General features: G+C 39.6%; 1 protein-coding gene across 1 annotated transcript; it reads right to left on the reverse strand.

Moving 5' to 3' along the window:
• Nucleotides 1-49,498: 49,498 nt before the first annotated feature.
• Nucleotides 49,499-118,861, reverse strand: OTC (ornithine transcarbamylase). The gene is made up of 10 exons (XM_007991398.3): nucleotides 118,693-118,861; nucleotides 104,028-104,166; nucleotides 101,584-101,665; nucleotides 89,939-90,026; nucleotides 70,224-70,377; nucleotides 67,921-68,043; nucleotides 62,836-62,889; nucleotides 62,606-62,755; nucleotides 59,632-59,769; nucleotides 49,499-49,915 (listed from the first exon to the last, which is right to left on the reverse strand). Exons 1-10 carry the CDS (start codon nucleotides 118,767-118,769, stop codon nucleotides 49,856-49,858), a joined length of 1,065 nt encoding a protein of 354 aa, XP_007989589.1. The 5' UTR covers nucleotides 118,770-118,861; the 3' UTR covers nucleotides 49,499-49,855.
• Nucleotides 118,862-142,125: the final 23,264 nt, after the last annotated feature.

Genomic DNA, 142,125 nt, shown 5'->3' on the forward strand with positions numbered 1-142,125 from the left:
CCAAATCATGAATGAACTTCCATTCACAATCGCTTCAAAGAGAATAAAATATCTAGGAATCCAACTTACAAGGGATGTAAAGGACCTCTTCAAGGAGAACTACAAACCACTGCTCAGTGAAATAAAAGAGGACACAAACAAATGGAAGAACATACTATGCTCATGGATAGGAAGAATCAATATCGTGAAAATGGCTATGCTGCCCAAGGTTATTTATAGATTCAATGCCATCCCCATCAAGCTACCAATGAGTTTCTTCACAGAATTGGAAAAAACTGCTTTAAAGTTCATATGGAACCAAAAAAGAGCCCACATCTCCAAGACAATCCTAAGTCAAAAGAACAAAGCTGGAGGGACCACGCTATCTGACTTCAAACTATACTACAAGGCTACAGTAACCAAAACAGCATGGTACTGGTACCAAAACAGAGGTATAGACCAATGGAACAGAACAGAGTCCTCAGAAATAATACCACATATCTACAGCCATCTGATCTTTGACAAACCTGAGAGAAACAAGAAATGGGGAAAGGATTCCCTATTTAATAAATGGTACTGGGAAAATTGGCTAGCCATAAGTAGAAAGCTGAAACTGGATCCTTTCCTTACTCCTTATACGAAAATTGATTCAAGATGGATTAGAGACTTAAATGTTAGACCTAATGCCATAAAAATCCTAGAAGAAAACCTAGGTAGTACCATTCAGGACATAGGCATGGGCAAAGACTTCATGTCTAAAACACCAAAAGCAACAGCAGCAAAAGCCAAAATTGACAAATGGGATCTAATTAAACTAAACAGCTTCTGCACAGCAAAAGAAACTACCATCAGAGTGAACAGGCAACCTACAGAATGGGAGATAATTTTTGCAATCTACTCATCTGACAAAGGGCTAATATCCAGAACCTACAAAGAACTCAAACGAATTTACAAGAAAAAAACAAACAACCCCATCAAAAAGTGGGCAAAGGATATGAACAGACATTTCTCAAAAGAAGACATTCATACAGCCAACAGACACATGAAAAAATGCTCATCATCACTGGCCATCAGAGAAATGCAAATCAAAACCACAATGAGATACCATCTCACACCAGTTAGAATGGCGATCATTAAAAAGTCAGGAAACAACAGGTGCTGGAGAGGATGTGGAGAAATAGGAACACTTTTACACTGTTGGTGGGATTGTAAACTAGTTCAACCATTATGGAAAACAGTATGGCGATTCCTCAAGGATCTAGAACTAGATGTACCATATGACCCAGCCATCCCACTACTGGGTATATACCCAAAGGATTATAAATCATGCTGCTGTAAAGACACATGCACATGTATGTTTATTGTGGCACTATTCACAATAGCAAAGACTTGGAATCAACCCAAATGTCCATCAGTGACAGACTGGATTAAGAAAATGTGGCACATATACACCATGGAATACTATGCAGCCATAAAAAAGGATGAGTTTGTGTCCTTTGTAGGGACATGGATGCAGCTGGAAACCATCATTCTTAGCAAACTATCACAAGAACAGAAAACCAAACACCGCATGTTCTCACTCATAGGTGGGAACTGAACAATGAGATCACTTGGACTCGGGAAGGGGAACATCACACACCGGGGCCTATCATGGGGAGGGGGGAGGGGGGAGGGATTGCATTGGGAGTTATACCTGATGTAAATGACGAGTTGATGGGTGCTGACGAGTTGATGGGTGCAGCACACCAACATGGCACAAGTATACATATGTAACAAACCTGCACATTATGCACATGTACCCTAGAACTTAAAGTATAATAATAATAATAATAAATAAATAAAAATAAAAAATAAAAAAATAAAAGCAAATGTCAATGGGAGCTGAGCCCTTTGGGAGTTAATGGTTGTTGCTAGGGTGACCAACCATTCTGGTTTATCTTGGATCGAGCTGTTTCCAGGAACACAGGACTTTCAGTGCTAAAATGAGGACAGTTTCCAACAAATTAGGACAGTTGGTTGCCCAAGATGTTGCCAACCACTGTTTGAAAAAGATGGGGAAGGTGTGCAGGTTTCTCTGTGGGTCAAGGGACATTATGCATTTGCCTTTGTCTTCTAGCTTTTTTCTACTCCTACCATCATAGTGGCAGACTGTCGCTCAATGTCATCCATCTCATTATTACCTTTTCTTGCCTACTCAAAGGATGCTTTCAGGCAGCTAGGGTAGTTGGAGGGCTGCATCTTTTTCTGTTTTACATCTGTCTTCTCTGACTTCTGATCTGTAATCCCATGGCAACGAAAGGAATAAAGAGTTGGAAAAACATCTTTGGTTGATTTCCATTTACATGACAATGTGCTGTATGTGGGTGAGTATGCAGGGGCAGAGAGAGGCACACACTGGGAAACATGCAGTTGACTGGGAGGTACTGAACACAGCTTTGCTGATGGTTGAGCAACAAGCCAGCTGGTGCCCAATTTGTACTGTCCTTTATTGATTGATTAATTGATTGAAACAAGCACAAAACCAAAGGCTTATTTTGGATGTGTTAAAATAATATCTTTACTCAACCTCGCTGGTAATTTATTTGTTGTTTACTTGGTTCTAAGGTTATCAAGTACCTATCACACTGGAAAGTTAATGCTTTTCAAGCAGTTTATTCATCACCATCCTAGCTAAGTTTATTGGACCATAAAACCACCAGAGGTGATAGATTATTTGTTAGCATCTATTGGTAAGTCACTGAGCTGGAGGTTTCAAGTGTTACACTGAATAACAAAGTTGACTCTCTGTTTTCCAAGCAGCAGGCTTTAAAAAAATGCCACACTCTGGTTGGGCGTGGTGGCTCATGCCTGTAATTCCAGCACTTTGGGAGGCAGAGACGGGTGGATAGCTTGAGGCCAGGAGTTTGAGACCAGCCTGGGCAACATGGTGAAACCCATCTCTACTAAAAATACAAAAATTAGCTGGTGTGACATGCTTGTAGTCCCAGCTACACGGGAAGCTGAGGCATGAGAATAGCTTAAACCCCAGGGGGTGGTTGCAACCTAGGTGACAGAGTGAGACCCTGTCTCATGTGTATATATATATGTGTGTGTGTGTGTGTGTGTGTATGTGTATATATGTATATATATGTGTGTATATATGTATATATGTATATATATGGGTGTGTGATATTTTATATATATGAAATTTATATATATATATATATATATATAAATTTTATTATCTCTTAGTTTTTGTGGATCAGAAATACAGGCACAGCTTATCTGAGACCCTTGGCACAGAGTCTCTCATGTGCTACAATCAGGATGTTGACTATGGCTGCAGCCTCATCTCAAGGCTCCAGCAGGGAAGGACTTACTTCCAAGCTCACTCATGTGGTTGCTGGCAGGTTTCAGGGCCTCAGTTCCTCATTAGCTCTTGAGTGGAAGCCACTCTCAATTCCCTATCACATGGGCCTCTCCAACAGAGCAACCTGATTAGTCAAAGGCAGCAAAATGTTCTGCTAGCAAGATAGAAGCCAGTCTTGTATAACTAACCTTGGAAGTGAAATCACTTTAGCCACATTCTATTTGTCAGGGGCAAATTACTAGGTCCAGCTCACACCCAAGGGGAGAGAATTGTACGTGGATGTGAATACCAGGAGACAGGGCTCATGCGGGGCCATATGAGAAGTCTCCTTTCCATGAAGTAGTTTCAGAAGGAGTATAGAAAATTGCTTGACTGAGCTGTCTCTGAAGCCTTGTTTGGACTCTTGGCATTGCCACATATTAGCTACATTGCTTTGAAAAAAGTTACTTAATCTCTTCAAAGGCCAGCTCACTCATCTATTAATCAGAATAATAATTAGCTCTCCAGATGGTTTGAGAGGATTAAATTAAGAGAATTTACGTATGTGGACATTTAGCATGGTGCCTGACATATGGCAGGTACTCAAAAACATGACTTGTCTTAGTCACGGTTCCCCAGCAACAGACCCTGAGAGATAGAAAAATGGATTCCTATCTCATCTTCCTATGAAGATGAGATGAGCAGAGGAGAGGAAGAAAGGGAGAAAATTTGGCAGCCATTCTGCAAGAGGTAACTTCAGCCTGATCCTGCCAGGAAATTCTGCAGTGTGAGGCCTCCAAGTTGTATCATCCTGAGGTCAGACAGTTGTGCTTTCAAAGTCCCACATTCTATAGCCATTGGTTAACAGTCACCCCCAGGTAGAGGTGAGGGATGAAAACTCTCAGAACTAATCCTCTGACCTGTGGGCAAAATAGCTCCAATAGCCTGAGGGCAGCTTTCAAGGAAGAGCCCACTGAAAGGTGGCAATTCAAAGAACACTGAAATCAGTGGAGGAAGGACACGTATAGTAAAATGGCAAAGAAATCTGAAGGAACCTATCTGGAGCACTGACACTGTCCAGTGTATTACTCAATAAAACATACGGTAGTGGTAGTGAGAATGGAGTAAGAGGGCAGATGTAAATGTTGCAAAGACAGAGAGCTTACAAATTTGGCAATTGATTAGATACTGGGAAGAGCAAAGGATAGGCTTTGAGCTTTTGGGAAAAGGAGGTAATTTGTGAGAGGACATAATGAATTTATCTTTGGACCTGTTGAGTTTGATATGCTGTTGGATTATTCAGGGAGTAATGTCCATTAGGAAGTTGTGAACATATGAATAGAGCTTGAAGAAATAACTAAATTAAGAGAAATAGGTTTTGTAGATAAAACAATGGACTTTGATGAATTCATCAAGGTTCAAGAGAAAGAAAAAATAAGAACCAAGGATAGAGTCTTGGAGAGCCTTTAGAAGCAAGAGGAGGAAGAAAATCAGTGCAAGAGTCAGAGAAGGAGTATCCAGAATTAGGAGAACAAAGAGGCTTCGGTGTCGTAAAATTCAGGAGAAGAGAGGCTTGAGAATATCAAAAGAGGGAGAGAGGTGGAGAGGAATAGAAAGAAGGATATAGCAATTGGATTTACAATTAGTAGGTTATCTGTGACACTGGTGAGTGGTTTCAGAAAGGTGGCAGAAATGAAATCCACATTTCGAGGGAAAAATGGTGAGAATATTATGAGAATTATTTCAAGAAGTTTGAGTGCAGTGAGTTTGGCAGCTCGTGGGAGGCAGGATATAATTATTTTTAATATAGGATAGACGTAAAAATATAAGCGAGGGGAAGGGCCAGTAAAGCAGGTGTAATTGAAAATATAAATTGATGGAACTAGATCTAAAGTGTCACCAGAAGACAGTGAGGTCAAGAGAATATTCATATTCTTCCTTTCATTTTGGGCTCCAGTAGAGTAAGTAAACCCATTCATGACAGCTTCCTGTAGCTGATGTTATTATCAGCGCCCCGCTGCCCCGATTCCCTTTAAGCTTAGAATCTGTCAAATCGTGAGTCAAATAGTGTCTCTAGTAAAGAGTGCTTAATTTCTGATGAAGCTTGCCATTTGAAAAGTAAAATGCAAAAGATGACTATATCAGGATGATGAATAGCAGATGCTTAACTAGCAGTGAGAGCTCACAAATCCACCCACAACACTCATCAGTATGGAGGGAAGCAATAACCCTAAAACCAAATGCAATTTACAGACCTAATTTTTGGTTTCTGTGAACTAAAGTTTGCATCAGCATACAGATAAAACAACCTTCAATTGGACTTCATGTGCCCAGTCACTCCTGATATCTATAAAGGTAAAGACTGGGGGACAAGTTTGTTAGTCAAGGGCTCTAAATAGAACCAGAAATAAAAGGATCTTAAAACTAGTCACTGTATTATTTTTCATCTTCAATATGTTTTGTTTTTATTTGGATTTCTTTTCTCAGACACTAGGAGAAGGGATTTGGGGTTCTAAATTAGGCCTGGAATGAGGAAAATACAACTATCTTTATGACATTATTAGTATTTTCCCAGAGTATTACCCTGGATTACAAACATGAAATTGAGCTTCTTAGATCCACCAGGACCCCAACTTGTACAGAAAAGGGCTATGGCAGCCCCTGTTAAGAGTTTAGTGGTGGAGGTAAGGACCTCTGAAACCAATTCAGAGCCAAGCTATACTTTGTAGCCACCTTCCTACTGTTAGGCTTATATATGCCATGTTAAACAAACTGGAACTTAATTTCGCCATATGATGTATCCATGGAGTGGTTTCTTTTCACCAATCTGGAGCCCACATAAAAATAAACTAAGGACCAAACAATGGAATTAAAAAAATTCATAGATGTAATTCAAGAAAACATTGCTGAAATCAAAGGAGCCTTGAATATGCAGATTAAAATGGTATACTCAGGAAAAACTGTTACTGAATGCACATTCCAGTTATTAATATCAGCTCCAAACCTACCCTTCTATATTCCACTTGGTGATGCTGGGATTGGGACCTGCAAATTACATTTCTCATCAGCCAACTGGCTCCTTGTTAGGACCTGCCAAAGAGGAGATATGATGATTAATATTAGGTGTCAATTTGACTCCATTGAGGGATGCCTGGATGGCTGGTAAAGCATTGTTCTTGAGTATGTCTGTAAGGCTGTTTCCAGAGGAGATTGACATGTGAGTCAGTGGACTGAGAGAAGAAGATGGCCCACTCAGTGTGAGCAGGCACCATCCAATGGGCTGCCAGTGTTGATAGAACAAAGCAGGAAGAAGAAGGGGGTATTCAGCGTGCTTGCTCTTCTTTCTTTTGCTCGCTCTCTCTCTCTCCTGGTGCAGTATACCCTTTCCTCCCCGTGCTCTTGGACATCAGACTCCAGGTTCTTCGGCCTTGGACTCTGGAACTTGAACCAGCAGCCTCCCCAGGGCTCTCAGGCCTTTGGCCTTAGAATGGGGATGCACTATCAGGTTTCCAGGTTTTGGGCCTTACAGACTTGGACTGAGCCATGCTACCAACTTCCCTAGGTGCCATGCTACCAGCTTCTATCTTTCTCCCCTGGCAGACAGCCTGTTATGGGACATCACCTTGTAGTTGTGTGAGCTAATTCTCCCTAATAAATTCCTTTTCATGTATGTATATATGTGTATACATATCCATATATATATATATGGTATACATTTTAACGTTTTATATATATCCTATTAGTTCTGGTCCTCTTGGAGGACCCTGACTAATACAGAAAATTGGTACCAAGTAGCGGGGCATTGCTATAAAGATAACTGAAAATGTAAAAGCAGCTTTGAAACTGCATAATGGGCAGAGGTTGAAGAGTTTGGAGGGCTCAGAAGACAGGAAGACAAGGGGAAATTTAGAACTTCTTAAAGACTGGTTAAATGGATGTGATCAAAATGTTGACAGAAATATAGATAGTAAAGGCCAGGCTGACAAGGTCTCAGATGGAAATGAGGTGCTGATTGGGAACTGGAGCAAAAGTAGCCCTTGTTACCCCATAGCAAAGAACTTGGCTGAATTGTGCCCATGTCCTAGGGCTTTGTGGAAAGCCATACTTAATAGTACCTAGGGTATCTGGCAGAAGAAATTTCTAAGCAATAAAGCATTTAAGAAGTGGCATGGCTACTCTTAGCAGCTTACAAACAGATATGGCAGCAAAGAAGCAATCTAAAGTTGAAATTTATAATTAAAATGGAAGCAGAACATATAAATTTGGAAAATTAGCAGCCTGGCCATGTGGTAGAGAAGGAAAGAGCATTTTCAGGAGAGGAATTTAAGGGCACTGTGGTGCATCAACTTGCTGAAGAGGTCAGCATGACTGAAAGGGAGCCAAGTGATAATAGTCAGAACAATGGGAAAAAGGCCCCAAAGGCATTTCAGAATTCTTTGACGCAGCCCCTCCCATCACAGGCCCAGAGACCTAAGAGGACAGAATGGTTTTTTAGGGGACAAGCCTGGGGCACTGCTGCCTTGTACCACCTTGAGATACTGCTCCTCGCATCCCAGCTGCTTTGGCTCCACCCACAGCTTAAAGGGCCCCAGATACTGCTCAGGCCACTGGGCCTTCTGGAGGGTACAATCCATAAGCCTTGGCAGCTTTCACCTAGTGTTAAACCTGAAGGCTCCCAGAATGCAAGAGTAAAGGAGGCTTGGTGCCTTCCACTTAGATTTCAGAGAATGTATTGGAAAGCTTGGGATCCCAGGCAGAAGCCTGCCACAGGTGTGAAGGCCCCACAGAGAGACTCTACTAAAGTGATGCCAAGGGGAAATGTGGGCTTGGAGCTCCCACAGAAAGTCCCCGCTGGAGCATTGCCTAGTAGAGCCACTGGAGCAGGACCACTACCCTCCAGAACCCAGATTAATAGAGCCACCATCAGCATGCAACCTCAGACTAGAAAAGCCACAAACATTCAGCTCCAACCAGTGAGAGCAGCTATGTGGGCTGAGCCTGGCAAAGCCATGGAGTCAGGCTGCCTAAGACCTTGGGAGCTCACCTCTCACGCCAGTGTGCCCTAGATGTAAGACCTGGAGTCAAAAATTATTTTGGAGCTTTAAGAGGTAATGTCTGCACTGTTGGGTTTCAGATTGTATGGGGTCTGTTACCTTTTCCTTTTGGCCGATTTGTCCATTTTGGAATGGGAATGTTTACCCAATGCCTGCATCACCACTGTATCTTGGAAGTAAATACTTGTTTTTGATTTTACAGACTCATAGGTGCAAGGAACTTGCCTTGAGTCTCAGATGAGATTTTGGACTTTTGAGTTGATGCTGGAATGGGTTAAGATTTGGGGGCACTATTGGGAAAGGATGATTATATTTTGCAATTTGAGAAGGACATGAATATGGGGGATTGGGGTTGAATGATATGGTTTGGATGTGTGTCCCCTCCAAATTTTATGTTGAAAGGCAATCCCCAGTGTTGGAGGTAGGGCCTAGTAGGAGGTGTCTGGGTCATGGGAGCAGATCGCTCATGAATGTCTTGGTGCCATCCTCATGGTAATGAGTGAGTTCTCCTTATACTAGTTCCTATGAGAGCTGGTTGTTAAATAGAGCCTGGCACCTCCCTCCCCTCTCTCTTGCTTCCTCTCTTGCCATGTGATCTCTGCACACCATCGCTCCTTTTTCCTTCTGCCATGAGTGGAAGCAGCCTGAAAGTCTCACCAGAAGCAGATGCTGGCACCATGCTCCTTGTACATCCTACTTAACTGTGAGCCAAAAACACCTCTTTTCTTTATAAATTACTCCCCTTCAGGCATTCCTTCATAGCAACACTACACAGACTAAGTCAGGGGCCCTATAGGGATATTGTAAGGCAGGAGAAGAGACCATTCTTTCTCATTTTTGCATAATGCTCCTGGCAACATTGCCCCAGCAACATCACTTTGTCGGTTCCTGTCTCCAGTTTCTTTGGCATTCTCACAACTGACTGATCTTGCCCCTTCAGAGACAACAGCAGCAGCCAAGAGTACACATTCTTCAGAGGTCTGAGGATCAGCTCTGCAGGGCCTCTTCAAGCTCCTGAAATGCTAGCACCAGCCAGGCAGCACCCCTTCCTAGAAGGTTGGGGTCCCTGCCTCCAAGCTTCTAGGTCCTGTTAGTTACTTCCATTTGTTGCCACCCCTCCCACCCTGTCTTAGGAATGGTAGCTGTTTCCTGCAGGTATTATCTCTGATGATCACCCCATGTACTTACATAGTTGTCCCGTATTTTAGTTGTATCTTATTTTTAAGTTTAAAGATTAGATGTTATTATCTTTATATTCACTTGTTTTTTTATATTCTCCATTTGGATTTTATTCATTATTATTCCTTTTTGCATTTCAGACCTTATGTCTGCCATTATTTTCTCCTGCTTGATTGACAATCCTTTAGAATTTAATGATGATCTACTGATAAAAGCCTTTTATTTTTCTTTGTCTAAAAAAAGTTTTTTTCATTTCTGTTCTTGAAATATAGTTTCTGTGGGTATGAAATTCCAACTTGACAGTTACTTAATCTCAGAATATTAAAGATAGTCCACTGCCTTCTGGCTTCAATGGTGGCTATTGATCTAAGAGCTATCCTTTTATAAGTGTTTGTTAGCCTTTTCCTCTCTGGTTGCTTTGGATATTTTCTGCCTTTGTTAATTCACAGTTTCACTAAGATATATGAAGGTGTGGATTTTTCTTATTTTTCCTGTTTGGGATTTATAAGAATTTTATAATGAGGCTTGGGTCTGTCAACAATTCGGGAAAATTCTTATCCATTATCTCTTTGAATAGTTGTGTTGCACCATGTCTTTTAACCTTTTCTTTAATAGATTTTATCTCCTATCTCCGGGCTACATTCTAGATCATCTCCTTAGGTCTCCCAGCTGGTGCTATCACAACACATTCCTCTGTGGCTCAGGCTCTTGCCTCCCATACTGCAGCAGTGCTGCAGAACTGAGGCTCCCAGTTGCGCCTTCTTTTGGTTAATGTGGGCCCTATCTTATGACCCTCTCAGGAAACATGAATTTAAGTGGAGTTTGTTCCTGGCACCCTCTCTGCTTCGTAGTCGTCTACCTTGCCACGTCCGCCCAATTCTTATTTCTCTCCTCCAGGGACAGTCTAGCAAGTTGTCTGGCCTAAGGAGATATCCAATGAGGGAGTGAAATTCCAGTCTCCTTTTCTAACAGGCTATAACTTTATGAATGATTCTCTTGCAACTCCCATCTTGGCTTTGAAAAAGGGAAGTACCCTCACCCTGAGGTCAATCAGAGAAAGGTTGATGACGATGGTGAAGGGTCACAACGGCTTACTTTACAGATACAGAGTCATGGGCTCTCCCTGAGTTCTTCTATAGTATATACTAAGAGAAGGGAAGGGGAGGATCTGTTTTCTTTTTTTAATTTCCAGTTCATATTCTTTGCAGTGGAGCAGTTGGCCTCAACTCTAGATGGCTATCTAAACTTAGATTTAGGGTACTATTTAGTCTTTTATTAACAGCTTTAGGCCTTAACTTTAATTCCAGGGAAACAGAAAAATCTCACTCAACATCTAATCACACATTATTTTTTAGAGAAGTTGCTCAACCATTGGGATACTCAACTGTTACTGTCAGTTGTATTCCTAACTTTACTCCTTAATATACTGTGCTTAACTCAAATAATTCAATGAACATGTGTTTAGAAGAATTATTAAATCTTTCTGAGCTCTTAGTTCTGATATAGCAATTTCTTTTATGATTTCTAAAATTCTATCTAAGGGATAGTTTGTTAAACACTTTAAAATGTATGAAATCTATGCAACTCAATAGACCCTATCCTCATCTTGGCTATTCCCTAAAACAGCAGCAAATAAACAAAAACATCTACTTCTGGTTAGCTTCTCAAATTAGAGCAAGTATAAGCACAATCTATTGATTGTCTGGGATGCACACACACTAGCGTCATCCATTAACAATGTTAATTAGAGGAATCATCAATTAAAGTATAGCAGGCCTTGGGCTGAGAATAGACATTACAGAAAACAGTCATGATCTGCTAATTATCTAATCACTAATGGACATGAGTGAGTTAAACAGCATTATGACACTCATAAAAACAGTAAAAATTTTAAACAAGATGGCATATGCTTTTTGTAAAACAAGTTAAATAAAACAGAAAAGTATTAAAAAGAACATAAAAATCCCCACAAATCATCTGACCTGGAGGTGAACACTGGGAATATTTTAGTAAACATCTTTATAGACAAATTTTAAAAGAATCACAGTTTGTCATGGTTTTATGTATCACAAGCATTACCATTTCAGATGCTTCTCAATATTCTCTGTAACTGCCTCATATTCTTTCATTTTATAGGAGATTAATGATTCACTAGTGTCTATTTGCAGATATTTGCATAAGGGAGTGGGATTAACCTCCGGAAAACTAGAATGTAAAGAGGTCATGGAGCCTATTTAGAAGCATCAGACTTTAAGAGTTGCCTATAATTTTAAGGAAATTCCTGAGCTTTAATGAGGAAGATTATATCTAAAGGCATAACATAGCAAGTTAGTTTTGCCCTGTTGATCCTATGTTGGTGTTAAATCAGTGGCAAGTTCTTTTTGGTTTTCTTCTGTGTGAATCTTTATAGTTGTCTTTATGGTGTCTCCTTTAATTGCTAAGCAGGACTGCCACCTAGCTTCAATTGCCTAAGCTTTCAGAATGTCAGAGCTTCCATTAAATAATGAGTGGCCAACTAGAAGGTCCCTTCAAATCCCTCTATCACTATCACTTAAAGTGCCTTTATCCCAGGCCAAAGGAGGTCTTCATTTGGCTTTGTTATATTATCGTTGCAGGCAATGAAGATTTCAGAGGAAAAAAATGTAATTGTTACTCTTTGTGTGATCACAAGATAACAGGAATGAGCAGCCCCTTTGGCTATTCAGAGGATGAAGCCAAAGGTATGCCATGGTCAAGCATGGTGGGCAGGGACATCCTTTTTCCCCAGGCAGATCTTAGACTTCATACATCATTCACAATACCAGGTATTTTGTAATAGAAATAATTATTTAATGACTGTCACAATCAATGATTCTCAACCCTGGCTGCACATTAGAATTATCTGGGAATCTTTTAATCAGTATCAATGATTACGTCCCACCTCCAGACATGCTAATTTAATTGTTCCAAGGTTCTTCTCAGACATTGGTATTTTTAAGCTTCTCAGTGATTCTAATTAATGCCCACATTTTCAAACCACTGATTGAAATTAATAGAAAGGAGAGGAAACCTCATTATAGCTATAGTTTAGATAATGAAAGAAGCCAGTTTAGGGCCGGGAGCAGTGGCTCACAACTGTAATCCCAGCACTTTGGGAGGCCGAGGCAGGCAGATCGTCTGAGGTCAGGAGTTCGAGACCAGCCTGGCCAACATGGTGAAACCCTGTCTCTCCTAAAATAAAAAATAAAAAAATTAGCTGGGTGTGGTGGCGTGTGCCTGTGATCCCAGCTACTTAGTAGGCTGAGGCAGGAGAATCGCTTGAACCCAGGAGGCGGAGTTTGCAGTGGGCCAAGATTGCGCCACTGCACTCCAGCCTGGGCAACAAGAGTGAAACTCCGTCTCAGGAAAAAAAAAAAAAAAAAGCCAGTTTGAGCAGATGCTCAAATTCTGAGGAAGGAAAAAATGGGAAAAAGTAATATTTTTTTCATCTTAGTCATGTTTCAGTGCTGTTTCCTCATAGCCAGGATGACCATATAATTTATCATCCAAATCAGGACACTTCTGAGAGTGAAAGAGGGAGCTATTAACAAATATGCCAGAACAAAAATTAACTATTACTGTCCAGGCAACTTGGGACCAGTTGCTGCCATGCTTAGATATATGGCTTGCCTGTCTTCTTGATCTCAATAGTTGCCCAAAGGTAAGCAATACTGTTGTTGATGTTTTAGTATTTGTCTATTGGAAGACTTTTAAGTCACTTTTAAAACTATGTGTCACCATCATATCAAATTCTAGTAGTCATGTTTTAGAAAGTTATTTTTTGCTTGTTTAAAAGATGCATGTTCTCAATATTCTTATTTTACTGCACCACCTTTCTCTTGCAGAAGAGATAGGAAATGCAACCCACATATATTGCCTTAAAAAAAATTTTAACCACTGTGGATACTTTTTAGTACCTCCAGCCAAAATTAAATGAGACAGAAGTTAGAAACCAGTTGCTGTAATTAAGTTTTTAGTTTGTGTGTGGATCTTGCACACACAAACTCGGTCCATTTCCCATTAACAAGGATAATTAAATGTTAATTGGACTTAAGACATTTGTGAATGTATAGTCTTAATTAATTACATTTATTGATTAGCTTTATTCTTCTGGCTAAATGAAATGTCTGTGAGAGCTCTTTAAAGAAGTAGAAAGTGCCATATAAGTGCAAGACATTATTATATCACTGAAGTTTGTGTTTTAAAACAAATAATCCTAATTTTCCTATGAGATTTGGTTCAATGGGTTTTCAATAGTTTTCTTAACCTGAGAAATATTTTAGCAAATGAAATTTTATTTAGAAATTCAATATATAAAATAGGTTAAAGACCTGCTGCTTGGATTGAAGTGAGAAGAGGAAATTGGGATGGGGACAAGGGGAAGGAGGCAGTACTTTGACTATTCTGTTCACTCCCCCTCTTTCAGAATAAAGGTATATGAAGAGAGTGGGAGAGAAACTTGGGGCTTTGAAAATCTATGTTGTGTTCCTAGTTTCAGTACCAGCTTTCTGCTACAGCCCAAAATATTAACTTATTTCCAGGGGCTTCCTTTTCAACTGATAGAGGATAACACAGTCTGCCATCTGCCTGCCACTCAGGGATGATATTTGAGCCAAAGATGATAAATATGACATGCTTTGATTTGCCAATGAGAATTTAATTAAATCTAAAGTACTTTAGGTTTCTATAATAAAATTATTACTAATGAACAAAAGAAGCAACAAGCCCACAGAGAGAAAAGAAGACAGAGATTTAGTTGCTGAGTTGAAGAATATTTTAGCAAGAATCTTGCTCTCTTTACATCTTCTGTTATTCATAAAGCCAAGCTAATAGATCTACATGATCTTTTACCCAGACTTCCTTCTCTTATGACCATTTTCCCATCAATTGGTGAATGAACAAATTGTGGTATATCCACACAATGGAATATCACTCACTAGTAAAAAGCTAAATGAACTTTTGATACACATAACATGTCTGAATCTCAAAAACATTATGCTGAAGGAAAGAATCTGGGCACAAAAGACCATACACCCTATGATTCCATTTATATGACATTTGAGAAAAGACAAATCGAATCCATAGTATCAGAAGGAAGATTAGTGGTTGCCTGGGCTAGAGGTGGGGAGTATTGAATAGAATGGGGTTGCAAGGGAGCACTTAGGGGTTCGGGAAATGTTTTACATCTTAATTGTGTTGATGCTTACACGAGTTTATACATTTGTCAAAACTAATCAAAATATACACTTAAAATAGGTGCACTTTAGTGTATATAAACTAATGTCAATTTCATTGATTAAAAAGTTTCATTTTCTTTTCAAAGAAAGAAAGGTATGGGAAGAGAGTGGGAGAGAAACTTTGGGCTTTGAAAAGTTTTCTTTCAGTTCTTTCCAAACTGAATAAATACTAGTTTGTTCTTGGCACTGATGCCAGTGGAACAAGATGAAATATTACATTGAAATACTCCTATGCAATATGTTGATCAGTTGGTCTGCTGTTATCTCCTAGACACTATCATATCTACTTCTAAAGCTTACACTCTAGATGTGAATGTTGTTATTATTTCTACTTCTATGTTTACTCTTAGCTTCACATTATCCTCTGATTTATTTAATTTCCCTTCATGTAACGCTTGCTATTTTTTATGATGACATGCAACCATACAAGCTATATGTACTAGAAGTACAAGGTAGAGTATAAATTTTTAAAATAAAATAAAATAAACTTATTTGGGTTTTTTAAAATTATAGCCAAAAGCAATGTGAATTTTTAACTCACTGTATGTATATGTATGTGTGTGTGTGTATATATACATATATATACATAATATATATTTATAAAATAGAGCATGCATCTCACACACACAATTACTAACCATTAATAGATTTAGAAATCCAATGAAGTTGGTGGATTTGGGAAGATAGTTCACAACTGTGACAGGTTCAATAAATGAAATATTTGCTGTGTTCTGAGTCTTCTCCTAAAACAGAAACTGATCAAATAGGATTAATAGTGGACACCCTGTAATTGAGAAACCTGGCAAAAAATAACTCTAAAAAAACCTCATTAGAAAAGCATTGTATGGATTTAGATGTTGCTTTTCATGTTACTGGTGGCAATGGAGATGAGTAACAATAAGCCCTACTCTTGTATTTAGGAATACTGAAAACCAGCTTTTCTTTCCTGGAATCAAAGCTATCTCATGACACCAGTGAAATGTGTTGTTTAAAGGAGATTTGCTATTGGGAAGAGTGCCCAAAGAAAAGTGAATAAATTAAGTTTCAGATATGGAATTGAGGGAACAAATTTAGGAATAACCCTTATTCAGTACTTTTATATCTTATGTATGAAATATATAGAAATATGTCCTTGTAATAAGGATAAAAAACATACAATTCTATTTGAAGGTACAGATGGTGCCTCTATGTGACTGAGATAGGAATTGGCAGTGCAAACATGCTAATAAAATTAAAATTATCTAAGAAAATACCACGTTCAAAATTTGTTCAAAATCCAAAAAAGAAAACTAAATAAATGATACAATATAAAACATATAGCAACAACTGCAATCTACGATTTTTGTATCAATTAAAATGCTAATTTTTTGTATCTTGAATACCTTTCCTTTAACTTTTTCATAAACATAAATGCTCTATTGGCAAGTACATTAATTTCTCTTTCCTTCACCATGAATAGTCATAAAGAGATATGATTATCACATAAACACTTTTCTTTCCTTAAGTTCAAAGTTCAATAAACTAGGGCTGGGTATGGTGGCTCACGCTTGTAATCCCAGCACTTCAGGAGGCCCAGGCTTTTCTTTCCTTAAGTTCAAAGTTCATTAAACTAGGGCCAGGCTAATTTTAGCTGGGCTAATTTTAGCTGGGCTCACGCTTGTAATTCCAGCACTTTGGGAGGCCGGGGCAGGTGGATCACATGAGCTCAGGAGTTTGAGACCAGCCTGGTCAACATGGCAAAACCCTGGCTCTACTAAAAATACAAAAATTAGCTGGGCATCATGGTGGGCGCCTGTAATCCTGGCTACTCGGAAGGCTGAGGCAGGAGAATCACTTGAACCTGAGAGGTGGAGGTTGCAGTGAGTTGAGATCACGCCACTGCACTCCAACCTGGTCGACAGAGTGAGACTCTGTGTCAAAAAAAAAAAAAGTAGATATAAACTGAAATTAAATTTCAAATGTTGAAATGTGCAACGAAACTTAGCATCAATATCCCTACCCTTGACCCTTGCTACTTCAAGTGTGGTCCACAGGTGGATCAGAAGCATCAATATCACCTGAAAACTAGAAATGTAGACTCTTAGGCCCCACCCCAGCCCTGTTGAATCAGAATCTGCATGCATGTTAACAGGAAATTTGGGGAATTTGAATGCAGTTTACCATGAGAAGCCCCGTCCTAAACCAGTAATATAACCAGAATTATTCACAAAATGGCTACGGTAAATAACCATTCCAGTTTGCCCTATGTCTGAGACTTTCAATGCTAAAATTGGGAAAATCCAGATAAGATGGTCACCCCAGAATTGATCAAAATTCAACTTTAGAATTGAGGAGGAACAAAACATGGATGTGGAGGAATTACATCCTGGATCAATTTCCATTCATGTTAGCTCTTCTCCCATAGCCTGTTTCCACTCACTAATTTTAAGTAATAATAAAATAAATGAAATGAGGAACAGCTTTCTGCTCTCTGTGATGTTGAAATCTGAGAGCTCTTTAGGTCCTTCTATAAATAAAAACATGAAAACCAGGGTGAAAGGCCTAAGAGATAAAACTTGCTTTGTCAGTAAATTTCTTGCCACTGGGTCCTAAAATACTTGATAGTTTCAAGCAAGGAATTCTGTTCCTTTCCTTTCCTGGTTTCTCATTCAGGATTGTTGAGCTGTACTTCTGGCTTGTGTGTGATTATCTTACAGTTGCAAAAACCTCCAACGAAGGCCGCCTGGGATAGAACTGTTTGCTCTCATTAGCTGAGAAAACAAAGCTCTGTTTATTCCTCTTGCTAGTGTCAGGGGAACCCTGGTTTAATTCCAACACAGGTCTGGGTGTTGATTTCACACAAAGGGATTACCCTATGTATCAGTGAAAATTCTAAGGTACCCTCAAAGGAGACATTTGACTCAACACTGTGTGACTAGGAAATACTGGGTGTACATAATACATCATAATTTTCTTTTAACACATGTGATTAGCAAATTGTTACAAAGTCAAATCAAGTAAATAAGATGCCAATAATATTGACTCATCTATCATGGACATGGGTATTTATTTTGAATTCATCCCTGATACATGTCTCTTTTGTACGGTGCTGACCTCCTGTGAGTGTGGAATGGGTAGTCACTCATTAAAGTAGTTGCTGCCAGTGCTCTACCCATAACCTCTTCAGTCTATTCACCATGTTCATGCTTTCTGGCTCCCTGAAGGCTTTCATTTCCAGTATCTACATTTCTTAGCTGGATGACTGCTCTCAGGCAGCTGAAGCCTGATTTGTCCAGAGATATAGAGAGCTGGAAGTGCCTGGGGGCCTGTGTCCCCTGAGAGCAGCCCTTAACCAATCAGTGACAGATAGTGAAAAGAAAAAACTATTCTACCTCCCTTGCCACCTGTAGGGGACAATTCTGAGATGTGTTTCACACGGTCTCCGGTCTCCGTAACTCTCCTATGAGATTGAGCCAGAGCAATATTCTCTGGAACTTTGCTTGCTATCATACCCTGGCTTAGCCTCCTTCTTTTTCTTGTCCCATTTTTCCTTTAGCATACTGTCTTTACATGGACATACCTGCTAATAATTCACAATCATATGAATCCTTGTTTTACGGTCAGCCTCTGGGGCACTGAAACTAAGACATTCATGTTACATAATTTAAAGAGCATTTAAATCTCTTCTGTCTTAAAGAGACAGACTGTCTATACAAATAGATATACAAATGAACCTCAAGCACGTGCAAGGATGCTCTGCTTAATCATGGTAAGATAAACAAATGCAAATGAAAACTACACAGAGATACTATTTCTCACCCATTCAGGGGCAAAAGGAATCTCAAGGTTTGCCAACATACTCCATTGGTGATGTTGTGAGGAAACAGGCATCCTCATTGGAAATGCAATGTTTTTGGAGAAGAATTTGTGACATTTAAAAAATTACATATGTATTTATCCTTTGACCAGCAATTTCACTTCTAGAAGTCTAGGAAAAATTCAAGATGACATATACCAAAAACTTCATTTCACCACTATTTGTAGTAGCACAAGCTTGGAAATAACCCAAACGACCCTCAAGGAGACTGGTTGAATAAACTATGCTACATCTAATCAATGAAGGACTAGTTTACGTTAAAAAGAATGAGGACGATCTCTTTATACCGTTGTAGGTAATCTCCAAGATATATTGTTAAAACCAAAAAAAGCAAGGTGAAGTAAAATATGTATAGCTTGCCACCTTTGGCACAAAAAAGGTCTTGGAACACACACGCGTGCGCACGCGCACACACACGCGCTTGCTTCAATAAGAAACAATGGAAGGAAAAAATTAATAAAGAAATATTACTTACAGGAGCGGGGAGGAAATATATGGGGATATATGAACAAGAACAATGAAGGAAGTTAGGACTCTGAATGTACCTTATTCTATAATTTTGACTTCAGAATCATAGAATAATTTTTACACAAAACCAAAATTAAATTAGATTGTGGTGATGGAATCTAATTATAGTTCAGTTTGGTGGCATAACCACAGAAGTACTATTTCAAGTAATTTTTAAATGAAACCGTTTTAACCCCCTTAAATTATTTGAGGAATATATCCTAAAGACCAAATAACCTCAAAGAAATCTTACACTGCACTCAATAGTCTTGTTTTTAATAATAATATTGTTATTTCTGAGGCTATGACATATAAAGCAGGAAAATAAAATGATCGATTATTAATATGTTAATATTATTACGATGTTTTCCATTTAAGAGAAAAGGGATACACATCTAAAATAAGTTAAAAACCCAGTAATCTTAAATTTTTCCTTGGAACTAACAGTATAAACTCATGATTTGCTTTTCACTTTATAAAAATGTACACATTTTGTAATTCTGTTCATTGAAAAAATGTAGAAGCAATGAAAATCCAGTAGAAACTAGAATCCCTAATGTCCCACTTATGGTCTCTAAATAGCATTTGCCACAAAAAGGAATCAGGGCTCCTTAGAGTAATGTTTGGTTCCATGTCTGCAGCAGAAATGTATAAAAAGAATCTGAGACATCACGTTGCTCCACAGAGCAAGGAAGCTACAGAAGCCTATTGAGGTCATGACAAAAAGGCAACAGCATGAGGGGGCTACTGCTGGTGAAAGATGGGACAATTTGAGCATCAAAAGAAATAACGAAGCACACCAGATATATACATATTTATGAATTCACAATATTATTTGAAAAAAGGGAGGCTTCTTTGGAGGTTACTAGAACATCAACTCTTCTGAAAAATCAATAAAGAGACATAATCAAACATTTATTCTATTTATTGTACAAGCTATACTTTAGGTAATGACATAATTGGTGCATGGCATTTCTAGCAGCAATCATCAAAACCTATCAAAATCATTAGATGGATGTCAGTGGGGACCTTTATAATGGAAGATACAGACTTACAACACCTGAACCCAATGTCATCAGTCATGTCACAGAAGGAAACAGTATGGCACAGCCAAATAAGACAGTTGAGGACAGTTTAATAAAAAGACTGCTTATCATGGTATGGGTGTGTTTAAGGAAAACCAACAAGGAATAATGAGGTACCCTAGGAGTCCCATAAGAAGGATACCATTATTGCTTCTTGGCCTTTTGGCTAAGATGAAGTGTAGTGGAGTAGGATGCCATTAACCCAGAGCCTGAAGAGGTAAAGGGAGCAATTACTGGAACGTAGAGAGAGAACTGTAGCTATAAGAGAAGGCCATGCAATGGGAGTTGTGGCCTTTGGTGGAGAACTACAACCACTGCCAACCTGTGGCAACTCAGAAGAGAAGAAACCAAGGGAATAAGTACTCTGACTTCACTCCATTCCCATGCAATGATCTACATGTGTCTACCATTAGACAGCCAGGAATTAGAAGACAAAGAATTCTGTTGATGCAATCTATAAAAGTCAGCTCCTGGGGCAGCGAGCATGGTAGAGAGGAGTGGAGAGTATAAATGAGAAAAACATATCTGACATGCAAGTGATAAATCCTTTCAGTACCAGTCTGAATCTTCAATAAACCCAAACAAAAGACCAGACTTCATAAGGATGCTCCCACCATTTAGGATTTTTTAGTTCTTCCCTCACTTTGAAAACCAATAAGAAGCAGGCTGATGTTGTAATCAATTCCAACAGAGTCCTCAGGATAGAGGCCATAGGGACCCTATTTGTTCATCCCAATTTCCAGCTGGTGCACTAAAACACCCACAGTGAGATGCAAGATTTGGTTAAAATTCTGAGCTTTAGGAACTCCAGAAAAGGATAAAACTTGTAACAAATTCAATCTGGCCCCTTGCAGCTCCTTTAAGTTGATTTTAAACATAAAATTATCTTCAACAAAATCTTGACAAAATTTTAAATCTTTCTTCCTCTCTAATTATTTCAGAGTTCCTATCCTTTCTACCCGTGAAAAAAACCTCATGACTTTTGTCACTTGATAACTAGGGTGAACTCTCAACAAACTAGTTATAGAAAGAATATACCTAAAATCAGTAAAGGCCATATATGACAAATCCACAGTCAACATCATATTTAATAAGGAAAAATTGAAGGTCTTTCCTCTTAGATCTGGAACAAAGCAAGGGTGGTGCTTTTACCACTATTACTTAACATGGTACTGGAAGTCATAGCCAGAGCAATTAAGCAAGAGAAATATATAAAGGGCATCCACATTGGAAAGGAAAAAGTAAAATTAGCCTTGTTCACAGATGACATAATCCTATATTAGGAAAACTAAATACTCTACCAAAAAAAAAAAAAAAAAAAAAAAAACCCGTTAAAACTGATAATTGAACTCAGTGACATAGCAGGATACAGAATCGCCATACAAATATCAGTAGTATTTCTATATACCAACAGCAAAAAATCTGAAAAAGAAATCAAGAAAGCATTCCCATTTATAATAGCTACAAAAAATAAAATACCTGGAAATAAATGTAACCAAAGAAGTGAAAGATATCTATAATGAAAACTATAAAACACTGATGAAAGAAGTCAAAGAGGAAACAAAGAAAAAAAAAAAAGATAGCCCATTCTCATGGATTGGAAGAATTAATACTATTAAAATGTCCATACTATCTAAAGTGATCTATAGATCCAATCCCATTCCTATCAAAATACCAATGACATTCTTAATATAAATGGAAAAAACAATCCTGAAATTTGTGTGAAACCACAAGAGACTGTGAATAGCTGAAGCAATTCTTCGCAGAAAGAACAAAGCTGGAGCATAACACCACTTGACTTAAAAATGTACTACTAAGTAATGGTAATCAAAACAGCATGGTACTGACATAAAAACGGACACACAGACCAACAGAACAGAGTAGAGAACCCGAAAATAAATCCATGTATTTACAGCTAACTCATTTTCTGCAAAGGCACCAAAAACTTATATTTGGGGGAAAAAACAGTCCCTTCAAAAAATGATGCAGGGAAAACTGGATATCCATATGCAAAAGAATGAAACTAGACCTCTGTTTCTCATCATATACAAAAATCAACTTAGGTGCAGTGGTTCATGCCTATAATGACAGCACTTTAGGAGGCCGAGGTGGAAGCATCACTTGAGTCCAGGAGATTGAGACCAGCCTGAGTAATATAGGGAGATCCTGTCTCTACACACACATACACACACACATACAAAGCATTATCCGGGCATGTTGGCACATGCTTGTAGTCCCAGCTACTTGGGAGGCTGAGGTAGGATGCAGTGAGCCATGATCATGCCACTGCACTCCAGCATGGGTGACAGAGCAAGACCCTGTCTCAAAAAAAAAAAAAAAAAAAAATCAGCTTAAAATAGATTGACTTAAATGTAAGACCTGAAACTATGAAACTACTAGAAGAAAACATTAGAGAAACACTTCTGGACCTTGATCTGGGCAAAGATTTTTGGGGCAAGACCATAAAAGCACAGATAACAGGCCGGGCGTGGTGGCTCACGCCTGTAATCCCAGCACTTTGGGAGGTCCAGGCGGGCAGATCATGAGGTCAGGAGATTGAGACCAGCCAGACCAACATGGTGAAACCTCGTCTCTATTAAAGATACAAAAAATTAGCCGGGCATGGAGGCAGGCGCCTGTAGTCCCAGCTACTCAGGAGGCTGAGGTGGGAGAATGGTGTGAACCCGGGAGGCGGAGCTTGCAGTGAGCCAAGATCACGCAACTGCACTCCAGCCTGGGCGACAGAGCCAGACTCCATCTCAAAAAAAAAAAAAGAAAAAGAAAAAAAAAAAAAGCACAGATAACAAAGGCAAAAATAGAATAATGGAATTATATCAAACTAAAAAGCTTCTGCACAGCATAGAAAATGATCAACAGACTGAAGAGAAAACTTACAGAATGGAACAAGATATTTTCAAGCTATCCATCTCACAAGGGATTAATAACCAGAATATGTAAGAAACTCAACTCAATAGCAAAAACAGAAAACAAAAATAATCCAATTAAAAATGGGCAAATGATCTGAATAGATATTTCTCAAAAGAAGACATACAAATGGCCAAGAAGTATATGGAAAAAATATTTGACATCACTCATTATCAGAAAAATGCAAATCAAAGCCACCATGAGATCTTATCTCACTTCAGTTAAATGGCTATTATCAAAAAGACAAACAATAACAGATGCTGGTGAAGATGTGGACAAAAGGTAATGGTTTTACATTGTTGGTGGGAATGTTAATTAGTACAGTCACTATGGAAAACAGTATGGAGTTTCCTCAAGAAACTTAAAATAGAACTACCATATGATTCAGATATCTGACTGCTGGGTATATATCCAAAAGAAAGGAAGTCAATTTAGCAAAGAGATATCTGCACTCCCATGTTTGTTGCAGCACTATTCATAATAGCCAAGACATGGAATCAACTTAAGTGTCCATCAAAGGATTAATAAATAAAGTATGATATTCAATAACATTCAAGCTGAGAGCCATATCTGTAAAGAAATCATAGATAACACAAACAAATGCAAAAACATTCCATGATCATGAATTGCAAGGATCAATGTAGTTAAAATGGCCATATTGCCTAAAGCAGTAAACAGATACAATGCTATTCCTTTCAAGCTACGCATGTCATTGCTCACAGAACAACAACAACAACAACAACAACAACAACAAACTATTCTAAAATTCATATGGAACCAAAGAGGAGCTTGAATAGCCAAAGCAGTACTAAGGAAAAAGAAGAAAGCTGGAGTTGTCTCATTACTCAACTTCAAACTATACTACAAGCCTTCAGCAACCAAAACAGCATGGTACTGGTACAAAAACAGACACACAGACCCATGGAATGTCATAGAGGACCCAGAAATAAAGCCATGCAACTATAGCCATCTAATCTTTGACAAAGTCAACAACAATAAGCAATGGGGAAAGCATTCCATATTCAATAAATGGTACTAGGATAGCTGGCCAGTCATATGCAGAAGAATGAAACTGGCTCCCTACCTTTTACCATATATAAAAATTAACTCAAGATGGTTTAAAGATTTAAGCATTAGGCCTCAAACTTTAGTAACCCTAGAACAAAACCTAGCAAATACTTTTCTGGACATCAGCCTTGGGAAAGAATTTATGACCACGTCCTTAAAAGCAATTGCAGGCTGGGTGTGGTGGCTCACGCCTGTAATCCCAGCACTTTGGGAGGCCGAGGAGGGTGGATCACTTGAGGTCAGGTGTTTGAGACCAGCCTGACCAACATGGTGAAATCCCGTCTCTACTAAAAAAAATACAAAATTAGTCGGGTGTTGTAGTGCACTCCTGTAATCCCAGCTACTTGGGAGGTTTACGCAGGAGAATCACTTGAACCTGGGAGGCAGAGCCTGCAGTGAGCCGAGATCCTGCCATTGTATTCCGGCCTGGGCAGCAAGAATGAAACTCTGTCTCAAAAAAAAAAAAAAAAAGCAATTGCGACAAAAACAAAAATTGAAAAGTGGGACCTAATTAAACTAAAGAGCTTCTGCACAGCAAAAGAAACTATCAACAGACTAAACAACCTACAGAGTGGGAGAAAATATTTGAAAACTGTGCATCTGACAAAGGTCTAATATCCAGAATCTATAAGGAAACTATACAATTGAACAAGCAAAACCCAGCCCCATTGAAAATGGACAAAAGACATGAACAGACACTTCTCAAAATAAGACATACAAATGGCCAGCAAACATATGAAAAAATGTTCAACATCACTAATAATCAGAGAAATGCAAATCAAAACCACAGTGAGATACCATCTCATACCAATCAGAATGACTATTATTAAAAAGTCAAAAAATAGGCCGGGCGTGGTGGCTCAAGCCTGTAATCCCAGCACTTTGGGAGGCCGAGGCAGGTGGATCACGAGGTCAGGAGATCGAGACCATCCTGGATAACGTGGTGAAACCCCGTCTCTACTAAAAATACAAAGAAGATTAGCCAGGTGTGGTGGCGGGCGCCTGTAGTCCCAGCTACCCGGGAGGCTGAGGCAGGAGAATGGTGTGAACCCGGGAGGCGGAGCTTGCAGTGAGCCGAGATCGCACCCCCGCACTCCAGCCTGGGCGACAGAGCAAGACTCTGTCTCAAAAAAAAAAAAAAAAAAAAAGTCAAAAAACAGCAGATGTTGGCGAGGTTGCAGAAAAAAGGGAATGCTTATATGCTGTTCAACGGAATGTTAGTTCAGCCACTGTGGAAAGCAGTTTGGAGATGTTTCAAAGAACTCAAAAATAAAAGAGGATTGCCATTTGACCCAGCAATCACGTTGGCTGGGTATATATGCGAAAGAAATACATCGTTTTACCAAAAGACTAATGCACTCATATGCTCATCACACCACTATTCACAATAGCAAAGACATAGAATCAACCTAGGTGCCCATCAACGTGGACTGGATTAAAAAAATGTGGTACATATACACCGTGAAATATGATGAAGCTGTCAGATACAACAGATTGTTTCCTTTGCAGCAACATGGATGCAGCTGGAGGCCATTATCCTAAGTGAACTCACACAGGAACAGAACACCAAACACCACATGTTCTTGCTTATAAGCGGGAGATAAACAATGGGTATTTGTGGACAATAGACGCTGAAGACTACTGGGGAGGAGGTAGGAGGAGAGCAGGGGTTGAAAAACTACCTATTGGGTACTATGCTCAGTACCTGGGTGATGGGATCAATAGTATCCCAAACCTCAGCATCATGCAATATATTCAGTTCACAAACCTGCGCATGTACCTCCTGAATCCAATATAAAAGTTGAACTTATTTTTAAAATGTGGTACATATACACAATGGAATATTATTTGGTCAAAAAGGAATGAAATTCTGTCATTTTCAGCAACATGGATGGAACTGGAAAACATTATGTTAAGTGGAATAAGCCAGGCACAGAAAGATGAATATTGTGTGTTCTCACTCATGTGCGAGCTAAAAAAGTTGATCTTATAGAGGTAGAAAGTATAATGATGGCTGCCAGACGCTGAGAAGGGTAATGGGGATGGGAGGATGAAGAGTGGTTGACTAATGGATATAAAAATACAATTAGATAGGAAGGAATAAGTTCTAGTGTTCAATAGCACAGTAGGGTGACTGTAGTTAACAGTAATTTACTATATATTTCAAAATAGTTAGGAGATTTGAAATGTTCCCAATACAAAGAAATGATAAATGTTTGAAGTGATGGATATCTTAATTACCCTGATTTGATCACTACACATTGTATGCATGTATCAAAATATCACATGCATCCCATAAATATTTACAGTTATTATGTATCAATAAAAATCTTTAAAAAATAACTAGGGTAATCATAATATACAGTCAGTTTTCATTATTCATGGATACTGTATTTAGAGATTTGCTTGCTTGCTAAAGTGTATTCATAACACCAAAATCTCTACTTGTGGTGCTTTTGCCATTGTTCATAGACCTGCTCAGAGTGATAAAAAATTTTAGCCACTCAACATGCATTCTCCTTGCTTAGGTTGAACAAGGTGACACCCTGCCTACTTGTTTCAGCTCTTACACTGTAAACAAGTGTTCTTTTCATGGTCTATTTACTGCCACATTTTCCCCATTTTTGTGCTTTTACTTAATGATTTTGCTGTTTAAAGTGGCCTCCATGTGTAGTGCCGAAGTGCTGCCTATTGTTCATAAACACAAGAAGGCTATAATATTTCTTTTTCTTTTTTTTTTTTTGAGACAGAGTCTCGCTCTGTCGCCCAGGGTGGAGTGCGGTGGCGCGATCTCGGCTCACTGCAAGCTCTGCCTCCCAGGTTCATGCCATTCTCCCGCCTCAGCCTCCCGAGTAGCTGGGACTACAGGCACCCGCCACCACGCCTGGCTAATGTTTTGTATTTTCAGTAGATACGGGGTTTCACCGTGTTAGCCAGGAGGGTATCGATTTCCTGACCTCGTGATCCGCCCGCCTCGGCCTCCTAAAATGCTGGGATTACAGGTGTGAGCCACCGTGGCCTATAATATTTCTTAAAAAGAAAATATATATGTCAGATAAGTGTCCTTCAGGTGTGAGATAGTGTTGTTGGCCGTGAGCTCAATGTATAATCTATATGTTAATGTATAATGAACCAACAGTACACATTAAATAAGGTGTCTTTAAACAAGAACACACAGAAAACAAGGTAATATATTGATTTGTTGATAAAAATGTGACCAGAGTCTTGCCGGAACCTGACCTTATGTTTTACCTAGGAGTGATAGTTCAGTATTCACCAATTTGGTGTTTGCAGTGAATTTATAGAACATAACTACTGTGCATAACAAGAATAGACTCTATTAAATAAAATACTTTGGGAAGTGAAAGATGGCAGGTATGAACAACAGATACAGGGTGGGGCTGCCCTGGACACCCCATTGATAAGATTATATCTAATGTGTTGTAGCCAGCTCCCACTAACCTGCAGAGCTGATTGTGGGTGTCCCTTTCCAACTTCACATTCATTGATTCCACATTGCTAGCTTGATATTGGCCATTGTGGGAGTATTTACACCATGGAAATAGTCAAACCCTGTAAATCATGGATTTTTTCCCCCAGGAGAGCCAGTTGTTAAACATTTACCAGCACACCACTGACTATAACTCTTCCTTTCTGTAATTCTCCCCTCAAATTTTTCACCAGTTGGAGGGATCTTTCCTCAGGTCATTGATTATCCCATATGCTGTCTAGAAAATGGAATTAATTTCTGTCTCTAGTTAATTCCTTTTTTGAACACTTCTTCTCAAGTGGAATCAACTAGGAAGCCCCAAATATCCCAAACACAACCATGACAAAATGTGATGAATGATCTGTATCTCACCAAATATGTTGAATTACAGGGAAGCTACCAGCAATAATATCAGCTGCCTGCAGCACTGGAGAGAGGAATGCTAAGGCAGATGCCTGGAAGTGTGTGGCAAAACCCCATGCTTTTTGTCTTTGTCTGCTGATGCCCATTGCCTTCTATTGTGAAATAATAGCTCCTCCTTCATTCCACTTTCAATGTCTCTCATATCAAACTCTAACTGGAACTGTGATGGCAAAAGAATCTGGGAAATATAATTTCCAGGCTTTCAGTCCTTGTGGTACAAAAAGGTGTGGATAATAATGAATATCAGTAAACTCTATGTGACATGGAAGGTAAATAACTCTGATATTAATATATATTAATAAATTATTCAATAAATAAATGTACAAAGCAACATGCTAGAGCAGTAATTTTCAAATTATGGTAAAAATCTGTAATTGGTTGTAATAGAAATTTGCTATGTTGTGTTCGATATTATTTTTAATACAATTAAAGCAGAATAGAATAGATATATCAAAGCACATCCCACATAGTATGAGTAAATTGTTTTTCTAAAACTTTTAGATAGATATATGTATGTATCTACTTGTTCGCTAAGTAAAATGCATTTCTTACTGTCAATTACAGTCAAAGTTTTTTAAAAAAATGTTACTTTAGAACAGGGATCAGCAAGCCTTTTCTGTAAAGGGCCAAGTAGTAAATATTTGAGGCTTTGAGAACCATACAGTCTCTGTTGGAGCTACTCAACTCTGCCTCTGTAGTGTGAAAACAGCATATATAACAAATGAATGAGCATGACTGTGTTCCCATAAAACTTTATATACAACAACAGGTAGGTGACCAGTAAGATGTGACTAGCAAGCCATAGTTTGCCAACTCCTTATTTAGAGCAGTGCTTTTCAAACTATCTGCATTAAAGCACCAGTTCTGTTGTTCTTTTTATTCCTAATTAATTGCAAGCCAGACCAATACATGGTTCTGCTGCCCAGGGCAAGTATACAGCTCACACCTCATGCAAGTCATTCTAGCCAGTTCAACAACACTCAATCTGGCCTATGCCTTGTTCTACTAGACGAGTGTACTCATCATGTACTTAGACGGTATGGTAATAGTAAATTTCTACAAAAGATCTTAAATATGTACTCTCAATTTGTGTACTTATCTTGTTGCAAACTGGCAACCAACTGTTCCCAGACCAGCTCCTCTCCAGGAACCACATCTCACTGCTTTAGAAAATACAAAGAAATGAAAGATACTGCCATTGTATTCAAAAGGTTTGTAAGCTAATGGAGATGAACTTGTTAACAAAGAGCAATAATACAAGGTAGAATACAATAGGTGCTCTAATACAAAAGCTAGCTCATAGCACATATTTTTCCCAAACCTAATTTACCTGTCTGGAATGGCATATGCCGTTTACAAAATTTCAAATAAATTATTTAATGCATATCAGTCATTATTAAAACTTTGTATTTGATAATAAGATGTATGTGTGTATCACAATTTTACATATATATATAAAAGAATTTTTTACCATCTTTTTTGTTTTGAAAGGTGCTCTGTGAAATTTAAGAGGAAAAAGCCTCTGTGACATTTAAAGGAAAAAGTTGTTCATAGACATCATTATGAACAACTCTGTGAATGAAGACTTGGAAAACATCCAACTCAATTACTGCTGGAGCTGCGGTTGACCAACTAGAGACAGAAGCGATTGTTATTTCCATGTCAAATGGCTTGCTTCTGTCTCCAGTGAGAACCATTATTCTCCGTATGCTAGTAGCAAAAATAATTTAGGAACTATTTTTAGATATATAAATATATAATATGGTAGATGAGAGCCAGATCATAGTGCGATGGAGTCACACTTTTTGACGTGAAAGTTTCTGGCAATTCCCCCTCCCCATTCCCTCGAAAATGGACTGTTTTCTTGCTATTTCTTTTTCTGCCCAGCAAGGAGGGACTTTTGGTGACAGACTGGTTTCAGAGCTTCTATGCTGGAGAATCGGAAGAAAATGGTGAAGCAGGGTGTGTGATCCAGAGTTGCATGGAATCCTGATTTGCTAGATGTGGCTAGATCCTTGCAAGCATGGGTTGCTGACGTCAACTTCAATTTTAGTTATGTGAAATGTACTTCTTTGAAAGACAACACTATGTGAGGGATGGTTTTATAACAGTAATATTGTTGCCTTTAAACGAGTAGCATTAACTAGCAACGTTTTACCTCCTCATTTTCCTCCCTCAAAGTACTCAATGTTTGAAGCTAGATCTTCAAAATCTGTCAGAGCTATTTTTTTTTGTTTGATGAATGCAAAACCAAACATGGATAATGCTGAAAGAATCCCATGAGTCATAGATTTTAACACTATTTTTGGCTCTTATAATATTGACTCAATTAAAATTTGGGCATTTTCCCCTTTATAAGGACCTGTGAAATGAGGAAGAGATAATCAATATAATCTCAGTTTTACAAACAGATACATTTAGATGCAAAAGATTAGATGCTTGATTTAGAGTCACTTGGTGAATTGGGTCTCCTGATAAATTAAATTACAAAACTGGCATGGACTCACAGAACTTTTTGTCCCAAAGAGAATGACTAGATGATTTTGGCAATTGGAACAGCTACAGACATAAGAATGAAGAGAAGCTTCAATCAGCTACTGATGTTCCAGCAAGCTCCTCATCCTAATATCCTGCCGTGAACACCAGCATGTTCCACAGAAACATTACTGTTAAAGAAGGATCTTTTGGGACTTTCTGTGCTTTGAAAAAGGCTTCACTCCACCTATATCCCAGACCCCCACCTCCAGCTTCTCCTCTGCTCACATATTACCCGAGAAATGTCATACTCTTCATTACTTTGAGTTGGACTGACATCTGGGGGGATTTGGGACAATGCATTTTTATAAAATAAAATTTGTATTTTATACAGTATGTTTTGAGGGGAGAAGACCCAGGAAATATCACCAGGACAAAAATGGGACAGAAAGAGGACAGAGGATGAATTTTGCTTGAGTTTGTTTTTTTATCATGCTATGAAATAGAAAGCTTGGAACTATTCTTGATAGTATATCCATGAATAAATGGGTCAAGGAGGAGCACTCTGAATCAGTCCTGTCACTAATAAGAGAAGGGGAAGTTGCCAGGCTCTGAAATACTTCCCCATGGGCAACAGATCTATTAGGTAGATATTGTCCCTCTCCCTGCTGGCAGAACACGATTAATATCATGGGAAAAGCTCAAGGATGACTAGGAAGCACATATTTTATTTTAAAAAAGCCTAACTGTCTAAAACCTGAAATGTATGTATTTAATTTTCTCCAGAAATGGTTTGCAATCATCTTCCCTTGTCACTGCATTTTTCAGGATAGAGAAAGCTCATGCCTTTGTGTTCGTGGTACACTTCAAGTTCTTGGAGTGACTAATAGCACTGCATTCTTGGATGATTCAGGAAGGACATTTAGTATTGTTAATGTATTATTTTAATAAGTAAATTTAAGGCAGACTATTTCTCCAGTTGAATTGCCTTTGTGAAATTCCACTGAGTCTTCCTAGTTTATATAATAAGGCTGACTCTGTTGGAAGGGTGACCTGCCTGCCTGGCCAGAGGGAAGAGAAATCGCTTTTTGACCTAAACTTACTCCCATCATTGATTTATTTTTCCAGATGCTTCAGCACAATCTTACTTACCTGAATCAGGGATACTGCAAGAAAGAAAGCATTGATCTGGGTCAAGAACGGCTCCATATTGTGTTTCTGGTTTTTCTAAGGCAGGAATGCAAACTCAGCATCTGGCAAATGGGTTGTATACAATGTTTTTTAGGTCATAAACTTTTTGAGTATCTGATGAAAGCTGTGTTGATCCAGGTCCTCTGAGATGGGGTTAACTGTGCAAGAGAGTCATTGAGGGAAAGACCTGTGAGGGAAAATGGTGAGGGAGAGGTGGTTAGGAGTACCATCTGACTCTTAGGGTAGGCCAGGAGTGCCATCAGACTGAGAAGGAGATTCTGACCCCCTGTGGAGGAGAGACAAAACGAAGGTAGGCTAAGTGGAAGTGCCTTAGACTTTAATGCATGTCTAAGAAACTTTTGGCAAAGCTGATAAGGAGTCCTCGGGCCACAGGGGCAGGTCAGAGGAGTCCTGCACCTCCCATTGAGGTGCCTGCCCTAGTGTCCCTGCAGCACTTACTCATGGCTGAAAGCAGCAGGTGGGAGGCATGGCTTCAATGAGTTGATGGATTTCAGAGCAGCAGCACGTCAGTTATAATCCTGACAGTCAGGTCTGAGAGGGACATTCTCATGGCTGCCACAGTCTCCTTGCACTGCACAGATCTACTTCACCACACAAGGTCAGGGAGCAGATCCTACGTGGTCTCCATGAACCTCTTTTTCTGAGGGAAAAACTTAGTAAAGGAAGGTTAATAAGACGAATTACAACCCCTGTTCTACAGCAGGTCTTGGGGCTGTCTCTTCCTCAGCCGTCACCTGTGCAGGTTTTACTGGCTTTCCCTGATGGTTTAATCCAAATCTTCATTCCTGAGAGGTCTGAGCCTTTGGGAATCATACACTTCTGAGGTTGCAGTCACCACACTTGCCCATTCAAAGTCATAAATGGGCAAGAGAGTACCTGGAGGCACCAAAGTGTATGATCTGGGCAACATGCACACATTCCTTCATGCTCCAATTGTATAAAAACAGCCCTACTTCCTCCTGATGATCAGCATCAATTATTGCCATAATTGTGACCCCTCTTCTTGCCTGCTGGCCCCTGGACACAAGTAGTCCAAAGTGTCCTGGTGGCAGCCATAGCTTAGAGTTCCATGAGACCCTTCCTACATCCCTTGGCAAGAGTGGGCCCTCTTTGAGGATCATAACCACAAACTCTGCAGAACCCAGAGTTGATGAGACAAGAAGCACAACGTCCTCCAGTGGTAAGTGAGGCTACTCATGCTTCCACCCTTTGTCCTCTGGATCTATGTATTTTTTCCTACTGGGGACACAGCACCAGATAAAAGCCTCATATTTAACACATACACTGTATGCTGAAGGATGATGCCTCCTTCTTTCAGAGTGTTGCCTTCAAAGCAACAATTTAGTTACTTTCAAAGACCATTCCAGCACTGGTTGAAGCTGGCTGCTTCTGGACACTGTAGTACCTGATATGACCAGTGAATCTCATTATCATGGGGTCATTCTCACCCCTCCTTTGTAGGAACATGGATCCTCTGGTCAGATGTTATGTTGCATGGGATTCCATGCTTATGAATCAGGACTTTCTTAATCCCTCGATAGTGATGCTGGCTGAGATTCTGCAGGAAGTAACAGCAAACCTATGCCTAGAGTGGTTATCTATCCCTGTGAGGACAAACTGCTGGCCGTTGCAGAATGGAAGGTGCCCAGTGTTTTTGACTTGACAACTGACCAAGGGATAATGTCATATCTGGGAGCTCAGTATGGGTCTCTTGTTGACAGGTTGGATGTTCAAAGGCAGCATTAACTAGATCAGTCTTGACAAATGGGATTCCGTGCTGCTGGCCTATGTCTCTGCCAACATGACCCTCCATGTAGATGCCCATGGTGCCCTGCTCGTGTGGTGGATATTTTCTGGTGGATAGTTATATGTGATACAAAGATATTCATACTTTGTACCCACTCCTATATGTCCATTTACATACCCCTACCCCAGCACCCCTGGTCTCTGATCTAGTCTTCACTTCCAGGATTCTGTCTAGACGGACAGACCATTGGCCACTGCCTGTGAATCTGTAAATATTATTATTTCAGACCACTTCTTCCACAGAAAGTAGATGACTAGATGTGCCACTTCAGCTTCCCATTCAGAAGATTTTCCCTCTCACTGTCTTTCAGGGCCACTTCTGAATGTGGTTGCAATGAAGCCATCATTCATGTTTAGCTTTCACTCACGTAAAAAAGCAGACTCATCTGTAAACCAAGAAAGAGGTTTATTCTCCTTCAGCTATTTATATGTGAACTCTCTTTCATATGGCTATAGGTGCAAACCAGGGAAGGAGAACTGGTGCATCATTTATGGATGATATGAGGGTCTGAGCTACCTGCTTATGCAATTTACTTGTGTTCTTGAGTCTTGCTTGGACTCCTTCCTAGATATACCATTTCCGTAGTATGATGGATTGATGGTAGGTCTATCTGACTTTATGACTTGGGTGGGTCAGAAAGAACCCAACTCATAATGAGTAGTTCTGGCTGCATGGTCACTTGACACCCATGGTCAAGTGTTTTGTCTTTACTGGGGCCCAGTAATATGCCGGGACTTGTTTTTCAAAAGGCATAACGTTTTTTGTTGCGGGTGGCAGGTCCTTGCTCCAGACCCCTAGGACCTACATTGTTTTGCTCTCACTGGAGCTTGCCATAAACTCCAGACTGTATCTTTTTCCACCACTAATAACTGTAATACCATATGGTCTGCTGTATTATATGGCCCAAGTGGCAAGATTGCTTGTACCATAACCTGGATCTGCTGCAGATTATATTCCTGCTCAGGATCCTACTCAAAGCCAGCAGCCTTGCATGCCACCTTGTATACAGGCTAGAGGAATATTCATAGGGGTGGAATGTGCTTCCTCTAGAACCCAAAGAGACCTACCAGGTGCTGGACTTCTTTCTCTACAGTAGGGCATGTAACATACAGTACTGTGATTTACTTTAAAAGTTGTATCCAAGCATGATCCTGACCACTGAACTCCTCTATTGGGACATTTTCCCAGGTCACTATCAGTGAAATCTTTAGCAATAGAGCTACCACTTTGTGCTTGGGACTATCCGAACCCCACATGTTAACCAGGACAACTCCTGGTACCACGTGTATAGTCCAACTCCTCCAAGAAGTAGATACTATATGGGATTAGTAATGCAAGAGATTTATTAAGGACAGTGCCTATGAGGGAAAATCGGGAGGGAGCCAGGGAAGGCTCAAAGCAGATCTGACCCTGGGTGAAGGACAGAGAGAAGGGAGGAAGGAAGGAAGAGAGGAAGGTTGAGTGGATGCATCTTAGACTGAAGTACAGTTCTGAGGGAGTTCAGCAAGGCTGTCAGGGAGCCCTTGAGCCAGAGTTGCCATCAGAGGAGTCCTGCAATTGTCTTGGAGCAAGCTGTGGGAAGTGTAGCCTTGGCATCAACTCAGTAATGGATTTCAGAGTGCTGGGGCCATCGGTCAATATGCTCTTGGCAGTAGATCTGAGAGGTGCATATTCATGGCTTCCCAAAAAGCTCTGATTCCCATCACAGAAAAAAGTACTAATATACACATAGAATGCTGTGCGTAATTTTACACAGTTGATTGATCCACTCAGGTGTATTCATTGCCTCTCATGGGTGGTTAAGAAAACCTGTTTCAGAGTTCATTGTTGATCTCACTTAGTAAGAATAGATTGATTCTGTGAGCTTTTATCTGGAGGATATGCAACACATCAAAAATCACTATAAATTAATTGCTGCTATGATTTGAATGTGTGTGTCCCTCCAAAATTCATGCATCAGAACTTAAACCCCAAGGTGATGGTTTTGGAAGGTAGGGACTTTAGGAGGTCATTAGTTCATGAGGGCTTCTTCACCGTGAATGGGATTAATGCTCTTTTAAAGAGACTTTACATTGCGTTCATGCCCTTTTGCCCTTCTGCCAAGTGAATATATAGCAACAAAGCACCATCTTGAAAGCAGAGACAAAACCTCCACCAGACACTGAATCTGTTGGCACTTTGTTACTGGACTTCCTGCTTCCAGAACTGTGAGAAATAAATTTCTGTTATTTATAAATTACCCAGTCTGTGATATTTTGTTACAGCAGCAAGAATAAACAAAGACAACTTCTTAAGGAGATATATAGCCTCTTCATTTATGAAAAGGGACCATATACTCTTAATATAATGTAAAGTACTGTATGCATTATAGATAATCTGAATTTGTCAAATGGGTATCAAATAAAGATACTAGCCAAAATTGTCCCATGTTAGAAATAGCTTTAGCAGTAGGAGTGAGAAGCAGCAATGGCTTGTCAATCTCTTGTTTTCCTCCTTTCCCCATCCTTCCCCTGGTCTTTCAATCTTGAACCCCTCTCTTTACTCGTAGTTTGGCAGAGCAGAAATTTGGCGAATCTACCAATTGCAGAAGGTTCAGACCCTCATTCTAATAAAGAAGGTGCCCAATTTCTTTAATCAAATAAGATGACTTAAAAGTGTAATTCCTCTTTGATAGGCAGTTCAGTTGAAGTGATGCAGTAGAATACATTTCCAAATCCAGATTGAAGACGATCTTGGGCAACTCATTTATTTCCTTTGCTTTGGATTTCCTTACCTTTCTTAATGTTTACAAATATATAGTTATTTATTTACTTATAATTTTAATTGAGATAAAATTTAAATACTCCCCAGTGCATAAATAGTAAGGCAACAGCTCAATATACCCTTACAAACAGTTAGGTAACCACCAACCAGATCAAGTTAAATTACTGGGTCATAGGACATATGTATGTTAGCTTTGCTAGATACTGCTAAATAGTTCTGCAATGTGGTTGTACCAGTTTACAGTCCCATCAGCAAAGTATAAGAATTTTAGGGCCAGGCATGGTGGCTTAAGCCTGTAATCCCAGCACTTTGAGAGGCCGAGGTGGGCAGATCACGAGGTCAGGAGATCGAGACCATCCTGGCTAACGCGGTGAAACCCCGTCTCTACTAAAAATACAAAAAAAAAAAAAAAAAAATTAGCTGGCACCTGTAGTCCCAGCTACTTGGGAGGCTAAGGCGGGAGAATGGCGTGAACCCGGGAGGCAGAGCTTGTAGTGAGCAGAAACTGCACTCCAGCCTGGGCTACAGAGCGAGACTCCATTTCAAAAAAAAAAAAAAAAAGAATTTTAGCTGTTCCATATCTTATCCTTACATACACTAGGAACTGCAATTCCTTTACATTTTAGCCATTCTGGTGGGGATTTCCCACTTTTAAGTGAGACTAACTGAGCTACTATTACTCTGTATCACTCTGAGAGTCTCTTAGAAAGTTTGGGATTGTTTTATCCTGCTAGATACACAGAGTAGTGATGTGGTTTCGTTTTATTGACTACATGTTAAAGTATTCTTAGTTCTTTGGAAGAGAGCTTATAGAAACAACCAAAAGAGGGGGGTGGGGGGGGCTTTAACACTACAAAGGCCCTCAGAAAAAAAACACTGGAAGTGATTCCTGGAAACTGGAAGTTGTGTCTATGGCCAAAATTGAAGTGGTATGAGGAGGGAAATGGCCTCTTCAGGGACCAGAGAAGTGGTCAAGTCCAGAGAAAAGAATGGACTGTGCATTTTATTATTGTAAATAACTGTCTGCTCTTACTTAAATATGTATAACTTCTTCCCAAGGCATTTAAATAATTTAATGATCAAAGAACTTGAATTGTGTTGAGTCAGCAAAACATATGTTTATAGCCATAAGTTTCTGCTGAGATTTTCCTAATAAAAGGGGAAGGGGAAGGAAGCCATAAATAATCATAACTAAGTAGTTACCCTTCTTCATTCTACTCTCAGACTCATGAGCAGCAAATAGGTTTGTTTGCTGTATTAGAGTGTAAATCAAATTTGAAGACAAGAAGTATAGATTCAGTATCTTCTTTAATCCTTTCTTTCTTTCCCTTAGCTACTCTCCCCCTATCAAACTGCCTTGATTTGTCTATGAGGCTCCATTTCCAAAAGTATAAAAATAATTTAAAATGAACAAACATTTATTAATTATTTTCCTTATGCTAGGCAAGGGGCTAGGAGCTCTTGCATCTATTATCATATTGATACTTCACAGTAAGTATCTTGCTTAAGTTCTTCTCATCTCTATGAAGCTAAGATGTTATATTTTATTAACTCTGCTTTAAAGATAGAACTATTAAGGGAAAGAGGCCAAGTGGCCTGCTTTTATACATCGCATGATAATTTTTTTTTCAGACCTGGGGCCTCACTCTGTCATACAGGCTGGAGTGCAGTGGCACAATCATGGCTCACTGCAGCTTCAACTTCCTGGGCTCAAGCAATCCTTCCACCTTAGTCTCCTGAGTAGCTGGGACTACAGGCACATGCCACAGTTACTGGCTTTTTGTTGTTGCTGTTGTTGCTATGTTGCTCAGGCTGGTCTTGAACTCCTGGTCTCAAGCAATGCTCCTGCCCTGGCCTCCCAAAATGCTGGGATTACAGGATGAGCCACTGCAGCCAACTATGATAATTTCAAATTCAAATTGATTATTCTTTTCTTCGACTTTTAGATTCAACTGCCAAGTCCTGCCAGTTTTCTCTTGGCTCAAATCTTCCATTTTCATGACTACTACCCTAGTTCAGGGAACAAACTAGCTAGGAGACTGGTTTCCCAAATAAATCTACACACCACCACCAGATTAATCTTGAGGAAGCACTGCTTTCATTATATCCCTCTTTAATGTCAAAATGTTCAATTTCCCCAGTGCCTGCAGGAAAAATTCCAAACTTAGTGCCTTATTAATGAAGGTGCTCCTCAGTTTTGTGCTAACATACTAAAGACTTCCACAAACAAATCCTCCACTTCAAATCATGTGGACTACTCACTGACCATCAAACATTCTCATCTCACACATTTACTCACAGTCATACCAACTGGAATGTCTTTCTTTTTCTTTGCCCACCCAAATGTTGCCAGTCCCTCAATGATCAAGTTGCATCCATCCACTGACCTGAAGGGGTTCCTTATCAGTCTTGCAGGTGGCATTTTCTCACTCCTCTTAGGTCTTGTGGCGTTTCATAATTGTATAAAGCAGAACAAATATTTACAGAGTGGCAACAGAATGCAAGGTGATATGGTAGATTTGAAAATAAATGATATACTCCTTGAACAGAAAATGCTCAAAATGTGAGATAACAGTAAAAATGGAAAGTTTGAATAGGAAGTATGAGATATGTCACTAACATTTTTGAGCACGTGCTATGTAGCAGGCCATGCTCTAAATATTTCCCTGGACTTGCACATATATTTCTATAAGTAGTTGTTAATACTATCCTCTGTTTACAGATGAGGAGTCTGAGGCTATAGCACTCAGCCAAGGTCATCCAGCTAAGAGGACCAGTAGGACTGGAATAGCTGATGTTCTCATCCTTCGGGCTATCAAACTAAAAAAAGAAAAGGAGACAAAATTAACCTAGAGAGTTTATTTGGGCAAAGATTGAGGACTGCAGCCCAGGACACACTTCCAAGTTGCCTTGGGGAATGCTCCATTTGGGCCTTTTTGTTACAAGATTTTTAAAGGCAAAAGGGGACAAGGACTTGTCTGATACAAAGTTGTTTGACAGGAATTCTCACTAGTTTACCAGAACAAGATTGGTTAGTGGTTGGTTATGCATTGCTAAACTATAGCTATGAATTATGGTGTCTAGCATATGGCATTTCATAGCTACTTGGCTTCAGTTAGTCTAGAGCCCATATAGCAAGTGCCCTCAAGATGTAATTATTTAGCTCAAGTGGGAGTGAGATTTCACTGCTGTTGATTTTAACACCTCTCTGGGCCTGATAATTGAAGAGGGCTTGCATTTGTCAGACAAAAAGTCTCTTTTCCTTTTCAAGGCCATCCTGCACTTAAGATGAGATCCCAAGTTCCAATTCTTCCAGGAGAAAGAAAGATTGGGAGGATGGAACACATTGAAAGACTAATAGGGAGGTGAATACAGAGAAGCAGAGGAAGGCAAGATTTAACAATGGAAAAATGAAGAGATAGAGTGAAGCATGAACCAGTAAAATGGAGCTCAGAATCCTGGAGCTAGTTCTGCCACTATTGATTGTGCTCCCAGGTACCTATTTTATAAACAGATCTGTTGTACAAACTCAAAGTTGTCTTCACAGGACACTTTTGATGGATAGGTTGTGTCAATGGCTCCCCATTGAACATAAAATAAACCAAATTTCTTATCTTAGCCTCAAAGGCCAATATAGTCTGATCCCTGCTGAACTTTTCAGATGTATCTTGTGCTCCTCTCTCTCTTGCTCACTATACTGTAGCTGTACTCTCTTCTTCCAGTCCCATGAAGAAGACAAGCCCTCTTTCATCTCACAGCCAATCTGTACACTATTCCCTCTAGCTGGAATATTCTTCCCCTCCATTCTTCACTTAATTATGCGGAAATCAGAAATTAAATACCTTGATTTCTTTTACTGACCTTAAAGAAATGTAATTTTTACAATTATATTTAATGAAAAGCCTTGAGGGGAGATAATCTTATTAGCATAAGCACTTTGAGAATTAATTCAAAGTGTCATGCTGGTTGTTAACTTCTTAGCAAGACAACGAAGAGAATTTCAGAGAACTCAGAATTTATCGTTCAGTGACTATGTAAAAAGGCATTGTCAGAAAAAGAGCCAATTGTGGTGAAATGTTTTAAAGGTAAAGATATGTGATCTGTCCCTTGTTAATGGGATAAGTCTTTCAGAGAGATGTTCCGTGACATGGTTAGTAAATACAAAATGTCTAATGTAACCACTCCTGCTCATAAAACACGTTTGTTGTAGGAACCCCTCTAGTCGTTCACTTAAGTAATCAAATGTATTTGTAATAAGAAATAGAATGGGCTCACTTAAGCTGTAAGTGAACTTCTCAGCCCTACAGCTGAAGCACTGGCATCACCTCAGACAAATCTGATCCAAATCCAATGAAAAGCCTGTTTTTCCCAATTATTCTCATCAGTCAGGACTCAGTTTAAGGTCACCTTCTTTGAGAGGCTTGCTCTGGGAACTATATTTAAAGCAGTACTACTCAAAATTTGGAAAATCATTTGGTAAAAATACAGAGGCCCAGGCTTTCCTTACTTTGATTAAGCCAGGACAACTGCATTCTTTATTAGCTCTCCAGTTAATTCTGATACCCATAAAAGTTTGAGAACTACCAATCCAAATGTTTATCTTTCCTTTCATCCCTTTATTTTCTATTATAGCATCCAATTTGTTTCCCACACAGCTCTTATCACAATATCTATTTACATGTGGTTGTCAGTCTCCCCTACTAAACTATAATCATCATGAGGGCAGTGATCATGTCTTTCTTGTCAATTACTGTATCCCCAGAACCTAACACAATGCGTGGCACACACTTGGGGCTCTAAAAATAGACAGCTTTGTATGCATAGAATTTTTTTTAAAAAACTTCAATGTGAATTGCCTCCTAGTACAGCCAAGACTTGTTTTATAATAGTAAATCATAAACTTTTTTATTTTCCACCAGAATCTTTTTGAGGGAATGCTAATAAATATTACAGATAAAATCAGAATGAGAGTTGGACCTGGTGGCTCACGCTTGTAATCCCAGCACTTTGGGAGACTGAGGTAGGTGGATTACTTGAGGTCAGGAGTTCAAGACCAGCCTGGCCAGCAGGGCAAAACCCCGTCTCTACTAAAAATGCAAAAATTAGCCAAGCGTGGCGGCAGGCACTTGTAATCCCCGCTACTGAGGAGGCTGAGGCAGGAGAATCGCTTGAACCAGGGAGGCAGACGTTGCAGTGAGCCAAGATCACACCACTGTACTCCCGTCTGGGCGATGGAGCAAGACTCCGTCTCAAAAAAAAAAAAAAAAAAAAAAAAAAAAATCAGAATGGGGTCAGTGGTTCTTGTTTAATCAAAAATGGTTGTTCCAGAGTTCTGCCTTCTTGGCCTCTCTTGGATCCCTGAAGGCAGTATAGGGCTATGCTTTACAAAGTGTGGTCCCTGGAACAGCAGCATCAGCAGATGATGCAAAAGAAATGTTGAGAAAAACTGCCGACACCTTAGCACAAATCAAAGCAGTAGAACCAAAAATCATTGTATTCTTCACTATCACACAGAGGCACTTAACAAAAAAGCCAAGTTCACTTAAGAATGTCCTCGATGGCTGGGGCAGTGGCTCAGGCCTGTAATCCCAGCACTTTGGAAGGCCAAATCAGTCTGATCATTTGAGGCCAGGAGTTCGAGACCAGTCTGGCCAACATGGTGAAACCTCGTCTCTACTAAAAATACAAAAATTAGCTGGGCATGGTGGCGGGTGCCTGTAATTCCAGCTACTCAGGAGGCTGTGGCCTGAGAATCGCTTGAACCTGGGAGGCAGGTTCAGTGAGCCAAGATCACGCCACTGCACTCAAGTCTGGGTGAGAGTGAGACTGTGTCTCAAAAAAAAAAAAAGTCCTTGATGAAACAGTAAAAATTATTAATATTAAATTTCAGCCCTTGAGGACACATCTTTTTAATATTCTGTGTGATGAAATGGGAGGTGAGCATTAAGTCCTTCTGTGGCATAATGAAGTATGATGGTTGTCTTGAAGAAAACCACTTTCGCAATTCTTTGAATTGTGCATTTAGCCACCTTTTACATGGGACACCAGTTTTACTTGGGAAAAAAGCAACTGACAAAATGGTCGCTGAGACTTGGATATTTGGCAGATATCTTGAAAATTAATAAAATATACCTGTCACTTTAAGGAAGGCAGTTGGCATTATTTGTTTTCTGTTTCTTTTTCTTTTTTTTTTTTTTTTTTTTTGAGACAGAGTCTCGCTCTGTCACCCAGGCTGGAGTGCAGTGGCGCGATCTCAGCTCACTGCAAGCTCTGCCTCCCGGGTTCATGCCATTCTCCTACCTCAGCCTCCGGAGTAGCTAGGACTACAGGCGCGCACCACCACGCCCGGCTAATTTTTTGTATTTTTAGTAGAGATGGGGTTTCACCGTGTTAGCCAGGATGGTCTCGATCTCCTGACCTCGTGACCCACCTGCCTCAGTCTCCCAAAGTGCTGGGATTACAGGCGTGAGCCACCGTGCCCGGACAGCAGTTGGCATTATTTCTTGTCAAATATACAGGTTTAGCTTTCAAGAGAAAACTAGAATTGTGTAAAATGTGTATCTACTTCTCAATGCTTAAAGATTTTTCTAATGAGATCAGCAGTGATATTAACAAATATGATTTTCTGATTTTATATAATGAAATGTGCCATTATTTGGAAGATCTGTATAACTCAGTGAACTAATATTTTCCAAACGATCAGTGTGGAATCATGTGTGAGTAAAAGGTTCATTCAAAGGGCAAGATAGACATGAAATTGAATGTAACAGTGTAGAAAAGTTAATTTATATGGTTTCACATTCCACATTGCAACTAATCTTTAAGGAGTTATAATCAGTTGTGGAGTTTCAGTGTAACAACAAAAGATATCCACAATTAGCTGCAAAGACTATTAAAATAGTCCTTTTTTCCAAAAACATATAATGTAAGGTGAGATATAAAACAAGTTTAGCCACTCCATTGATTAACTTTATTTTGTTGTGGAAAATGTAGTTGTTTCTCATTAAATATGTTGCTTATGTTAACTTGTGATATGTTTATTATTGATATAATAAATGAATCAATAAATATTTCTAAAATTTCTGTTTTACTTTCTAGTGTGGCATATACCGATATATCCCACATAAATAAAAGCTTTTTAAGATCTTCATAATTTATAAGAACATAAAGAGTTTCTGAGTCCAAAACTTTTGAGAACTGCTGCCTTAAGAACAGTGAGAAAACTTCTTCTTTTGAGCAGTGCTATTCTCAAAGATGGATGATAAACCTTGATCAGTTCTTCCTAATCTTTTCCTCTTTTGCCAGCTAGACCTAAAGTCCAGCAATTACTAAATGCCCCTGATTTATTTCACATAAATATATATTCCTGTGATGCCTAAGTAGAGTTTAGTCACCTTGATTAGATTTTCAGACTTGTTGGCCTCCATGATTCCATTTGGCAATGAGCCAAGTCACTCCCCTCAGTTGCATATTTACAAACCAGCTCCTAAACAGAAATTACTAAATAAAGTGTCAGCTGCTGGACTCTGCCAATTTCAGAAGACAAGCTCATTCCTTGTACTTTTTTTATACCAAATATTCCACTCAATATCTTTCTGATGATGGGATATAAATTTTTACAAAGGGCTAAAGAAACAATAGACGGTGTTAAAAACAATTGAACAAATAAAAGGGGGCTAATATTTGTTTAGCATTTGCTCTAAGCCAAATACTATTATATATGTTACTGCATTTAATTCTCCCAACAACTCTGTGAGATGAATATTATTATTCCCATTTTACAGATGAGAAGAGCAGGGTTGGATAACTGTTATACAGTAGAGGAGGGGTGAAACCCAGGCCTCAGTGACTCCTAAGACAGAGCAATAGTCAGACAATCTGGGTTGTGTCATATACTTTATAGTGGTATTTTACGGATATGGGGGGTGAAAACCCTTCATATAAGCCTTCAGAATTGCCTCAGACCAGTGATCTCAGTGTGGTCCCTGGACCAGCAGCATCAGCATCCCTAAGAACTTGCCAAAGTACAGATTCCTAGGCCTGACTTCAAATCTGCTAAATCAGATACTATGTAGGTGGGGCCCAGTAATCTGTGTATTATCAAGCCCTCCAGGGGATTCTGATGCACAGTTAAGTTGGAGAACCACTAAAACAAGCTTGTGTTTGTCCAACCCGTGGCCCATGGACCACATGCGGCCCAGGACAGCTTTGAATGCGGCCCAACACAAATTTGTAAACCTTCTTAAAACATTATGAGTGTTTTTGCAATTTTTTAATTGTTAGTTCCTCAGTTACCATTAGTATTAGTGTATTTTATGTGTGGCCCAAGATAATTCTTCTAATGTGGCCCAGGGAAGCCAAAAGATTGGACATTCTTGCACTAAAGTATGCCAACACAGCCTCAGGAAGCCAGGGCAAGGGGCAGACCAACTAAACAACTACTGGGGTTGCCAATCTATAAGGGTGCTAAAATTCCACAGAAGTTAATCAGAAATCTTGTGGCAGTTAACTTAAATCTCCTCTTCTCTGGGGAAAGTAAATTGGTCTCATTCCTATTCCATGCAGGTAATAAATTTCCTGTTTTGAATTTGAATATGTGACAGAAAAACAGTGTTTGTTATTTTTAATATTCTGCTGTCTTCTACAAAAGGTTGATCCTGGTAACTGGAAGAGTTTTTGCTTGCTAAACATGAGTTCTTCCACATTCGTCTAATAGCCTCTTAGCTCTCTACTCCTCCTTGACGTCTGAAGGATGAGAAGTACAGACCGACAAAACATCTTATTCATGGGTCATCTTAGATCGTATTCCCTAGAACGCAGCCCGAGATGGGGATTCTTGTGCCAGTGATTTATTGAGGACCCACTTTCAGCAGAAGGCAATCAAGTTGAGGTGTCAGAGAGGGGTTGGGGGAGCAGTGTGGAGAGAAGCTAAGCAAGGACGTGGTCTCAAGTGGTTACTAGCTTCAGCCTGATCCCACCCACGTGGCGTTATGAGGCTGAAATTTCACCCACCCACTTGGTCCTGCCTGGAGAGAAGGGAGCCAAGTTTTTATATCCCTATATCAGTCACTCATTAACTGTGGGCTACTAGTGGCCAGGCCAGGGTGAGAGTCTGACATCCTGGGCTAACAGTACTTCCTGGTGCCTGAGAGCAGCACTTTAAAGAAGGAGTCGGCTGTGAGGCATTAGCACGAAACCCTGTCAGCAGCTGCGGGATGGACGAACCCAAGTGAAAGGCATCTGGATGGGGCACCACCAGCATCTACTACATGGATGTAATTTTAGGTTTCTGTTTGTATCTCTGGATATCAGTGTCCACTTCTGCCTAAGGTGTGAATTTTCCTCTCTATCCCTTGGCCTTATAGAGCCATAGCTCTGGACCAGCCAGCTTCCCGTTCCCCATTCAGCCTATGGGTAAATCAAATCAAGCAGCTATATGTGTAGGATCCCAGATCATTTACAGAGGCGCATTGAACACATGAATTATCCCTCCCTATTGAATATATTTCTATACTAGGAACATTGTTGTTATTTCCTAGTTTTTTCTTTTGTGAAATGAAGGGATAGACTGGATTTTTAAAAACCCTGTTCCAGTTTTAAAATTCATTTGCCTAATAATTTTGCTCCAGAACGCAGTTGTGCTTGCATTTTCTCTGGGGATAAGTTTCACAAAAGTGTGTATTAGAGACTAAGTCTACTGTCATGGACATAAGTGAGGCACTAATAAGACTGTGAAATGTTTTAGCACCTGCCAGGGAATTCAATTCCATTTGATCTGACCATGATTCTTTTATCAATAATTAATATTAATTTTTCTGAATAATTGTTAGGGAAGAATTTCTTTAAAATATTAAAGAACTACAGGGTTGATTCTCAAATACTTGTTTCAATGATTCATGTCATATGTTTGCCACACAAAATGGACAGACGCTATCATTTTCACTATGGGGTCTTAAGGAACCTAGCAGAAACTGAGGCAAGACACCAAAACTATCACCGCATTGTATGTGTCTCATTGCCCTCAAGTACAAGGTGATACTGAAAAAATTCCTGATATAAGTTGTTGATGGCAGGGTCTCCCCTACTAGACACTGATCCTTTGTATGGTTTAAAACAAAGCACCTATTCGGGTATATGAATTACTAAAAAGTGCCCCCTCTCCATGGACAACATACAAAAAAGGCATTCCTTCCTCCTGGCTACAAGGCCTGTAAGGAGACACAAGACTTGGTAACTGAAATGCAGACTGGGTCTCAAACTTTATTCATTTCTTTCACCTGAGACTTTTACACAAACCAGAACTTGCAAGGCAGTATGTGGCATTCTTGGTTATAGGAGTCTGATCATTGTGACTTGAGTGGTTTTCTGTTATTTAATATGACCCTTTATATTTGTCAAAGGATATCAATCCTACAAGATTGCCGAGTGGCACCATGTCTCAGATTTGCCTCAATCATCTCTATATAAGACATCGGTGAGAGCTTCCAAGACGAAAAGGCTCAAAAGGAATGTGTTCTGAATACTTTCTTCATATGTAGTGCTCACTCATCTTTATCGCATGAGAAGACTTGCTATGAAATTTTGGCACTGGACCGAGGGGGCTCTGACATTTCAACTGAGGTTCTAGGGTCACTTGTATAGGAGATCTACAGTGACATTGCCATGCTGATTCTCTATGCAGATCTTTCTACCCAGGGACACTACCAAAGTCAAGTAATTAGCACAATCTCCAGATAGAAATATCTGATATTGAGGCTGGTTATGGTGACCCACACCTGTAATCCCAAGCACTTTGGGAGGTCGAGGTGAGTGGATCACTTGAGCTCAGGAGTTTGAGACCAGCCTGGCTAACATGGTGAAGCCCTGTCTCTACTAAAAATACAAAAATTAGCTGGTCGTGGTGGTACGTGCCTGTAGTCCCAGCTACTCGGGAGGCTGAGGCAGGAGAATTATTTGAACAGGTGGAGGCTGCAGTGAGCTGATAGCATACCACTGCACTCCAGCCTGGGTGACAAAGTGAGACCCTGTTTCAAAAAAAAAAAAAAAAGAAAAAGAAAAGAAAAAGTAAAAAAAAAAAAAGAGAAATATCTGACATTGAATTATTTTTCTTTATTTTATTTATTTATTTATTTTTTTGATGGAGTCTCGCTCTGTCACCTAGGCTAGAGGGCAGTGGCGTGTTCTCAGCTCACTGCAGCTTTCACCTCCAGGGTTCAAGCGATTCTCCCACCTCAGCCTCCCGAGTAGCTGGGATTACAGGTGCCCACCACCATGCCCAGCTAATTTTTGTACTTTTTTAGTAGAGATGGGGGGGGTTTCACCACGTTGGCCAGGATGGTCTTGAACTCCTGACCTCTGGTGATCTGCCCACCTTGGGCTCCCAAAGTGCCAGGATTACAGGCGTGAGCCACCATGCCCAGCCCTGACACTGAATTATTTTTCTAAAGTACCTGGAAACTTATCACTGAAAACAAAAACAAAAACAAAAACTGATGACATTGAAATCATTGCAGTGTAATCACTCGTGGTTTCTACTCCCAATGTTATTGTGGAGAAATCCTGGAAGAAAAGAGCTCTTTGGCTAGTTATGTTAGGTAATAGGATTTATCATGTACACCAAAGATGTAAGGTTCATTTCTATAGCTCTCATTAGACTTTGGAGTTGTAATAGTTATACAGGAAAAGGGGTAAGAAGAAAGAGGAGATGAAAACAGCTTTGCAAAAATTAAGGGTGAATTTTCCTCCCCTATTTTCTTTTTTCCTGACAGTATAAATAATGTCTGATTAAGACGAAAAGTTAAGAAAGCATATACATTCCTACAGAGTTGGGCTGAGAATGAGGTTAAATTGTATGTACACAATAAAGAAAGCTATAGGGCTTTTTGAGGAAAAAAGGACTATATTTTGGCAAGAAAATTATTACAAGTTCTTTCCAATTGAGGGAAGAAGACTATGCTATCCATTTAATTCAAAGAATAACCAGGAATGAGATGGGACCTTGTTACTATGGGAGACCGTTTGGTAAGTGGAAGGACACTTCTTTCTGTGTAGGCAATTTGAGGGTGGGCCTTCCACAATCCATATGACACCTTCTGGTTAAATCATTGTTATACTCTCTGCTGGAAGACATTCCACTGAACTCCACTCTCTTTCTAAGTGCTTCCAATAAATTACCACAGACATGAAAGTCACCTTTGACATTTACTGGAAAATTTGATTTTTTTTTTCTGTAACATTATAAGCCTCTTTCCCCCACAAAAAAAAAAATGTTTTATTGCATCTTCATTGCAAATCTAATTTGTAATTCATCCCTTGCTTACTCATTTAAGTCAGAGATGTGTGCTGAAGAATATCAGTCAACCAGCCTGGAAACATTTTTCTAATAGTAAATGTAGAATGTAAAGGAAATTACATTATTTTGTGTTCTGTAAAATGTATAATTTTTTAAAAAAACTTCACTTATGTTATTTAACATTTTAACTACAAAATTCAAATTATGTCATAATCATTCAGCAATACAAATGTTGGTCACCCACAAGAGAAATCTAGTTGTAATTACATTATAATAATTCAATAATGTACATTTTTATTATCCCAAAGAAAAATTCGAGGAAAAAGATTGGCCAAAATGTTGCAAGTAGTAGATTTATGGAAATATTCAGCATATGGTGTGAGTAGATGCATGATAAACACAGACATGAAAAAAATTAAATTGCTCTTGCTGGAGAATTTGAACCTAAGAAAATGCTACTCTAGGTATCCATGGTTTTACCACTTGCTAACAAAAGCTTCTTATGGCTTGTAACAGTAAGTACTCATTACAGAGAAGAGATGCATGCTCTTGAAGAACTCCCCACTACCACATTCTCACAAGTTATTGGAAAAAACTTCAGAGTTTGGGAACAGTAATAGCTATATTTTAAGAATTTTGTTATTTGCCTCCATAAATGAATGCCTGTCTACCTCATTGGCCTGAAAATTGTACCACATCTGTAAGATGAATCATTTGGCTTTCTAGTTGGTCCTGGGGGACAGGAACGCAGCCCACAGATTTACCAGTAGCTCACTGCCTGGTAAATGTTTACTTATAAATTAGCGTGGGTGATAATTTATTCAGGTAATAAGCATAGATTACATTTAATGGCTTAGACATTATACATTATGAACACAGTATTTTATGTTGAAGTAAATGCATATGATAATTAATATGATACCTAAATGTAACTCAGAAATTGTGAATTAGAGAGTTTAAGCAAAGTTAAGCATGTATTACAGTGCATCCGCACTTAAAGGCTTCAGGAAAGTTTCACAATGACAAAGCAATATCATACAGTTCACCCATACCATGTGTTAGGGATCTGTTTATTTTTTAGATTCTCTTCTTTCCCCACAAACCAACTCATTCTGTTACTGAAGAACATTGCTTCTTTCTTGACAAGCAACACAACATCAAAATTTAGGCTTCTGGAGCTGAGGTGAGTAATCTGTCAGCAGGGACACCATGACAGCCTGATGACACAACAAAGAAAGAAAGAAATGGATAAACATTAGCAACAGTCTGCTTAGGGACCTAGAGAAGGTGAATTAGGTTTCAGCTTTGCAGGGCTACAGTTAAAATGCGTTTTCTCAAGAAAACAGTAAGAGAACAGTTCTGAACTAATATTTATTTATTTATTTATTGGAGGAGAGGATAAATGAAGGTCAACAGAGATCAGACTGACCCAAATAGATACACAAACACTGCATAATTAGGACTCACTCCAGGACTAGTGGGTCACAGAGTTGAAATGAGATGCTACAGTGGTAGCCGTGATTGAATTTTCCAGTCATAAGTAAACCTAGTTATTGGCTAGTTTTAGAGAAATATAATCCCTCCTATCCCAGATCCTTGTGTTTATACTATGGTTTGATCACTCACAACCTAGAGAAGTTTAGGATGAATCAGATGTAGAGTGATCTGAGCAATGTCTGCTGTCTGAAGCTGGGTATTCCTGAAAGAGTATTATCTCTATAGCCAAGAGTATACAGCTTTCCCTTGGTCTGTCAACCACAAATGGTAATTTTCACTTTTACTCTTCTCAACCTCCACAAGAATGACAATAATAATATCAGAAACAATGGTGAATGTTAGCTGAGTGCCTACTAGATATTAGATAGAATACTAAGCACCATTTCATGTATTAGCCAAGAAATATTTTTCAAGCACTGTGCCAGGAACTTTGGTGAGCTAGAGGGAAATGCTCACCCATTACCTCATTTAATACAACAAAATTCTAAGGTACCTTTTATTATTATAATTTATAGTTGAGGAAATCAATCCTTGAGATGACAGATAGTGCAGAACTGGGTTGGAACCCAGGTTTTCTCTGACTCTATTCTTTTTAAAAATTATTATTTTTTGATTGATAAATTATAATTGTATATATTTATGGAGTACAATGTGATGTTTTGATATATGTATACAATGTACAATGATTAAATCAAGCTAATGAACATATCCATCACCTTACTTACCTATCTTTTTTATGGAGAGACATTTGACATTTCTTCTCTAAGTTACTTTGAAATATATATTATTATTGACTATAATAATTATTCTGCTGTGTAATAGATCTCAAAACCTATTCTCCCTGTCTACTTGAAACTTTGTACCCTTTGATCAACAACTCCCCATTGCCTTCCTTCCCATCCCCTAGCCTCTCGTAATCATCGTTCTACTCTCTACTTCAACGAGTTCAACTTTTTTAGAGTCCACATATAAGTGAGATCATGTAGTATTTGTCTTTCTGTGCCTGGGTTATTTTACTTAGCATAATGTCCACCAAAAAACTGTTAGAACTGATAAAGGAATTCAGTAAAATTACAGAAAATGAAATCAACATACAGAAATCAGTAGCATTTCTAATATACTAATAATCAACTATCTGAAAAGAAAATTAAGAAAATGATCACATTTGTAATAGCAACAAAAAATTACTTATGTATAAATTTTATCAAGAAGTTAAAAGACCTGTTTACTAAAAACTATAAAACACTGATGAAAGAAAATAAAGAAGACACAAATAAATGGAATGGTATCCATGTTCATGGATTGAAAGAATTAATGTTGTAAAAATGTCCACACTACCCAAAGTGATCTACAGATTCAATGCAACCCCTATCAAAATTTCAATGTCATTTTTCACATAAATCAAAAATACAATCCTTAAGTTTGTAGGGAACCACAAAGACCCCACATAGACAAAGTGATCTTGAACAAAAGGAAGAAAGCTGACAGCATCACACTCCTTGATTTTAAAACATATTATAAAGATATTTTAATAAAAACAACATGGTACTGTCATAAAAACAGACACATTAACCAACAAAACAGTAAGGAAAGCCTAGAAATGAACCCATGCATTTATGGTCAATTGCTTTTTGACAGAGGTGCCAAGAGCACATAATGGGGAAAGGACAGTCTCCTCAGCAAATGGTATTTAGAAAACTAGATATCCACATGCAGAAAAATAAAATTGGACTCTTGTCTCACACCATATTAAAAAATCAAATCAAAATGGATTAAAGACTTAAATATAAGCTCTGAAGCTGTAACACTACTAAAAGAAAACATAGGGAAAAAGTTCTGTCTTAGTCTGTTTTCACACTACCGATAAAGACATACACAAGACTAGGAAATTTATAAAGAAAAAGAGGTTTAATGGACTCACAGTTCCAATGGCTGGGGAGGCCTCACAATCATTGCAAAAGGCAAAAGGCATATCTCACATGGTGGCAGACAAGAGAGAGAATGAGAGCCAAGCAACAGGGCTTTTCCCTTATAAAACCATCAGATCTCATGAGACTTATCCAGTACTGCGAGAACAGTATGGAGGAAACTGCCCCTATGATTCAATTATCTCCCACCAATCCCTTCCACAAAAATTATGGGAGCTACAATTCAATATGAGATTTGGGTGGGGACACAGCCAAACCATATCAAGCTCCATGACATCAGTCTGGTAATTGTTCACATATGACCCTGAAAACACAAGCAACAGAAACAGACATAGACAAATCAAATTGCATCAAACTAAAAAGCTACTGCACAGCAAAAGAAACAATAAATAAAGTGAAGAGACAATCCACAGAATGGGAGAAAATATTTGCAAACCATACATCTGTTAAGGGATTCATATCCAAAATATATAAGGAACTCAAACACCTAAAGAGAAAGAAAACAAAATAACCTGATTTTAAAATGGGCAAAGGACCTGAACAGACATTTTTCCAAAGAAGATATACAAATCATCAAGTTCATGAAAAAATGCTGAGTATCACTAATCATTAGGGAAATGCAAATTAAACCACAATGAGATATCACCACATACCTATTAGAGTGGCTTTCATTTTTACAAAAATGAAAGATAAGTGTTGACAAGAATGCAGAGAGGGAGGATCTCCTGTGCATTGTTGGTGGGAATCTAAATTAGTATAGCCTTCATAAAAATGGTATAGAGGTTCCTCAAAAACTAAAACTAGAACTCCCATATGATCCAGCAGTCCCATTTCCTAGTATATATCCAAAGGAACTAAAACCAATCTGGTGCAGGGATATCTGCACTTCCATGTTCACTGCAGCATTATTTACAATAGCTAAGATATGGAATCAACCTAAGTGTCCATCGATGGATGAATAGATAGAGAAAATGTGGTGTATATATCCAATGGAATAGTATTCAGCCTTAAAAAAGGAAATCCTGTCATTTGTGACAACATGGGTGAATCTGGATGACTCTACTCTTAAAAGGTAGTTTTGTGGTCTCTCAGGTACTTTTTCTTACACTTCAACCATACTGTACACGTGTTCCTAGCCTATATCAAAAGTGCAGGTCTTGTATTTCAAAGGTGTTAACTGAATATACTTATCAAAGTTATCACATGCCAGGCCCTGTGCTGAGTGCTGTATGTGCATCATAACATGTAATATCCTTTCCTACTGTATGAAATGGTAAGAGATGTAAAATACAGATCGAGAAACTGAGATGTAGGAGTTTTCCTGAGTGGTGGTGGTGAGAGGTGGATCCGCACCTACCTGTCCCTGGGTCCTGACTACAATGCTCACATGACTCTGATCTCATTGAATCCTCATAACCTTAAGAGGTTAGTTCTATTTTTTTATCCTCATTTTTCATATGAATAAACTGGTCTTAGCGAAGTTAAGGTATTTGCCTAAGTTGATTAGGAGCCCAAGATCACAGAGAGAGCCAGAATTTTAACCTGATTTCCAAAACTTATGTTCTAAAACCAATTCCCTATATTGCCTTTAAGCTGCAAAAATGTATGAGTCCATATTTAAAGTATGTGTCAGGCACACTTCTAGGTATAATAAAGAATGTTACAGACAGGATTACTGTCTGTAATAAAGAAGTTTTCATTATAGTGGGGGGACAGGCAACAAACAGACAAAAAAATACAAAAATATCAAGTAGTGCCATTAGAAAATAAAATGTAAAAAGGAGATAAAGGAGCCTTGGTAACCACTTAAGAGTGGGTGCTGGGGCCGGGCGCGGTGGCTCAAGCCTGTAATCCCAGCACTTTGGGAGGCCAAGACGGGCAGATCACGAGGTCAGGAGATCGAGACCATCCTGGCTGACACGGAGAAACCCCGTCTCTACCAAAAAATACAAAAAAAACTAGCCGGGCGAGGTGGCGGGCGCCTGTAGTCCCAGCTACTCGGGAGGCTGAGGCAGGAGAATGGCGTGAACCCGGGAGGCGGAGCTTGCAGTGAGCTGAGATCCGGACACTGCACTCCAGCCTGGGCGACAGAGCGAGACTCGTCTCAAACCAAAAAAAAAAAAAAAAAAAAAAAAAAGAGTGGGTGGCATGGGAAGATCTTGCTCAACAGTAACATTTAAGGTGATGTCTGAATGACAAGTAGGAACTGGTTTACCCAGGGCAAACTCTGGCATAACAACGTCTACCAGGTAAAAGACACTGTAAACTTTTTAATGGGTTCCTGGGAGCCCCTCTCATTTTTGCTTTGTTTTTAATTGTCTATGGATTGCGTCAACCTTATTTCCAAATAAAAACTTACAAATTCAACTTGGTTTAGGATTGTCAGATTCAGTTAAATAAACACAGACAGACAAGCAGTTAAATAAGAATTTCAGATAACAACAAATACATTTTTTACTGTATGTTCTAAATAGTACATGAGACATACTTAGACTAAAAATTATTCATTGTTTATCTAAACTTCAAATTTAACTGGGTGTCCTGTATTTTATCTGGCAACCCTAACTTGGGGAGAAGTAAATGACTATAAAATACTGTGAGTTACATTTGCAATGGTGTTTTGGACTTAAGAGTCATATGTGGATAACAGTGCTTTGAAGTGTCAGCTTTTTTTCTTTTTTTCGTGGTCCCTTTAGGTTATTTTAGCTCCAGTGTAAAATGTATAGGCAGAGGAAAAATATCTGTCCACTTTTTGTGAGTCCTACTGCCTTATTAATCACTGAAAAATACAAAAGCAAGCTTCATGGGGAGGAAATGGGTGTTTTTTGTTTTTAAACAAAGGGATCCAAAGACCTGTGCACTATGAAGAGAATGATGCAATTAGTGAAGCGTTCTGAACAGCACTACTGGAAGTCTCTTAGCATGGAGGCCTTAACAAGCTACTCTGAGCGCTGAAAGAGGACACTTCTGCTTTAAAAAATGCTACACCATTAAAGAAAAAGCCCTTCATCCTATTTTAGTTATATACCTTAAACATCAGTCATTACAGGCATCTCAGAACTAGAGGGTCACGTTGCGGCTTTCCTTTCTTATTTCATCCTGATTTTAAATCAAGTTATATGTGTGAAAATTATTCCCTGGAGAAGTGCTGTCCAATAGAGCTCTCGGCAGTGATGGAAGTGTTCGATGTCTGTGCTGTCCAATACCAATAGTGTAGCCACCAGCCACATGTGGCTATTGAGCATTCAACAACTTGGTTGGTATAATTGAGGAACTGAGGAACTGAATCTTCTTTTTTTTTTCTTTGTGTTGAGATGGAGTCTTGCTCTGTTGCCCAGGCTGGAGTGCCGTGGCACAATCTTGGCTCACTGCAACCTCTGCCTCCCAGGTTCAAGCAATTCTCCTGCCTCAGCCTCCTGAGTAGCTGGGATTACAGACGTGCACCACCATGCCTGGCTAATATTTTTGTACTTTTAGTAGAGATAGAGTTTTACCATGTTGGCCAGGCTGGTCTCAAACTCCTGACCTCAAGTAATGCCCCTGTCTCAGCCTCCCAAAGTGCTGGGATTACAGGCATGAGCCACGGTACCCAGCCTGAATCTTCGATTTTGTAAAATTTTAATTAGTTTAGATTTAAATTTAAAAAGCCACATGTGCCTACTGGCTACTGTATTGGATAAGCTAGTCTGGAGGAAGACAAGTATTAGAACATCTTAGAAAAATGTATCACAGCAGTGCTGAACCTAAAGGCCATTCTAAATAAGCTGTATAAGAATAATTAATTTGCGGCCGGCTGCGGTGGCTCATACCTGTAATCCCAGCAATTTGGGAGGCTGAGGCAGGTGGATCACCTGAGGTTAGGGGTTCGAGACCAGCCTGGCCAACATGGCGAAACCCTGTCTCTACTAAAAATACAAAAATTAGCCAGGCGCAGTGGCGGGCACCTGTAATCCCAGCTACTCGGGAGGCTGAGGCAGGAAAATCACTTGAACCCGGGAGGCGGAGGTTGCAGTGAGCAGAGATTGTGCCATTGTACTCCAGCCTGGGTGACAGAGCGAGACTCTGTCTCAAAAAATAAATAAATAAAAATAAAATAATAATAATTTATTTGCCTATAAAATAGGAATTTAACATGGATAATCTCCAAAGTCTCATCCCACTTGAAAATGTTTATGCTTCTATGAACTGTACAGGCTATGTGGTGACTGCATACTATTCTCTTTTTTTCAATCTCCAATGCCTGGCAGAGGACCTGGCACAAAGTAGATGCTCATTGTATGGCTGCTGAAATGAACTGAATTCAAAGGGACCTCCAAATCATCTAGCTCAGAGACATAAAGAGCACGGATGCAGCTGGAAACCATCATTCTCAGCAAACTATCGCAAGAACAGAAAACCAAACACCGCATGTTCTCACTCATAGGCGGGAACTGAACAATGAGATCACTTGGACTCGGGAAGGGGAACATCACACACCGGGGCCTATCATGGAGAGGGGGGAGAGGGGAGGGATTGCATTGGGAGTTATACCTGATGTAAATGACGAGTTGATGGGTGCTGACGAGTTGATGAGTGCAGCACGCCAACATGGCACACACATGTAACAAACCTGCACGTTGTGCACATGTACCCTAGAACTTAAAGTATAATAATAAAAAATAAATAAATAAATAAATTTTAAAAAAATTAAAAAAAAAAAAAGAGCACAACACATGGCCTCACCACCTCCTCTCTAGTGTCTGTGTAAGGCACGCTAATCAGTTATGCCACTCTTTCTGTCTCACATCATAGGCAGGCTCAAAATCCTTCTCAACAGAATTTCTGTAGCCTGGTGATGAGATTAGGGATCTAAGAATTAGAACTCATTTGCCATCTCTATGGCTCAATCTGCTTATTTTACAGGAGAGGACACTGGGACCTAGAGAGTTCATACTTATCTAAGATGGCACAGCCGACTAGTATTAAGGCCAGTTACAGAAGTCAAGTCTCATCACTTCCAGATGAGCATTCTTTCTACTTTAGACTCTCTACTTTCATTTTAACACAATTCTGTCTCTTGGTTTCTTTAAAATATTTTCCTCTAATAATAGTGGGTAACTCAGGGGTATGGGGAATGGGGAGATGGCGGTAAGATCTAGATGGATGGAAAAATGGGTGGATGTAAGATTTTACCATAAATATTTCAACCATGTGAATACATTCCGTATTTAATTTTTCAAGTAAATTGGTTTTAAAGATGTTGTTTAATACGCTCTTTAAAAAACTCAGAAGTTCAGAGCGTCTCCATAATTGATGTTTTAGAAAGTTTCCTTTTTGTTTTCCCTACTGAATTTCTACAAAGGATCTACTTTGATGGATTTACTTGATTTATCTTTGTAACTTCAATTGTCTTCTGATGCAAAACAGAGCTCAAGGAAAATGTTTCGCTGTGTCTCTTCCTGAGGTATGTGGTTGGGGAGCTCACATTTTCTTCTTTGTCATCTAGATCTGTTACTCAAAATGTGGTCTGCAGGACAGTGGCACCTGCATTAACTGGGTCCTTATTAGAAGTGCTGGGCTGGCACGGTGGCTCACACCTGTAATCCCAGCACTTTTCAAGGCTGAGGTGGGTGGATCATTTGAGGTCAGGAGTTCGAGACCAGCCTGGGCAACATGATGAAAACCCCATCTCTACTAAAAATACAAAAATTAGCCGTGCATGGTGTCGCCTGCCTGTAATCCCAGCTACTCGTGAGGCTGAGGTAGGAGAATTGCTTGAACCTGGGAGGCAGAGGTTGCAGTGAGCCGAGATCGCGCCATTGCACTCCAGCAACAGAGCGAGACTCCATCTCAAAAAAAAAAAATAGATGTGCCAAATCTCAAGCCCCATCTTAGACCTGCAGAATTCAAATCTGCACCTTAACAAGACCCGTAGGTAATTTAAATGCACATTAAGGCTTCAGAAGTACTAGCCTAGATAACAAGGCAATTGACATTTTGGCCAAAGTTAGTGTCCTGAGGTGGCAAGCTGGAAAGATGCGGTGAAAAAAATCATCCCTGTTATTAGATATGACAAATTTAGGCCTAATATACAAGCTTCTATTGAAAAGGGAGTCATGGTTGGCTGCCAAGCAGCCATAGTTGAGCTTGAACCCCTGCTTGTTTTATTGGGTCTGTATCAGATCAATAGTGAAGATGATGATAATGAGGGTAATAATTATGATAACAATATTTACCATGTGTTATGTGTTATGTACTATGCTAAAAGCTTTACAAATATTACTTTAATGTTCACAATAACCCTATTCCAATTTATAGATTAGATAGATAATTAGCAGCTCGTCCTTTCCAACTTGCTTTTCTCTACTCCAGAGGCTGAAAGCTAAAAACTACATTTCCCAAACTCCCTTGCAGCTAGGGTACAGGCATCCCACTCAGCTGCATCTACTCCAGACTTGGATGCACAAGTGAACAACATGCAGTAGAAGCCGTCTTCAGAGAGATTGGATCATCTGCTATATATGCAGGTAGAGAAATCTATTTCAGCTGTGGTGGCTGTAATGGAGTATCTGACATCTAGTTTCAAGGGCCTTAGGCACCAGGCTGTGTCAGTGGTGTTCTGGCTACAGAAGAACCACAGTGTCATTGGGCAGTTTTTCTGCCTGTGTTGTCCCTGGCTATGTGGTGTCCAAGAATTATTCACTGCACTTCCTTTCCCAAAAGATACTGGGAGCAGCTTAATGTCTCTTAATATATTATTCTCCATGTATCTACCTAGAGTGGACTCCTGTTTGCAAGTAAGATCCTGGCTGATACAGTAATTGAGACCAGTTAAGTCACTAAAAGTTAAAAAATGGTGGAGCTAAGTTAGACATGTCAGTACTATTTTCCAGAGCAGGTGACATTTGGGATATTGTAAAGTAGACATATGGTTAGTATTTCCTAGAATGACAGTGATGGAGATGAAACTAGTGGCTTTATCTGAAAGGAACCATTAATTTTTAAGATAAGTTTTGCCATGAAATTTGGAAATGTTATATACCCAAAAACACATGTATCCCTATGGCCAAACTCAAAGAACCAAAACAAGAATCTAGCCCAGTCATAAAGTAAGGCATGGAATGACGAAAAAGAGAAGGGAAAAAGTAAGATGTTTTGAATGCCTAGTTTATACAAGAACTGAATTAGGGGCTTCTCTAAATATGAACAAAAAGATTCTAAAATAAGAATTATACAACTTACAATGGTTGGCAAACAATGGTGGCTGGTGCTCAGGCGGATCAAGGGTGGTAAGAATTTTGGTTAAAATGGATTTTTTGAAAGGAGATTAATCTCACGCCATGCAAATACACTATAAATGCTAATAAGCACTAATGATATATTATACAGTTTCTGGAAAAAAAATAGATGTTACACGAGCAAGTAATGTAGTTGGATAATCTCACTTGCTTATTCTTTCCCCAAAGGCATGAATGACCAAGTTGGAACCACACAAAGAACTTATCCTCCATTCCTTGTTTCTTGCTTACCATGATTGTCCACTTTCTGTTTTCTGCCTCTGGGAACACTAGTGATCGTGGAGAATAAAAGACTTCATCGTCCACTTCTTCTGGCTTTCTGGGCAAGCAGTGTAAAAATGTCCAGTCAGAGGCAGCAACTTTAGCAGTCTAAAGAGATGGGGATAAGACCATATTTTGACTATTATATGTGGCAGTCATATTTGTTTTCTTCAGTATTTAAAAACACACATGGCCTGCAGTCAGAGATCAATGCAAAGGGAGAGACAAGGAGCAGAGCGGTGGTTTTATCTCAAGATACTCAGGAGAAATATACATGGTACTTTCTTTTTTTTTTTTTTTTTTTTTGAGACAGATTCTCGCTCTGTGGCTCAGACTGGAGTGCAGTGGTGCGATCTCGGCTCACTGCAACCTCTGACTCCAGAGCTCAAGCAATTCTCCTGCCTCAGCTTCCTGAGTAGCTGGGACTACAGGCATGCGCCACCATGCCCAGTTAATTTTTGTATTTTTAGTAGAGACAGGGTTTCACCATATTGGCCAGGCTGGTTTCGGACTCCTGACCCCAAATGATCTGCCTGCCTCGGCCTCTCAAAGTGCTGGGATTACAGGCATGAGCCACTGTGCCCAGCAAGTCTTTTTTTTTTTTTTTTTTTTTTTTTTAAATTTAAGAGAGCATCACTTCAAGTTACACCAGTAACTCAGTTTTCTGGTATTCTATCTAGTGGAACAGTGGACATTTCAGTAAATAACTCTACTAATGTAATATGTGGCTGATAGCAAAAGTCACCAATTATAGTCCGCTATATTTAAAAAGTTGCTTTGGTGTGATAATATTATATTTGGAGCTTATCTCCAAATTATTATTTTTAGCACTTGAAGCATACTTCATCACTAGTTAAAACAATTTGGATAAAAGTACTGAGGTAGGGGTGAATTAAACAGGATTATAAGCACTATGCATTTGATTTTTCATTCTTAATGCAAATGTACTAGCAGTTTTAATTTTCTCCAACAGTTAATTCCTGAAAGTTACATTTCCCTATATATTTCTATTGTTCACATACAGATTCAGAACTACATTCCTTCATAATTTCTTACCTCAAAATTACTGCCTTTATACTAAAATTTTGTTTTACCTCCCACCCAAGCTCTAGGTTCAGAACACTTAGAGTTTCTAAAATACCAGCAAAATTACATGGAAAAAAAAAACATTTATACATACCATACATCAATAAAATGACTGTTCTTCAAGCCTACAGTTCCAGCACCAGAAACACATATAAGATTGGCCAAGCAAGTGTAAGTATGAGGTGATTTATGTAATTTAAAATATCTCCATGAAAATATATTCCACATGTATGATAAGGGATTAGCCATAATATATAAAGAGCTCCTATAATCAATAATAGAAAAGGTGAAAAAATAGAAAATGGGCAAAAAATGTAATAGCAATTTATAGAAAAAAGGGCAATGCCCAATAAACATAAAAAGATGCTTAACTTCATTACTAACCAAGGAATTGCTAATTTTAAAAAAGATGAGATGCCATTTTGCCTCCAGATTTAGAAAAATTAAAAATGTAAATGAAAACTAAACATGGAGAGGGTATGGAAAAATAACTATAATATGCAGCTTCAGGAGCATACATTTTTAATCTTCTTTGGGTGAGCAATTTAGCAGCACTCTCATATTTTAAAAAGTATATACCACTTCACCCCAAAATTCTTCTTCTCAGGATCTTATTCTCCAGTAATATTTGCACAAAGAAATATGTATAAGCAAGTTCATTGCAGCATTTTTGTAATCGGCATTCTCAGAAATAGCCTAATTTATCAATAGGAAACATTTTTAGTTAATTATGGTTCCACTTATCCTTTGGAATTCTATGCAGCAACTAAGAAAAAAATATATCTAAATGAATGAGCAAGAAAATCTAAGATTTGTTAAGTGGAAAAAGTAATAATAATAATAAATAATAAATAATGTCTAAAATTTATGAAAAATCAATAGTTACGTGTGTATTGAGGCATATATATGTGAATGCACAGAAAAGGTCTGCAAAGAGACACATCAAATTGTTAAACAGTGGCTACCTCTAGGAATAGTCTCTGTTAAAGAGATGGGAGAAAGACATTTTTACTTTTTATTTTTCAAACTTCTGTTCTATTTTATATGTAACAATAAAGAACTTGTATTTATGTATTACTTTATCAATATAATATTAATTGTACTTGCTTAATCCCTTTCTCCACCAAAGTAGATTTGTTGCTTTGCTGACAAAACCTCTGTGCACTTGGCTTTTAGGGTATTTCTCCAGAACATTGCTTCTCAAAGTGTGGCCCTGGAGGCAGCAGCATTGCATCACCTGGGAACTTGGTAGAAATGCAGATTCTCAGGTCTCACCCTGACCTACTGAATCAGAAACCCTGGGGATGGGACCCAGCCGGCTGTGTATTAACAACTCCTCTGGGGATGCTAATACCTGCTCAAGACTGAGAAGCACTGCTCCAGATCTTACTGGAAGACCGCCAAACAGATGAGTCCCCTGGAATGCCCTGGAGGGAGTTAGCAAAACCAAACTGGATTTAGAGGTCCTTGGAAAATGGAGGCAAGGACTAGCCTGAGGAGCATAGTTAAGGGGCTTTTCTTAGTGGAGAAATCACAAGAAACTGCATGCATCAGAAGTAACCTAATTTCTTTAAACACACAAAGAGTAAAACACTGCAATGCCTCGATTCTTGTGAAAGAGAAAAGCCTGCTCCTCTCTTCTGACCAGGTTTCAAATTGCTTCCTCCAGCACAAAAATGCCTTTCCAAAGGACACAGCCTATCTTTGGAAGGAGAGAAGTCCCTAGGGGATACAGTCAGTGAGTACTTTTATAGGGAATGAAAGGACAGTCTGCTCCCCCTAAAGTGAATGAGTGATTAGATGGTTCTGGCCTTTATGAATGGAATTAATGAACCTTCAGAGAGGCATCAATTTGTACCTTCATTGTAACCTGGTAACCTTGGAAAGCCTGGAGCCGCTTTTTCTTCTCCTCTTCTTGTCCCATGCTTATCCAAGTGTCTGTAATTAATACATTGCCTCCATGCGCTGCTTCCAATGGATCATTCGTCAGCAACAGCTTGGTACCATTCTAGCATACATAAGCACGCTGTTTAAATAACTTCATGGGACAGTAAAAGGCAATCATAGCTTTACATGTAAAGAGCATACCTCTTTGGCATACTGCTCTGCCAACTTGGTTACACTAGGATCCGGCTCATAACCCTACAGGAGGAAGAATTTAACTGTTATTTAGGTAATTTTATTATACATGTTTTCTTCCATATATATTATTTTCTTTTCAATATCTCCTCTCCGTCCCTTTTTCAAGATGTGGTCCCACCGTGTTCAGTAAAATATGATTTTTACACCTAGAATTCCAAACTCAATAGTGCCTTTTGGAATTTAAAAAGACAACAAATGGCCCCATCTTTCACTGTCTCCAACCTCTTTAATCATAAAGGCAAACATAAGGCATGGTGCTTTCTAACTCTTGGACACACCTCTTCCGGTTTCCATAATGGTTTAAGAGGATTATATTCAGAAGTGTACAAATGAATGCATGCTTGTCTATCTTTGCACATGATATCCTTTTTTGTCTGAAATTCTTTCTTCCACCCACTCCATGTGGGTAACTTTTTCAGGTCTCAGTTGAAATGTCCCCTCCTCAGAAAAACCTTCCCTGACCATCCCAGCTCAATACCCCCTCCCCCATTACGCACGTCTCATTCTTTGGCATTCCCCAGCAAGCGTTTTGAGTGCAGGGTGCTTGTTTTGAAAGGCATTAACAGAACAAATACATTGTTTTTGCTAAGATTATACATTTGTTCGGGATTGTTTGGTGAGGGCAGAGTCAGACACCGGATAGGCAAGCGAGGTGCCTAGGGCAAAACATTTAAGGAGGCGCTATAAAAAGATTTAAAGAAACACGCATTCTCAGGGCCATGCATGCACAAATTTTGCACCCTAGGTGACTCGCTTGCTCAGCCTAGCTCCTACTCTGGGTGAGGGGACGTCATGGGAACAGCTAAAGCTCCCCAAGCTATCCCAGGTTCCCACAGGCAGCCTCCCTGTCTCTACCCTCACTCTCCAACCTATTCTGTACACAGCAGCAATAACTGTTTTCTCTGAAGCCTCTGATGTTTACTACTTGTTTCTTAAGTCAAAACTGATTAAGAGCATCAAGGCTCCCCACCTCCACCCCCTGCTTCTGTCTCTTTTAATTCTTCTCAACATCTTGCTGCAGGAAAGCCAATCTTATTGTCGTCCCTATACACATCTTGCCCTTTTCTGCCATCACAGCCTTTCACCCTTGAACACCTCCTCTCTTGTCCCCTCCTGGGTGTCTTCATCACAATGTGTCAGCTCCTCAAAACTCTAGCCCAGCCTCACCTCCAAGACCCTCCATATGGAAGTCTCGTCAGTTCAAACACTGTCATTATCCTCACCTTCCTCTATCCTTCTCATTTTCCCAAGCTGTTAGCATTGATTACGAGTTGACTTTTATCACTTTTCACTGAGGCATTGTGGTGAATGCTGTGGTCTGCTCCCCAGATCCCCCTCCATGAATAATCATGAATAAAGGACTTATTCCCCCAGCTGCTGGGAGTGCCGCCAGAAGATGGCTTTCAGCTGTCAGCCCCCTTTGGGCACTGCCTCAGCTGCAGAGAGCAGCCTCAGCCAAGGTCGCACACCCTTTCGGGGCAACCCACATTCAATGGCTGATTGACAGGAGGGTAAGAAAACCTAACCCCCTATGCCCAACTTCAGACAGCTGAACGGACATCTCAGATCCAGAACTTTCCATAAGATCACCCAAGGCTGTTGTTGGGCCTGCATCGCAACTCAGCTTCTCCCACTTCTTACTCCTGCTTCCTTCCCTTCCTTTCCACAGTTGTTGATTTCAAGGGCAAATGCTAATAAGCATCCTGCCTGTCCTGCACACTAAACTCTGAGTCTGCTTCCCAAGAAACCCAACCTGTGACAGGCATGTCTAGGTTTATTTGTGAAATTGTGTTTATTTGCACATGATTGTCTACCATAGTTTCTTCTTCTATGAAAGCATTCTTGAAAGAAGAAACTACTCAGAGGTTGATGAAGATGCCTGCGGATATTTTAGCAGCTTTTCTACCCGCATGTAGCGATGAATTCTGGGGCCTTGTTTATAGAGATTTGGGGAAAGTAATTAATAAAGGCTAGCTAATTTAGCAACTAATGTTGTGAACAGCCATACTGGTAAACATAAATGAAGAGACTTGGATATTACCCTAGGTGCCTCCTACCCTGAAAATTTAGCCTTCCCTTTGGAGAGTAGGTTTTATACTCCCTAAGTATAATAATTCTTAGAAAAGGAATCAATAAGTACTTAGAGAACCAACAGAGAGGTTTGGAAATTAGAAAATCACCCAACCTTGCATGCACTGTGGCATGACTTAGAATACAGAGAGGAATTCTTTACTCACATCTCAGCTTTCAATACTAAATCACTCACTAGCCTTTACATAAATTTTAAAACCAGACAAAGAAGGTGATTAACACACCCAGTTCAGTCTAAGTATTCACTTAGAACAATGTTAAAATCATTACTATTGATAGGTTATGGAGCAATTTTACAATCATGGACAAAATTATTTTTTCTTGAACATGTAAGTTATTCTTGGTTAAAGAACGGGAAAATAGATTAATCATGGCCTTGGAAACGTTTCAGTGTTTCTAAAATTTACAATAAATCTCCTAGCTTTATCTTTAAAGGAAACAGGTCTGCTAACAACTGAAGACTTACAAATTGATGGAACGACTTTTGCACTATCAGACTTTCCAGGAGACTTTGCAAAACTCTTACTCCCACCAAGGTTTAACCAGGTTTTGGTACTCTTTATCATTTAAATGAGTTTCTGCATAAGAACAATACTGCAATTACTCTGTAATATTAGAAATTTTTCCTTTGATGTTAATAAAACATCTTTGTCATACAATAAAACGTTTAAACCATATATTTCTTCAACAGAATGAAGCCTTCCAAAAGATCTTTATACCAGCGAACAATTATTGTTAATGTATGTTTCATCTGTGGGAACCAAATGCAGTAAGAGTTTGCATTAATACAGAGCCTTTCTTCAAACTAGCTTTGTATGGAGAGTGTACTCACCCTTCCCATAAAGTGAATAAAAACCACCTTAAGCACATATCGGATCTGACCCTTATTTCAGTTCACGCTGAATAAAAGAGGAGAATTATCTGTTGTAAGGATCATCTCTCTGAGTCCTGCAAATTTACTATAATAGGATGACTTCCACTGCATGCAGTGGAAATTTTTTCTATGGCAAGTGTACTTGGTTGAATAGTGTTCTTCAAAATTCACGCCCACCCAGAACCTCAGAATGTGACCTTATGTGGAAATAGTCTTTCCAGATGTAATTAGTGAAGATGAGGTCATACTTGATAAAAGTGGGCCTAAATTTAATATGGCTGGTGTCCCTATAAGAAGAGGGGGATTTGTATAGAGAGACACAGACTCAGAGGTATAGTGATGGAAGCAGAGATTAGAGAGATGCACCCATAAGCCAAGGAATGCCTGGGGCTACTAGAAGCAGGAAGAGGCAAAAAATGATCCTCCCTGAGAGGCTTCCCAGGGAGTGTGGCCTGTCAACACCTTGATTTCAAACTTCTAGTCTCCCAAACCGTGAAAGAGTAAATTTTTATTGTTTTAAGCCGTGCGGTTTGTAGTAATTTGTTACGGCAGCCCTAAAAATCCAAGACAGCAAGATAAAAACACCTGGTGAAAGCATTTGGTGGTGTCTAGTTTTGTTTTGGCCGGATGCAGCAGATGATGCTGGTGTTCTATTCAGAGGTACCCGGGAGATCCCTTTTCATGGCTTCTGCTCCCTCCCCCAGTTTCAGTGTTTTTAACACCTAGTGCTTGCAGTTCGTCTTCAGGGGACAGCTCTCTGGCTACCAGGCTGCTTTTCCCATCAAAAGTGCCAGGGGATTTACCACTCCACCTCTTCTGCTGCCCTTGACCAATGCTGGGATAACTTTAGGGCATACCTTACACTCCAGAGCTCACCTGTGAGATCAGACTGAAGCTGCTTTCTGTGGGACTGTGCATGACATGGGACTAGGCTGACCAAATCACCTTGGTTTGCCCGGACTCTCAATTTTAGCACCCCAAACCCCATGTCCCCAGAAATCTCTTGATCTTGGGCAAATCGGGATGGTTGGTCACTGTAAATGGCATCCTTGCTTAGATTCTTCCCTTTCCCTGTCCTGCTCCCTCTAATCCCTTAGGGATCTCCCTTGGGAGTACTTCCTTAATGAATCATCTGTACACAAATCCCCACGGTGGTGTGCTTGTGGGGAACCTGGCCTAAGGTTGATATTTAGTAATGGTGCTGGAACATTTATTTCACCATGTGAAAGAATATATATAAATAAAAATATATACCATCTACGTTTGTGTAAGTACACTGTATGATGTTCCCACAACGACAAAGTCACCGAAGGACCCATTTCTCAGAACGTATCCCTGTTATGAAGCCATACATGACTGTATGGTGAAAATAAAATCTCCCTCCTACCTCTATCCTCAAGCCTCCCAGTTCCCCTCCTCAGAGGCAACAATTATTACCAGTTTCTTGTGTAACAAAAGGGTTACATTGGGCCTATGAAAGAAGTCATGTATTCCACACATGCTGTGAGAGATAGCAGCAAGGTAGGAGGTATGCAGGGGTCATTTTCATAGCCACGTGGGGCTCAAATTTTATAAGCCAAAAGGCCCCCAGAGTTGAGTTTTGAAATACTAAGCTGATGTAGATGCCATCACTGTGATCCTCACATTGGATTTACATTTTTCTACCAAATTGCAGTATTGGAAAAATGACAGTATCATTCCCATGGGTTGAGAATTCTATGCTGCCTGAATTTTATTGCTTTCTTCAGCCTTTGTGGTGGTAATGCACGATGCCAGTCATCATAATGGCCTACAGCAGGGTATTCAAAGGGATAACTCAGACATGCTTTTAACACTGACTCATAGAATAAAAGGCATCAGCCAAGACTATCTCTTATTGTAGAGATCGGAAATTGGACTCTCAAGAGGCCAGATAGCTATTTAATAGTAGGGCTAGTAACGTAACCTAAATTTTGTGGCCTCACCTGTGCTATACTTAAATGGAAGAAAGCTTTTTTGTCACTGGGTAATTGCATCTGAGGATGATTTAAGAGAGGGGTTAGTTTCAAGGCAAAAAGTTTCCCTACCTTTGGAGTAGCTGCCTGAAGGTGCATCCCGAATTTCGCTGCGCTCATCATGATGGAGTGCAGGATATTGTTCCCATCCCCTATCCAGCTGAGGGTAAGACCTTTCAGAGAGCTATAGTGTTCCTAAAAGGCAAGGGATGAAGGAGATGAAATCCAGGAGTAAATTCGCTTATGCGTAGCAATTACTAAGGTTAAAATAAATAGTCTTAATCTCAATATTAGTGCCTTGTTAGAAGGAATGAATTCCCAATTTGTTTGCATTACACAGAGCAATTCAATAAGATGAATGTACAATCACAAAAACATGGTAAAATGTCTTAATATCTTAAACCAAGGCATCATATGAACTTGTACAGAGACTAAGAGTTTCATACATTTCAAATCTGAATCTTAGTTGTATTCATTCATTGGATACAAATGAGCACCTTTGATGTCCAGACACTGAGACACTGTCCTTGGCCCTGGAGATATAACAATAAACAAAAGAGACAAAAATCACTGCTTTTATGGAGCTGAAATTCTTTGGTATGAGAAAGGGGAAATACAGAATACCTGGAACAGTGTAGCATGGTGTCTCAGAGCATGTTCCCCTTATATGAAGTTGACAAAGATGCTCAATAATACTGTTAGTTGGCCAGGTGCAGCGGCTCATGCCTGTAATCCCAGCACTTTGGGAGACCGAGGTGGGTGGATCACCAGAGGTCAGAAGTTCAAGACCAGCCTGGTCAATGTGGTGGAACCCCATGTCTACTAAAAATACAAAAATTAGCCAGACGTGGCACACACTTGTAATCCCAGCTACTACGGAGGCTGAGGCACGAGAATCACTTGAACCTGGGAGGTGGAGGTTGCAGTGAGCCAAGATCATGCCGCTGTACTCCAGTCTGGGTGACAGAGTGAGACTATGTCTCAAATAATAATAATACTGTCGGTTGTTTATGGCTATAGATATGTGTAAAGATACTAATATCGGGATAATAATACGTTTGTGGAAGGGAAGAAAATGAGATCAGGCAGAGTCACATGGTGGGCTTCAACTCTATCTGTAATGTTTTATTGAAAAACAGCAAAGAATTATAAAGTAACTACTCCATCACGTTAAAAATTGACAAAACTGTGTGAACACGTAAATGTTTGTTTTATTTTCTTGAAGTGTCTGTAGGTTTTATATATTATTTTATATATTTAAAAAGATTAAAAAACAGAAAGGCTAAGCAATTTGGAGATCACAGAACTACTAGTTAGCTAAGCTAGAATTTAATTCCAGATCCATCTGATTTCTATTCCATGCTCTTAACAAGCTGCTATTTATTCATTCAGCTCCTACTTTAAGTATCTCCTATATGAAGGCATTGCACGAGGTCCTGCAGGGGACATTATGATGAACAGGACAGCTCATTTTCCCTCAATAATTTATAATCTAGTAATGAATGATAAAGCCCTAGGGGGAAGCATTGAATTATCTGGTGTATATGTAAAGCCACAGCCCCAGAGAGTCACTTTGGTATCTGACATAATTATATCATCTTCTCTGCATGGATCTCATCCTCATGTCCAAAGTGTTTTATTTTGAGCTTAACCTCACATTTAAATGTGTGTAGTTTATTCAAATGTGGAAGAAGATGGGCCTATCCAGTTTATCTTGTCTCCTCAGTCATCCATAGACATAGACACCATGGCTGTTAGGATTTCCAGAGGCAATACCATGTAGATTGGCTGTGGCAAACCAAACAAGGGAAATCTTACAAAGTTATTCAAGTTCCTAATTTGGGAGGACTAGAATGGCTACATTTGAGCTCCAATTCTATAAATTCTGCATATTCTTAAACCTACTTTTAAACAACCAGTTTATTAAAATGATAGAAAGTAGCCCCTCTCCCAGAGTGACTTAGTAACTGACCGTTTTGAATATTCAAAGCACACTCCACCAGTCTTCACTCCCAAGCCACAGACTCTGATGTCTATAGAATCACATACAGCTTGTCCATGTTGTATGCTCCAGTGTTCTCTATTCATTCATTGTGTTAAATATGGCACCGAAATCAAAGGGATTGACAGAACAGAAGATGAGATACGGGCTAAAAGAGTTTGGGAATAGGGTTGAGTGCAGAAGGATCTTAGAGTCTGTTTTTAACAATGCCCTGTTTTCCCCAGAAAATGCACACATAAGCTATAATTCTTTGTCAAGCTGGTATTTGAAAATAAAACACCAATGCCATGATTTAAGTAAACGGTTTCACTTAGAGCAAGTCAGGAATTATTTGTTGATTTTTCTCTTTTGTAAGACAAATAAATAAACCAACCTGGAGCGTGAGGTAATCAGCCAGGATCTGGATAGGATGGTACAAATCTGACAGCCCATTGATAATTGGGATGGATGCTTCTTTAGCCAGGGTGTCCAAATCTGATTGTTTATACACTCGAGCCAATACTGCATCTGTCATGCTAGACAATACACTGTGGCAAACCAAGAAAAAGATAAACTAAGTTAATTATGCTTAATAATGCCTTATTTAATATAAGATAAGAAATAATAACAAGAAATACTAACAAATAGAATTTTTACTACGTGAAAAAACCTACCAACATTACAGGTTTAAAAGGTAATATTAAACACGTATTCATTACATAAGCCAGATGTTCTACCTTCCACGACTTATCCAGTGACCAGCGATTTTACATTTTTTATGGAGATAATTGTGGGCCCAGCAGACATAATGATGAATTATAATTGATAAATGGCCATTGGTTAAAAGGGGCAAGACCAAAAGCAAGATATACAGAGAAACATTAATGACCTGCCATATGGCTAATTTTCTTTTACATCATCCAACAGATAAAAGATACATTTTCACTGTGGAATTGCAAGTCCCAGTGTGGCAGCCATGGAAATGCACACACAGATCGCCCTACAGAAGAGAACTTGCTGTGAAGAGAGCCATTGGCTGACACTCTAGCTGCTACACCTTTGGATGCCCTGCAGCATTCCTGCTAAGGTCACCCTCCCTAGGCTGTTCCAAACTGATGACAGAACACGGTGGGGAGAATAGCGCTGGGCCATTCCTTCCTGACAGGGGACCCCTCTGATGGGCAGTCTGTGCTCTGGGGCTCCCCATCAGCCTGGCTGAGACTTTCTCAGAGCTGCACTACTGGATGAGGCTCTCCCTACCCACCCGTCCTTCCTTCCCACAGGGGTCAGACCTGCCTCCCTGTCTGAAGGCCCTCTTGGCCCATTCCTGCTTCCTCTGTCATTTTGTTTCTTGGTGTTTCCCTCAATAAATCTCTTGCAAGTCTAATTCCTTCTTAGAGTCTGCTTCTTAGTGGACCTGAACTGACACAGAAAGCAATAAACTCTGGTGCTTACAAAATTCAAGGACTGCTTGGCCCCAGGGATTAGAGGATCAAAGATTAAAAACTTTATTTCCATAACAATATTTTTCTAGACTTACAGATCAGATTTTTTCTAATTTTTAATGGATTTATCATGCCCATGGCTCCCAGATTTTCAAATTTCATGAACCAGCAAAATTTCCAAAAATATGTGGAGATCAACATAAGATTTGCAACTCTTTATTTACCAAATTAAGAGCATGAGAAAAGCAAATAAACAGATATAGTATGTTACTACCTTAATTTAATTTACAAAGGATATTTTTAACATCAAAAAGGTGTGAAACACAATTTCAAAGAATAATCCTTGAAATGAATCATTTGAGCTTTATGAAATTCACTATATAATTCTTATCCTTATTTTTCTTATTTTACCACTTCTGATGGAAGTTTCTCCACACCAGGGTCAGTGAGGATAGAGATTTGTAAACCACTGCTGTGAACTATCTAAGCATGCTGTATTTTATAGCATGAGGAGTGAATAAAAGATCCATTTTACAAAAAACAAAACAAAACAAAACAAAAAAACATGTGATATTGGTTAACTTTTGATGGTGGACTAAGACAAGGGGTTTTCAAATTTTGCTGCACAGGAAAGTCACTTGGAGAGTGTTTGTTTGTTTTTGAGATGGAGTCTCAGTCTGTCTCCCAGGCTGGAGTGCAGTGGCGCAATCTCAACTCACTGCAATCTCCTCCTCCCAGGTTCAATCGATTCTCCTACCTTAGCCTCCCAAGTAGCTAGGATTACAGGCTCGCCACCACACCCAGCTAATTTTTGTATTTTTAGTAGAGACAGGGTTTCGTCATGTTGGCCAAGCTGGTCTCAAACTCCTGACCTCAGGTGATCCGCCCGCCTCGGCCTTGCAAAGTGCTGGGATTACAGGCGTGAGCCACTGCACCCGGCCACTTGGAGAGTTTTTTAAACTCTTGATGCCCAGGCCATATTCTCTATCAATTAAGTCAGAAAAATCAAAATCTCTAGGAGTGGGACCTAGGGATCATTATTTTTTAAAATATTCCTACTATATTCTAACATGCTGCCAAAGCTGAGAACCAAAGCTAGCACCTTGCTCCTCAGAGTAGCAACATCAGCATCATCTGAGAGCATATTAGATCTTCAGAATTTCAGGTCCCACCCAGATTTACTGGAGCAGAATCTGCATTTTAACAAGGTTTCCAGGGGATTCATTTGCATATTAAAGTTTGAGACTCCTAAGAAAGAGGGAATTGAGATGGCCATATTTTTGAAAGCATCATCTATTATTTTCTTAAAATCCTAACCAGGCAATATATCAAGAGTAGACAAAGCTTCTGAGATGGCAGCCCACAAAAACAGAAGACTCTGTCTATAATATCCTTAGCAGGGAGGGAATTGAGGGAAAAGGGCAGCTAAACTCCTCTGAGCAAAGAATAATTCACCATCTTCTGTTAAGGCCCTTCTCATTAGAGAAGCGACTACCCTTCCTTATTCGATGCCCTAAGAAAATGGTTCCCAGACTTGGGTGTGTATGGGAACTAAGTGAAGAACTAATACTAATAGATTGCACAGAAATAGAGTAGGTCCTAGGCCTTTGTCCTCTTACTAAAACAGACATTCTGTTTTTCATACTATAAGAATGCAGGCTTCCATCATGGAAAAGTAACTTAAGTGGAGGTAGATATGTCAATAAGGTCTATAATTATAATCAACTATCAGTTCCCTATATCAGATGAATTCATTAATTTTATGATGCCTAAAACCCCAAGAAAGAGAGAGAGAGAAGCAGAGGGTGGGGGCAGAGGAGTGTTTAATCCTAGTGGTCATACTTCAGACTTCTTTAGACATGTAGTACTCCCTAAAGTGTGTACAGACAGGATAAAAAAAGGATAAGAAAAGTGTGGATTAACATTGCAGTTGACCTTCTGGAATCTCATAGCCAGAGAAGCAGATTTGACTTCTGTTATAGCTTCTCAAATCATTATAGGCAGCTAGGACCCTTGACTGCTAACTTGTTACGGTTTTTTCAAACTTTACAGTACGTTGTTGAATTTTAATAGATTTAGTGTGTGTCACATGCAGACATTATCTTAACCTCAAAGACGAAGAAATCAAGGCCTTTTAAAATCTTGAAGTAATTAGAGCAAGGTTAGGAAAGAGTGAGGAAGATGAGGCTGAAAGACAGAAATGCTAGCGGAGCAATTGGAGAAGTCAACGACCTGTACACATGAGTCTTTCAAGAAGATTGAAAAAAAGGCAGATGTGTTTTCCTCTTTAACAAGTCCCCATCCCCAAAACTCCTGAAGCAAAGCAGTCAAAAGATAAGCATTCATTTAATTTCTCTGTTTATAATGTCAAGCTGATATCCCTGGAACCTCTGTGGTGTAATTTCATGGGAGTGTGCCTGGTTGGTTTTATTCAGGTTGCAACACTTTTCTAGAACAGAGGTTCTTTACTTTGGCTGCACCTTAGTATCACCTATGGAGCTTTTAGAAAATCCTGACACCATATTCTGCTTTTTGGAAGGTTAAATCAGAAGCTATGATAGTGGGACCCATATCAACATTTTTAAAGCTCCCCAAGTTGCTCCAATATGAAAACTAGGCTGAGAACCATTGTCCCAGAAAACAGAGAGTGAGAGAGGAGGTGGGAGGAAAGTGGGCTACCGTGCTGCTGGGTGACACAGTGCATCAATGTAGAGGAAGAAACTCTTAGTAATTGCTGAAATCTCATACAATAAGAAAAATAAGGGATAACGATATGATAAGCTATACTGGAAAGAACAATATTTTTACACACTTATAAAAGAAGTATTTTCTTTAAGCTCAGTCACTACCAAGAGAATTCCCAAAGCAGCAGCAATAGCTGTACTCTTTCCCCACTTGACACTTGTAAACATCCCTAGTGACCAGATTTTTGTCTCTAATATTGTTCTATTTAAAAAAAGAACCAGAAACCACTAGAGGATAGTCAATTTCATGTTATTGGGCAGAATAAAATCAGAATAGGTCTGTAACATTTTGTTGTTGCCAGGAAACAAGAGTGATTTGTTTTCTAAATGGCAGGGACACTGCTGAAAGGAAAAATAGTCAACTTAAAGGAGCTCCCATTTTTCAAGTTGTGATCATTTGTAGTAACAAAGATCATGAAATGAAATAAATTATGCTTCTAAAGGGACGTGATGCACATAAGAAAAAAGTTAATGTAAATAAAATGTACAAAATTATGATAGTAATATCAAAGAAGAGTGAATATTATGTACATTTAAATTTATTTACTTAAGTAGGAAAGTGTTTATACATAGCTATAACTATAGATAGATATTTGTGGGGTTTTGTTAAGTATATTTCTGTTCATATAGTATAGATATGTATTGTTTTTATCTGCATAAGCCACAAATAACTAACATAATTTGTAAGCCAAATTATTGTAAGAAATAGTAGAAACTGTATCATGAATAAACAGGCCTCAGTGGCATTTGTGGTGTTATATATAAGTGAACTAGAGAAGGAGTCCAGCGGTTAGCTAGCACCAGTCACATATGCAATTTCCAACAAGGAAAACAATAACAGCCATTTACTCCAAAATACCAACTTAGTTAAATGTCCATAAAAATAAGTCAATATTTTTTTTCCAGATGGAATCTCGCTCTGTCACCCAGGCTGGAGTGCAGTGGCGCTCTCTCAGCTCACTGCAACCTCCGCCTCCCAGGTTCAAGCAATTCTCCGGCCTCAGTCTACCGAGTAGCTTGGATTACAGGCATGCGACACCATGCCCGGCTACTTTTTGTATTATTAGTAGAGACGGGGTTTCACCACGTTGGCCTGGCTGATCTCAAACTCCTGACCTCAGGTGATCGCCCACCTCAGCCTCTCAAAATGTTGGGATTATAGGCATGAGTCACCGCACTTGGCTAAGAAGTCTAAATTTTAAGATTCACTTTTCTGTTTCTCTGGAACTGAAATCTTTTGATGATTTTTTAACTAATTAATTACAACACAATGCCAATAAGAAAGGTCAATGTTTTTAAATATTGAAACCAGGCCAGGTTAATATATTATTAAATATTGCAATGAGTCATGTGATGCCAGAGATTAAAAACAAACAAATAAAACTTAAATCTTCTAAATTTCTTTAAAAATCAGAATCCACGGCAGGGCACAGTGGCTCACGCCTGTAATCTCAGCACTTTGGGAGGCCGAGGCAGGCGGATCAACTGAGGCCAGGAGTTCGAGACCAGCCTGGCTAACATAGTGAAACTCCATTTCTGCTAAAAATACACAACACACACACACACACACACACACACACACACACACAAATTAGCCAGGCATGGTGGCACATGCCTATAATCCCAGCTACTCGGAAGGTTGAGGCAGGAGAATCACTTGAACCTGGGAGGCAGAGGTTGCATTGCACTCCAGGGGACAATGACAGAGTGTAATTTTGATCATGGCCATTTCAAAAGCATTTGAACTGGAATTAGTTGGCCAGCTTGGGCCACCATATCTTGCATGTCTAAGTCAGGGAGACTTGGCTTTCAAGGGGACAGCACTCAGCCCCAGGAGGAGCCTGCAATTCGTCCTTGTCTCACAGTTTGTGCCATCCATGGGGATAAAGGACAGCAAGGAACGAAACAGAACCTGCTGTCTAAATGGGGAAACCTGCACGCTGGGGTGCTTTCGTGTCTGCCCTTCCTCCTGTGGATGGAACTGTGACCTTGTTGTGTGCAGAGAGAGCTGTGAGTCTGTGCACCATGACACCTGGCTGCCCAAGAAGCGTTCTATGTGTAAATGCTGGCATGGCCAACCCCACGGCTTTCCTGAGGCATTTCTACCTGGTTGTGATGGCCTTGTGATGGATGAGCACCTCATGGCTCCCAGGACTCTGGAATACTACCATCTACATGTACCACTTTTATGCCAGCTGGCATGTGCCGTTCCATACAAAGTTACTATTAACTGACATTTACCTATTTCCAGAAATAACAATTTTAGATATCATGCAATTTCATGACCAGTAAAGTCTGCTTCTCCAATGTCCTAACTGAAAGAAGATTATTTGTTAGTTGCCTTAAAATAATGAATACAATTTTGGGAGGCCAAGGCAGGCAGATCACAAGGTCAGGAGTTCGAGACCAGCCTGGCCAACATAGTGAAACCCCCGTCTCTACTAAAAATACAAAAATTGGCTGATTGTAGTAGCATGCGACTGTAGTCTCAGTTACTTAGGAGGCGGAGGCAGGAGAATCGCTTGAGCCAGGGAGGCAGAGGTTGCAGTGAGCCAAGACCACGCCATTGCACTCTAGCCTGGGTGACAGAGTGAGACTCCATCTCAAAAAAAAAAAAAAAAAAACATTTCCATAATGGTCCCTAACACTTCCTCACTTCCTTAACATACCAATTACTTCTTACCTCTGCCCTGCCCTCCCCTCAGAAACTACTTTCCTTTTTCAAAAGAAAGTCAGCCGTATGTACATTGTGCCCAAGTCCTGTGTTTCTTGATACATGTAACTCTACCAAGGTCTTATTAAGATGGTCTTTTAAACAATTGAATTATATCTTCAGATTATTAAAGGCTAATCCTAATGTGAAACTGAGGATAAAGTTTTGAGTAGAGTTGATCAAAATCAATTAAAATGGTCTCTTTAAAATGAAAGAAAGCCTCTTTAAAGGGAGGCGATGGGGGGAAGGATCGGAAAGCGCTGGGGTAATAGAAATCTGTCTGCATGTGTGCCAGCGAGATGGGGTAAAAAAGAGGAAGCAAATGGGAAAGATGGACAGGAAAAGAGAAAATGAATTACTTGATTGATGATTAGGTGGACATAGAGAAGCAAGTAAAAAGACTAATTGAAGGGCAAGTTTCCATCATCTACAGAAAGTTATACAAGACAGACTCTCCTTTTTGCTAACAGCATTATAAAAAGAATGAAATCTCCTTGGAAAAAAATTATACCTAAATTTCCCCAACAAGATTGCTTAGTAAACTATGTTTTCTCCAAGCTATGCAATTATTTTAACTGTTATGAAAGAAAAGAAAATGTTCACAATATATTTAGTTGTAAACCAGGCAATAAAATTATATATTGTAAAGCCTAATTAAAAATACATTGTGTATATGTGTATGCACAGTAAAAATGGGAAATATATTGACAAAAAGTGTCAGGTGGTAGACAAAATAATGGTCCCCAAAGATGTCGATATCCTAAACCACAGAATCAATGAACATATTGCTTTACTTGACAAAAGGAATTTTGCAGATTCATATTCATAAGTTAATGATCTTGAGATGGGGAGATTACCCTGGGTGGGCCCAATATAACACTAGAGAATAAGAGAGAGGCAGGAGGTTACAAATGAGAGGAGAAGCTATGAAGACACTGGGTTTGAAGATGGAGAAAGGGGGCCTCAAGCCCAAGGATATAGGCAGCCCTTGAAAGCTGGAATGGACAAGGAATTGGATTCTCCTCTGGAGCCTCCAGAAGGAACACAGCCCTGTATACTCATGTTAGACTTCTGCCCTCCAGACCTGTAAGATAATATATTTGTATTGTTTTAAGCCACTAAGTGTGTGGTAATTTGTTAAAGCAGCAATGGGAAACCAATGTAGATTCCATGACAAAAAGCAAAAACTATGTGATAAAAAGATATTGTCTAGTGGCCAGCAGCTTGAGTTTAAGTCACCTTGAATTTAGCAATCAGTTCCCATTAACCAACCAAAATTAAGTGACTTGCCAGTAATCCACCTAACCTGTAAACCTGACTTCCTGAGGCGATATGTTCGTTCTTTCCAGTCTGGAAAAATGACATAAACCCTGAGAAAGTATAAAGAGTCTCTTGTAGAATTCCCAACAACCCAGCAATGCACAGAAGTTTAAATTCCAGGACCATACAAAAGTAAAAATAAAAGGAGATTTAAGAATAAAGAACAAAATTAAATCTATGATATTGATAGCTTTGTGCCCAGTTACGTCGTCAAAAAAATAATTGGCTCTGTAATCAGTGTGGTATTTTACGTGTACTTTTTCCTTTGTAAGATGTTTACTGCAGTGAAATCTGAAATGTTAGGCTTGTGATTAAGTTAAATGTTTAAAAGCATTTCACTAAGTTTGCAATCAATGTGTAAATGGTTGAGGAGATTTGTTTTGTTCACTTAATATACATTTGATTTATTGGTTGTATAAGTAGTATGTGAATATTTAAAGCAACGAAAACTTGAACAGGCATCAGAATTACCAGGACGACTTGGTAAAACACAGCCAGCTGCTTCTGATTCAGGAGGTCTGGGTTGAGGCCCGAGAATTTGCATTTCTGAAAAGCTCCCAAAAGCTATTTATGCTGTTGACTTGGTGGCCATGCTTTGAGGAACGCTTATTATTTTAGGTTTTAAAAATGCTAAATGTTTGACAAATTCATAAGGTTATGAAACTGGACTGTAAACAAAGGACAAAGGGTGTGGAATATCCCTGTAGGCACAAAAAGCCCATTGGACATTAAAGAACCTGTGGGCAAAAGGGAGCATGACAAAGCCTGGCAGAAAATGCCACTTTAGTCCTCTTTCAGCCTCAGGAGCTTCAAGTAAGGTGGAATCCAGTGATATGGGGGTTGAGACGGAGCAGCTTCTAGGTTACTTTCACATTGGACTCAGTTGGGGGAACAAAGATATTAAAGACACTTAACTGGACAATTAGTTCATACTATTTTGTGAATGACATTGATATCTACTTCATGCTTAAAATTGCTAGAAATCACCATTTTAATTCTTCCAGGCTACTAAAGATCTTTAAAAAATAAAAACAAACCTTTTTCACTGGAAACAATGACAACCCTGTAACTAGAGCTGGACTACAAGCACATTAATAGTAATCTGGGATTTATAGAGCTCTCCATCAATCTAAAACCCCAGCTTTAAATATTGTAAGAGTTTTATTATACGTGTTACAAATGAAAAGTAGGTAAGTTTAAAAAATACTCTCTGGTCCTGTAATGACTTTTCATTTTGGCGTCTTTTCATTTCTATTAATACATACAGTTCTGCTTGCCTTCCAGTACATTCTTACAGCTCTGCAGACGATCTTTGGCATTGGCCAACAATGGTAGCAAAAAAGCTTTTGCAAAATCCAAATTACTCAAATTTAAAGTTTCCCACATATACCAGTTTGCCCTGGAAGTTTAATGGCCAATATTAGAATTTTTCAAAAATAATTAACAAGTTAAAATATGTATTCAACTTATTTTGTCTAAATATTTAAAATGTCTAGTTTCATTCATCATCTCTTTTCCTACTGTTTAGAAAAAGGAAAGGCACGGCATGAAACTTTAAATGGAAAGATGGTTTGAGAGATAAAATGTTAACATCCATTATTTCTGGATGATGGTGGTATCAGTGGCTCTTTTTTTTTTTTTTAATCTTCCTTAGTATATTCTATCAAAAGGAATATTATTTTAATAATCAGACAAAATACCATTCAAGAAAGGAAATTTCTCCCAAGCATGACTTTGAAAGTAATTGAAAATACCCCAAGTCTTCTTAGAGCAATGGCTAATTCTTGGTCTTGATAAAGAAATGTACAAGATGAGCCTGCAACATCTTGTCACACCGCAAAGCAAGGGAGTTATCGAAGACTGATGGAGTTAGGTCAAAATGACCCAACTTGAACAAAGATGACATTGACCAAATATGGGACAATTTGATAATTAATAAGAATAATAATTATAATACATTGAAACGTTCAAATGTATGAGCATCCAATGAGTTTATAAAGATACTAATAAAATGGAAGAACAATGAGAAGAATCATAGCAAGACCAATTCTAACTCAATTTCAAAGAGAATTCTCAGATTGTATAAACTTTTGGTGAGAACAGTCAGACTACATAGATATCAGACAAAATAGCTGAGTATGTAAAGAGTGCCTTAGTACTGGGTACTTTTATGCAGGGCTCAATGACCATTTTGAGAGAGTGACGGTCACTCTCTCCATGAAAACGATGGTCGCTATAAATAAATCCTTTCCAACCCTTAGTTTCTGTTGTTGTTTGGTGTTTTGTTTTTTTTTTTTTTTTTTTTGGTATAAGATTGAAACTTATTTAGGAATTAATGAAAACACCCTGAAGGCTGAAACAAAACAAAGCAAAATGAAACAAAAAAAGACAATAAACAAAGCCCCTCATGACCCCAGGAAAAGCTGGTGCAGAGTTAGTGTGGTTGGGTGAACAAATACTAAAAAATAAAAAACAAGTAGTGTGCTGGGTCAGATCAAACATGGATGTTGATGAGCAAACATGGATGTTGATGAGATGGACAATCATACAGCAATCCTGGTGCTCTGAGGAGTTGAGTTGTTCCTAAAGTATTGGAACATGGTGAAAGCGTCTCAAAAGCCAAAGGCAAACAGGTTGTATTCTCATAGGGTCCTGTTATTCATTTCCTCTTTTGTCTCCATTCTGCCTTGTTCGAATCAGACTGCATGCCCTCCAAACTCCAGTTTCTTTCACTGACAACTCTTACCAGTTGAACAGCTGACTGGGAGATAGAGGAAGGACGTTTTGGTTGTGCATGTTACATCCTTGAGAACACCGTAATCACTTAAAAATGGATGTTTCTGATTTTATTTTTTGTCAAATTCGGCCAAGTCCCAAAAGGAGACTTAAGCAGACTTAATCTCTATCCCCAGTGTAAATTCATTATGAGATGAACTCTCTGAGTCTCCCTCTAGGAAACAGAATATTCTAGCCCTTTGGCATCTCTACCCAGATAATGATTTTAGTTATATCAACATAAGAATGATGAGGAAATAAGATGGATAATACCCTCAGCAAACCTAGATGGGTTCTTGTCAAATGGGCTGGTGTTGGAAGAAGCCAGAGATGTTGAATAAAATTGCCATATTCAATTTATTAATGAAGGATCTATAATGGCCAGGATGTTTTGATTTAAATGTTAGATCCCAAGTTTGAAGACCTCAGAGAAAAATGAACGGGGTATAATGACATTTAGAATAACTTCTTCAAAATGTGCTCATGGAAGTTCAGTGGGTCAGTGTAAGCTGTGTAGGAAAACCACAGATATAGCCAAAATTGAGTCAGTGCTTGTCTTGAGATTGGGTTAGATCTTAACTTGATTCAACCAACATTGCTTGAGTTTCTTCTGTGTGCCTGTCCTTTACAAGCATGATCTCATTTACCCTCATATAATGCATTAAGATAAGTATAAGTATCTCCATTTTGCAACTGAGGAACCTGAGACTCAGAAGCATCTGGCCCAAACCATAAGGGCTAGTGTGTGGTAGAGCTGTGAATTGAACCAAAACGTGCCTCTGCTTTGAAGGCCCTGTCCTTGATGCTCCGGCACACTGCCTCTAAGAGAATATATCATTGTTCATGCTGTGAGAGACTGGTTTTGTCATCATTCTTCCCAAGAATACAGAATTTTCATACCTGTTGGGTTCTTGGTGTTCTCTGTAAAGGTTCATGGAAGTATCATATTTCCCATTAAGTACCAATTTATTACTACCTCATGAGGTATATATTTCCCATTAGGTACCAATATTTTAGAACATTTTACCAAAAATCGTAAAACATTTAACCTTTTTAGTCTGGATATAATTGGTATAAATACATAAATAACAGTATTCTAGCTTTATTTATTTATTTATTTATTTTTTAGAAACATTCCTTTTAATATGACAATGATTCACTCCTCTTGAGGATTGGGCCTCATCCACAAATCCCTCTATAACTTTCATTGTTTGAGAATAGCAATGATTGGAAACCCCTTTTATGGTGTCATAGGGGACATGTGGATATGTAGTTGTAGTGGGTTGAATGGTGTTTCCCCAAAATCCATGTCTACCTAGAAACTCAGAATGTGAGCTTCATCGGAAGTAGAATATTTGCAGATGTAATTAGTTAAGATGAAGTCATATGGAGTAGGGTAGGTCCTAAATTCAATGACAGACATTCTTATAAGAAGAGGAGAGGATACACAGAAAAGCCCAGGCAAAGATGGAGGCAGAGTTTGGGGTGATGCCAAGGAATGCCAAGGGTGACTGAGAGGCACCAGAAAAGGAATTGTGGTCCTGTTGAAACATTGATTTTGGACTTCTAGCCTCCAGAACTATGGGAAAATAAATTTCTGTTGTTCTAAGCCACCAGGTTTGTAGTAATTTGTTGTGGTGGCCCTAGGAAACTAATACAGTGGTGTACATTCGTTTTCTTTTCTACTGGTTTTACATTAGCTAAACACACTTTAGCAATCACTACCATACGTAAATTACATCTATAGGGAAAGAAATTGGAGTAGAACAATGTTACATTATTTGGCTTTATATGGAGCCTTTCATACACGTGGTTCCTGAAGCTGCACTGCTAAGTACAATATTAGAAGGCAAACGACTGTGAAGCTATTATGTTTTCAGTAGTACACTCAGAGCATTAGGCATGAAAAGCTGTCATTACAGAAGAAACAGAAAGCCTTGAAACAGGAGTGATAATGCCCCACTTGCTATTGCTAAATTTCATATGATTTAAAACTTCTAAAAAGTCAGTGATCTGAGTCATGCAAAGGTGTCACTTCTAGTGTCACATCTAAAAGGACAAGCCCAGAGCAAGAAAAAGAAAAAGAATATCCAGTTCATAACCCCAGTAGAGCACCTGGTAACTGACAAAATCTGAATATACTCTCACTTCTGACGTAAACTTAACTGAATATCTATGTGTATGTTTTGTGTTTTCTGATATGTTAGGGGGTGAGAAAGAGTTCCTAAGAGAGACTCTTCAATAAAGGGAAGTGAGCAATAGGACTGATTCTATCCAGGGGAACCTAGGCCTCCAGGGATCCATACTGAAGCAAGAAAACAACTCAAATCTTAAGGCTGTCTTCCCATGGATATAACATACACTCCCTTACAGTTACAGTACATCTAGGTAAAAGAAATTGAGCAAAATTCAGAAGAGAGATGAGAGCCTGGTTGTGTAGAAAAAAGCTAACATAGCAGCCTTGAGGTGGCTGTCCTTCAAAGGGCTGCTTACAAGGCTGACCCTTGACTAGCATCTGGGAACTTGGACTTTAGGAGGGTTCCCACCATTCCCAGAACTGGTAAGGGTGGTTCACTGTGCCCAAACTATTTGTATATGCACTATGTCTGATGCTGAACACCTGCTTTCCTTCTGGAGTCTGGAATTTTGGGATCACGCTAGGCAGAGGGCACTTTTGTAACTAGGCCCCATTAAAAGCCTTGGGAACTGGTTTGCTGGGGAAATTAAGCACATCCTGTGTGACACCACTGGGAGGGGACTTGTGGAAGCTTGTGCCTAGTCTCCCCTAGACTTTACCTCATGCACCTTTTTCTTGGCTGATTTTGCTTTGTGTCTTTTGTTGTGATAAATCTTAGCCATGAGTATCACTGTATGCTGCTCCCTGTGAGTCCTTCTAATGTGGTGTTAGAGACTCCAACACATCAGCTCCTCCAAAATATCAGTGGACAGCTCCACCTCAGTGATCCCCTTCAGTCACCTTCAGATTATACAAAATGCAACTCAGACCGAGCTAAGGAGATTTCAGCCACAATATTCTGTATAGTGAATAGGTTTTATTATTGTAACAAGGAAGAAAAGAACAAGACATTTTTTTCCCTCCTTAATTGTCAGATCTTCTTTGGGATACTTGTTTATTATGATCTAATTTTTAAAATCTTACTTAACTCTAAATGTAAGACTTTTTATTGTAATAATACTTCAAATGAGATCTAAAAAGCTTCTGCACAGCAAAAGAAACAATCAACAGAGTGAAAAGGCAACCTACAGAATGGGAGAAAATATTTGCAAACCTGTGTCTCATAAGGGGTTCATGTCCAAAATATTAGGAATGCCTACAATTTAACAGCAAAAAAAGTCAAAATTGTAAAAATAGGCAAAAGACTTAAATAGATATTTCTGCAAAAAAGGTATATGAGTGGCTAAAAGGTATATGAAAATGTGCTCAATAGTACTAATAATTAGGGAAATGCAAATTAAAACCACAGTGCAATATCACTTTACACCTGTTAGGATGACTATTATCAAAATGACAAAAGATAACAAGTGTTGACAAGGATGTGGAAAATTGGAACCCTTCCGCACCATTGGTGGTGATGTAAAATGGTGCCACCACTATGAAAAACAGTGTGGAAGTTCCTCAAAAAATTAAACATAGAATTATCATATGATTGAGCCCCCTTCTGCGTATTTAGCCAAAGTAATTGAAATCAGACACTCGAAGAGATATTTGTATTATTGTGTTCCTTGCAGCACTATTCACAATAGCAATATGTGGAAACAACCTAAATATTCATCAACAGATGAATGGATAAAGAAAATGTGGTATGTATTTACAATGAAATATCATTCAGCCTTACAAAGAAGGAAATCCCAGCATATGCAATATCACGAATGAACGTGGAGAACATTATGCTAAGTGAGATAAGCCAGTCACAGAAGGACAAATATTGCATGAGTCCACCTATGTGAAGTATTAAAATAGTCAAATACAGAAAAGGAGAAAGTAGAATGGTGGTTGCCAGGGGTTGGGGGTGGGGGGCAATGAGCATAGATGTTCAACAAGCATTTCAGTTATAGAGGATGAATGAATAAGTTACATATATATATATATATATATATATATTTTTTTTTTTTTTTTTTTTTTTTTTTTTGAGAGAGAGTCTCACTCTGTCACCCAGGCTGGGGTGCAGTGCTGTGACCTCAGCTCACTACAACCTCCAACTCCTGGGTTCAAGTGATTCTCCTGCCTCAGCCTCCTGAGTAGCCAGGATTACAAGCATGCGTCACCACGCCTGGCTAATTTTTGTATTTTTAGTAGAGACGAGATTTCACTATGTTGGTCAGGCTGGTCTCAAACTCCTGACCTTGTGATCCGCCCACCTCAGCCTCCCAAAGTGCTGGGATTACAGGCGTGAGCCACCATACCAGCTTTTTTTTTTTTTTTTTTTTTTTTTTTTAACGGAGTCTTGCTCTGTTGCCCAGGCTGGAGTGCAGTGGCACGATCTCGGCTCACTGCAACCTCCACCTCCTGGGCTCAAGCGATTCTCCTGCCTCAGCCTCCTTAGTAACTGGGACTATGGGCGAGCAGAATTTTATTTTATTTTATTTTATTTTTAGTAGAGGTGGGGTTTCACCATGTTGGCCAGGCTGGTCTCGAACTCCTGACCTCAGGTGATCCGTCTGCCTCGGCCTCTCAAAGTGCTGGGATTACAGGTGTGAACCACCACACCCAGCCATAAATAAGTTCTAAAGATCTGCTGTGCAATACATTGTATTTTGAATGTGTATTTAGGATTTTTATTCCTTGTTCTGATTTTATCTTTCCTTTCTTTGGTGGGTGAGACTGAGGACCAATCTGTAAGGTGCTTTTTAAAAAATCAGGTTTAAAATATGTTTCTTTGAAGATTTTAGAATATTAATGGCTTCCCTTTTGTTCCTGAACACATCCAGCTTGTTGCTGCCTTAGGCTGATGCATCAGCAGTTCTTTCTGTGACGCTCTTCCCACAGCATTGTGTACCTGGCTCTGTCATTTTATTGAGCTCTTAACTGTCACCTCCTCAGAGAGGCCTTCCCTGACCACCCAATCTAAGGCAGCCCCCACCCCACCAACAAATAACCCTGCTTTAGCTTCATCGTAGCACTTATTTCAACCTGCTCATCTATTCATGCTTTATTTATTTGTTTAGCAAAAGCCTCCTTGCTCCAGAATGTAATTTCCACTCCAACAAGAATCTTGTTTGACTTGATCAGCATTTTATTTTATTTATTTCTTTGAGACAGAGTCCCGCTCTGTCGCCCAGGCTGGAGTGCAGTGGCACAATCTCGACTCACTGCAACCTCCGCCTCCCGGGTTCAGGTGATTCTCCTGCCTCAGCCTCCTGAGTAGCTGGGATTACAGACATGTGCCACCACACTCGGCTAATTTTTGTATTTTTAGTAGAGATGGGGTTTTGCCGTGTTGGCCAGGCTGGTCTCGAACTCCTGACCTCAGGTAACCGCCGCCCCCCCCCACCCCACCCCTCGGCTTCCCAAAGTGCTGGGATTACAGACGTGAGCCACTGCGCCCAGCCTTGATCAGCATTTTATTCTCAGTGCTAAAATAATGTCAGGAAGAAAAACGAGGCATTCAATAACTATTTCTGAATAAATGAATAATTAAATCATTTGAACAAATAAGTGACACTTTGGAAATTGCATTTAACAGCTTTCAAGAGACTGGCCCGGTTTTCTTTCTTTCTTTCTTTCTTTTCTTTCTGTTGCTACACTCACTATATTCTCCCTCAGGCTCTTCTTTCACCAATGTGCAGGCACTTTTTATTTGACCAGGCCCTCAAAGCACCTGGACCAGCAGATGGAGAAGCAACACCGTCAATCAGTGTCAGGTATGCACGATTCTTTTGATTTGAAAGGGCCAATAATGTCATTTAATCATCCTCCAATCCCTTTGCACCTTAAAATATTAAACTTCTACAAAAAGCAAAGGAAGCGATTGCTGAGGGTTACAAGGTGCGTATCAGCAAGGTAGATGTCATTAAGATTCGCTTCCTTGCATCTCCTGTTCAATTGCACTGGTAGAAAGTGGTGGATTTCTCTTGTCTTCTTCAATTTAGCTTTATTGAATTTCTGAGTCCCAGCATATCTTGTTTGTCAGATATTTTGGCAGATTAAGCAGTAATGAGGTACGCAGAAGAAAGTCAGATTTCTACAATAGCTACTCTACTCTTTTTTCTGACATCCCCCATCTCCCATCCCAGCCTCTTCCGATATTGTACTATCTTTCTTCTCTTTGTACCTTGAGGATTTCCGCCTCCCCCTCCCTAATTGCACCTGTTCTCATGGCACAGCCTTCTGCAATTCTCCCACATTGAGACCATGGAGCTAATTTTTATCACTGAGCTTGTATTTCTTCAGCTCTCAACTTCACTCAAGGCCTTTATCTCCAATGGCTTGTGAACATTTGCACTCAGAGGTTCAACCTTTAATGCAATATGTTCAGTACCTAATCTGTCACTGTCTCCACAAAGCAGAAACTCCTTTCATTTTCCTGCTTCTGTCTTTTCCCTTTGTTGATTGTGCTTGGTATACTTTCATTGTAATAAATCATAACTATGAGTATGACTATATGCTGAGTCCTGTGAACCCTCCTAGAGAATCATCAAACCTCTGGGTTGTCATGGGGACCTCTTGACGTGAAAGTCAATGTTTTCTTTTCTCTTTCTTTTCTTTTGAGATGGAGTTTTGTTCTTCTTGCCCAGGCTGGAGTGCAATGGTGCGATCTCGGCTCACTGCAACCTCCGCCTCCAGGGTTCAAGCAATTCTCCTGCTTCAGCCTCCTGAGTAGCTGGGATTACAGGCATGTGCCACCACACCCAGCTAATTTTTGTATTTTTAGTAGAGACAGCGTTTCTCCATGTTGGTCAGGCTGGTCTCGAACTCCCGAACTCAGATGATCCACCTGCCTCGGCCTCCCAAAGTGCTGGGATTAGAGGCATGAGCCACCGCGCCCGGCCCAATATTTTCTATAACTTGTTTCACTGCCCCTCTCGTGGGCTGAATAGAAGAAGCATTATGGGGTAATCAAAACAACACAGCCTTAAAAAATAAAGACAGCTTGATTTAAACCCTGACTTAGTCAGCTTCTAAGCTCCATTAACTTCTCTGAGCCATGCTTTCCTCATCTATAAAACCAGGCCAATAATACTTACTTTGCAAGATTTTTTAAAAGATTTAGAGATAATAGCACAAGAGGTCCACAGCAGACACTCTTTAAGGAGTAGCTATTATTTTCAGTGTTTTGCATAAGATAAAATGATCAAAATGAATTATATGGACTCCATTTTGTGGACCCATGTATTCATGTAGCAATGGAACTATAATAATTATATGGACTCAAAATGTCCCAATCATTTTGGAACTTGTAACAAAAAAAAAAAAAAAAAAAATCTGTAAGCAGGCTGTTTTGCTAAGGATCTATGTAGAACTCCTCTGAGGATTTGCAGTGAGAATTGTGTGGACAGCAAGCCCAGAAAAGAGCACGTTTATACCCATCCTCAATTTTCAGCCCATGCTTGGCTGCTTGTCTCTTGCTCTTGGAATCCTGCCCACTGCACTGATTTCTGGACCCTGACCTCCTTCTGACTGCCAACCTGCACTGCTCACCTCCTTTTTTGGGTACTCAGCTGTTCCTCCCACTGAACCCTCTTCCAACCAGTGCTTTACATATGACTCATTCACCATCCACCTGGTCCTATATGGAGGATCCCCGCTGAAACTTTGCTTGGATATGTCTCTGGCTTCATCCCTTGATCAGCTTGTAATATTTGCTTTTGAATAAAGTGTATTTCACTTTCATGGAAGCAGAATTATTAGACAAATATAATCCCAGTCAGTGGCAGATTATTTGAAAGAAAAAATTTATGTTCCTTTATTCCTTTTGTCCCTAGAATCCAGAGGCTAATCACACTTCTTAATACTTTCATTGTCCCATCTGAAATAACATACCTAAAAGGTTTAAAGATGAGTTATTTGAAATCTCTTCAGCAAGTCAAATGGGGTGAATTTTTTAGTATATACCAGGGTGGTTGCCATAAAAAGCAGACGGTATCTGCAATAAATAACTTTATCGCGTATCATTTTCAGGAAAAGAATCATTAGTCTTCTCTTTTGAGGGCAAAACTTTTAACAAAGATATTTGCTCTGGATTTTTTAGCCAGACATGATGTAGTGGTAAGAGCATTGCATGAGGAGTCAGGAGGCCTATGCTTCAGTCTTTCATTATAATATAGTGGGTAAGAGTCTTTCCCCATCTCTCCCTTCATCTAGATGGGAGTGAGCTACTTGTACTTCCTAATGAAATATAAGTGGAATTGTTTGCACTGCTTCCCTGCTAAGGCGGCTTTGAAACAAGTATGCCTTCTCCATGCTCTGTTCTCCTTGGTCCTGGCTGGATGTTAACACCCACACTGACCTTGGAGGTCACATGCTGAAGATGGTAGAACCACTCTCAGCCAGTGTCCCTGAATAACCCACGTAAATTAATAACCTGTTCTTCCCTCTTACCAGTCAGGAACATCTGCACTATGTTAGCACATTGACATTTGAGATTTTGTGTTATAGCAGCTAGTCTGTGCCTAATTAAGTTGTTTCACTTCTTTATGACAATCTGTTTGGGTTGTTATAAGGATTAAACAAGTTAGAAAAATACCTGGCACATAATAAATGCTCAATAAATGTTATTAATAGTTATCAATGTGATTACCTAGTCTGATAGTAACTGGTTATGAGTCACTGAACGTCAGTTTCCCTGGACTTTCATTTCCTCCTCAACTGTTAAATCTAAGAGTCATACTTGATGAACTCAATATTTCCATAAGTTTGAAATTTTATGATCAGAAGCTTCTTCAAAAAATTGCCAAGAAAAATTATTTCAACCCATGGAAAGTGGCCACCATAGGATGAGGGAGAGGCATTCCGAATATCAGGGAAAGAGGGAAAATGGAGAACAGAACAATTAGAGGGAAAACCATTATTTAAAGAGAAGCATGTTTTCTTTCTGAAATTTATCCATCAGATTCTGAAATCGGCTTTGGAGAGAAGAAAATATTTACAAACCGGGCCGTGTCCGTGAGACTTTCATTCACACCCAAATGAATATCTTGTGTGGTAAGAAAACAAGGGTGTCCTCCCAGAAGTGCAAAGCCTACAATAAAAAAAAGAAAAGAAAAGAAAAGAATCATTTTGAAAAAAAGAGCTAAAGTGGAAAACAAAATTACAAAGAATTGGCATAATCTCAACTGAAAAGTCAAAATCTTTAAAGCTCCCCAACTTCTCTGATAGAGAATTCCCATGCAAAACAAAATGAGGAACTGAGGGAAGTAGATAAAATTTTGTGCTCAAGTACTTAACTTTCCTTCATATGTGTGCCCATTTCTCCACCCTCTTATTCAAGACGTGGCAATAACGAAGCATCATTCCCTCTTTGGGGCTATCCCTGGTTTTGGTTCTCTAAAACATATAAAGCTGGCTGGGTGCAGTGGCTCATACCTATAATCCCAGCACTTTGGGAGGTCGAGGTGGGTGGATCTCCTGAGGTCAGAAGTTCAAGACCAGCCTGGCCAACATGGCAAAACCCTGTCTCTACTAAAAATGCAAAAATTAGCCAGACATGGTGGCAGGCGACTGTAATCCCAGCTACTCAGGAAGCTGAGGCAGGAGAATCGCTTGAACCTGGGAGGCGGAGGTTGCAGTGAGCCGAGATCATGCCACTGCACTTCAGCCTGAGCAACAGAGCAAGACTCCGTCTCAAAAACATAAAAATAAAAAAAAAAAAAAACCATACGACACTGTCTTGGTTGGAAGATAAGGAAAACAGTAAAGTGGTCCTTTGACTGTTTTGACTCTTAGTAACTTGAAACCACTATCTCAATGCTTATTTTCTTTTATTTTTAAGCCTTTCATTTTTATTTATTTATTTTTTGAGACACAGTCTTCCCCTGTCACCCAGGCTGGAGCCCTTTCATTACACATTCTGGGGAAAGTTATGGGAGATGGTGACATCCAATCAGAACTTTAGTGTCTCATTTGAGACTGGTTTAATGCTCAGAATTTCTCCAATACATAATTAAAGGCAAATACACATAATTGCAAGATAGAGGTTTGTCCAAGGAATTTTGCAAACATTACTTTTCTCCTCCTTATTATGATGTCCCTGATTTATCTTTTGGGAAATAAGCAACAGTCACAATTTGCTAATCCCATCTGTTTCCCATAAAGAGGGAAGAAATCATTAATTGCACGGTGAATTGGGGAATGAGGAGTTTCAGATCCACAAAGGAGAATTTGATTCAAAATCTCACGAAACATCCCACTGAAGCCTTAACACAGTTTGAATGTGGACTGATATTAAATGATATTAAGGAATCATTATTTTTGTTCAGTGTGATCATGACATCATAGCCATATAGGACAATATCCTTATTTTAAGATACAAAATGATATATTTTGGGGTAAAATATCCTTATAACTTTAATTTACTTTAAAGCAGTTCAACAGCAAAAACAAATAGACAAAGAAGGCAACATATTAACAATTGTTAGACTAATGTAAGTGTATTGGTATGTTCATTATGCTAATCTTTTTACTTTTCTGTTTATTTGAAAGTTTCACTATAAAAAGTAAAAATCAAACCCACACAAAGCAATGGTCCCCATTTCTGTTACTGTATATAAAATGAAATAATTATAGTCTACCTATTTTATACTCAAAAGTGTTCTCTTAAATATCCCTAGACCAAATGATCTTTTACTAGAGACCGCCATGTTCTGACCCTAGCAATAACCCTTCACAGAGTATGATCATGTGATGGCACATTATTAACATTCTTTCATTGAATCCCTTAGTCTGACAAAGTGTACAGTAGATATTACAAGAATTTTACAGAAAAGGGTTCTGAGAGTCAGAGTCTAAAAAATTGTGCAAGATTGTTTTTAAGTCCCCACAGTCCTAGGCCTTGCCACAGGGATGCCAGCTATTGAGTCAGCTCCAAGTGTTATCTACAGAGACAGAATGACATAGTGGGACTGGGCTCAGTCTTCTTCATCTGAAAAATAAGACAGTCTGCCTAGAGTTGTAAGATTCCTTGCAGATCTTATGTGCTAGGTGCCAGGTAGGATCAAAGAATATGAAATGCCCAAACAGTCCTACTTGCTATAGGACCTATAATGAACAATCTGACCCCATTTCTGATGTTTGCCTGCCCACCTCTCCCTGCCTGACCCTTCAGCCCTACATCTGGGCAAGCTGATAAGGAAGTTCAGGTGCTCCCTCCTTTGGCACTAGCAGGAGGTTCAAACTGCACAAGCCCTACCCTGTGCAAGGGAATCCTCATCCCAGCCCCATCGCCAAATCACACTAGAACTCCGTATCATTTCTCTGCTCTCTGAGGCTACTTTTGGACCTGCTTGGGAGCCAGACCTACTATCCCCAGAAAGCCACATGATGCGAGTAATAAACTTTTTCATATCTTCCTGGTGCATGTGAGATATTCTCACTCTCAGCAATCAAACCAAATTTTAGGTGGATGGCACATCTCATGTCTATGGAGTAACTACACACCACAAGAAGTCCTGGTCTCACTGTATGATTCTGAAATTTATTCATTCATTCTGAACATATGTGCCTGGGGCTGTTCTAGCAGGACAAGTCTAGGAAGAAAGCATTGTAAACAATATACAAGTCTTTGACTACACGGAACTTACTTTCAAATGGGGAGAGACAGAGTGTAAACTGAATGATTCAATTAAATATATTGTGTGTTAGGTACTGATAAGTGCTATGAGAAACACAGAGCAGGGAAGGAGAATAGGAAATTTACAGGACCCTAGTTGCAATTTTAAGTAGTATGGTCAAGGAAGCCACACTGATTGTGGGACATTTGAGTAAAGACCTGAGGAAGATGGATGGGTGAGCCATAGAAAACATGAGATAGTGGGAAAAGCATGTGCAAAGTTCCTGTGTAAAGGTCATGATTCGCAGGTTCAAGAGACAACAAAAGGCTGTGTGCGGTGGCTCACACCTGTAATCCTAGCACTTTGGGAGGCCGAGGTGGGCAGATAACCTGAGGTCAGGAGTTTGTGACCAGTCTGGCCAACATGGCAAAACCCCATCTCTACTAAAAATACAAAAATTAGCTGGGCATGGTGGTGGGCGCCTGTAATCCCAGCTACTCGGGAGGCTGAGGCAGGAGAATCACTTGAACTCAGGAGGTGGAGGTTGCAGTGAGCCAAGATTGCACCACTGCACTGCAGCCTGGGCAACAGAGTGAGACTCTATCTAAAAAAAAAAAAAAAAAAAAAAAGAAAGAAAGAAAGAGAGAGAGAGAGAGAGAGACAACAAGAAGGTAGTGTGGACGGTGCAGAGATGAGGCTGCTGAAGGAAGCTGGGGAGAAGGCAACAACTACTTTGACTTTTGTCTGGATAAAATGGGAAGTCTTTGAAGGCTTGGAGCAGCGGAGGGACATGATTTGACTTACATTTTAATTGGACATCTGTAGCAGGGCCAAAGCAGGGAGACAAGTCAGGAGACTGTTGTGAAAATCTGGGTGAGAGTTGATTGGCTGGAACAGGGTGGTAGCAGCTAATGTGGTGAGGAAATGGTTGGCTTCTTCATATGTTTTGAAAGTGTATCTTTTCAAAAACCCAACTTTTTATTTCATTGATCTTTTGTATTTTTTTAGTCTCTGTTTCATATATTTCTGCTCTGATCTGTATGATTTCTTTTCTTTTACAAATTTTGGGTTTGGTTTGCCCTCGCTTTTCCAGTTCTTTAAGATGCATCATTAGGTTGTTTATTTGAAGTTTTTCTATTTTTTTGATGTAGGCATTTATTGATGTTCACGTCCCTCTCAGTACTGCTTTTGCTGTATCCCACAAGTTTTAATATGCTGTGCTTCCATTTTCATTTGTTTCAAGAAATATTTACATTTTCTTATTAATTTTGTCAATGACTCAATGGTCATTCAGGAGCACATTTTTAAATTTTCATGCGTTTATATTTTTTCCAAAATTCTTCTTGCTATTGATTTATAGTTTTAATCCATTGTGGTCAGAAAATATATCTAATATAATTTAAGTATTTTTTTAATTTGGGGTACTTGTTTTGTATCCTTGATAATGTTCCATGTGCTGAGGAAAAGAATGTGTACTCTGCACCTGTTGGGTGAAATGTTCTATAAATATCTATTATGTCCATTTGGTCTATAGTGCAGATTAAGTCGAATGTTTCTTTGTTGATTTTCAGTCTGGATTATCTGTCCAGTGCTGAAGGCGGAGCGTTGAAGTCCTCAGCTATTATTGTATTGAGTTCTATCTCTCTTTTTAGCTCTAATAATACTTGCTTTATATATCTGGGTGCTCTAGCATTGGGTTCATATATACCTTTAGTTGTTATATTCTCTTGCTGAATTGGCCCCTTTATCATTACATAATGGCCTTCTTTGTCTTTTCTTCCAGTTTTTGTCTTGAAATCTATTTTACCTGCAAGTGTAGCTACTCCTGCTCTTTTGTAGTTTCCATTTGCATGGAATATCTTTTTCCATCCCTTCATTATCAGTGTATGTATGTCTTTAGAGGTGAAGTGAGCTTCTCAGCTGTTCACCTTGCTTCCTACCTCACTGAAAAAATTACAGCAATAAGAGGAGAACTTCCAGATTCCACTCCATTTCCTCACTAGTCAGCATCTGCATTCAGATACTCTGCTTTCCTTTCTATTAAGCATAGATGAATTTTCCATGCCCCATGTAATGCCTCCACTCATGCACTAGAAGCCACTCCCCTTGCCTACTCAAAGACATTGCTCTAGCAATTCCTCCCTTTCTCCCTTATGTCACCAACATCTTGAATGGGTTGTTCTCATTTTTTCACTCATTATTAAAAAATAGATACAGATTTTCTGTTGGTCCTTATTTCCCTGACAAGTATTCCTTTAATTGTTTGCTCCCCTTTGCAGCAAAGCTCTTTGTTCTTCTTTCTCTTTCTAGTTCCTCTCTTCTCATTTCCATCAAACCTGTAAGGCTTTGTCCCCAACCACTGTTGCACCAAAACTCCTCTCACCAAAGTTATCAGTGACCTTCACGTTACTACATCTAGTGGTCATTTCTGATCTCTCTTCCTTCTTGACTTAGCAGTATTTAACAAAGTTGATCTTCGTTTTCTACTTGATAAACTTTCTTCACACAGCGTCCAGGACATCAAACCTGTTTGCCTTTGCATCTACCTTGGTAGTTGCTCCTTCTCAGTCACCATTGTTGGTTCCTTCTATTTTTCTTGACTTCTGAATGTTGGTTGTGCCCCAGGACCAGTCCTTGGTTCTCTTCTCTCATCCTTCAATCTATACTTACTCTCTTTATAATTATATCCAGTCCCATGGCCTTAGATATCATCTATATGTTGGACATACACAAATATCTCTAGGCCAGTTTTCACTCCCAAATTCCAGACTCATGTCCAACTGCTATTTTAACATCTTTGCTTATATGTCTAATAGACACTTCAAACTCAATATATCTAAGACCGAATTCCCAACCTTCCCCTTTTCATTTGTTCCATCAGCAGCCTTCACATTTGCTCAAGCAGAAATCTTCAAGTCATCCTTGACATCTCTCTCTTACCCAATACATTAGTAATCTTGTCTCTCCCTTCAAAACATATCTAGAATCTGTTCCTCTTACCCTCTCCACTACTGCCACCATGGCCCCAGCTTCTATAATTGATAGCTATCTATTGACAGGCTTCACTACTTCTACCTTGTTTTCACCCTGGTCCCCGCCCCCACAGTCTATTCCACAGTTTATTCTCAGTCAGTGGGATCCTTTTAAAATGCAATTAGATCATGTCCCTCCTTTGTTCAAGATCATCCAATGATTCCCCATTTCACTCAAAATAAAAGCCAAAGTCCCAATAATGGTGTACCTGTTTTTCCCTCAGTTCCAGGCACATTCTTCTCCTTGCTGAGAGTACTTATCATCTTCTAACATACTGTACCATCCACTTATTTATTATGTCTGTTGTTTATTGTCTGTGTACCCACTAGAATGTAAGCCCCATGAAGGCATAGATTTTCCTGTTTTGTCTACTGAGGTATCACTCTCGAGCACCTAAAATAAAACCTGGCAAATAGTAAGTGCTTAATGAATACTCATTGAATGATTAAAGGAGGAATTTTGACTCTGAAGAAAGGACCCATTCTTCTCATTTGTGAACAGCCTCTCATTTTGCTAACAGAAAGAACAGAAATTTCTATTGTCTGTGAAGCAACGTAATGAAGTTTAGTGGTGATTATAATCACTAATCACTCTTGAGTACTTAATTTCTTTATAAACAGGCAACGTCACCTAAACACATATAAATACTGCACATTCGTCCAAAAAGTATTTATTGTGCACCTACTAAGTGCCTAGTACAGGTATGAGTACCATTGAGGGTTGAGGACTATGGATGAAGATTTCAAGCAAACTTTCGGACCTCCTGGTAGGTCTATTCCGAGTCACACTCTTTCTTTGATGATAAGTCATTTTGCTATAGCAACTCAGGATTAGTCTGCTGCCCTTCTACTTCCCTGTTTGTGCTATACAGAAGATCCATATGGTGCCTGGACTTACGAAATAGGGGTAGGAAGAAGAGTAACAGAAAGTGTGTACAAGCAGGAGCCAAATACTTCAGCAGTTCATGAAAAAGATTAAATGGGGAGGAAATACTGCCTCTGAGAAGAAATTGCCCTTGCAATTTTTGTCACAGATCAAAAAGAAGCCTCAGATCCCTGCCCAAAAGTACAAGTCACGAATTTGCCAGTTTGCCAGGTCTGGATGGTAATACGTGCTTACGAAGGGCATCAGAGATTTTGAGAGGCCACTAGAAGCTGCCATTGCCAAGAAGAGGACAGAGGGATGGGTTTCCACTCTTTTTCCACCCTTTATCCAGAGGAGCCTGCTTTTACCTGTCTCATTTGTTTATGCTTTAACATCAGCTATTTTTGAACAAAGGGTTTCTTCTGTTTTCTGTTAATTTCTTTTCTTTCTTTCTTTCTTTTCTTTTCTTTTCTTTCTTTTTTTTTTTTTTTTTTTTTTTTTTTAGATAGAGTATCACTGCCCAGGTTGGAGTGCAGTGGTGCGATCTCGGCTCACTGCAAGTTCCACCTCCCGGGTTCACACCATTCTCCATTCTCCTGCCTCAGCCTCCCAAATAGCTGGGACTACAGGTGCCCACCACCACACCTGGCTAATTTTTTGTATTTTTAATAGACATGGAGTTTCACTGTGTTAGCCAGGATGGTCTTAATATCCTGACCTCGTGATCCACCCGCCTCGGCCTCCCAAAGTGCTGGGATTACAGGTATGAGCCACCATGCCCGGCCTCTTCTGTTAATTTCTTAATTTCTGTTTGGGAAAATAAAAGTAAATCTTATTTTGCTCTTTCACTTCCCCATAGATCTCTGCCCGCTTTGGAAAAAAGAGTATAAATAGAATTCATTCATTGGAAATATGAGGGATCCGAGGACCCTTGCTGGTAGAATGAAGTCAGTTATTAACCTCTCTGTGCTTGGCTTTTGTAACTGCAGAATAGTATCACAATTTTTATATTGGCATCTTTGTACAGATGATGATTTTGAAACAGCTGTTAAAACACCAGCTTCTATTTCACCTTGAAAGTGAAATACCAATGTTAAATAATGAAAAGAACCATCTCTTAGAATGCCTTTTGCATCTTTTATCAGCTACTGCATTTACTGAGATTAATAAATGTATCTGTCTATCAGCTCAATTCATTTGCTATAAAAGAATATAATCATTGATAGACACATAGGAGAATTGTCTGCTTTGCCAGACAGGCACACACAAAGAGTGGATGAGGCGTGAATGATCTACAACTACACACAGCTACACTGATACATCTCACAATGTTGAGCGAACGAAGTCAGACACAAAAGAGCACATGCTGAACGATCCCATTTATATGAAGTTCAAAAATAGGCAAAACGAATCTGTGATGTTAGAAGCCAGGATAATAAGTTATCCTTGGTTCGATGAGGAGTAGTGACTGGAAGGAAATAAAGGGTATTGGGGAGCTTCTGGGTGCTACTACCATTCTGTTTCTCTAGCTGGGTATTAGTTAACGATGGTTTTTTCACTGTAAGAATTCATTGAACTATACATTTAATGATTTGTGCACTTTTCTGTTTGTGTGTTACACTTTAATAAACATGTTACATAAACAATTACTATGGTAAGAGTTGGGTGGAGAATTTGATTCTGTCTCCTGAGATAAGTAGGAATATGAATGTAGCTCTGAAACTCAGGCTTGGAACAGAATTGCCAAAGACTGTCCTGTGAGGATCATCTCAGAGGCTGGCACAGATTTGGGGCAGTAACAGTTATAATTATACTTATTTTAATTCTAAGCACCAAAGTAACAGGTGGTACTTGTTGAAAAATTGTACCAAAGGACAACTGTTAAGACGCACATACACACAATAGGAATGTTCTGTCATGATTTTGATTGGGGTTTACTGTTTCTGTAAACAATTAAGGCAGCTACTCGCTTTGAGCGATTCTACTGTTGAGTTTGGCAGGATGCCATATGCAATTATTGAGGATAATCACAAATGCTCCATGATCTATAAGTTTTAACAGTCACACGTTCCTTGCTTCATGTATTTGTTGTTATTATTTACGATTTTGGGAAGGTTTCTAAGGATTTCTTTATAGAAAACCATCATTTAACAAAAGGCTTAATGCCACCAGTAGAAACAATTTTACTGGAATAAAACATGACTATTACATTCCGTATAATTAAATTAAATCAATAGGTTGAGTTTACTAAATTAGATACTTAAAAATATATATTTAGTAACACCTTCCAATCCTAGGTCTGCCATTTATTAGCTGCGTGCCTTTGAGCCATTTGCTGGCCCCGTTTCAGCCTGTTTTCCTCAATGGTCTTGCTCTCACAGAGTTGTCATGAGGATTAAGTGAGATAACACACATAATTAATGTAGAACACCTGGCACAGGGTCTGCATCCAAAAACTTATGAAATTGTCACTCTCGTTTTTATTAGTAGATTAACTACCACATTATTATAAATGGTGAAACCGATCATTTATTCAGAAATATTCTGGTTTCAAACATAACATTTGAACAGGAAAAAGTCATAGAAATGCCATGAACTCAGCAAAATCCCTTTTAAAAAAACTTAAATTTGAGAAATTTCTATGTATTAATCAATTATTTTGGTGACTTCAAAAAAGACCACTTCTCTTAAGTACTAATGGTAAAAACAAACAAACAAAAAGATACAAGATAAAATAAAATAAAATAAAATTCTACCCAACTCATGGAATACTAGTGTTGAAAGGCAGTAGAATTTGAGAATTACTGACTGGTTTCTTCATTTCTCCCCTACCATCTGTCAGATATCAACATGATCTCTTATAGCAGCCAGCTTTAACGAGCAAAATGTTCTTATCTGTTTTCTTCCTAGGGCTTTAAAGATTAACACCTTATAAATTTTCCCTCTTCCTCCTTCCTTCTCTTTAGGGGGAAGGAGTGTGCATTAGTAAGAATAGTGGGCTTCAGATCTGAATCTTGGTGCTACTGGTATTAATTGAGTGAATCTGGCAAGTTGTGTAATCCCCCTGAACTTTCTTTTTGATATCTATTTGGTAAGCTTGCAAGGTAAAAATCTGATCATTGCAAGGTAAAAATCACATGTAATAGTTGTTTGCGCCTAAGCCCTAGGAAGCTCTGATACGCATAAGGTAGAATAATCTATTTGAAATATCAACGAATATGTTTTTGTTTGTGGTACTTCCTCCTTAACCCTGTCTGATTGCTCACTTGGGCAGTCATATTATTGATTCAAGTGAGGTCTGGTAGAGCAGAAATGCAGAGAGAAAGAAAAGAGGCAATTTGTGTTATGAGTTTCAAAGTGTCCATTTTGAAATTGCAGAGATGATAGCTTGAGGAAAAAAAATATCCTTAACAGCCTAGAATTCTAGGCACAAAAGCATAGATTTGGAATAATCCATGGATAGTCAGAGCCAGTTTTTCCTCCTGCTTTGTTTCCTGGCCTCCAATACTGGGAACTGAAAGGGGAAGAAGAGAAGCAAGAGAGGAGAAGCAATAGAAATAAAAATTGGTTGACCTTTGACACTGTACCCTGCTATGTGTTCCCCAGGTCAACTTCTGAAGGATGGGGAGCATGCTGGAAAGCTCCATGAGTTTGGAGAATCCTAGAACTGAGGACAACCTGTCTTGTTTTTTTTTTTTTTTTTTTTTTTTTGAGACGGAGTCTTGCTCTGTGGCCCAGGCTGGAGTGCAGTGGCTTGATCTCAGCTCATTGCAAGCTCCGCCTCCCGGGCTCATGCCATTCTCCTGCCTCAGCCTCCCGAGTAGCTGAGACTACAGGCGCCTGCCACCACGCCCGGCTAATTTTTGTATTTTTAGTAGAGACCGGGTTTCACCATGTTAGCCGGGGTGGTCTCGATCTCCTGACTCGACCTCCCAATGTGCTGTCTCGGCCTCCCAATGTGCTGGGATTACAGGCATGAGCCATGGCGCGCAGCCCTGTCTTGCTTTTAAGACAGACCTCTAGAAGGCAGTAAATGTTATAGAGCTCCCTGGCACCCAGCAAGAGGAAGAAACAATACAGTAGAGGCAGCCTTGTAGTACCTCTGTGCCTAATGTGTCTTGGAGAGCTGCTAAGAGGTTGAGAGAATGAAACCACGAGATACATTGTTGTAATGGGGTCACTGTCACACAACCATGAAATATTAGGCTCACAGACACTTTGAAAGGTGAGAAGAGTAGGGTTTATCGGGTGAAAAGAGAAAAAAGGGAAAACAGGGACTCTCAAAAGGGCTAGAGTCCTGCTAGTAGTCTTCCCGCCTCTCAGATTGAATCCTAGGTTCCACCTCGGAACAGGAGAGGCCAGCTCTTCCCCGCTGCAAATGGTGTGAACTTCCTGAGGCTTCACCCCCGTGTGCACTCCTCCCAGTGTGCAGGCCGGCTGGAAGTTCTCCAGTGACCTCTTTATACTTGGTTGTCTCAATATCAGGTCTTTTAATGAGAGTGAAGCAAACCTTGCAGCAAGTGGGAGACAGCCAAGATCCAATGGGAATATAGAAGTCCCAACAGAACCCAGCATGGACATTTGATGATGAAGTTCTAATGACCAAGGACCAGATCCCCATAGCCCTACATGTCTTGACATTCAGATACTCTCCATGATTTAACCATGGCTGTGGGGAAATGGAGAGGAGACCCAAAATGGACAAAATAAACCATGAAACAACTGAGGATTGCCTAACATTGCAAAGATTAAATTTCCACCATCTAGCAGAATTGAGACACACAAGAAAATGTTCTTTACATGCTAGAAAAATAGACACATTTCCTACCCACTGAGTTCGAGGCCTGAAAATGTGTGCCCACCTACATTTCTTTTCTGAACATGAAGAGTTGTATGGAACTTCTACTCCGTTCCTTATGGAATTCTTATAGATGAAGCTAATTTTTCTGCTTGCAGCTTTTATGAGAACCGGAAATCTCATCCACAGGCTTGCACTGCTGCTCCCAGTAAAAAAATGTTCTTTTTCTCTGTGGTTGTTAGAGGCAGACAAATCCCCGCACTGGGTTACCCCTCCAAAGTTTTCACCCTCGAGCCCTCTCTTTAACAGAAGTGTGAATTTGGCAGTGGACTTACCTGTTTCTGTAGACAATCTTGTTCGGGTACTTCTTTTCTCAAAAATCATCCCTAAGGACTTCCCTTGCAATAAAGGCAAATACTATAAATCAAGGACAAGAATAGAATTAAAATATATCTTGTATATAAATTATATTTTACAACATTTTCTTTATTAGAAAATAAGTAATAACTACTACCAAATAAGTGTTTAAAATATTGTTTAAAAACTGAGTTTAGGCCAGGTGCAGTGGCTAATGCCTGTAATCCCAGCACTTTGTGAGGCCGAGGCAGGTGGATCACCTGAGGTCAGGAGTTCGAGACCAGCCTGGCCAACATGGCAAAACCCCATATCTACTCAAAATACAAAAAAAAAAAAAAAAAAAAAAAAAAAAAAAAATTAGCTGGGCGTGCTGGTGTGCGCCTGTAAACCCAGCTACTAGGGAGGCTGAGGCAGGAGAATTGCTTGAACCTGGGAGGTGGAGGTTGCAGTGAGCCAAGGTCGCGCCACTGCACTCCAGCCTGGGCGACAGAGCAATATTCCATCTCAAAAAAAAAGTGAATATAAAATGTTTTTTAATATACTATACAAATGGGGGAAGAGAACAGTAATTCCCACAGCTTATTGACATGTAATTAGAAAGCAGTATTAATTGTTCTGAGTTCAACATGTGAATTTTTTCCAAAGTATATTAATATTTCATACTGGAACCACCTTCTTACTTAACGCCATTGAAATCCCCGTTCAGTTTTCCATGACCTCGAAGGTGTCTGGTTTGGAGGTGTTTTCTCAGCTAGGAAAATGCTACTCTGTTACAACATGGGGCACTATGACTTCCACTTGGATCAATGATGAAGCCCTAGTGTTTCAGCTACACATTCATCATGCATCCTAATGGGAATACAAAGACTTTTCTTCTGGAAGTCATTTGAAAACAATCTGGAGAGTTTGAAATGTGGGGCGGGGCACTTCCTCCTTCCTCTTCTGTAGAAGGGCTTCGGGATAGAATGAGTTCTGGAACAAATAGATTCCTGCCAGCTAACCTCCCTCATCCACGAAGTGTCAAGAATATAGGCCTGGGCCTGGGGAGACCTTTTCTCCTTATTTCAGGTGTTTTATAGGAACATCAACCCATAGCAGTTGCAGTCACTCCTGTCCACAGTTTCTCTTAGGAGCTTGGAAAGCTAGCCAACTAAATAAAATCAAAGCCGTGTCAAACTTTCTCAACCTGAAACCAACTCTTTAAAAAGGTTGAACAAGCTTGGAATATGAAAATGCTTTCACAATTAAGCAGTCTAAATGAAGCTACTGTATTAATTGTGTTTCAAAGATAAATTGCTCAAAATGCAGAATTAAGCTTATAGCTAAGAACCATATGCCATCTCTTCTCCTACCTGAATACCATTAATTGTTTCTTTGCTAAACTAAATGCTTTTTAAAACGCTGTCACATCATTGTGAATTTTTTGACATTATCCTAATGATTCTATATCTGATATGCATCCAAAATTAAAATTTGTCACTAGGAAAAAAAGGATCATTTTCTTCTTCTTCTTCTTTTTTTTTTTTTTTTTTGAGATGGAGTTTCGCTCTTATTGCCCAGGCTGGAGTGCAATGGCATGATTTCGGCTCACTGCAACTTCCGCCTCCCAGGTTCAAGCAATTCTCCTGCCTCAGTCTCCCTAGTAGCTGGGATTACAGGCATGTGCCACCACGCCCGGCTAATTTTGTATTTTTAGTAGAGATAGGGTTTCTCCATGTTAGTCAGGCTGGTCTCGAACTCCCGACCTCAGGTGATCCACCTGCCTAGGCCTCCCAAAGTGCTGGGATTGCAGGCATGAGCCACTGCACCCGGCCTTAATTTTTGACTTGATAGAAAATACACAGAGAAAAGAAAAGGGGTATAAAAATAAAATCTTGACAGATCACCTGAGGTCAAGAGTTTGAGACCAGCCTGGCCAACATGGTGAAACTCTGTCTCTACTAAAAATACAAAAATTAGCTGGGCATGGTGGTGTGCACCTGTAATCCCAGCTACTTGGGAGGCTGAGGCAGGAGAATTGCTTGAACCCGGGAGGCAGAAGTTGCAGTGAGCCAAGATCATGCCAATGCACTCCAACCTGGGCAACAGAGCGAGACTCCATCTCAATAAATAAATAAATAAAATAAAATAAAATAAAATCTTTTCAGACAAATGATTTCTTAGGTTCGATCCAGTTAATAACGAATTTCAGCATTCCACATGAAAAAAGTGCAATGACTTGTCATTCAATAACTGATTTTTATGCTCTTTTGTATGCCTGAATGCTCCATGATAATCAATTACCTTGACTGTGAGGGTTCATTACTTAGCTACTGTTTAAGAATTTTAATGTATTTTCTTTTTCCTCTGTCTTTGGGAAGGCTGCCTTTAAAAAGGCGGACTGATAGTAATGGAAGGTAAAAAGAAAATGTTACATACATACCTCTCCTTTCTGTTTTATCCTAAATTTCAGATCTGCTGATAGCCATAGCATATATTTAATTTCTTCTCCAGTAAAGTTTTTTAGAGTGAGAAGGTCACGGCCCTTCAGCTGCACTTTATTTTGTAGTGGTTGTCCACACCTATAAAAAGAGATTTAAAAAGGAGAAATATGTATTTCAGAAAAAGCCCATGTACTATGGTGATTCATTGTTTTATTGTTGATAAAGCATTCTTTTTTTTTTTTTGAGACAGGGTCTCACTCTGTGGCCCAGGCTGGAGTGTAGGATAATCTCAGTTCACTGCAGCCTCTGCCTTCCAGGTTCAAGCGATTCTTCTGCCTCAGCCACCCAAGTAGCTGAAAGTACAAGCACATGCCACCAAGCCTGGCCAATTTTTGTATTTTTACTGGAGACGGGGTTTCTCCATGGTGACCAGGCTGGTCTCAAACTCCTGAGCTCAAGTGATCCGCCCACCTTGGTCTCTTGATAAAGCATAGCAAATGCTTTATCTTTCTATTCTTGATAAAGCACAGCAAATCACATATAACCTCATGTGTCTCTGCAAAGTGTTAATGCATTGAAATTTGATATGGCCATGGTTTATATTTTATATGTCCAGTATTTTGGATGTTTGACAGAAAAAAAAAGAATTTGCGAAAAGAGATTGAATCCTTATTTGCTTGAAATAGCCACATGAGTGGCTTTGTCACTTACTAATCACACAACCTAGAGCAATTTACTTACCTACTCTCTGCTTCTAAATTTCTCACCTAGAAGATTACTGTAATAATCTTATAGAGTTGTTGTGAAGATAAAATTATTTAATACATGTAAAGCAGACATTGTCTGGAATATAATAAGGATTTGATAACTTTTAGCTATTATTATCAAAATCATTAGGCTGTACAAGCAGCATTTGTAATGTGCAATAGAAAATAATTTCGTATTTTCCCCCGACTGCCCTTCAAATCTGTTCTTGGGGCTTGTTCTTTCTATCCCTGGATGAAAATACAATGGACACTGTAGCTTGTCTACTAACTCAGAAAAATACAAAAAGCCCTCTGCTTATTTTACTACCTCAAAGAGTCTCAGTAAAATAACATGTAACAAAAATATGATAATAATAAGTGATTAAAAAAAAAAACTTAAGAAATTTACTGCAGGTTAACACCTTTTCCCTTCCAGCTTATGCCTGATTAAAGCTGGCCTCCTCTATGGGGAAAGAGGGGTCAGTGTGCTATTTCCTCTGTTTCCTTCCTTTCAGTTCCTCGAAGTGAAGCCAAGGGAAGGTGAAGAGTTAAGAGCCAACAAAAGCCTGGTTCTGCTCTAGCAATCTAGCATTGGTGCAGGTTTTTCAAACACCTTACTCTCTTGTGGAGTGTTTTTGGAGGTCCTTTGGAGAACCCCCCCTTATCATTAGGAATTTCTCATAGCAGTCTTTGATGCAGACAATTACATTTCCTCTGGCATCCAAGGGAACACATCCAGCCTCTATTTTGCTGAGATTTCCCCCACCCCTCCAGGAGGTCTCTTGGTCATGATCTCAAACAATACCATGCTAGGTCTTTTTTTCTCATTCCCTATTGGTTCATGGGAAGGTCTCCACGTTCTTTGCTCTAACAAGTGTCAGGTCCATCCTGGTATAGACTCCATCTTGTTCTGCTATCAGAACAGCTAACTAGCCTGTCCTCCCTACTTTAAATTTCTCAGGTATCATCCTGACATCAGTTTACTGTGGGCCCTAGTGGAGCCATTTCCTTGGGCTTGAAGTGAAGGAAGAGTATCCCCTTCATGGGGGAGGGGACATATGACACACAATAGAAACACTCTCTATAAATTATCTTCTAATTTCCAACCCCTTTCTTGGTTTCTGCAACACATTTTATAAGCTGAAGGTGGTACCCAAGGGATTTCAAACTGAATTTTGTCTATTTCCTTTGCAATTCCATTTGTAGTGGTCTAGCATCTCACTTTAGAATGAGAGAAGAATCAGTATCTACTGGGCCTGGGCCTGGGCAGAAACCAAAACTGAAAAATATTGATTTTAACATTTTGTTATATTGTTATGACAATAATTGTTATTCGCGGTAATCAGTCTGTAAAATAAGCATCATTTTTCTCTCATCATTCCCAGTGTCATCTGTGTTTAACAATAATTGGTATTTTCTACCATTCGAAATCATAAATAGCCAAAGGCAAATTGTGGTTCATCACATGTACTAAACATTAATTTTACTAGAAGTAAAATAACTGTCACAAAAAGATCATGCTTTAATTCTAACCTAATAAGAGAGCTTGTGCTACTTGGGATGAAGAGTTAATCATCTGTTGGGATTTATGGAGGCCTTTTTGCAATGGTAATAAACTTATAGGTGGGAAAATCACAAATTCACTCAATTTGTTGTTTCCACTGCGTGATGTCAGTAACTTAGACAAGTGAATATTGCACTGCATATGTTTATTGCAGAGTTGATTGGTTCATTTAATGTTCAGTAGGTGAATAGATATTTTTCGGTAGACATTTTGTGAGACTGAGCCCTTTAGAGGTCTAGTTAGTAGGGAAGAGAATTTCCATAAGGATTGAGAGTTTCTGGGTTGGTTGGCTAATTGGTTGATTGACTGATTTTTTTTTTTTTTTTTTTTTTTTTTGAGACAGAGCCTTGCTCTGTCACCCAGGCTGGAGTACAGTGACGTGATCTCGGCTCATTGCAGCCTCCACCTCCTGGGTTGAAGCAATTCTTGTGCCTCAGCCTCCTGACTAGCTGGGATTACAGGCACCTGCCACCACACCTGGCTAATTTTTGTATTTTTAGTAGAGACAGGGTTTCCTCATGTTGGCCATGCTGATCTCAAACTCCTGAGCACAAGTGATCTGCCCACCTCAACCTCCCAAAGTGCTGAGATTACAGGTGTGAGCCACCACACCCAGCCAATTGACTGATTTAATCTAAGACATTAGTGACATATTCAACTACAAATAGAAATTACTGTTTTCAGCTTATATGTAGAAACAAAATTTTGGTTAACATTCCTATTTCAAAGATGTATTATTGTCTTTGACTTTTAAAAATATGTGAATCATAGGCTCTCCAAATGGAAATTTCTTTAAAGCAGTGGTCCTCAACTTTTCAGTACGTACCTCTAACAGTAAAAAATTTTAAACATGGATTCATAATCTATGTTTTGTTTGTTTATAGGTGCTGCTATACTAAAAGATTATGTACTTAACAAAACATAAACGAAAATAAAAATTTTAAAAGTTTAGACTAAGAAGAACCAAATATTTTATTTTATTTTATTTTATTTTATTTATTTATTTTTGAGATGGAGTTTCGCTCTGTCGCCCAGGCTGGAGTGCAGTGGCGTGATCTCGGCTCACTGCAACCTCTGCCTCCCAGGTTCACGCCATTCTCCTGCCTCAGCCTCCCGAGTAGCGGGACTACAGGCATGTGCCACCACGCCCAGCTAATTTTTGTATTTTTAGTAGAGATGGTATTTCACCATGTTGGCCAGGCTGGTCTCGAACTCCTGACCTCAGGTGATCCACCCGCCTCAGCCTCCCAATGTGCTGGGAATACAGCACGTGAGCCACCACGCCAGGCCAAGAACCAAATATTTTAAAAATAAGTTTGTAGATATACAAAGACATTTTGCTGGCTAAAGAAGTTTCTAGACAGCCCTTCATTTTCTTTCTTCTACTGAAACCCTAGTAAAATGCTTACACAACTGTGCCCAATATCTCCATCGTAGTCAGCAATTTGATAACTTTGGATGTAAGGCATTTAGGCAGAAAATTTGTATTTACATACAAATTTTGGTTATGTGTTTTCTTCTGATAATATTAATTAGTGATAATATTAAGCAACACCTGGAATACCAAGTACTGATAATGTTAAGGAGTAAACACTGACTAATATTCATGCATTTTTCAGGGTCAACTGAAATCTTCTGGGGATTGTAAAACAGATTTGCATATGTGGCCTGAAATGAAGGCACGGCAGCTTAACCTTTCTCAATTCACAGTTAGGGCAGATTTGAAAATACTTTTCTTCTGGAATAAGACCCAAGTAACATAACATTACAGAAAATAAACCTTCTTGACTCCATGTCTTACAATAACACATTAATATTCCTTGGCTTAAGACTTCCTCTAATATTATTTTAAAAGGGGAAGAATACTTTGCTGGAAAACCCCACTCCCTCTGTTTCAAGGAATTTGGGAAACATCACTGTAGCTGTTGAACTCACGTCCATCAACCACAGGAAAAACCACTCATGAACTAATTTTGAGCCCTTCAGTTTTTTGCCTTGAGTTCAAGCTCAGACTCCTGGTTATTTTGGAGCCCACAAAAGCTGAGTCTCCAAACTGCTATACTTAAAGGATTCAATACCGTTCCCTATTCTCAGCCTCTGCGGGATTTTGTTGTATGCTCTCACTTCTAAATGCTCACAAGACTACAGGCTTTATTTAAGAGAATGTCGTAGATCTTAGAATTGTGTCGTTCTTGTTGAATCTCAGAGAAATAGAAGTGGAAATGAAAATTTTGCAAAGAACTAAACTTTTTCTCCCCAGTTTCCATAAAAGGAAACAGGAAAGAGGAGGACCAAGAATACCTTACCTTTTACTACTCCAAAAGCTCCAATTTCCAGTTCTTATTATCCCCAGTAGAAGACAGACTGGAGGAAGTAACAAGTTTCTGGGGCTTCCTCAGCTTTTGTCCTACATACTTAGAAGTTTCTAAGTTGGAGGTGAAATTAAGCTTGTAGTTAGGGTTAGGGTTAATGTTCTGCTGTGGGTTTGCATCGTGAGATGCTGCTGTTTCTATTTCTCCACTGACAGAAGATTTGAATATAAAGGTAGAAAGAACACACAAACATCCTGCTTGAACCTTTCCTTTTTGTCAAGGCCTTTGATTTTCGAATGCATATAGAACAGAAACTTTTATTTCAATATTTTTCCCTTGGACTACAAGTGATCGGAAAAATCTCTCTTTCTGACTCTAGACTTTCCATGGCAGCAGCTGATAATGTTGCCCTCACTCTTGCTGCCCTCAAATCACATCTCCAATAAATGTTAGCAGATAACCTTCCCCCACCCCAGAGTTTCTTTGTGCCCCTTTGTGTTTTTGTTTGCTGGTTGGTTTTGCAGTAAGGACACTTAACTTGAGATCTAGTCTCCTAATAAATTTTGAACTGCACAACGCCATATTGTTAACTATAGGCACTAAGTTGCGCAACAGATCTCTAGAATTTATTCATCTAGAATAATAGAAAGTTTGTATCCATAGAAAAACTCCCCATTTCCCCCACTCCCAACTCTGACAACTGGTATTATCTGATATTTTAAATTAGAATCTATGAGTCTGGCTATTTTTGATTCTTATATAAGTAAAATCATATCGTATTTGTCCTTCCTGGCTTATTTCACTTAGCATAACGTTCTCCAAAGCTTTTTTTTTTTTTAAATAACACAGGCAGTTTTTAATTTGCACAGTAGTGTGTGGGACTGTGAATAGCCATTAAATCTGAAACCATGCAAAGTAACCTTAATATTTAGCGGGAAAACTGTAATTGTTCTGTGACTTTTTAAAAATTGTCAGAACATTAAAAACTTTTATTGTCAGCTATAAATGTGTAGGGAAGTGAAAAATAGTAAAACTGATGTATTTTTTAGTACAATGCAATTTAAAACATTAGAAGCATTGAGAATTACAGTGTTTTATTTCCTTGTAAAACTCTATCAAGAGTAATTTGAACAGTGCTTGCTTTCTCATCATAGAACTTATGGTATAGAGCAAGCATCTTTTCTATGTTGTGATAAACTGTCGTAATTCTTTCTAAGTTTGGATAAACTTTTAACATTTTCCTTTGCACTTTGAACGCTATGTAATATCTCTGAGAGTTCCTTTAATGTGAAGTGTTTTGCTGGTGTTACTTCCCCTGGGACATCTTCATCCTTTTTGTCACAACCACTTTCTGCAGTTATGTCAATAACTTTATCTTCACTAAGTTCCTCTGGCTGTATATCTACAGTCTCTCAAACAGCAGCAGGGTAACAATCACATAATCAGCTGTTTCTTCCATAACTCGATTTACATTCAATTCAAATTTAACTTCCACTGTTATCACTTTTTTTTTTTTTTTTAACGAAGTCTCACTCTGTCGCCCAGGCTGGAGCGCAGTGGTGCAATCTCAGCTCACCACAACCTCTGTCTCCCGGGTTCAAGTGATTCTCCTGCCTAAGCCTCCCAAGCAGCTGGGATTACAGACGTCTGCCACCACGCCCGGCTAGTTTTTGTATTTTTTAGTAGAGACGGGGTTTCGTCATGTTGACCAGGCTGGTCTTGAACTCCTGACCTCAGGTGATTCCCCCGCCTCAGCCTCCCAAAGTCACTTTTTATTTCTCTGCTGCACTTTCATGTACTGCACTGTCATTATCCATTTTTGTAAAATGTCCATGGGTTTATCACTGGGAGAAAAGGAGGCAGCACAGCTATACTCTTTGCTGTCTGTATGCAAACTGTATGACAGATGCACAGTGACCAATCACCAACAGACTTTAAAAGAAGTGATGTAATTGGTCACTGATCATGATGTGCTGTGTATGTGTTAGTTACATGGTGATTTGTAGACTGAAGAGTTAGCAATGAAGTTTTTGCTTTATGAATTACTTATAATTAATATGCCATGTTGACTGAAATTTGAACTGTGTTCGTAGTGGCCTCGTGTTATTAACTAAACTGTGGTAATTGAAATTTGTTCACGTTGGGATCTTGCAAAGGAAGGGCTGCCTGTACTCCAAAAGTTTTCCCATCACAGGACTCTGATATACCATTCCCTCTGTCCAGAACACTCTCTCCTCGGTTCTCAAAGCTGGCTCCTTCTCATTCTCAGGCTGTAAGCTTAAATATCACCTCCTAAGAGATTCCTTTCCTGACTCTACAGTCTAAGTAGTCTTCACTTTACCTTCATTTTGTTTGTAATACTTATCACAATTTTAACATAGATTTATGTATTTATTTATTGCTTACTTTTACTCTTCTCACTGGATTACATATGATCCACCAATAGCAGAGACCTTTCCTGTTTTATTCACTAATATATACCCAGTGCTTAGTACAGTGCTTGGAATATAGTAAGCATTCAATAAATATTTCTTAAGGAAATGAATAAATGATAATAGGTCTTCAGGCAAAAGTAAATCTATTTGTATAAGAAAGAATTCAGGCCAGGCGTGGTGGCTTATACCTGTAATCCCACTTTGGGAGGCCGAGGCGGGCGGATCACTTGAGGTCAGGAGTTCTAGACCAGCCTGGCCAACAGGGTGAAACCCCATCTCTACTAAAAATATAAAACTTAGCCGGACGTGGTGGCAGGTACCTGTAATCCCAGCTACCCCTTGGGAGGCTGGGGCAGGAACCCGGGAGGCAGAGGTTGCAGTAAGCTGAGATCGCGCCATTGATTGCATTCTAGCCTGGGTGACGAGTGAAACTCCATCTCAAAAAAAAAAAAAAAAAAAAAAAAAAAATAGAAAGAAAGAATTAATTCCTAGCAGATTTCTGGGATGAATATCGAAAGATTTGTCATGATGGATTTTCAACATCCTGACCAAGTTCTGATGATGAGAAAAGACATAGGCCAGATGCGGAGGAGAGGAAACAGTGCACTTTGATTATTCACAATGCCAACACTTAAAATGAATGCCTTTTAAAAACATCACTTCAGCCGGGCGTGGTGGCTCATGCCTGTAATCCCAGCACTCTGGGAGGCTGAGGCAGGCGGATCACCTGATGTCAGGAGTTCGAGACCAGCCTGACCAATATGATGAAACCCCGTCTCTACTAAAGGTATAAAAAATTAGCCGGGCGTGGTGGCGGGGGCCTGTAATCCCAGCTACTCGGGAGGCTGAGGCAGCAGAATCGCTTGAACCCAGAAGGCAGAGGTTGCAGTGAGCCAAGATGGTGCCATTGCATTCCAGTCTGGGCAACAAGAAGGAAACTCCATCTCAGAAAAAAAAAAAAAAAAGACAAAATGTATGTTGTGGGAAGAGCAAATATGGGGTATGGTCCAGGCTGAACACAAGGCCTGAAAATCACGGAGGATAATAAACTGTGGCCTAGTGTGTTGCTAAAGCTGAAATCCCGTAGAGCCCCACCACTCTGGTATAGTATTTGCACTACTGGGAACAATGGTTGGACATATGTATGTGAAACAAGAGTGGACTAATCTTGGATCCTACTAAGCACGGCACTGTGAGTCAAGAGCCAAAACCTGGAAAACTGACAAGAACACCTCATAAGGCCAGTGTTTGCTTATATCACCATGAAGGCTGAGCTGGAAGTGCTGTAACAGTGGACTACACTGATACTTTGGTTCTTTCTTGCCACAAACTCCTTTTGGACAGACTTTTGTCAGGGTTCTTAGGGACAAAAGCAGTAGAGAGGTAGATACTATATATCTGGTCATACCAGCATCTGAGGGCTTGAGCGATTAACTAGAATTTCTTTTAAAATTGCACCACAGCTGGCCAGGTGCGGTGGTGGCTCACGCTTGTAATCCCAGCACTTTAGGAGGCTGAGGCGGGTGGATCACCTGAGGTCAGGAGTTTGAGACCCGCCTGACCAACATGGTGAAACCTCATCTCTACCAAAAATGCAAAAATTAGCTGGGCATGGTGGCAGACGCCTGTAATCCCAGCTATTCGGGAGGCTGAGGCAGAAGAATCGCTTGAACTCGGGAGGCGAAGGTTGCGGTGAGTTGAGATTGCGCCATTGCACTCCAACCTGGGAGACAGAGCAAGACTTCATCTCAAAAAAAAAAAAAAAAAAAAATTCCACCACAGCTAGTGAGGGGGGGCTATGCTGTTTATACCACTGAAAAATCATTAGAGTGGTCACCACCTTTCTCAATTCCATCCAGGAGGTGGGGCAGGAAATGTTAGCTTGGGAAAAAGAGCTGTTTTTCATAGATATCAAAAACTAACCAGGAAAATTTATCACTGGAAGGAAAGCAAATACAATGGTCCCAGTTTAAATTCCTATCCTGTTTACTGTCTCCTCATAGACCTCCCCTTGGCTCCAAAATGGAGTTGCCACACCTCTTTCCTAAGCTACATAAAAATTAGAAGAGTTCCACAATTGTACCACATTAAGACAGCTCTGACACAGGCCTCCTTTTTTTTTTTTTTTCTGGTCTGTATCAAGCATTTTCTTGCTTTTGAGTGAAAAAGTCACGCTTGAATTAGCCAGGTAAGACTGCTGGCATCAGTGGCTATTAAGTTCCCCTAGAGACCTCATTCTTCAATAGGAGGCAGCCGGCTCTGGTTCACAAGCACCAGAACCAGGGCCAAATGCATTATTCGAGTCTCCTGTAAAATGCTTGCTTTTCTCGTACCAAAGTATACAAGAAGTAAATCAGAGTAAACAAGAAATCTCCTTGGTACACCAGACATAAACCACATTATTATTCTTCAGCCTGCACATAAGAGGGAGGATACAATGTTGTGGCAAACAATGAGAAGCACGTACAAATATTCCATCGAAACTGTCACTGCAGTCTGGTCAGAGCCAGAGCCCTTGAAAAAGGCAAGAGTAGTTCCTTATATTCATTTTATTCCTTGAAAAATAATTACAGAGATTTTTTAACCCCAAATCACTGAATGCTAAGAAGCTAAGCCAAGGTAATAAGAGATCCTTGTATTAACTTTACCCAAATATCTTCCTAGCTACAAAATGGAAGAGTATTCGCTACTGGCAGAATGAAGCCTTTCATTGCTAGTGTCTGCATTTTCCAGGTCTGGTAAACTGGGGGGTGGGAGATACTTGGACGTATTCCCTGGTATAATTGTATTTTATTGGAAGAGAAAGTGCTTGATTTGAGTAAAATGTGGTCAGTCAGAAACTGATTTTGCCAGAGTAGGAAAAAATTCAGTGTTAAATGATACTCTGATCCCCATGGACAATTTGAGATAAAGACTTTAACTTCTGGAGATGTAAGAAGGGGCCAATGGGCCTTATGGCTGAGGTTTTTATGTTTCTTTAACCTTGCATTAATGCAAGAGCTAAGGCATGTTTTCTTATGTATGTTTTTTTTCTTTACTGAGATATTCTGACTGTACCTTAAAAAGGATATTAGGCAAAAAGGTAGATTGGCCAACTTGATAATTTGAAGGCATCAAAGTAATATAAGCAGTGAAATGAAAAGAGTAGTGCCTTTAAATATTTGTAGTCCTAGTTCAGTCCAGATTTAGGAATAAACAATGGCCTTTGGAAGGTTATTTGCCATCTTGAGCCTCAATTCTTCATCTGAAAATTTAAGAAAGTGAACGAAATCAGCGATTCTCTGTCTGTGTCTTCCCCCACACTCATGAAGTTTGTAAACTGGAGCCACGTGAATTTTCAGTGGCCTGACTTTAATTATATCCCTTTCTTTCCTTCTCAGAAAGGCATATTAGAAGGCATGCAAGAGAAAGGAGCTGTATTTTCACACACACACAAAAAACCTTGCAGTGATCCCACTGATGTGAAAAACCTCACAAATTATTTCCCAATTTATTCTTATTAACAATAACAATAATAATGTATTAATAAAAGTTTACTTGAAACCCTCCTCACGGTTGCCACATACCCATATGTGATATAAATTATTGATAGAGACAGGAGGCAGCCAAGGGCCCCCCACCCCGCAACCCCCAGCGAAACCCCACGTTTAAGCCTAAAACAGCCTGTAGGCTGAAAAACAGGACTGCCTGTCCTGGATGAGACCCGCCCTTTCCCCTCACTCCCCCGACTGATTCTTTCTGAATAATGCCCACCTTCACACTGGGAGGACAGGGTGGGGCCTTGGGGAAGTTCGCACTGCACCGTTTGGAGGTGGGAGGAGCCCGGCCTCTCCTGTTCCTACGTGGTAACCTGGTGTTCAGTCTGTGAGATGAGGGCCTGTTAACAGGAACCCCTCTGGCTCTGCTGAGGTTTTTCCTTTTCACCCAATAAATTCCGCTCCCCCTCACCCTTCAAAGTGTCTGTGAGTCTAACTTTCCCTGGTCGTGTGACAAGAACTCAGTTTTTTCTACAACATTATTATTGATCACTGAATGACTAGTCGTTTCTAAGATACCTTAGATCATTAATAGTCTAAAATTGTGAAACTTCTCCTTATCTGAAAATTGAAGAATTCAGATAAAGGCTAACTTTCTGCAGACCTACTATTAAAGGTCTGGAAACCTGAAACTGTCAAAAATCAGTGGCTTATTTTATCTAAGTTAAATTACTAAATTACTAAAAATAAACTAGGAAACAAATTCCACTGTTGGCCAAGGAAAATATCATGACCTCATTCAACTTTTGGTCCCATCTCTTATATGATTTTCTGAAGTGAAGTGATTTTTTTTTTTTTTTTTTGAGACAGGGTCTTACTCTGTCACCCAGGCTGGAGTGCATTGGCGCAATCGCGGCTCACTGCAACCTCCGCCTCCCAGGTTCAAGTGATTCTTCTGCTTCAACCTCCTGAGTAGCTGGGACTACAGGTGCATGCCACCAGGCCCAGCTTTTTTTTTTTTTTTTTTTTTTTTTGTATTTTTATTAGAGACAGGGTTTCGCCATGCTGGCCAAACTGGTCTCGAACTCCTGACCTCAGGTGATCCACCCACCTCGGCCTCCCAAAGTGCGGGGATTACAGGCGTAAGCCACTGCGCCCAGCTGAAGTGATGTTTTTAAAAGGCATTCATTTTAAGTTTTGACATTGTGAATAATCAAAGTGCACTGTTTTCTCTCCTGTATGCGAGAACATGAATGTCTTATAATCACGTTGTCTGGATGTCCACGTGCGTATGGATGGGCAAGTGTGAGAGACCGGGTTTCATAATGAGTTATGTGAGCCCTTATAGAAGTCTGGAATGAAATACCTGAGAACTCGTCACCTCTGGCTCCAATCCATAACCTCCACAGAATTGGGTGGCTTAGCTCAATATTCTCTGAAGAAATTTCTATTTGTGAGATGAAATTGAACTGCACTTACAAATTAGTCTTTTCTGATAAAGAGATTTTTTTTTTTTTTAGTGGTTTCTTAAAAAGCTCTAAATGGTTTCCCTAACAGGCAACAAATCACAGGACATTCTCCATTATCCAAACACAGCAAGGCTTTAGAGCCTTGTTTACGACATGGAAAGCCTGTGAATTGGGTGTTGTCAGCAGTCTTGGTTTCTGATCCTATCGATTTTGTTAAAAAAATTTAACTGACTAAAAGTGATTGATCCAGGGGCGGTGTGGATGGTTTCAGCCTCATTTAAGCTATTATTTTATCATGTCCATGGCGATATGACTGCTCACTTCAAAACTGCGATTCCTATTTTGTGGCACTGTCAAACTCTAACCACATATTTCCTATTACTCTGGAGTAGTAAACTCATGTGATATGTTACATAATAAGGGCCCTCCACCTTTCCCAAGAGATGTGGGAGAAAAAAATCACTTGAATCCCTGTGAAAGGCTGAAAATCAAAGTAAAAATACAGAACAGGCAGAGCTGACAGGGAGTTTTTCTCTGTTGTTGAGGGCTTTGTCAAAGGTTATAGGTCTTGTTGGAGATGAGAAACTGAATTTATCTAGCTGACAGGTAGTGCAACTAACCAATAGAGTAGGAAAGAAAAATACCCATGCCACGTGAGAAGGCATGTCGAAACCATGTCAACGTTATCTCATTTTTCAATTGAGATTCACGCTACTGAGTTTCTAACAACATGGGTGACTCGAGGCTTTCACACTTTCAAATAGAAAGTTTGGATTTGGGCTGATTTAGCCATACTTTTGCGCCAGCCCCCATTCACTGTGAGAAATAGCTCGCCAGGATTTTCAGAAATGTAGTCTGGCTACTAGATATAGACAGTAGTGTATCAGTAAATACAAAAAAAAAAAAAAAAAGTCCAACTATTTTGAAGAGGTTTTACTTGCAAAATTTAATCCGTAAAAATTGTTTTAAAAATCAATTATCACTATAATTATCAAAGAACAGTATAAGTTTAAGTTCCAGGCTTTGGTTATTCATTCAGTTGGGTATTTTCAACTCAGTGATGATTCCTTGTTAAAAACTATAGAATAAAATTTCATCATCTTTTTTATCTGATGTAACTCAGTGTAATGGAATACTAAAATAAATAATGAACATTGGTCTGTCACTTTTTAGGTTTCATATACATTATCTCACTGATTATCACTAGACTATGAATTCATGTAGCTAGAGTGAAGTGTGTTTTTACGTTATTTACCACTGTATCTCCAACTCCTTGATAGGGTATGGCACAAAGTAGATGTTCAATTAATATTTGTTGAATGAATGATTGAACCACCCTGTAATGTAGGCAGAACAGGTATTATCCTTTTTTCCATTTTATAGGTGAAACAACATTGCAGAAAAGTTTAGTGACTTGTTCAACGCCATATAGCCAGCAAGGGTGGTGCTAGGCCTTGAACCTGGTTCTTTAGACTTTTCCCCAGGTTGTTATCTGATCTAACTCTGGCACTAATTGGTCAACTCCATAATCATTCTGGGCTTTTTCTTAACTTATACTTAAGAGAAGTGAAACAATTTCAATTGAATATTTGAGCTGTCTAAAAAATAAAAATCACAATTCCTCCCAAAATAAAATGAGAGGGCATTATTTCATGGTTCTGAGGTCTCAACTAGGTCTAATATTATGGGCTTAATTTACAATATTATTTACAGTATCATTCTGACTTCTGAGAGTCTTATATTCACTAAAGAAGTAGTGCTAATGGTGGAGTCCAGAGAACCTAGAACTGTCAGCTGGTCCAGAGAAGGGATGCCCAGGGCCACTATCACAGGTCCACTTCCTAATAATAAAAGAAAACTTCAGACCAAAAACTTCTTCCTTAAGGAAGTCAGGGAGGTTGTTTTAGGTTATAAAGAGGCTCTGAAGAAATTCTATTTCATTATTAACGTGAAACTGTTCTAGAAGATTTCTGGTAGTGATGTCTCCACCTAATGGCCTTGTTTACCCAGCTAACTCATGTCCCCTGTTCCCCTCCCCTTTCCCTTCCCCACCGACACACCATGCCGTCTTCAACCACATGCGCAATGGTTGTAAGCAGGATGTCAAGTTTTATAATGAATTCATTGGAGACAGTCTGCTTTACACACGCCAGCAAGAATTTCAGGGATGGTTTTCAAACTTGTATTTTATTTAAAAATGTCATTATCCCCATCACATATAAGACTTCTTTGCAGCAGCTTTGTCGGTATTTATTAGTTGCTACTTGGAGTCTGTTTTTTCAAAGGAATGGATTAGTCTCAACACCTTAGAGTGATATATTGTTTTCCAGCAAGCCCAAATACAAGCTGAAGGCCCTGTGTAAATTACTTCCCCTAATTTCCTTCAGCCACTTGCTTGTTTAGAATGTACACAAAGGAAAGATGTCAAGAACGTTTAGTCTGTTATACCCGCCATGGGCGGCTTCCCCTACAGCACACGGTGAAATCTGATTACAGAAGGACTGAGAAATGAAAGTTCCGCTGGAATTAGAGGCAGCTGTCTCAAATGAGAGTAAAGCAGAGCGTGGCACTACACTCTACAGAAAGAGGCCTTACTGCAGAATATAATTTTATGCGTCACCATGATTCCTAAATCAAACCCAAATCTCTGACCATCACTTACCGAAAATTTCGAACCACGAAGCTGTGACCATTTCTAAAAGCTGCATTGTTCAACAGGATCCTCAGATTAAACAGCATCTTCTTTTAACAGTGAAAGGATGATTCTACGCTCTTGAAAACTCCACAGCAAGTCAGCCAGCGGGGGCCACCTAAAAACTAAGAAATGTGTTCAGTTGCAGTGAGGGAGCAAAGGTAATATCAGCCTTCAGCTTCCTTATCAAAGTCCCCTGGTTAGAGATACTGCAGGGCAGGGTGCAGGAGCATTTGAACTTTATGCCAAACTCCACCACTGTGTATTTTTTTTTTTTTTTTGGAAGAAATCCTGACTCTTTTATTGCCTGGCCTCCTCATTTTTCATAATATATTTATACTGTCACATGCATGTACAAAATCAATTGACAAGTACTCACTGAGCATATAATATATGCAAGGCACTGCAGTACTGGCTGCTGTGAAGATGCGTAGAAGTAACTCACTCAGAAAATGCAAACTGGCATTGCAAAAACACAGATGTAGATGTGACAGCCCTGAGTAGTACTATTTCCATTTATTTCACTTTTCTATCTCTAATTGCCAGTCTTTCCACAAAAACAAATACAAGTGCCCTGGAAGCTATTTTGGGGGTACAAGAAGATAGAGAAGGTATAGTAAAAATATCTCACTCCTGGAGCTCCCTTTGTGCCTTGCACATAAGTCTTCAATAAAGAAATAATTGCTGGCCAGGCGTGGTGGCTCATGCCTATAATCCCAACACTTTGGGAGGCTGAGGTAGGCGGATCACTTGAGCCCAGGAGTTTGAGACCAGCCTGACCAACATAGTGAATCCCCGTCTCCACTAAAAATACAAAAATTAGCTAGGCATGGTGGTACACACCTGTAATCCCAGCTATTTGGGAGGCTGAGGCATGAGAGTTGCTTGAACCCAGGAGACAGAGGTTGCAGTGAGCCCAGATTACACCACTGTACTCCAGCCTGGGTGACAGAGTGAGACTCTGTCTCAAAAAAAGACAGAAAGAAAAAGAAAAGAAATAGTTGCCTATTGATTCCAACAGGAGCCCACAGTCAGTACAAGTGATAAGTGGGGATACCATATACTCCTCCCCTAGCAGCCCGTTCAGATCACTAGGGGGCCATTTGCAACTTCACATTTATTCATTCATTTATCCTCAGTTATAAATCAGATGATTCAAAGTCAATTCTGTATCAGATACCGGGCTGCACTGAAGTTTCAGAGAGGGAAGATGACATCACCTTTGCAGAGTTCACAGTTCAGTAAAGGTGGTATGATTTATAAACAAATATCCATAATACAAGCCTGTAGGCGAGGTCCAGACAAAATTGTCCAGCTTCATCAAAGCGGGAACCCTCTAAGGTAGGAAGGGTAGGAGGAAGGAGAGAAGGGGTAGGGGTAGGGCTGCCTCTTCTGGTCAATTTATATGACTTTAGCAAACCCAGGTAAATATTTGCCAGAAGTTTGTGGGATTCCAAAAAGTGTTAATTAAAAACCAACTATGGTCACCTCAGGAGCCGAGATGTTTGTGATGTCATAATTAATACTAGTAGACAAATAAATATTGACACCATTTCCTATGATGTGAGATGAAGTGAGGGGAAAGACTGACATTTCCAAACCTCTACCAAATCTTCCGTTCTGGAAAGGATATTCCAGGCAGAAGCAACTGCTTGCAAAGGCACAGAGGTGAGAAGGGAGAGAGTGACTTTGAAAACATAATAAAGCATCTCTGAAGAGGCAAACAAGGCCAGTTATTGAATAGATTTCAGAGAGCAAAAGTGCTCCACATAATAGAGGAGTGAAATAGAATGTTTGCATGGAGCCTGAGGGAGATGAGGCCAAACCACAGGCTGATATAAAGCCCACAGCTTGACCCCGTACCTTCACTGAACTGTGCTAGTCATACACACAACTCATATTAGTAATGCTTGGGGAGAAATCAAGAAGTGTCTGCAGTTCCATGCTAGAGAGTGCAGGCAGCATTTTGAGATGCCAAAGCAATTCACAAACTCTCCTAATGCTACGGATGCAGGAGCTCAAAGCCAGAGGGAACTAAGAAAAAGTTAAGACACCAATAACTCTTAGAGAAATTGGAAAAGGGGAGCTGCACCACAAGTGGGATGAAGTTAAAAGCAATTTCACTGAATCTCAAAAGGCAGGACATCTCAATGGACTTGTTGAGGGGTAGATTTCAACTACCCATCTTCTGCTGGTTGTGTCATATGTGGAGTCTGTGTTACTTTACAGGCTTTGATGTTCATCCTCAGAATTCATCCAGGGGCTCTTGTTGACCCCATGATTCCTCTAATTCAATTTTAACTTTCTTGTTTGGCTACCTATCTAGTTCTCTTTGTTCACCTAGACTTTCATTCATCCAGTTTTCTCTGCCACCATCAACAATTGTGCAGCCATCATAAGCCAATCCTCTGTGCTGTGTGGGTTCTGAGAGACAGAGTGATAAAACAGGAATGATGAGTTCCTTCCAATATTCACCATTTGGAATGACTCCGGAATACAATTTCTGTCTCTGCTGTCTGACCCCAACCATCTTAACCAGGGGGAGGGGCTTGTTACCTGCTCCCTTGCTTCAAGCCACAGGAGACCTCCAGCTTGACTTGACGGTCATCCAACTTGTATCATCAGGGGGTGGGGATTAGATGGGATTCCTGAAAAAGGTGGCACTGATTTTTGATGAATTGCAAGAATCAGAAAATAGTCAAAACTAGAGGGAGCTACAAAAGACATTGTAGCAAAAAAAGGAACCTGTGAGTAGACCCAAAGGAAGGAACAAATAGAGTGTGTAGGGTAATAACAAATGATACATAACTGGAAAAATACATTCCATCATTGGCCACTGAAATGAAGCCCCACCACCACCAAGCATGCTATGAAAACAAAAAACCATGAGTGTCTGTATCTTGTTTATATCCCCTTGGCATTCGGTCTTCCCCTACACACCTGCTGCTTCTTAATGCAAATACCCACTGCTGTTTTCTTGAGGATAAACTTCTCATATTCCTCACTCTTCATGTGGGTGGCTTAGTCCATTTTGTGTTGCTGTAATAAAATACCACAGACTGGGTAATTTATAAAGAAAAGTTGATTTGGCTTACAGTTCTGGAGCTGGGAAGTCCAACAGAATGGTTCTGGCGTCTGCAGAGGGTCTTTGCGCATTGCCGTCCCATGTCAGAAGGTAGAAGGGCAAGAGAGGGTGAGAGTGACAGAGAGGATTGAACTTGCTTTTATAACAACCTATTCTCTCGATAACAAACCCACTCCTGTGTTAACCACATTAATCTATTCATGAGGACAGAGCCTTCATGTTCTAAATATCTCTTAACAGTCCCACCTCTTACTACCATCACAATGCCACTTAAATTTCAACATAAGCTTTTCAGGTGACATTCAAACCATAGCAGTGGCAACTATGAAGCATATTCTACATGCTCCCCAAAAGGTCCCCAGTGGAATTGAACCTCAATTGCCCACAGTAATAACCTGCTTATCAATCTACCCTGTATTAGCCACCTTCCCTTCCGTGTCTCATTTCCCTCACTACCCTACTAGTGCTTACTGGGACTACCTCCCAAATCAACTACTTGAACCCAAATCCCTTCCTCGGTGTCTGCTTCTATGGAAACTCAACTTTTGCCCAGATCTGCCTTCTCAACAGTTTTGCAACACAGCTTCTTGTTCTTTTCCCCCTGGCCCCCCTATCTTTGAGTTGGTACCTAGGTTTTCTGTGTCAACAACTTGGTCCCCAATACCATATTGCACCCTCACTCTCAAGTTCAGTCCCAGTTAACCTGTAAATAGTGGTATGCTGGTAAATGTTTAATAACTAGCTCTTCAAACAAACAAAAAAATAAGCTCTGAATTGTAGCAGTCTGACTTGTAAGGTGTAAATATTCCCACCACAGCCAATTTCAAGCTACGAATGTGACATCACTGAACACAGAGATGAAGAGAGAGGTATAAAAATAGTTATTGCAAGCTCCTGTGAGCTGGCTCCTGTATACCACTGTCTAGTACTCCCATCCAGAAAGGAGGGTTGTCTCAAGGTTTGGAACGAAATATTGAAGCCAGATTGCTGAGGGCCTTGAAAGCCAGATTATAGAGTTGAGAATTTAATCTGTAGTCAAAGGAAGATTATTACAGTTTTGGAGCTGGGGCAGACAAGAAGACATATGTCATTATTTGCATTAGGTTTTGAAACCATTAACCTGGGGCCATTGTGTGAGAAGTACAGTATGAAGAAAATAGAGGCAAAGAGACAAAGAGGTTATTGTGTGACAAATATAAGGCCTGAACACATATTAGAGCTGTGGAAATAGAAAACAGGAGATGGATGCAAGAGAGATTTAGACATTAGAATTTGCCCATCAGGAAAATTGATTGGATGTTGAGAGAAGGGAGATGAAGAAGCTAATGAGACGCTAGGATTTCACATTTATCCTATTACTGAGAATAAAATTCCAAATAGCCAAATGTTGCTATTGGGGATATAAAGAATGTTAGTTCTCTGACATTTTGAGCTTTTAAGTATCTGTATAAACTTGAAATATTTCTTTGAAATTGCCAGTGTGCTTCCCTAGTGAAATCCAAGCACTGAAGAGGGAATCAATGTGATATAAAGGAAAGAATGATGGGAATGATGTTTGAAGATCAAATGTGACCTCTGGCTCAGTCACTCGCTCATGGTGAATTTGGCTAAGTCATTCAGTACCCTCAGAGTCCTCACCTGTCCTACTAAATAAAACGAGTTATTATAGCACTGTGGGAATTTTAACATGCTAATCAAACATGAGGTATAGTGTCTAAGAGCCCGGGCATAGATAGTTATTATCAAAAAAATACTGCAAATGTGAGATCCATACAAAAAAAAAAAGACAGATGGCGATTACTGTAGTGCGAAGTTCTGATTTGTTTCAGTGTTACTAGTTACATAAATAATTTTTATAGCTGGTTGCCTAGAATCTTTAAGATCCTAAGAAGCCACGGCATTTGCATGCAGTACACACTAGTTAAGTCTTCCGAGTTCTGTGGGATTGTTGCTGGTGAGCTATTTTCCACTGGATATGGCCAAAGAAGCTTGTATCCTTGTCTGAGACCAGTAGCCACCCTATGACAATGAGGGGAGGTAGCCTTAGAAGGAAGCTGTGGTTGACTGAGTGGAAGAAGGAAGGAGTCTTAGTCATTTAGGACATCACTGAGTTGCAAAATTAACCAGCCTCATGAGCCTCCCTACCACTTGCCACTTCATTATGTGAAATAGCAAATGTCCTTATAGAAGGACAATCCCTCTGAATTGGGGTTTCCGTTACTTGCAATCAAATCCATGCTAACTAATACACAATTTGGCTTAGGTATTTGAAGGTTTGTTTCTCATATAACAACAGAAAAAAATAATGTTCTAGAAGTGGATTCTAGTTCAGAACCTATTTATTGGTTGAATAATCTTGGGGAAGTCAGTTTCCTTATCTGCAAGTGGAAATCAATACTCTCTTACAATTTTTCTTTTGTTAAATGAATGTACTTGATATGTTTTGTTATTTAAAAAATGCTTACATTAGTATATAATAAACTTAACGTTTTTTAGCCTACAGTGCTATGAGTTGTAATACATGTGTAGATTTGTATAACCACCACCACAATCAGGATACAGAATGGTTGTATCACTCCAGAAAACTCCCTTTTAAATTCCTTTGTAATCACATCCTCTTCTTTTCTAATCCCTGGTATACTTCTCCTGTCTCCGTTATAGTTTTGCCTTTTCCAGAATGTGACGTCATCGGAACCGTAAACTATGTAGTATTTTTGGACTTGCTCCTTAGCATAATGTCTTTGAGATTTACCCATGTGGTTGTATCGCTAATATGTTCCATTTTATTGTTGAATAGTATTCCATTGTATCAATACATCACAGTTTTTATCCGTTCCCTCATTAAAGGACAATTGAGTTGTTTCCTGCTTGAGGAGTTTGTAAATAGAACTACTGCATACTTTTGCATATAGGTTTTTGTGTGAATGTAAGTTTTATTTATCTAGGGTAACTATCTAGGAGTAGAATAGCTGTATATCTGGTAGTCATATGTTATGTTTAACTGTTGAAGAAACTGTCACGTGGTTTTGCAGAGTTAGTATAGCATTTTGCAATCTCAGCAGTAATGCATGAGAGGTCCGTTTGTTCCACAACCTTTCCAGCACTTGGTATTGCAAATATTTTTCATTGTCACCCTAACAATTATGTAGTACAAATTGTGGTTTTAATTCTCATTTCCCTAAAGGCTAATGATGTTGAGCATCTTTTCATGTCCTATTAGCCATCCATTTATCTTTCTTGGTAAAATATCTGTTAAATATTTTGCCTACCTTTTTTTTTCTTTTATAGATAGAGTCTTACTATGTCACCCATGCTAGAATGCAATTGAAACCACCTTTGAAAGTTATGACTGAGATAGTGAAAGAGATCTAACTTAACCGAGACCATCTTGCTTCTAACCTCCAAGCTGTCCTTGTTCGTTCCTGAGCAGAGGCTGAACTAACTTTGAGAGAAACTTAGTTCATAGTTTATAGTTTAAACAAAGACGATAACGGTCCTTTCCCAAAGCCGACCTCCTTCCTACCTGGGGACTAGATTGCCTTTGTAGTAGAAATTATGGTTTAGGGTCGGTCACGGTGGCTCATGTCTGTAATCCCAGCACTTTGGGAGGCCAAGGTGGGCAGATCACTTAAGGTCAGGAGTTCGAGACCAGCCTGGCCAACATGGTGAAACATCATCTCTATTAAAAATACAAAAATTAGCCAGGTGTTGTGGCACACACCTGTAATCCCAGCTACTCACGAGGCTGAGGCAGGAGAATCACTGGAACCCAGGAGGTAGAGGTTGCAGTGAGCTGAGTTTGCACCACTGCACTCCATCCTGAGTGACAGAAAAAGACTGCGCTTCCAAAAAAAAAAAAAAAATTATGGTTTAGGAGTCATGCAGCTGGAAGTTACAAGATTCTGACCCTCCCTAAACTGCTCCTAAAATCAGTGCTTGGGGTATCAGTGCTGCACTTGATGGATCAGCTGGCACCACCAGGTCAATAAACTGGCTCATCTGATCTGGTGGCTCTCGTTAGTCCTACAAAGGAAGTCTAGTCCCCAGGCAGGAAGGAAGTCACTTTGGGAAAGGGGTGTTACCGTACTATAAGTTTCTCCCAAAATTAGTTCAGCCTATGCTCAGGAATGAACAAGGACAGTTTGAAGGTTAGAAGCCAGATGGATTTGGTCAAGTTAGATCTCTTTCACTGTCTGTCATAATTTTGCAAAGACGGTTTCACAATGGTGTGATCATAGATCACTGTAACCTTGACCTCCTGGGCTCAAGTGATCCTCCAGCCTCAGCCTCCCAAATAGCTAGGAGTATAGGTGTGTGCCACCACACCAAACTAAATTTTTTGGTAGGTATAGAGTCTCACTATGTTGCCCAGGCTTGTCTCACGTTCCTGGTCTTGAACAATCCTCCAGCCTTAGACTCCCAAAACACTGGGATTACAAGTGTGAGCCACTGAGACTGCCTGACCCCCATTCTTCTTCTTCTTCTTCTTTTTTTTTTTTTTACTTGAATTGTTTGTTTTCTTAATGTTTAGTTTTGAATGTTCTACATATATATTCCGGATACAACACTTTTATTGGATATGTAACTTGCAAATCATTTTCACAGTCTGTTGCTTGTCTTCTCAGCCTCCTGACTATGTTTTTCACAAAGCAAAATTTTCAGATTTTGATCAAGTTCAATTTACTGTTTGTTTCCTTTCTCCGGATCATGCTGTTGAACTCTTTGCATAACCCAGGGTAACAAAGATTCTCTCCCTATGTCTTCTGAAAGTATTATAGCCTTATATTTTCCATTCAGATCTATGATCCATTATGAGTTTTGTCTAAGGCTTGAGGTTGAGATTGAGGGTTTTTTTTTTCCACATATGGATGCCCAATTTCTCTTTTCTTAAGAGTCCTCTATGTCCCAGGTCATATCTAATGTGCTGAAGGACCTAAAAATCTTCATGTGTTAATATTCTAATATTCCCAGAATGTTTTAGAAGCTGTAAAGCTCTGCTCTGTTGTGAGACTGTATTGTTTTGTTTTGTGACTTGGACCTGTGTGGAAAATGGCAATAAGAAATAAATTAGAATGATTATAGTAAAGGAAATCATCTATCAGCTGGCTCCTTTTTTTCTTTCCACATGCATATATATATATATATATAAAAATCAGGATCAAAAGAGCTCCTGATTTACAGAGAATCGAGAATTACTTTATTTTCCATTTTTTATGGGTTTTTTTTTTTTTTTTTTTGGGACAGAGTCTCACTCTGTCACCCAGGCTGGAGTGCAGTGGCACAACCTCAGCTGACGGCAACCTCCGCCTCCTGGGTTCAAGCGATCTAAGAGTTACTTTTTAATTAACAGATGGTAATGGTAATGGCAGTTTGTCTAAAAATACTGATTCAGGGGTGTTTTCTTGCTATATCACCACTAGGTATTTATTCAAACAGGCGGGCCCTAGGGGAAATTGTGAAATCAGTGAAGATTATCTCTGACCCCCTCTCCATCCCTTTTCCTGCCATACTCTTTCAATTGAGGCATTTGAAGAAGGTAGACAGGGTCCCTCATAAAGACTAAAATTCTGAACAGAGTGTGAAATGCCAATCATCAAATTCAAGTATAATCTCACTTCTCTCTTGTTGTATAGACTACATTTCCATTGAAATCATTCTTCTGTTAATCATTTGCCCTGGAAGTTATTGATTTTAAGCAGAATCAAGAATTTTTCGAGCTTAGATATGGGCAAAAATCTCAAGTTTCCATACCTGGTTCTTTTTATTTTGTGATCTGGTAAATTTCTGCATAGAAGACAAGATTAGGAAATGCACAAGACAATTTATGAGGTAAGAAAGGGGTAAACAAATATGATTAATGACCCAACCTTGTGTCAGAGGCAGTTGAGATGCAAAGGGCGAGGATGCCCTTTTATCTCTTCAAGTTCCCACACAGAATCCTAAAGCTATCTTTTCTCCCATAGGCTGATTCCAATTCCTCCCCATTGGAAGTTCAGAGGTCAAACTGCATAAAGGAGATTTGTCAGCAGACTGAAAGCTATCAGGCACTGAGCAAACAGGGAAATCACAGAGGTTCAAAGTTCACCAGTGTCTCAACAATCAGCCCTAATGCTCCCTGTGACTACCAGACACTCCCAGGGCCTGAGTGATGGGGACCCCATGAGATCATTTTCATTGCTTTCTACTACCAGGGCTTCGTGCAGGAGCACTGTCTCAGTAATAATTTTCATGGCAATATTCTCCTCTTGAGCCCAGAAGACATGTCTTGGATGGCTTCAAAAGTCACTGCTTGGTGAACGCCTTCTCTGCCCATTTCTAGTTTTTGGTAAAACTTGAAACCATCTTTGTAGTTGGTGCCTCTCTCCAGACCCTACTTGGGAAGTGCTCTTGACCTACTCTTGATTGCTTTATTGGGCTATATCTACTAAGCAGGGGCTCTGCCCTCATCTTAAGCTAACGATTAAACACAGCCTTCTTCTCTCAAGGCTGCTCCACTGGTAACAACTCTGTGGCCTGTAAAGATGGAACCTATTTAGGGTCTGGAAGATAGACCATGGGAATCTTGTCTTCAAGATTCAAGAGAAACAAGCCCTTTTCATGGGGCTTTGTTGAATGTTTGGAGCCTGGGTCATAGGTGCTACATATTTGCCATTATTGATTTATTCCTCCAGAATTTTTCAACTGGAGTTCACCATTTCTTCCAGGGAACTAAGGAGTTCGTGGATTTCCAGGTCACCTTCATTGTTATGCAATGTATTGCCATTAAGAACTAAGCAAATCACCTGGCAAGCAGTACTAGCAGCTCCTACTCATAGCTTTGCTGTGAGGATGAAATGTAATAACGGATACAGAGTACTGTAGTACAGTACCCAGCTCAGTGTTCAATAAATGTTAGCTTTGTTAACTGCTACCATTGGCACATGTGGTGAGAGGCCCCATCCCTGGCTTAGTTCTTCTCGGCTTATTCTAACCACTTTCCTAGAAATAAAAGTGTTGAGGTGTCTGTCTTTCATCCCCCCAACCCCACCCCGGAGCTGTATTAAAAGTGAAATTTAGGCTGGGCATGGTGGCTCACGCCTATAATCCCAGCACTTTGAGGCAGGCAGATCACCAGGTCAGAAGTTCGAGACCAGCCTGACCAACATGGTGAAACCCTGGTTCTATTAGAAATACAAAAATTAGCCAGGCGTGGTGGTGGACGCCTGTAATCCCAGCTACACATTGAGAGGCTGAGGCAGGAGAATTGCTTGAACTCGGGAGGCGGAGGTTGCAGTAAGCTGAGATAGCGCCACTGCTCTCCAGCCTAGGTGACAGAGCAAGACACCATCTCCAAAAAAAAAAAAAAAAAAAAAGTGAAATTTAAGAAAATAATAAATTTAAATAAAATAAAATAAAGAATAAAAAGGCAAAAAAACAACAAACAAACAAAAAAATTACACTCTTGTCCTCTAAACTAGTGGAAAATAAAAAAGAAACAGTGTTTCTCACTGAAGACCTATGATGTGTTTTCTTATTTCTTCTTTTCCCTTCTTGCCTAAATAATGTGAAAGCCAGGATCTTTGTTCTCCCTCACTACAACTGTCTAACATTACAAGTTTCTAATCTGTTATTGTCCTTCTGTGACCCTGTTATGCTAACCAACCTATCCCATCTAAGATGAAAATAAGATAAAACAATAAATGATTGTTAAGTACTTCAAAAATACAAAAGACTCTATAAATGCCAAGAGTGATTATTGCCTTCCGGTGTAATGAAGATGTATAATAAAAATGGATCATAAAATCCCTTCACTACCTTTTTGCCAGTTAAAATGTACAATTACAGTCTGTTTATTCAAAGCAACAGGGTACATGGAAACAGCTCAGTCATTTTCTGAAGTAGGTTCCCCCAATCACTTGAACACAGAACGACTCTAGAGATATCAGTGATACATTTTTCAAAATCCATATGAAAATAACACATCAAGATCATCTTCAGTTTCTAATAATGTCACTGAATCCTCCCCACCCCCGTACTCCTTTTCTCCAATGCGTATGTTGTTCACATATCATCTTCTGTATGTATTGGTTAGTTTATATTACTACCAGGTATTTTTTCTTATATGCCATGCATCGTGGCAATAAGACACTAGACAGAGAGATAATTTTGGGTTAGGAAGGGAGAAAAACAATAGGAACAACTTCACGGACATAACATTGAGTGAAAAAACTAGATATAAAAAATAAAGCATGTTTTTCATTTACATAAAATTCAGAAACTGGCCGGGCATGGTGGTTCACACCTGTAGTCCTAGCACTTTGGGAGGCCGAGACGGGTGGATCACTTGAGGTCAGGAGTTCATAACCTGCCTGGTCAACATGGTAAAAACCCCATCTCTACTAAAAATACAAAAAATTAGTGGGGCATGGTGGCAGGCGCCTGTAATCCCAGCTACTCAGAAGGCTGATGCAGGAAAATTGCTTGAACCCAGGAGGCAGAGGTTGCAGTGAATCGAGATCGTGTCACTGCACTCCAGCTTGGGTGACAGAGCAAGATGCTGTCTCAAAAAAGAAAAAAAGTTCAGAAACTGACAAAACCAATCTATGGTGGTAAGAGGATACAAGAGTGGTTAGATTTCTGATGGAATGTTCATTAAGAGGGCACAAAGGAAGCCTTACTTTTACTTTAAAGAACCATATTATCTGCATATTATAACTTTGATTCTTCTTATTAGTTTCATAATGTTTTACATATGTTATTATTCTACAAAAAAATTAAATACTATGGGGAGAAATAAGCATTTTTGCCTTCTACCTAATTTTTAAAAGAATATCCTGGTTTATAATTTATCTTGTATAAAAAGAAACATGCATGATTTTGTTTGCAAAAAGCAAATAAAACAAAAAACAAGGAAGGGTACAAAGTGTGAATGTATTATTTAGTTTAGAAGAAACTATTTGATCAATTTAAAGTTAAAGCAATTTGCTAATATTCCCATTATAATTTCAAGTGGAAAAGCATTTTAAATCTGCCAGATGTAATTGCCATTCCTGGAAGCCCACTTATTTATTTGGGTCTGGGGAAGTTTTTGGACTTTAGTAGAATTCTACAAGTAATTAAGATGTGTAGAGGGATGCAAAAAATGGGGTTTTCATTGGAGGGTCTGAACGTATTCACCTAGGATTCAGGGTTATTTTCAACCAAATTCATATACTAGTGTTTCACAATTTTGAAATTTACCACAATTTTCAACACATTCTTCGCTATTTTCTTCTTTTTCATCCCAACACTGCCCTTTGATTTGACAAAGTGGTGTTGGCACCTGACACTATTCCTTAACTTTATTAAGTGAGTATAATTAAAAGTTATTTGCGTTCAATTATTTGTTTATCTGCTTCTTTGATTGTGCTTTCTCTTTTCATCAATACCAATTATGGCTTCATTTAATCAAACTGGTGAAATAATTAGATAGATAAGAATTTTAAAGTAAAACTGATGCATCAACCTTGATAAGACCCTAAGGTCTCCTGGAATATCAACTTCCTATATCACCATTCTCCCTAAGGTTCACCTTGATTTTTATATGCATTTTGACTTTTGTGGACTGGGGTGGAGTGGTTACTGAGGGGTCCATTAAAATAAACATAAAACGTTAAAGGGTAAGTAAAGTAAAAATGCTTTAATATCAACTATTATAGGAGAATTCCATAAATATGTAGAATCTGACATATGTAAAAGTTTCGTATTCAATAAGAAACTGGGTCAAAATGATCATTTAAAACTACCCATTAGTAGGAGGAGGGAGAGAAGCGAAAATAAGTAAATAAATAAATAACTATTGGGTACTAGGCTTAGTACCTAGGTAATGAAATAATTTGTACAACGAACTCCTGTGGTAGGAGTTTATCCATATAACAAACCTGAACATGTACCTCCGAACCTAAAATAAACGTTTAATAAAAGCTACCGGTTAGATAAAGGGAACGATCTTGGACTATGTATGCATTTATTAAACTCCTCATGTAAGCAAACCTTCCTTACTAGATTTGTGAGAGGTCTAAGATGATAGAGCATTAGACATAGATGGATTAGATATAGATGGACCCTGAATATCTTAGTTTAACTCTCTGCTCCAGAGGACCAGAAAGGTACAGTGATTTCCTTAAGATTAGGTAAAGGTGGCCGGGCGCGGTGGCTCAAGCCTGTAATCCCAGCACATTGGGAGGCCGAGACGGGCAGATCACAAGGTCAGGAGATCGAGACCATCCTGGCTAACACGGTGAAACTCCGTCTCTACTAAAAAAATACAAAAAAACTAGCCAGGCGCAGTGGCGGGCGCCTGTAGTCCCAGCTACACGGGAGGCTGAGGCAGGAGAATGGCGTGAACCCGGGAGGCGGAGCTTGCAGTGAGTGGAAATCGAGCCACTGCACTCCAGCCTGGGCGACAGAGCGAGACTCCGTCTCAAAAAAAAAAAAAAAAAAAAAAAAAAAAAAAAAAAAAAAAGATTAGGTAAAGGAGGGAGAAAGAGAAAGAAAGCCAAGTGTTGAAGTGAGAAATAGAAAACAACTTCTGGACTCGTAATGAAAGCTCTTTCTACTACTGATTCAGAGAAAATAGATTTTCATTGCCTGGCATCTGAACCCGCCCCCCAGCTAGTTCCCATTTTGTGAGTCTGTTTAGTGTAAAGTATTACGCGCTCTCTCCACCCGCTGCTAAGCCAGGTCATGGGCACATGATCCAGTCTGGAATGCTCCCCACCTGGGGCTTTGGATCTTGAAGGACTAAAGTAAAAGAGGCAGTAAATTGAGATTTCCCAACCAATAATGCTGTGTCCCGTGGCTAGCAAGGCCTTGCCATGTGTTTAGGTCCCGTAGTGGTTGTGGACTACAGCAAAGTCAGCAGCAACATCCTAACCCAGTTTCCTGCTGCCTCTCTTCCCTAGTTTCTCTCCTTTGCCCAAGCATGTATCTCTAGACTTTCCGTAAACTCTAAGCCTTCCCTGATGGTTTTTTGCCTTCTACCTAATTTTTAAAAGAATATCCTGGTTTATAATTTCTCTCATTTAAAAACAAACATGCCTGATCTTGTTTGCAAAAAACAAATAAACAAAAAAAAAAAAAAAAAAAAAAAGGAAGGGGGCAAAGTGTGGATGTATTGTTTAGTTTAGAAGAAACTATTTGATCAACTTAAAGTGATCCCACTAAATCCTTTTTATTTCTCAAGAACTCTGACTGATTCAGAAACCGGTATCACAAAATAAGCCACAGGCAACTGATTCTCAGGGAAAATTAAAAATCAGGACTGGTTGACTGGCAGTAAACTGAACCTTAGAAACACACATGCAAAACAACTTAAACAGTTGCCTATGGTCACCTGGAATGTCCATTGAGAGTATGATTCAAGAATAGTATAAAGGGCATGAGGAGTTCAATGACAGCTGATGAGGTGGCTATTTCTTATAACAAATAGCTTAATGGTGAAAAAAGTCATTTGCCTCAGCAGATCTGAGGTGGTCAAAGATAAATTCAGACTTTGGTTTGATCTTGTGTGCTGATGAATTATAGTGTCAGTAGTACTCACAGCCCTGACAGGTTTCTTAGGTGCGTATTGTGGCATTATCTGGGTTAGATTGAAAGCTGGAAAATTGACATGGAAATATATGAGAAGAATTAGAAGACCCCATGAATGCTGAACCCTTAATTCTCATTAAATCTCTTTTGCCAGCTTCAGAAATCTCTCTTACTTTGTCTGATGAAACTGTTCTTCCCTTGATTGAAGATGCTTTTTTTTTTCTACCTGAGGGAGTTACTTGCAAGAGAAAGCCAATTCTCATCATCCTCCTGTCTTCTCTATCATTTCCCAAGATTGTCAGATTTCAGCATGGCCCTTGGAGGGCGATAGCAATAACAAAATCAAAAGCCAGACAAGGCCAAAGAGCTTCCAGATTTCTAGTTTATACTGGAAAAATTCAGGGAATTGTGTATGGGAATAGACTGTAAGGATGATTGATGAAGGTTGAGAAATGTAATTATAGATTGGTCTGGATCCAACAATTCAAGATTCATTGTAGGTCGAGCATCTATGCTGAATCCAAGGGGAGAATACAGCAAATGCTCCTGGTGAGCAAACCTTCAAGCAGTGCCTCTCACTGCATTTTACCTGGAGAGAGAGAAGACCTGAGGCATAGACCTATACCAAATCACGAGCCGGGGTTAATGGTTTGGCCAGATATTTAGGGACATGGAAGGAACAAGACTAGAGACTGGAGGCAAGGAAATTTGGAGAAAAGTGTAGATGGACTTTTCAGAGAGTGAGAATATTTGTGGTCCCTTGTGAACACATACCAGAAGGTGCACACAGTGCAGAAGAGTCTCTTATGTGTGTCTCATCTTTTACTCTGTTAAAAAATGTTACATTGTATTTCAAGGATATAAATATAATATAAATGTTTCCCACAGAAAGAGCAGCTGAGAAAAACACAACATTGTATTGAGATACATGCATCTTCAATGAAGTTTAGGCATCAATGAACCAAGAGGTTTCTACCAGGAAAATGTCGACTAAGGCATGCTATTTGGTGGGCCTATATATGTTTTTTGATGGCCCAGAATTTGAACTCACAACTAGATTTGGTGATCTTAATGCTGCTCTCTTGTACAAAGATCTAGAGAGATAAAGGGGCTTTCCGAGATCAGGAAATGGAGGAAGGAAGGAAATGAGGGAGAAAAGATAGAGAACTGGAAATAGAAAGACAGATCTCTGTACTCTTGTCTGCTAGTTTCCTGTTGCAGATTAATAAAGATGTAGGAGGTCATTTGTTAGTGGAGACTTAACTTTTTTTTAAAGGAGAGAGAACTCCCTTGTTTCTGAGCTGTTTTTTAATATCTACAAATCTCTAATTATGTGAGTCTTGAAAAAAAGCAGAAGCCCAGTTCCTACCAGGGAGGGCAAAGGCAAGCAATATTCTTTCTCCCTACCCCTTGGCAAAGAGGGTGTGGGCAGATGAACTAGCCTCAGCCAATGGAATGTTCCCACCTAGGACTTTGCTCTGGAGACTGTGATTGAAAAATAAAGGGACAATACAATTAAAAGTTTGATGAAAGCGGTACCTGCATCCAGCAGTAGTGTCCTAGCCAGATTGCTCCTGCTCTGTAGCTTTTCTTGATCTCTCTCTCTTTATTTTTATTTTTATTTTTTTTATTTTTGAGCACCAGCTGACAGCCTCAAGTCATACTAGGTATCTATGTATGAAAGCTGTTTTGAAAGCTCATTTGCATGGCTACATCAATGAGCTCTCATATCTTCTAGTTTCTGGTTGGGTTTGGCCAGTGAAATCCCAGCAGGAGAACGGAGGGAGGGAGTAAAGTCAGAATATTTATTCTCCCCTCTCTGTAAGGACATCTTGGGTTGGCTTGCTCCTTAATAGAAATTCACTGTTTCTCTCAAGGTATACTGCTCTACACAACTCTCTTTCCTTCCAAGTTCTAAGAAACTCTCCATCCCTTTCTCTCTTTGGGCCAAAGAATAGTAACAGTTCTAATGCTGTTATCCCTGGATCTTCTGCACTATGCCTCCTGGTTACCCCAGTCTCCTTCCAACCCCTCAAAATTAGTTCCTTTATAAATAAATCCTTCCCAAATTATCCTAACAAGAGGGTATAATCTGTTAGTTGGAAATCTGACTGATATGCCTTCAAGGACATTTCTTTTCTGGTTAACTTTGTGCCAAAGAAACCCAACAGACTTAACACTCTAAAAGAGGGTTAAAGAAGGAAAAAAACTCAGAATTGGGATCAAAGGTGAAATTTTTAGTGAATGGTAGTAAATGAGACAGAATATTTTCAAGGGACCCTGTTAGGAAAAAGTCGCCCACAGAAAGGCACAGATAAAAATGGCTCAAAGTACACTCAGAATTTTCAAGCTTGATTCCCAGTCACAAAGGGCAGTGACTAAGAGCTGATGTAAAACGGAGCTTCTGTTCACAGATATACAATTGCTGAACAGTTGGGCCATTCATTTTTAAGTGTCCGACAGTCAGTGAGTCCTCCCTTTCTCCCCCTTTCCCAATTCCTATAGTGCTTTGCACAAAGTAAAATGCACGTAGGTTTTTCCAGATATCTCCTCCTCAATTTTCTGTTCTGTCAGAGACACAGCTGCACCATATTTGCAATAATGCAGCATGAAAAAAGCTATTAATCTGGCTCCATCTAGATGTACCACGTCTAACTGCAGGGCTGCCTGCAGCTTAATTACAGGAGTAGGTAGGAAGTAATGAAATTTTAAAAACACAGACCACGAAACACAAATATTAGGAATTAAAATTCTGGGAGAAAATAAGTAATAAGTAAAAAGCTTGCTGAAAACCAGGCACTGCAAGTTTTGTACGCATCATATCAATTAAACCACACAACAATCCTGCAAATTAGGAGGTGTTATCCTGATTCACCAGATGAAGAATCAGAGACAGAGAGTAAGCAGCTTGCTCAGATTACTAAAGTAGTAAGTGATAAAGCCTATTCTCTAAATTGGGGTGCATGTCCCCTAGGGCAGCGGCCTCCAACCTTTTTGGCACCAGGGATCAGTTTCTTGAAATACAATTTTTCCATGGACCAGAGGGTGGGGAATGTTGGGAGGATGAGGAAGGTTTCGGGATGAAGCTGTTCCACCTCAGATCATCAAGCATTAGTTAGAGTCTCACAAGGAACGGGCAACCTAGATCCCTCACATGCGCAGTTAACTATGGGGTTTGTGCTCCTATGAGAATCTAATGCCTTCATTCATCTGACAGGAGGTGAAGTTCAGGCAGTAATGCTCTCCTACTGCTCACCTCCTGCCGCATGGCCCAGTTCCTAGCAGGCCATGGACCAGACCGGTAGAGGTCTGCAGCCCCGGGGGGTTGGGGACCCCTGCCCTAGGGAATGCTCAAGACAATCCATCTTGGTGGATCAAAACAAATAATATAACTTTTAGTTATGTTTATTTATCACATCCTTTAAAATCTTTTGTTTATTGTGTATACTTTACAATATACACAATATAGTAGTACGGTAGCACATGCATACAAATATATAAACACACATGTATTGCTTCTGCTGTGTAATCTTCCTTAATCTCTGCCTTTTTTTCTCAGCCTCATTCCTCAATCTTCTAACTTGAGTCTGTGCACCAGCTGATCGCCTCTAGTGCTAGATATCTACCCAGGAAAGCTGATTTGCATGGGCTACATTAATGAGCTCTCATGTCTTCTGGCTTTTGGTTGATTCTAAATGAAGATGTGTAAGCTAAAAGGTCTGAAGACTGCTGTTCTGTGCTCTTTCAAGACGCAGTAGAGTGTAGTTATTAGGAACATAGATTCTGGAACCAGGCTTCCTGCATTCAACGCTCAGCCCCCACCATGCTTTCGCTGAGAGACCATGGGCAACTTAACCTCTCTCTGCATGCCAGTTTTCTCTTCCGTAATATGGGAATTTAAAGAGTTCATACGTAGAGTGCTTAGAACAATATCTGGCATGTAATAAGAGATATTAATCTAAGCCATTATCATCATAGTACATGGTCCTTCAAAGTAGTCATTCAGGACATTACCTATTCATACAACTACTGTCACAGATACCTCAAAATTCTTCTTTTGAAACTCTATCCTGGCCGGGCGCGGTGGCTCAAGCCTGTAATCCCAGCACTTTGGGAGGCCGAGACAGGCGGATCACGAGGTCAGGAGATCGAGACCATCCTGGCTAACACGGTGAAACCCCGTCTCTACTAAAAATACAAAAAAAAATTAGCCGGGCGAGGTGGCGGGCGCCTGTAATCCCAGCTACTCGGGAGGCTGAGGCAGGAGAATGGAGTGAACCTGGGAGGCAGAGCTTGCAGTGAGCTGAGATCCGGCCACTGCACTCCAGCCTGGGCAACAGAGCGAGACTCTGTCTCAAAAAAAAAAAAAAAAAAAAAGAAAAAGAAAAAAATAAAATAAAGAAACTCTATCCTGAGGAAGGAAAGTGCAAAATTTCTTCTCTGGCATAATGAAATGTGCAGTAGACTGTACCTGCCATCTGTTTCTTGTTCATGAATAAAACTCCCTGGCTTTGGACCTGTGAGTCCTCAAATCATATATCCTAGAACTGCACTAAAAAAGTTTAGAAATCAAAGAGGTAATTATAATCTGTTTTGTAAATATATATGTTTATGGGATTTCCCAGTGGAGTTTGTAGAGACACACCTGTTTATCTGATTCCACATAGAGAAATAAACAGCGATGGCAGCTGCACTGTAATGCAACTCAAAATTGCAAGCTTTGGACGTTTTGTTGAATGCTGTCGAGAAAGAAACAAATACAGCTAGGAAGCATAATCCATCAAACGTCTTCCTTGTTCATATACGCCTCTATTTCTAGTTGACATACAATGCTCCAGAAATGAATAACAACTTGAATTAATAGAGGAAATTGCTAAGACTTGGGCATGTTGTCAGATGTGTCATGGCTTCTGTGTATCAACATGATTTCCTAAGGAGCAGAGGAATATTTGGCCGTGTATGAAGGGGACATCAAAAGCGTGCATGACTGTTAAGATACGTAAAATTATGCCTGCCTTCTCCAACACGAGGGAGGTGGCTCCACAGGCTGAAATCATCTGCCTACAGGGATTGTGGCAGAGGTATTTACTACTTACTGAATGTCCACGTTTCCCAGCCTCTCTGCAGTGCACAGAGGCACGTGACACTAAATCCAGCCAATGGGTTGTGAGAAGGAGAAACATGTTACTTGTGGCCTGAAACATTTCAGTTTATTTCCCTCTCTTTTTTTTTCTTTTTTTTTTTTTTGAGACAGTTTTCTTCTTGTTGCCCAGGCTGGAGTGCAGTGGCACCATCTCGACTCATTGCAACCTCCGCCTGCCGAGTTCAAGTGATTCTCCTGCCTCAGCCTCCCGAGTAGCTGGCATTACAGGCACCCGCCACCACGCCCAGCTAATTTTTTGTACTTTTAGTAGAGACAGGGTTTCACCATGTTGGCCAGGCTGGTCTTGAACTCCTGACCTCAGGCGATCCACCCACCTCAGCCTCCCAAAGTTCTGGGACTACAGGCATGAGCCACCGTGCACAGCCTTAAACATTTCATTTCTAACTTCCTCTCTCTCTTGCCCTGCTACAGCAACCAAAGAGGTCATGAGTTGTATATGGTGTTGCTACAAGGTAGTTGAACTTCCATATGTAGCCTGAGTCCCTGCTTGAGCAGCTGGAGCAGATCCTCCAATTGACTCACATTGGAAATGTAGCATTAGTGAGAAAGAAACTTCTTTGTGTCAAGCCACTGAGATTTGGGTGTTGTTTGAGCTGCAGCATAGCATGGGTTATGCTGACCAATACAGTGAGCTGCCTTTGCCTTATTAATAGCTAACACTGTTGAGTGCTCCATTATTCCAGGCACCAAGCTACAAGTTTTGCCTGCATTACCTAATATTTCACAACCACCTTCTGAGATAGACGATAGCATTATGTTATATTATATATATATAATATATGTATATTTATATATGTATATATATAAAATCTAGGGCTACAGCATAGCTATATATATATCATATATATATATATCAGTAGTCCACAACCTTTTTGACACCAGAAACCAGTTTTGTGGAAGACAAGTTTTCCACTGACCGGGGATGGGGGGTGAGGGGAGGGGTGGGGATGGTTTTGGGATGATTAAAGCACATTACATTCATTGTGCACTTTATTTCTATTATTATTACATTGTAATATATAATGAAATATACAAATGTATGTTGGCATACATTATGTTATATACAAATATACAACATAGTGTAGAATCAGCGGGAGCCCTGAGCTTGTTTTCCTGCAACTAGAGGGTTCCCACCTAGGGGTGATAAGAAACAATGACAGATCATCAGGCATTAGATTCTCATAAGGAGCACACAACCTAGATCCCTCCCACGTGCAGTTCACAATAGGGTTCACACTCCTATGAGAAACTAATGCCACCACTGATCTGACAAGGGGGTGGAGCTTGGGTGGTGGGGAGTGGCTGTATATACAGATGAAGTTTCACTTGCTCTGCAGCCCTGTTCCTAACAGGCCATGAACCAGTGCCAATTCATGGCCTGGGGTTGCAATATATATTATATAGCTCTGGATCATATATATCAATAGTATAGATGGCCAGGCACAGTGGCTCACGCCTGTAATCCCAGCAGTTTGGAAGGCTGAGGTGGGCAGATTGCTTGAGCTCAGAAGTTTAAGACCAGCCTGGGCAATGTGGCAAGACCCCATGGTGGGGGCAAGCCCTAGTGCAGGGGCTCAAGAGTCCCTTTATAGAGTTTTCTGGGGTTTTATTACCCTGTAGAGGTTTCCCATTGGTTACTTGGTGCCATTCCCAAGTAACCATTGGTACATTTCCCATTGGTTACTATGTAAATGAAGTAGTGGCCTTGCAACCAATCAGAGGCTGAAGTGTAGTTACAAAGGTTACACCCTATTCAAGCATCTGATTGGTTGTGGAAAGCAACCAATCAGAGGCTAAAGTGAAGTTACAGCGTTATACTCCTATGCAAATGTCTGATTGGTTGCAAAAAGCAACTAATCAGAGATACTTTCAACTTTCCGTCTGCCACGCAGAAAAAGGGGGTCGTGGTTGAAAAGGAAGTAGCCTCTGGTTCTTTTGTTACTTAGGTGTGGAAAGTTAGGGTTTTCCTTTTGATTTAGTTTTAGGAAGTCAGCATGAATTGGCCTTAGGTTTCCTGACTCCCGACGCTATTCTACTGCCTCAATTCTACAGTCACTTTCCAGTGTTGCAAGTATCTCAAGCCTGCTTTCACTATATAGGCCCAGTCATTCCTCGAATATGTGCTTCCTTCTGGGGCTTCTGCTCACCAATTACCTGCTCAGCACCTCCAATTTGATGTTTTAGTGTGCTCAAGGATGAACTCATTATGCTCTTCTTGCCCCATTTACCTAACTCACCAATGTCACCAGCTCTTTCTTCAGTGTTCCCCATCTCAGTAAATGGTGCCCCCCTCCTGCTATTTGCTTATGTTGGAAACCTTGGAGTAGGGCTGCATCAATATCTTCTGGGATGCTTAGCACCAAAATGTGCCTTACTGTATTTTGAAATAAAAAAAAATGACTGCATATCATAAAGTAAATCTTTAAAAATTCTAATTTTACCATAGTAACAATTATGATGCTCTAAAAATGAATATCAAATCCTTTTCAAAATAATTTAGGGCCCCATCTTTGCTGTTGTTCTAGAACTGTTTGGTAGTCCAGCACTGTCTAGGAGTCAATAGTCAGAAACTATTTCCTGTTGACTCTACAACCTAAAATATTTTCAAATCTTTCTACTCTTCTCTGGCACCAATGAACTGTACTCCAAGTCATCCTGACCACATATCTGAAATTCTGCAATAGCCTCTGAACCCTTCTCACTGCTCTAGTTTATTCTCTACATAGCATCCAGACCAGGCAGAATGATTTCAGGGACACACATAACTGATTCTGTTCTGTTGTTCTACTGCCTAAAACTTCTCAGTGGTTTCACAGTGCCTTTAGGATAAAATCTCAGATCCTTAATAGGCCCAAGACCTTGCCACCTTGCTAGGAACCAGCCTCGCCTCTTGGTGTTCCTTTAAAGAGTCAAGCTCCTTACAAACCTTTATACACAATTTACTCTCTGCCAAGAGCTCTCTCCCCCTCCTGGCTTCTCTTTCTCCAGTTCTTAGATTTAATGTTCTTTCTTCAGATAAGCCTTTCTTAACCTTCTACACCAGGTCAATGCTTCTTGTTAAACACTTCCTTAGTAACCTCCAGGTTGCTTTGTAAGTAAAGGATTATTTGTGTAACTAATAGTTTAATGTCCCCTCTTCATGTTAATGCAAACTTCCTGAGAAAGAGTTGGTAACACACACGAGTAATTCAGGGATCTCTGAATCCAGTTGTGTCTGATTCTAGAACTCATGTCCACAACTACCAAGTGTACATAAATCTGCTCATCCTGGAAGATGGCTTTTTGCTTCTTTATTTCATGATAGCCAAATGTTGATGCACGGGAAGCTTTGCATCATATAACATCGCTGAGCAAATTCTACAGCAATGATGTTGTGCTGCTGGTGAACCCCTTTGTGCATGTTCTGTGAGTAGTGGACCATATACACCTCAGCTTTTACTTTCTGTTGACTACAGGCTGGACTAGCTGCGCTAGACTCCAGATCTCTTATTGTATAATCTCCACATGCTTAAACAGGGGTGACATTAACCACTTTACAGGGTTGTAATAGTACTCATTTGGTCAATAAATACGTAATGAGCATTCAATATAGGCCAGACCTTGG

Source organism: Chlorocebus sabaeus, chromosome X (assembly GCF_047675955.1).
Source record: "Chlorocebus sabaeus isolate Y175 chromosome X, mChlSab1.0.hap1, whole genome shotgun sequence".
NCBI classification, from domain to species: domain Eukaryota; kingdom Metazoa; phylum Chordata; class Mammalia; order Primates; family Cercopithecidae; genus Chlorocebus; species Chlorocebus sabaeus.

What these genes read in the sequence shown, in the direction of transcription:
- OTC (XM_007991398.3), bottom strand. Translation starts at nt 118,769, where the DNA reads ATGCTGTTTAATCTGAGGATCCTGTTGAACAATGCAGCTTTTAGAAAT. An exon ending in AAGATTGTCTACAGAAACAG is followed by an intron (nt 90,027 to 101,583) that starts GTAAGTCCACTG and finishes TTTTTATTGTAG; the next exon opens with GCTTTGCACTTCTGGGAGGA. An exon ending in GTTACCAGGTTACAATGAAG is followed by an intron (nt 59,770 to 62,605) that starts GTACAAATTGAT and finishes CCATCTCTTTAG; the next exon opens with ACTGCTAAAGTTGCTGCCTC.